At 44.8% G+C, this 126,204-nt stretch overlaps 1 protein-coding gene across 1 annotated transcript; it reads left to right on the forward strand.

Moving 5' to 3' along the window:
- Window positions 1-49,497: 49,497 nt before the first annotated feature.
- MUC6 (mucin 6, oligomeric mucus/gel-forming) lies at window positions 49,498-119,974 on the forward strand. The gene is made up of 27 exons (XM_054970007.1): window positions 49,498-49,546; window positions 50,358-50,393; window positions 70,209-70,449; window positions 75,065-75,191; window positions 77,588-77,675; window positions 78,251-78,360; window positions 81,050-81,257; window positions 82,387-82,509; window positions 82,638-82,758; window positions 84,142-84,280; window positions 85,835-85,939; window positions 95,619-95,691; window positions 96,444-96,581; window positions 97,784-97,945; window positions 100,977-101,071; window positions 101,438-101,570; window positions 102,434-102,683; window positions 106,298-106,350; window positions 106,444-106,553; window positions 106,766-106,917; window positions 107,192-107,333; window positions 110,273-110,383; window positions 114,553-114,738; window positions 115,161-115,400; window positions 116,706-116,862; window positions 117,744-117,893; window positions 119,778-119,974. The coding sequence occupies exons 1-27, from the start codon at window positions 49,498-49,500 to the stop codon at window positions 119,972-119,974; spliced, it is 3,696 nt and encodes a 1,231-aa protein (XP_054825982.1).
- The last annotated feature ends 6,230 nt before the right edge of the window (window positions 119,975-126,204 follow it).

Below are 126,204 nucleotides of genomic sequence, written 5' to 3' on the forward strand. Positions count from 1 at the left end.
TGCCTCTTAGGCGAGGGAAGGGTTCCTGTTGGCAATAGAGGATAGGACTTGCAATACATTGGTTTAAACTACAGGAGGGAAGGTATCACCTGGACATTAGAAAAAACTACTTCATGTTAAGAATAATTCAACAGTAGAATTGGCTGCCGTGGGTGTGTGTGGGGGGGTTCCCCCTCATTAACAGCATTCAAGGAACTGATGAACAAATACTTGCTGGGGACACTGTAGGCTGTTCCTGCATTAGGCAGAGAGTTGGACTAGATGGTCTGTAAGACCCTTTCCAACTCTATGATTCTATAAATGGTTAACAAATGATATGGATTTATTATTAATTATAAGATTATTTGCATGATTGAATGAAATCTAACATAAGACATGAACAGTTCGTGGAAGTTTAGTCTCTGTTTCCAATATGTATGATGAACTATTTTTCTTGTATTAACTTTAACCTAGATTACTTATATTTGCCTTAAAAGAAGCCTCCGTTTCTTTTCTGTCTTTGGTTTATATTTTTTTATTTTGCTGATATATTGGTATGTTATTGTGCTATTGTATTACTGCATTTTATTAGTACTAGTAATAACATTTTGGAAAAAGTGCTTTTCAAAGTGTACACACTTGCAACAAATGAATGTAAACCAAAATCTTGCGGCTTCTCATGCAATCCTACATTTCCATGCTTATGAGACAGCAATTGAAAACACTTTCTAGAGAGTAAACTTCATTGGGCACAGCAGGATTTACTGCTGAGTGTATGGATAGGTTTAGTGTAATAGTTTGAAAAATTTTCATTTTGGGATAGCTGTATCAATCTGTTGCAGCAAAATCAAACAGAAGTCCCGTGGCATCTTAAAAGTTAACCATTTTTATTCGAGTATACATTTCATGGGTTAGAGGCCACTTGCTTCTGAGGAAGTGGGCTCTACTCTACAAATGATAGAAAGGGTATTTTAAACTGTGCAGAGTCAACAAGCTGAATGGCCATAATATTAGATGTTAAAGGTATTATGGGCACAGTTGCAGATCAGGAAATCATTTTGTTTTATTACTTTCTGTGTTTGTAGCAAGCTAATTTGTGTGGCTCTGATCTTGGCCAAATGAGGGTGTCCATTATGCAAAGTGGTTAGGCAAGCAGTGTCAGATGTTAAGTGTTAAGTTTCATGTCCCATTGTCAGACACAAGGGAGCATTACTTCCCTACCCACAGACATGCCATTACTCGACAGCAAGAATGAGAATTTTGTTAATGGAAAGATATTAATAATATTAAGAAATGTCAGAAGAGGAAAACATATCTAGTCCCACAGATTTTTCTGAATGGTTGTAGCTTTGCCAGGTGGAAACCTTGACTGTAAAAGTGGCTATTTAGCTATCAGGAAAAAGTTCAGTGTTGAAATGTTTTCATTATTTAGAAATGCATTCAAAATCAAAGCAATTTTCAGAAATTGAAAGGGTTGTCAACTCTTTCGTAAACCCTGTTCTTGTACCTTTAACAGTAGCACTCTGATACATTGGAGAAAACATGTCTTTCATGACTCTGAGTGGCCCATTCATACACACACAGTTTGTAATAGCTAGGGTTGCCAACTCTGAGTTGGGAACATCCTAGAGATTTAGGAGAACAGCCTCAGGAGAGCAGAGTTTGAGGAGGTGATGGAGCTCATTAGGGGTGTGATACCATAAAGTCCACTCTCAAAGCTTCCATTTTCTTCAGGGGACCAAATAGAAAAAAGGCCAAAGAATAGGGGATATATATGAGTAATGACTAGCAAAGGTCCCCTATAACAAATTTAAACTGTAAATTGGTCTCAACAAGTCCTTTTTAAATTCAAAGTGCAAAGTGTGCAAACATTACATCCAAAACAATTAATTATAATTCATTACTAATGATACAATAACATTTCACGAGTTCACAGACGCGTGTAATCCATCAGCGCCGTCTGGTGTAATTTGGAGCAATAAGAACAAAGTTAATGTCCCGCTGTAAACATAAGCACTAAAGTGCAAGAGGTGCTGTGCAAAAAGCAAAAAACAAAAGCCAAGGCTTCTGTCCGTGCTGTCTACAATTCGACCCTACCTCCGTGCAGCTGCAGCTGCTCAAGGAGGGGGTCGGCATTTGCTCTCCCGCAGGGAGGGAGAGGAGACTTTTCCCGGGCATCCGGGGCTTTGCAGAGTGGGCGGAGCCAGGAGCCGTTTTTTCGGCGGCTCTGCCCACTCTGTTGCAGTCGCTTCCAGAAGCTCGGAGGGAACGGACGTATCCCTCTGCGAGCGGGAGCGGCTGCGTAGGGTGTGGCCGGGTGGCGGCGGAGCTTCCCGGGACAGAGGAGAGCGGCTGCAGCATTGTGCTGCAGCGAAGGCGGCAGCGCAGCAATCCGCTCTTACCGGGGCAGCGGCGGACGGCTGCAGCATCGGGCTGCACGGAGGAGGCGGCGAGTAGCGGCGCGCTCGGAACGAGTGGCCTTCGGGCGTTGGCTGGTGCTACAGGCGTCCCGGACAGGCTGGGCGTCTGCTAGTTTTTCTACAGGGCTGTGGGTTGCCTATCAGCATCGTGTTAAGAGGCTGACTGTGGGCTCCTAACGGGGGGGCTTGAGTTGGGAGTGGGGGGAAATCCACTTGCCTCCTATCAACCCATATTAGCGGCCCACGGGAGGGGTGTTCCTCCCCCCCCCCCACCCCCACCTCGGCCTTCAATCCCCAGTTTAGTGGGACTATTGGGGGCTTGCTGGCATTGGGAGGGGGTGTTGTTCGCATAGCTGTCTGAAGAGACAGTGAGACACAGGACGAAAAGGGTGGGATCTTTCCACTCTCCATTCAGGAGATTGAGTGGCTAGCGGCCATTTTGGGTGCAAGGGTGGTAACTTGTGGCTGCCATTGTGGTATACTGTTAAACTGATTGAGGGAATATGCCTTCCAAGAAAGGGGGTGGCCCTTCTAAGGGCAAGAGGCCTGCTCCTAGGGCCCCAGCCAAGCGGCCTGTCGCTGGGGGATTATCCTCGGATGAGGATACTGAGGTGGTGAGCCAACAGGATATTTTAAGAAGGCTGGCTGCTTTGGAGCAGGGTAAGGGTATTGCTGCTGGGCCTATAGCGGCCAATGAACGTTCCAGGCCAGTTAGGGGGGCATCTAGGGATGCCGTGAATAGACAAATTTTGAGACGCCTTTCTATCCTTGAGGGCTCTGCAGGAGCTGTGGCTGGTGAGTCCAGCGGATCCAGGGTGTCAGCGGCTCAAAGCAGTGGACCTGAGCAGCAGTTGGTGGACCTGGAGCGTGATGAGGCGGTGGATCCTGAGCCGGTGGCATTGGCAGTCGAGCCTACGGATAGTGCCGGTAAGGATGCCACACAACACAACACTTTCCCTTGGCCTTGGGGGCCTTGGGGTCATACTGAGGCTCGGGGGTCTCAGATGCCTGGTGCTGGCGGCTACCCACAGTTTCCAGTGCCTTGGGCATCTGGGACTCAAGGCCAGTGGTTTGGAGCTGGGTCAGGGGTAACAGGTCAACAGCAGGGAGCCCCTTCTCATGCAGCTTGGGGCGGAATGGATGCTAGGTGGGGGCAGCCTCAATCGGGCATTTGGCCTGGCTTACAGGGTGCTCCCTGGGGTTTCTATCCTTCCCCTCTAGCTTATGGTAACGTCCCCTTCAATGCTCTCCCATTTGGCGACACTGCGTTGCCGCTGGGGGATCATTTGACGCAAGCTACGCGTGACAAGATCATCAGGGGCGAGTACGTCGACGTCTTTTCCCTTCTTTTCCGGGAGTTGGAAAAGAAGGACAAAGATGAGTTAGATGATCGGGATAAGGAGAAACTTAAGAGGAGGCGTGTGGATAGGAATTGGCACAATTGGCTTCCGGGCTTCTTAATTTATGCTGGGGTGCTGGTGAGGGCTCAGCCTCATCGGGCGGCTGCCCTCTTTCAATATTTGGACATCGTTTACAAGGGTTATACTGGCTTCTCAGGTGCTGCTTGGATGCAGTATGATGAGGAGTTCAGGATGAGGGCTGCTCTTAACCCCAGCATTCCTTGGGATAGGGTTCACCAGCAACTTTGGTTGTCAGTGATGACTCCATCCAAGCCAAATGTGGGTGACCGCTCGGACAGCGGCCACGTTGTTCAGCGGTCAGCTTCTTCCACGGCATCTCACACCCGCTCGGTTGCGGGGCAGCCGGTTCAACCCCGGCTGTTGTGTTGGGAGTTTGCCTTCAAAGGGGCATGTTCGCGTAAGCCTTGCCGGTTCCGGCATGAATGCCCCTCCTGTGCTGGTTCCCACCCTTACAATTCCTGCCCCAAGGCAAGACAAGGTGGTGCCGGCCGGGGATTTGGGGGCGGAGGAGCCAGCAAGCAGCAGGCTCCTGGAAAAGGGACCCAGCCCAATAAATCTGACGGTCCTTAGAAGGCTTTTGCTGGCTTACCCACGCAGGCAGGATGCTCGTCTCTTGTTGCAAGGTTTTTCTATAGGTTTTAGGATTCCAGTTCAAGGGGATCGTGTGGCTTACATGTGTTCTAATTTGCGTTCTGTGGTGGGTATGGAGGACATAGTGAGAAGTAAGATAGCCGAGGAGTGTGCGGAGGGCCGAGTTTTGGGCCCCTTCGACACCCCCCCGGTTCCCAATCTGAGGGTTTCCCCATTAGGTGTAGTGCCTAAGAAGGCGGCTGGGGAGTTCCGCCTGATTCATCATCTTTCTTTCCCCAGAGGTGCGTCTGTGAACGACGCTATTCCTGAGCATCTTTGCTCGGTTCGCTATACGTCGTTTGATCAGGCGGTCAAGGTTGTTCGCCGCTGTGGTTTGGGGGCGGAGTTGGCAAAATGCGACATTAAGTCTGCCTTTCGCCTTCTCCCAGTGCATCCTGATGACTTTGAGTTGCTGGGGTTTGCTTTTGAGGGGAAGTTTTATATGGATCGGGCCTTACCTATGGGCTGTTCCATTTCTTGCGCAACATTTGAGTGTTTCAGCTCCTTTTTGGAGTGGGAACTACAGCGCAGGGCGCATAGCCGCAACTCCTGTCATTATTTGGATGATTTTTTGTTTGTTGGGGAGGCTGGTACAGGGCAGTGTGCCCGGTTGTTGTCTCTCTTTACACAGCTTTCAGAGGAGCTGGGCGTTCCTTTGGCGGGAGAAAAAACTGAAGGCCCTTCCCAGGTATTAACGTTTTTGGGTATCGAGATTGATACTGTGCAGCAATGTTTCCGTCTCCCCCCTGAAAAGGTCTCTGACCTTAAGATTAGGCTTCAGGAATTTAAGGCCAAGCGTAAGGTGTCATTGGTTGAGATACAGCAATTGGTTGGCCATTTGAACTTCGCATGTAAGGCGGTTTCTCCGGGTAGGGCCTTCTTGCGGCGTCTGTGTGATGCTATGTCGGCCCTCAGGGCGCCGCATCATCACCTTCGGGTTTCTAGGGGGATGCAAGAGGATCTGGACGTGTGGTCTGACTTCCTTGGGGGCTATAATGGGGTCACTTTCTGGAGGGATGACCTGCTTTTAGAAGCAGACCTCCAGGTCACGTCTGACGCTTCAGGCTCTACTGGTTTTGGGGTATATTTCCGCAGGCATTGGTGTGCGGCGGAGTGGCCGCCTGAATGGCACACGGTGGGTCTGGATAAGGACTTGACGTTTTTAGAATTTTTCCCCATTCTCGTGGCTGTACACCTCTGGGGGGGGGAGTTGGCCAACCATGTTGTCCACTTTTGGTGTGACAACATGGCTGTGGTGCAGGTGGTTAATTCCTTATCCTCAAAATCCGAGCGGGTTATGAGGCTGGTCCGTGCCTTCACATTGCTGTGTCTCAAGCTGAATATCTTGTTTAAAGCTAAACATGTCCCCGGGGTGAGCAACGGTGTGGCAGACGCTTTGTCTCGCCAACAGATGGCGCGTTTCTGGCAGCTTGCTCCGGAGGCGGACCAGGTACCTGCACAGATGCCCTTGGAACTATGGCTCCTTGGGAAGCCGAAGCCTTCAGGGCCATAAGTCTTGCGGTGGCTCCTAGCACGCGCCGGAGCTACGACAGAGCGGTAGGGCAATTTATGGGGTTTAGGAACACGGAGGGCCTGCAGCAAACTTGGCCCATCCCGGTTGACCATGTGATACGTTTTTGTGTTTATCAGAAAGAGCGCGGACTGGCGGTTAAGTCCATAAGGGGCCAGTTATCTGCGCTTGCCTTTATGAGCAAGGCTCGGGGGTTCTCGGAGGCCACAGGGGACTTTCGAGTTCGGAAAATGTTAGAGGGTTGGTCGCGTGAGGTTGGTCCTCGCGTCGATTCCAGGGAACCTATGTCACCTTCAGTCTTGAAAGGACTGATCTCTACTTGGGGTACTGTGTGCAGCTCTGAATTTGAGGTCCGGTTATTTCATGCGGCGGCCCTTACGGCCTTTTTTGGGGCTTTACGTATTAGTGAATTGGTGTCTCGGTCTAAGACTGATGGGTCTGATCGGGCTATCAAGGTAGGGGATGTTGAGTTTGTAGATGGTGGGGTTTCCATTTTACTCAGGAAATCCAAGACTGATCAGAAGCAGAGGGGTATTTCCCTTACATTGGGATCCTGTGCTGACCGGGATTTGTGCCCAGTACGTGCTCTGCGGAGATATATACGAGTCAGGAAATCAGAGCCTGGAGTTTTATTTTGCCATGAGGACGGGTCGCCCTTGACACGTTATCAATTCTGGACAATTACGCAGAGAGCGTTGGCCAAATTAGGGTTGCTGGGGGTTAAGTTTGGTACCCATTCGTTTAGAATTGGGGCGGCATCCACTGCAGCTGCAATGGGGTATTCGCCACGGGCTATTCAGGGGGTAGGCAGGTGGAAATCTGCGGCTTATAGGTCCTATGTTCGCCCTTTACCACAGTTTTAAGAGTTTACTAATTGATGTTTTCCTAGGTGCTGTGTCTCGCCGGGTGAAACGACGGATTTTGATCTGCGGGCACAGCATGGTTTTTTGGGCTGCCCACCAGGCCAGGAGGTCTGCTGTTGGGTCCCAGTTGGGTCTCAGTGAGTGGGCTTCAGTTGAATGGTTGGGCCGACGAGGCATGCGTTGGCCTGGTTTGTTGCCATTGTTATTTGACCAGCGTAAGGGACCAATACCGCATATATTGGTTATTCATCTGGGGGGGAATGACCTTGGGTTCATTCACGGTAGGGCTCTATCCATGCAGGCCAAGTGGGACATGCAGGATATTTTGATACGATGGCCTGGGACCCTTATAATGTGGTCAGCTATGTTGCCTCGCAAGGTGTGGCGTGAGGCAAGGGACAGGCAAGCCATTGAAAGGGCCAGGATGAAGGCCAACAGGGCCATTCAGAAGGCCCTTGGGGACGGCTTAGGGGTGTATCTACCTCATCCCAGGATCAGGGCCACGGTTGCCGGCCTCTACCGTAGTGATGGAGTGCATCTGTCGGAGGCCAGCAATGAAATTTTCCTTAATGATTTGCGGCAAGGGCTTAGGTTGGCCTTAGGCCAATAGTGGGGCGCAGAGGGTCTAAGCAGAGGCTTGGCCCTTGCGTTGGCGGGATTGAGTTGGGATTTAGGCAGCGGGCTGGTGAGCACCCTTGGCGCTTCCCTTGTGGGAAGAGGGGTCTGCTAGGAGCGGCTGGTACTGCTTGTGACGGCTGCCAGCACGCGTGGGCAGGCTGCCTAGGTAAACCCCATGCGCAAGTCCTGCCTCACTGCTGCACGGCTGAGGAGGGGAGCTTGGAGGGGGAACCATGTTGCCTGGCTGGCCGGGTATCCTAGCCATCTAGTGAGATGGCTTGCACCCGGGGCTTCGGGGCTCGCCCAGACAGGTCAAGGCGGGGGTCAAAGGGTGACCACGTGGCTTGACCTGTACCGCTTACCCTTGCCGCAGTTGGGTTGCTGTTAATGTTGATTTTAATTAATAAAGTGGCCCTTAGATCCAACAACGTTGTCTGTCTCTTCATTCCCAATGGGAGAGCAATTCGACCCTACCTCCGTGCAGCTGCAGCTGCTCAAGGAGGGGGTCGGCATTTGCTCTCCCGCAGGGAGGGAGAGGAGACTTTTCCCGGGCATCCGGGGCTTTGCAGAGTGGGCGGAGCCAGGAGCCGTTTTTTCGGCGGCTCTGCCCACTCTGTTGCAGTCGCTTCCAGAAGCTCGGCCCACCCTCCTCACCCTGTTTTTGGTGTAGGTTTAGCCGGTTGCCGTAGGTCGGAGCCAGGTAGGAATTTTTTCCTTCCATCCTGATTGGCCTTGGATGGGGGGTTTTTCGCCTACCTTACACCATAGCAGGGGCTGAGGAATTGGCTTAGGGTGGTGCTGGTAGGAGCCCTGGCGGGATTGAGTTGGGATTTAGGCAGCGGGCTGGTGAGCACCCTTGGCGCTTCCCTTGTGGGAAGAGGGGTCTGCTAGGAGCGGCTGGTACTGCTTGTGACGGCTGCCAGCGCGCGTGGGCAGGCTGCCTAGGTAAACCCCATGCGCAAGTCCTGCCTCACTGCTGCACGGCTGAGGAGGGGAGCTTGGAGGGGGAACCATGTTGCCTGGCTGGCCGGGTATCCTAGCCATCTAGTGAGATGGCTTGCACCCGGGGCTTCGGGGCTCGCCCAGACAGGTCAAGGCGGGGGTCAAAGGGTGACCACGTGGCTTGACCTGTACCGCTTACCCTTGCCGCAGTTGGGTTGCTGTTAATGTTGATTTTAATTAATAAAGTGGCCCTTAGATCCAACAACGTTGTCTGTCTCTTCATTCCCAATGGGAGAGCAAATGATGTTCCTGCCCTACGGACAATCGGCTGCCTCCGTTTCACACGTGATGCTCTCACGCCATGCTTCCTCAGGGGCAAAATCCAATTCTAAATAAGAGAAAACAAGCATCCAAATACACAAATATCAACACCTTCCCCTCCCACACTTGGCTTAGTAGCAGTCACTCTTACTTACAGTACAGGTTACAATCAATTATGCCACTGCATTACTCCATTGCGTTACTCCATTTCAGCTCCACCAATTCATTAAGGTCAACGTAATCACATGTACCAATTCTCTGGCTTAAATTACATTCATTTCAATTGGAATCTGTATTCTTAAAGGGAACCTGTTCACAAGAAACATGATAGGTCCCATTCATTGTTTAAGCCCGAAGGGCTCATTGTATTCAGATCAAAGATCTATTTTGCCTCCCTCTGCAGCAGCATCCTTTGGGACAAATGACTCCCCTGTGTGCTCATCACTTCCAAGACAGAAAAATTAAGATCCTCCACAGCGTGTTTCTTGGCTAGCCAATGTGAAACCAGTGGAGCCTCTGCAACTCCCCTCCTGATTTTAGACATGTGTTCTTGAATTCGAATCCTAACCGGTCGTATCGTGATGCCAATGTACCATAGAGAGCAGGGGCACTTGATGATATAAACTACCCCTGCCGTACTGCAGGTGGAGAAGTGCCTTAATTTGATCGTGTTATTTCTAGATGCTGTTAGCACCTGCCCTGCAATCACCAATTTGCAGACATTGCAATGACCGCACTAGAAATGTCCCGTAGGTAGTGTGCCGGTGGCCCTGTTCTCCCTCATATCTGAGTGCACCAGGATGTCTGTCATGTTTTTGGTTCATCTATAACCAATAAACAGCAAAGTTTCACATCCCGGGAGATGTTCTATCAGATACCAGTGCTTCCTGACAATTTCACTGATGGCTGGAGCCCTGTTTGTATATTCAATGGCCCCAAACAGTTTATTGCTCCAATCCCTGTGTCGGTCCTGCAGCAACTCACTCCTGTCTGTTCCTGCTGCTCTCCTGCTCGCCTGCTCAATAATCCTCTGGGGGTATCCTCTCTCTCTAAACTGTTCACTTAATACCCTACTCTCCCTGTCATAATCTTGTGCCATAGACGAATTGTATTTGATACGTAGGAACTGACCATATGGGACATTGTCCCTCAGCCTCTTTGGATGATGGGATTCATATGACAGGTAAGTGTTGCGATCAGTTTTCTTCTTAAAGGGTCTAACTGCCAACTTCCCCTCCAAGCCAATGAACACCATTACATCCAGGTAACTGATGCACCGCTGGTCAATTACATGAGTAAACTGAATGTTAGGATTGAGTGTGTTAATCCATTCACAAAATGATTCAGCACTAGCTCTGTCTGTCATAATCACCAAAAGGTCATCAATAAAGAGTTTATACACCATGATCTGTTGGTGAAAAGGATTTTTTTGACTACCCAATATCAGTTCCTTTTCCATTTGTGACATGAATAGATTTGCAATACTGGGCACCGCTGCACAGCCCATGGCAACTCCACTAACCTGCATGTAGAAATCCTGTCTATACCTAAAGTAGTTCTTTTCAACCACAATGTCGAACAGTGATAGCAGAAAGTGTGTAGGTGGATTTTTTATGCTCCTTGTGTCCAGAACGCCCTCCAAAACTAGTCTAGCCTCCTCCTGAGGAATCGAGGTGTAAAGGGAGGCTACATCTAAAGTAACAAGAGCCGCTCTCGCCGGCACAGCCAAACCCTCAATTAATTAGAATGGGTGGGCATTCTGGTTTATGAATCTTGAGTAGAATGTAAAATGTTGGTACCTTGTAATTCTGTTTTATCAATGCTTTATGCAAAGCAGGGAGTATTTGTCCCAAAAGCAGTGCTTCATCAACCACCACCTTGATTAGATGTGCAATATGTTGACTAGGATCCTCTCTGATTTTCTTATAATGTCTCTGGTCCCCAAGTTGCCTATAGACCTCTTTATCATAATCCGTCATATCCATAAATACAATCCCGCCACCCTTATCCGCAGGTTTTATGACTATGTCTGGGTCATCAGCTAAAGATTTTAAAGCCCGTTTTTCCTCCCTAGTCATATTGTACCAGATCGCTCTCTCATCTTTTTCCATACCCTCCACTTCCTTAAGGACCACTCTTTCAAAAGTTTTGATACTCGCATCTGTGACTCCAGGGACAAAGGAAGACCGAGTCCGGGGAACAAATTTATTGCTTTCTTGTGCCATAGTGTTGGCAAACAATTTTTTAAGTTTAAGCAATCTAACCAATTTATAAATTATAAATTTATAAATATCCACCCTGGATATGCTGTATGAAGAGCCATAGTTATTCTAGTTTTTCCTGGAAGTGACATCACACCATCACGGAATGATATTTTTTTTTAAAAAAAGTTCTTTCTCTTGCCATCCTCCAGAGTACTGGCAAACATGATGTGTTGGGATTGGGAATTCTCCTGCCTGCAGCAGGCACGTGACAATCCTATGTACAAGTGTATATGGTATGGTAACCACTGGCTGTGGGCCCAGGGAGAAATATGTTTTTTGGAACCCCAAAAGCCTTAATATTAGTTTTGGCCTTCTGGAATTGACTTCATTATGTGGGGTGGTGGGAGTGCGCCTTAATGCTATGGGCAGGTGGCTCAAATGCAATTTGCTTCTATCATGCACAATAACAGCACTTCTGGAAGTGATGTTGTTGCAGTGGGGAGCAGGTACATGCACACCCATTTGCCTGGGCTGCCTGCTTGTAGCAAGCAATCACTAGGTGGCCTGCCTGCTCATGCCAATCAGCAATTAGCGGGCAGAGGGGCAAACGACCAGGAGTTCACTTGGCAACCCTATCTTTAGGCCTATGCAGATAACTACAATAAGAATAAACTACGTGCATGAGGGATAGGGTTGTCAACTTTGGGTATGGAAAGTCTTGAAAGTCTCAGGGTGGAGCTGGGGGGGGAGTGGAGTTTGAGCAGCAGGGGGACTTTAGTGGGTTATAATGCCATATAGTTACCTCCCCAAAACAGCCATTTTCTCCAGATCTATGTAGTCTGGAGATAATTTCCAATTCCAGGAGTTCTCCAGGCCTCACATGTAGTTTAGTAATCCTAAGAGGGAAACAGGATTGTCAGCAGCAGCCCCTCTCCCTCACATAGCTTTAGGTTATACCTTGTATACAAATAAGCTGTACATGTAAAGTTGTACAAGAACATACAGAGAAAGTCTATGTACACAGGTTCTGCACACAAGACATGATATACATGTGCAGGTCAAGAACAGGGTCTGTCGCTATAATTTTGCTCCCTTCTCCATTCAACTGATGTACTCTAATCAGAACCAGATTTATGCACAAACTAAATTAAATACAGTTTAGGACATCAGATTATAAGAGGCGTCTAAATATGAAAAATATTATTAAATTTTACCATTAGAAGCATACATTTTTGGTGTGGTATGGGGTTTCTCATGGCTTAGGGCCTCAGCAGGACTTATTCTGACCCTGATTTTTATTACATTTATCCACACATTGCTTGGGAGAAACAGTTTATTAAACCTTACACGAATGTAGCCTCTCTGCTTTGGGGGGGGGGGGTGCATAATTATATTTACAATTTGAAAGGCCTGAAAAGTTAGGGAAAAGGAAAACAATCATATCACGTACAGCCCTGATTAAAAAAATCCTACGAAATGGAAATAAACAATGTATGCGTGTGAAGAACAGCGGCAAAAAGGTCAAGCTACTATTAGATAATCATTTTTTAAACACTGCCTCTCTTAAAGGAGATCTTGAAATGATGAAAAGAAATGGAACATACGAAGCCATTAGCCTAGACTTAATGTAAAATGTAGCCAATCCCATTTGTTGACATTCTTAATGCAGCTGACCATTTGCTTAACAAAAAGTTCCAATTCCCAACAGCTGCAAACTGATAAAATACCAGGAATTTAATGACTTGGCTGGTATGTTTTAGGATGCAATCAGAGAAACAAAACATTTTCAAGAAAAGTACAAATCAGAACTCTGAATAAAAGTACTGTTAAACTTACCATGATCAAGCAAGATCTGTAGGCAAAAATCAACTGCAGTTTGCCAATGTTCCCAACAGGTAAACAGAACAAAAACTTGCTGGGTGAGTCGATGCTGGGGGGGTGGGGGTGCTCTTGCAAACATATAATCCACACAGTCAGGTCTCCTGATCACCTGTTAGTGAGAAGGGAGGAAGTGAAGGCTGGACTTGGTTCCCTGACTACCTAAATAGTTATACAACTGTCAGAACAGACAGTCCAAATCCCATTTAGTTAGGAAAAGGAGAAACTTGTAAGCACATTAGTAGATGCAAACTCTTTCACTGCATCTACTGAAACATCTCTGGATTGGAGCCACTATCTGTGATCCAAATCTATATTATATAGATAATTTAAGGCCCTAAGAAAAACCATATTAAAGACTGAAGCACAGACTGTAAGGTTAAAGTAAGGCAACAAGTCAACATCAGATTTGTTCTCTAGTAACAGGTGACAACATTTATTTATGCAATGGGAATATTTGTGGCCTGATAATACTCTCAGCGAGTTTTAATATTAATTTTTTTATTTTTAACAAAAGAAGAAAAATATATCCTAATAGAGTTAAAAGCGGAAATACAAATAGGAGATGGTAAATATCAGGACAAATTTAGCATTTGGTTAGCTAAGGATGTAAATGCAGCCCAACACAAAAGTACACTACATGTACTGGATAGTATCCTGCATCCTGGAAAACATGACAAGCACTTAGATATGGAAGTAGATAAACAAATGGATATGGATTCTCATGCTAGCACAGTGCCATTCATATATTTGTAGGGCATTGGGAAGCCATTTTAACTCTCCTCACAGTGTTGTTGTTTTTTAATTTATTTTTTAAAATATTTTCAAAATAAAAGGGGTACAGAAAGAAGAGGGGGAGATACAGGGTCAAAGGAGGGGTAGGATTTTGTACTACAAGAGTTATTAAAATACAGAGTACTCAAAACATATCTTATTCAGAGTTAATCAATATTAAAATAAAGAATACATATACTGTCCCAGCTACTGTATATTTTCACATTTGCCTTCCCAAACTAAATACATCATGCAATCTACCTCGTCATTAATATTTGCCCATTTCCATCTTATCATAGCTTTATATTCAATATTTAACAATATATCAATATATAATCCTCATTCCATTATTGCTGCACTATTTTATCTTAACTCTTTATGTAACTGATTACTATAGCAATCCTCTCTACTTGTCCCTAACTTTATCAATGTTTCCAAATCTACAAACTATTTTAACAATTAAATATTTGATTATATATTCATACCTTTCTCCCCTTGTTAGGCTGTAAGCTCTTATAAGGTATATGCAATAAGTCAGTATGTGATCTTATTCTACTTTATAAAACTGCAACATCTTATTTATTTTATTCTTTATAAGCAAAATAATTCCCCCATTTCTCTTCAAATTCACTTATTGGTCTTCTATTTATATAACTCGTCAGTTTTGCCATCACTGCATATTCTGTCATCTTGTCTGACCAGATTTCCTTGGTTGGGCATTCATCAGGATGTGAGATAGCAAGAAGTGCAGCGATATATTTGGGCATAAATATAACAGGACAAAAGGAAACACTATTTTAAAATAACTATGAGGCATTGTGGAGGAGAATTCAAAAAGACTTAGAAAGATGGTCTAAGTTAAAACTGTCCTGGTTAGGAAGAATATCTGCAATTAAAATGAATATTTTACTGAAAATTAATTTTTTGTTCTGAATGTTACCTATCAGCATAAAAGATAAGACATTGAAAGACTGGCAGAGACAAATAAATCAATTTGTTTGGGATGGCAAAAAACCAAGAGTAAGATTCAAGGTACTACAGGATGAAAGATGGAGAGGAGGGCTGGCGCTCCCCAATATCAAGTTACATTATCAAGCAGCTGGCTTGGTTTAGATTATTGATTGGATACGAAACCCTAAGGACAGAGTAATAAAATTAGAGGCGGTGGATTTAGCAGATGGGGTGCATAATTACCTTTGGGTGACAAGAAGAACAAGGAGACAACAAAAGAATCATGTTATAAGGGAGAGCCTCATACAAATTTGGGAATCAGTTAGAAAGAGAATGAGTCCATTGATATCGCCAATATTATCACCAATTGAAGCTTTCTGCGATAAAAAGCAGAGAAAAGACAATGATTTAATAACATATAGAGATATGATAAACTCTCAAGAGAAGATAAAATCATGGCAAGAAATCCAAGATGAAGGAATAAAAATACAGTGGCTGATATACTTTCAGGCTCTCTAGATTAAAAGAAGCTCTTAAAGTTTATAGAGGACAATTAAGAGATCTTACAGAGTTTGAGAAAATAATTACACAGAAGAAGGAGCACATTCTGGGTCACATTTACAAACTTTTTACTCCAATATGATACAGAAACAGAACAAGTTAAAATCTGCATGGTAAAATGGATGCAAAATTTTGGAGAAGAAATAACATTTCAACAGTGGGAGAATCTTTGGACAAAGGGTATAAAGTTCACAGCAAGTCAAACACTAAGGGAAAACTGGTACAAGATGTTTTTCAGATGGTATATCATGCCAAAGGATATTGAGAAAATGGACAAGAAATATATATAGGGTCATGTTGGAAATGTAAAGAAGTGGATGGCTCTTTTTATCATATGTGGTGGACATGCAAAAAAAGTAAAACATTTTGGAAAGACATTCATGCTGAGATGCAAAAAATCTTAAAACTAGATTTTGCCTTAAAACCCCAGACAATGCTGCTGGGAATAATACCAGAAAATATGGATAAAACATTACATGAATTATTCAGATATTTGTTGATGGCGGCAAGAGTGACATTTGCGAGGAAATGGAAAGAAGATGAATGTCCAACCAAGGAATTTTGGAAAGACAACTCTACTCACAGTGTTGATGAGACTTGTTCCAGAATAGCTTCTACACAATCTGTATGGAACATCTTTAGAATTCAACAAATAAAAATGGACAGAGACAAGTTGTCCTAATCTTTCTCAAAATATAATATCTGTCCTCGAAGAAGAAACAGATACTACGAAAGAGAATCCTGGGAATCAACAGTGTTTGGGGGGACCAGACTGAAAATATATGAACAGGCAAGGTAGCAATACCACTGAGATGAAAGACAGGGAATCTGTGAACGCCTGCCTCCCCTTACTTTCTGGAGTAGTTTCCCAGGGTTTACGATGGGCTAAAGTAGGGGGAGGCTCTCAAACAATCCAAAACATAGGTGGAAACTTCCAAGCACATCTAGAACCTCTGGCCAAGTGATTTATTGTGTCCTGCCCATACTGTTTAAAAAACCATTATTCAAAGTACAAAATAATTATTTTATACAACAGTTATGCAAATAATACCTATTAATGGTGTTTAAAAATAAAAACATTTGTGATAATATCAGAAAAAAATATTACTTTCATCTGCGCAATAAATATAATCACTATGGAATTAATATTAATAATGTACAATAAAATTATATTAATGCTAAATTGGAATATTCACACTAGATTTTTTATTGACTGATGCCAATATATCCAAATTATTTGAAAACTGAAACCAGGCTTGGTAATACTCTTTTAATTCAATCATTGATCTGCAATTGTATTACATGTAAACGTAATTACGTGTAAATGCCACAATATGTATGGTATGGTATATATGCTGTGCAGAGATATGGCAGGCAAGTTCTGCCATCATTATGTGCTCAACTGTAGCTCACAAGCTGTCCAAATAAAACGATAGAAATGTCACCCATGTGGACGGAGCTTAATAAATGAAGCCACATTAATCAGTTTACAAACAGCAGAGTTGAAACACAAGCAGCCAAATGTCCACCCTGATTACAATGGAGAGTTCTAGGTGGCCAATCAAGTTCAAAAGGCAGACCTGCCAAGGCACACGGATTCTCCATGGGATAAAACGGATTTCCGTGCCCATACTCAGGAGGAGCTAGACAGTAGTTGACCATAGGAAGACGTGGGAACACAGGGCTGTCTATTGTTGCCTGGTTTTTCATACCCGTTTTTCTGAATGCTATATAGTAATGTGTTTAAAGTGTGGCACTTTAAAGCTTATAATTTTATCAAAAGTCAAATAAACTTATTAATTGGGTTTTCCATTTAAATTAGCCATTTTTCATTCAAGTGTCTATACACCAGAAGAAAAAAATCCTAATTCATTTTGACAATTAAGGGAAAATCTCACCCCTTCCCGAGCATGGAAGATTCAGCTGTATGCTAGCAAGATGAATGCCTGGAGGAAAGGTTCAGTCAATGTTCTATTCATGGAACAGTGCATATTAGTTGGAGGAAGCTGACAAAGAGAAGTGGATAATGCTTTAAGATTAAACTGATAACCTTTGTTGTATTTTTTGTCTGGTATATTAACAGCACGGTCCTATGCAGATTTACCCCAGAATAAATTCATTGTAAACAATGGACTTAGTCTGGACTAACACTTCATAGGGTTATACAGATAAGCATGGGAAGATTTGGGTAATGGTTGTGTTTTGTATATCTTGTGATGGTGAACTGCACAGAAGTTATTTCAGGTGGGATTGTAGCAGGTACATAACATATATTAAACATTTTCTTATTTGATTAATTATGTTTGGTTGGAATGTCTCACTGGTATGTGTGTTATGTGCCATCAAGTTGCTTCCAACTCTATGAAGGAATGCTCTCCAAAAGATCCTAAAATTGACAGCCTTGCTCAAGTCTTGCAAACTGAAGGTCATGGCTTCCTTTATTGAGTCAGTCCATCTTTTGTTGGGTCTTCCTCTTTTCCAACTGCTTTCAACTTTTCCAAGCTTTATCCTAGTATTTTCCTACCATTTTTTCTTCCATTGAGTATTTTCTTCTCATGGTGTGACCAAGTACAATAGCTTCAGTTTCATCATTTTAGTTCTAGGAAGAATTCAGGCTTGATTTCATCTAGAACCCACTTATTTGTCTTTTGGCAGTCCTTGGTATCCATAAAATTCCAACACACATTTTAAATGAGTCAGTTTTTTTCTTGTCAGCATTCTTCATTGTCCAACTTTCAAATCCATACATAGTGATAAGGAATACTATATTACCATAGTATATATTAGTTTGATCTTAGTCCCCAATGACGCATCCTTACCCTTAAGAATCTTTTTTAGTTCCTTCATGGCTGCCCTTCTAAGACTCAATCTTAGGGTTGCCATTCCCCTGGCGGGGGTGGGGGGTCCCCAGATCCCACCCTTTCCCACTTGAACCCACTTACCTGGCTGGCAGGGGCTGCGCTTCCTGGGGAGCCCCCTCCCCTGCCAGCTCCCTCACAGTGAGACTGGGCTGCAAGCGTAGCCGCTCGCTCTCACCCCCACTGCTGCCACCGGCTCTCACCACCATGGCCCCTGTGCAGCAAATGAGAGTGAGTGGATGAGTGAGCGAGCAGTGGTGGCGGTGGCAAGCAGTTGTGCTCGCAGCGAGAGCTGGTGGCAGCAGCAGCAAGGGCTCCTTTGGACCTGGGGGCACCCTCTGACCCCACGTGATGATGTCATTTGCGGAAGTGATGTCATCACGCGAGCCAGGAGCGCACGCACACTGTGCACGCACATGGAGAAAGAAAGCTGGGGTAAGTATCGGCTTTCAATCCCCCACCGGTAGATTACAGGGACCTGGGGATCCCCTGGCAAGGGACTCCACGTCCCTGACAACCCTACTCAATCTGCTTCTGATTTTTTGGCTGCAGTCTCCATTTCGTTTGATGATTGAGCCAAGGAATAAAAATTCTTTGTCTCACTGGTACATGTTGGCATTTGTTCTTTTTTTCTCTTGCTTTATCAATAAAAGCAACATATGCTGAAAGTTTTTTATAAAAATCAATGTTTGACTCATAGTGATCAGCCCTTACAATTCAGCAATTGGTGGAGTTAACAGCACAGTGGAATGGTGGTCTCTTCCTAGAAAACAATGGGCTTTTACCAATGCCATTGAGATTGGGCACGTTCAACATGTGATGATACAAGTAAGATAGGTCATTAGAGGAATATTTGTCTGTGCACAGTAAACAACTCACTAATACGATCACAGGTTGGACATGCTCAATATCAATGACATGATAAAAGTCATTACATAGTTAAGCAGTCCGGAAGTGAAAGTTTTTCCTTTATCTAATCTTTCCTGTTAATAAGTAAACTTGAATGTTTAAGTGAAGCAGGATAGAAATCTTTTAAGTAAATATACTATCAACAAGTATGTGCTTAACTGTCTCAGTTGCAATAAATCAGCCTATTGATAGATGGATCTGAAAAATGCATTGTTTGCAAATGACAAAGTAAAAATGAGCAAGTATGCAAGAGAATCATAAAAGTATGCACTCTAAGCCATGTCTTTACAGGGAATGACTAGTAACTACATATTTGGCAAAGAGTATGGTTTAATAGCACTAGTGAACAAACAAGCCTTGGAATTTACGGTTTATTTAGAAAATTTATAGGCTGCCTTTCCAGACACCTGCTTGAAGCAGATAGCCAATTAACAATAGTTCAGCAATAAAATCATCAAAAAAATAAAAACATAAAAGTCATAATTATTAAACCAACAATAAAAATGGATGGAAGAGCCACAAGAGAGAGTAAGTGGTATAACTGCAGTTTCAAATAATTTTTATTCCATTTAGTTATTTATTAAAACAGATACACCTTTCTCCCCTTCCCCAGTAGGGGGACATCTTTTCTTTCTTGATAAAGCTAAAATAACCAAAATTCAGTCAAAATATTAGACTTAATGCTACAGCTTGCTGCATCAGCAAAGCAGCACCCATAATGAAGTGCAGTTGTCACCTATGTGCTACGTCAGACTGCGTACCGGCTAATAAACACACCAGACACTGGCTTGGGTTAGAAATGACCACAACTTTATTGATTACAGCTGGATGGAGCATTGGCCTGGCATCTGGGCACGGATCCCCGTTGGCATCGGAGGCCTGGCTGCCGACCGATGCATCACCCGCCAGCCTCCCGCTGGCACCTTGGCACAAGCTGTTCCGTCGCCGGCCTTGCCTGGCGCCTTTGCTTCCAGATCCGTCAGGGTGAGCAGGCCCGAGGGCCCCAGTCACCCTGTTGGGATCCGGCCCAATGCCTCAAAACTGCCAACCTATAAAGTTGTGACAGAGTCCCCCACAGTCTTAATTTAATTTAATTTAATTTATTATATTTATATTCCGCCCTCCCTGCTTTCGCAGGCTCAGGGCGGTGGCTTTTTCTTGGCTTTTTGCGGTGGGTGGGAGGGTGACCCGCTGCTTGCTAATGCTCCAGTATAATGGCGCTGACCATGCGGCTGCCCAGCACCCCCTCGGATACTCCTCCTGTTGTTAGCCCCGCCTCTACTCTGTCTTGCACTCAGTGCCAATCATCGCTTGCCGGTGAGTCGACAGCATCCTTTAGTGCACAAAGAGTCTTTCGAGATAAGACATCTTACACGGGGATGCTCAAGTGACATACTTTCTGTGTGGTCTTATATTCAAGTGTACTGTGTCTCCCTGGCAGTGCATGTGTATCCAAAATAGGAAAATAAGTATAAGATCTTTCACTTGAGTGTCGCTGTGTATGAGTCTCTCAACATGAGACACCTCGGTGCGTGTTTGTCAAGTGTACGAAGACTTAGCTGAGAAGCACAGTTTTAAAAGAAACAGCTGGCAGAGATCACTCCTCAGAGGGTTTCTTAATTTCATCTTCGCCACCACCCTCTCCCCTCCCCCACCACCCAGCAAAGGATCTGTCAATTTCACCTCTCCAGTCTAAAACTGTGTGGGATTGCAACCAAAGGGCAGCGAGGAATGGAAATGGGCAGGAGCTGCCTTCCAGAGCTGGACTTGGTCCTGGAGACGTTATAATGGGCTGAAGTTTCCCTTCTGGCATTTCACAGCCCCTTCACACAGCTCCAGTGTATAGCAAAGCCTTTGCCCTGCCTCCGGCTCTGTCTTTTAAACTACCCTTTCTGACTAACATTGCATCTCCTGACACATGTTCTTCACATGTCAGATGTCTCATGTAGAGAGACTCTTAAGTGTAGAGATCCAGAGGATGCATCTGACAAAGAGAACTGTGGTTCTCGAAAGCTTATGCTACAGCAAAGTTGGTTAGTCTCAGGGCTTTTTTTCAGTGGGAATGCAGTGGAACAGAGTTCCAGCACCTCTTAAAAATGGTCACGTGGTTGGTGGCCCTGCCCCCTGATCTCCAGACAGAGGGGAGTTTAGATCACCCTCCACACCACTCGGCGGTGCAGAGGGCGAACTAAACTCCCCTCTTTCTGGAGATCAAGGGGCAGGGCCACCGGCCATGTGACCATTTTCACCTAGGGCAATTCAAACTTTAAAAAACTCCCCTCTTGTTCCAGCTGACCCAAAGTGATGTCATTGTGCGGCCTTGAGTTCCACCACCTCTTTTCCCAGAAAAAAAGCCCTGGTTAGTCTTAAAGGTGCTACTGGACTCTTTACTATAAGTGTAGAGAGACTCTAAGGTTGGTTGGTACTACTTCCTGAAGAAAGCAACATCTGATATACAAAAAGAAGAAAGACCCTGCAGGGGGCAGCAAGATAGGAATGTGAGGACAGCACCATTCCTTCTAACCAGTGTCATTTCCTTGTCTCCAGGTTGGTACTCTCATGGTAATACTTGCCTTCTTGGAAACTAAAACTCTCTCTCTCAGCCACCAAGAGAGCTAGGAGTCGATTTCTATCTTTCCTTTTTACTATCAAGAATGTAACTTCCTAAATAAAACCTTCTTTACTCTTTACTCAGTTTGTGTGAGTATTGTCATGTAGACACTCTGCCAACATTACTACACAAACAATACAGATGCAGCAGAGTGCAAACAGCTCCTGTCATTTTGCAGTTGATGCCTAGCAGGCAGGCTGAACTATGTTGGCACCAGATGGCAATCAAGTTTTGTGATGCTGTGGATCCTTGCCCTATGCCACATCAATGTTCCAATGGCCATAATCAATAAAGTTGTGGCCTGTTTTATTCCAAAATAGAACGCACAAAGTATCTGGCCTGTCATAATGAATCTACTTGCATGGCCAATCCTTTTATCCTCAATAGCAGAGTGTGATGATTGATTGAATTCTCTCATGGCAGAGAAGGAAACAAAATGCCATGTCTATGTTACTCCCTCAATGCTGGAGAGTGTTGATCAAGTCAGGTAACCTGCACTTTTGTGATTGCCTTCTCTCTGAGCCTATCCAATTCTAATTGCTCTGAATCAATCTGGAATCAATTATTCCAAACCAATCAATCAACTCTCCATTTTTATAGGGGGGGGGGGGAATCTCTAATTCACTTCAGTCTAAGTTTGTATAAAGTTGCAACCTTCCTTCTCACAAGTGGTCAAAGTGAGGGCTTAAGGTAGCTTTTGCTATCCTAGTCAGTTCTGGTATGACTTCTTAGCTTATTTCTCCATGTCTCCTCTTAAACTGTTTTCCCAAGCTAGCAATTTATCTCATACATTAACTGATGATACAAATTATGTACGATTCCATAGTTCCTGAGGCAGCTCTTGAAGAGCCCTTCCCCCAGCCAAGAGAATGAATGTTGCGTGTTGGCTATTCTAATAATCAAAATAAGTAAATCTGCTCTTCCTTTGCCAGGTGCTATGCCGGACTGCGTTGCGGCTAAGTAATCACACCAGACACTTGTATGGGTTAGAAGTGGCCACAACTTTATTGATTACAGCTGGATGGAGCATTGGCCTGGCATCTGGGCAGGATCCCCATTGGCATCGTAGGCCTGGCTGCCGACCGATGCATCACCCACCAGCCTGCCGCTGGCACCTCGGCACATGTTGTTCCGTCGCCGGCTCTGCCTGGTGACCCTTGCTTCCAGATCCATCAGGGTGAGCAGTCCCGCAGGCCCACTCACCCTGTTGGGATCCAGCCCAATGCCTCAAAAACCGCCAACCCATAAAGTTGTGACAGAGCCCCCTCGATAGCTCTAAAACTGTGGAGGGTGGGAGGGTGACAAGCTGCTCCTGCAGATGCTCGAGTAGGAATGGCGCTGACCACACGGCTGGACCAGTGTTGGATGGACACTCCTCCTCCACTCTTCCTCCCACCTCCACTCCGTCCTGCCCCAGGTGCCAACCCAGCTTGCCGGTGAGTCGGCAGCTTCCTTTTGCCACCTAGGTGCTATGCCAGACTGCGTTGCGGCTAAGTAATCACACCAGACACTTGTATGGGTTAGAAATGGCCACAACTTTATTGATTACAGCTGTATGGAGCATTGGCCTGGCATCTGGGCAGGGTCCGCGTTGGCATCATAGGCCTGGCTGCCAACCGATGCATCACCCGCCAGCCTGCCACTGGCACCTTGGCACATGTTGTTCCGTCGCTCTGCCTGGCGACCCTTGCTTCCAGATCCATCGGGGTGAGCAGTCCCGCAGGCCCACTCACCCTGTTGGGATCCGGCCCAATGCCTCAAAAACCGCCACAGGAGGCAGGCCAGCGGCCTGACTCCCACCAACGCTCCAGCTGCTGCAACCAAAAAAGATGAAGCCACCCCTTACCCCCGGGGTCCCCGACTTTGATGCCCAGAGGGCATCTGTGACATCAGTATTCTAACGGAAGGTCCAGATTGGAAAATTGATGACTAGTATGGAGTGGTAGCTGCATGAACCTTTGACAACTGTGTTCTTTGAGAAAGAGCTTGGAAACGGATACAATGGTGATCTGGACCTTCTGTTAGAATACTGATGTCACAGAATTATCAATGTACACCTAAAGAATACACGCAAAGGTCTGCTTGTAATCTGTGAACTACACAGTTTATTCGAACTAAATCTTGGACTATACCCAATTCCAGTTGGAACATAAGGCAAGCTTGAATGAAAGAATTAGTGTGTACATGGTGCTAGGAAGCATTTGCACTTTAATACCTGTTGCAATATTAATAGAGCACTTGAAGCACTGGACACTTTATGTATTGACTTTGGAGCATATATGACGCCTGCAAAATAATTTTTCCTAGGACTGGTTACATGTGGTACAGTTTTCTGTTAAATTATGCAACTACTGTAAATAAAATAGGGAGACATTGTTATTGCACGGGAAATTGTGTTTTGTTGCTGCTCGAAGGGTGAATGGCATACAGCGCCCAGTTGTTTCAATATGACCTGCAAAATGTCAGCTGTGATGGGCCGCCGGGCGTCCCTGCGAGGAGGCTCCCAGCGGGCCCAGCCCGCTATGGCCCTGTGGACCAGAAAGCTGCCCATTGGGTCTGCCCTCCCCGTCGCCTTGCAGAAGAATGAGATAGCAGCCACGAGCAGCCTGATGGTCTTGGGTGCATATCCCGCCTCGTCCATACCCGCCAGATATTCCAACAGGGCCTCTTCCGGCACATCCCCTCCCGTCCGGCCAGGCCGTTCAGAGAGGAATTCCATGAAAGCCATGGCCCCGTAAGCCCGCCTGGCCGTAGGTGCCAGTGAATTCAGCACTCCCTGCAACATCTGTTGCTCCCAAGCTCCCACAGCTCCTCTGGGAAGGGGTCTGGGTGTTGTTTTGCGTCTGGTGCCATCTCTCAAAACCTGTCTTCCTGAAAGCAAGAAAGGGCGTCTGCTATGTTGTTGTCAACCCCGGATATATGGCGAGCTCCAAACACAATGTTGTGTTGCAAACCCAGTAGGACCAGTCTGCGCACCAGGCGCATGACGCGCTCTAAGCGTGACGTCTGCCTGTTCACTATTCGCACCACTGCTTGGTTGTCACACCAAAAGAGAACCTTCTTGTTGAGGAACTGGTCTGTCCAGAATGATATTGCCACCAGGATAGGAAAGAGCTCCAAGAATGTGAGGTCCCTGAGGATGCCCTCCCCCAGCCAGGCCGTGGGCCACCTCTGAGCGCACCACCGGCCCTCCCAGTACACTCCAAATCCCACGCCTCCAGCAGCATCAGAGTGCACCTGTAGGGATGCCCCCAGGTTGAGGGGCTCCCGCCACCAGGACATGCCGTTGTAGTCCCGCAAGAAGGTGTCCCAGATACGCAGGTCTGCTTTCAGTTGCTTTGTTATCCTAATGTGGTGCTGCAGCACAGTCACCCCAGCCATTACTCTGGCCAGCTGTGCGCAGAACGGCCTCCCCGGCGCCACTACCCTGCAGGCAAAGTTCAGGCTTCCCAGGAGTGACTGCACCTCCCGCAGTGTTTTCTTCTTGGCCTTAAGCGCCGATGTGACCTTCTCTTGCAGGCCTTTCAACTTCTCAGGGGGCAGTCTGCAGGTTCCTTGCACCGAGTCTATTTCTATCCCCAGGAATGATAAGCGGGTAGAGGGACCTTCGGTCTTCTCTTGGGCCAGCAGGACACCTAACTCCCTAGCCAACCATTGAAACAGCCCCAGGAGCCTCTGGCACTCATCACTGCCCGCCGGTCCCAACATGAAAAAATCATCCAGGTAATGAGAGATGAATGGGGAGCATGCCAGGTCTTTCAGCACCCACTCGAGGAATGTGCTGAAGGTCTCAAAGGCCGAGCAGGCCACAGCACAGCCCATGGGCATGGCCTTGTCTATGTACCATTTGTCCTGGAATTTGAACCCAGAAGGCACCAGTCCTCCGGGTGAACCGGCAGTAGCCGGAAGGCGGATTGAAAATCGCACTTGGCCTTCAGTGTGCCATGGCCGCAGGCCCACACCAGGTTAATGGCTTGGTCAAAGGATGCATAGCGCACCGTGCAGATCTCTGGTGGTATTGCTTCATTCACAGAGCCCCCTTTTGGGTAAGACAGGTGATGAATCAGCCGAAACTCGCCCGGCGCCTTTTTCGGGACCAGCCCCAGTGGGGACACCCTCAAGTTGTCCATGGGGGGCGTGTCAAATGGGCCAGCCGCTCGCCCAGCCTGCACCTCCTTTTGAATCTTGGCCGCCACCACACACGACATGTCCCATGTGGACTTAAGGTTGGGAGCATCTGTAGCAACCTGAGGGCCCACGTAAGGTATCTTGAAGCCCTCTGTGAAACCCTCCCAGAGCATGCTGGCAGCCGCCCGGTTGGTGTATAGTTGCAGCCAAGGCTGGAGCGCAGCTGGGGAGACTGGCGTACGGGCGAGAGAACGCCAGTCCCCCGGGCCAGCTGTCTCACTTCTTTCCTGAGCCTGGGGTAGAGCCCTGACCCCCTGCTGCTGATGCTCTGGCCCTGTCCTCCCCTCTAGCTCCATTCCCCGCTGGGCCTCCCCGAAAGGGCCATTGGGACCCGGAGCCTTGTTCAGGGGAGGACGCCCGGCGTGCCTCTGGCTTCCCATTAGGCCGTGACTGCACTCTGCTGGGAGCTTTGCAGTGGCCCCCCGCCCTGCGGGGCACCTGGCGGGGTTCCCCCCATGCCTTGCGAGGGCCCCTGCCGCGCCCCTCGTGACTGGGCCCTGGTGTGTGGTCTTGGCCGCTGCCTTGCCACTAGCACTCACACTTGGAGACATCCTGCCATAAAAGAGAGAGAAAGCCCGCCCTGCGAGTTAGTCTGCCAGTCAGCTCGTGAGCCACCTTTGGCTGAGCAGATAGCCGGGGTCGCCCATGCTCTGCTTGGTCTGGGGAAGGGCTGGTGAAGGGTGCCCCCCAGGCATCCCCGTTCCCTGTGCTCCGGCTTCACTGCACAGGCCCACCCGGTCATGTGCAGCCACACCCGCCCCTGGTGGAAGGCTCCCTGCGACGGATGGATGGGGGCCGTGTGGTCTGGCATCCGCAGGTCGGCCATGGTTGCCCCTGTCGACGGAAGGCCCAAATGCGGAGGCCCAGCCCTGCTGCCGGGTATGCAAGGCGAGTCCCCCCGTCCTAGCTACGGACTTGGGCAGGCCTAGTTTTGGCCCCAGTGATCGGATGGGTCGGCCACTACCCGTCCTACGCCGCTGCCGAGGGAAGGCTCCACGCAGCCAGAGGCCCTGGCGCCAGTTGGTGGCCGCGTGGCCCGGAGCCCCATGAAGCAGCCGAGGCCGCGCCATTGCTTTCCAGTGGCGGCCGGGCAGCTTGCCCGGCGCTGCTGCTGAGGCAAAGCCCTCTGGGGCCGAAGACAGCAACACAGGCCAGCCACGGCCGCGCTACCCCACTCCGGCGGCGGCAGGGCCGCCTACCCCACGCCGCCACTGAGGAAAGGCCCTCTGGGGCCGAAGGCCGTGGCGCGGGCCAGCCGTGGCCGTGCCACACTGCTTTGGTGGCAGCCGGGCAGCCTGCCCTGCACTGCTGCTGAGGAAAAAGACCTCTGAGGCTGAAGGCCACGGCGCAGGCTGGCCGTGGCTGCGCCATCCCGCTCCAGCAGCGACCGGGCAGCCCACTCCGCACCGTTGCTGCTGAAAGTCCCCTTAGGGACACGGGCCGTGGCACAGGCTGGCCGCGGCAGCGCCACCCAACTCCGGCGGTGGCCGGGAGACCCGCCCTGCGCAGCTGCCAAGGAAAGACCCACAGGGCTGCCGCCCATGGCACAGGCTGCACAGTGGCCGGCAGTGGCCGCGTCGCCCTGCACCGGCGGCGCCGGGCAGGTCCACCCCCCACCTGTGCTCGAGTAAGCACCCAGAGTCTGGGATCCATGGTGTGGGCTGGAGTCCGGACGGCCCGGCCCATATTCATGCTGCGTCCACCCGGGCTACTGCGGGCCACGGCAGGCCCCTCCCGAAGCACCCGCCGGGCTGGTTGGAGCCACGGCGGGGCAGCCGTGGGGGGTCAGGGCGGCGGCCCTCACCCTCAGCCCCCCACACACACACCCACCCAGGAGGATCATGTCTGTCATGGGCTGGGCCGGTCCAGCCCAAGCAGGGTGGTTGAAGCCCAAACCTTAATGCCAGAGTCTGAGGGGAGTTCCAAGAGCTAAAGCCAGGTCAAACCAGTGGTCAGAGCACAAGATAAAGCCAGGAGTGAGTCCAGAGTCCAAGAGCGAGGTCAGGCACAGTCCAAGGTCAGTCACCGATAGCATCAGGTCCAAAAGCAGGCACGGGCAAGGTCCACAGAACACAGAGTGGTTGCAGGCAGTAGACACGTTGCTTCCACACCCAGCAGTTCCTCCAGACTGGCTCTTATAGCCAGGCGTGGTTTTCAGCCAGCTGCTGGGGCTCCATCCTGATGCTACTCATCATCACTCTCCAGCAGCTGGTGTTGGCTCAAGAGGTGAGCACTGCGCCGTCTCTTCTGCAGTTCCAGTCTCTGGCGCTGCCTGCGGCATTCCTTGGGCGTGGGTGAACCTGGGGGGGGGTGGAGGCTCTTGGCTGAGCTGCACCTGTAGAAGTCCCTGGCTGAGTTTCCCCTGTGGTGTTGGAGCTAGAGGGTGCTGGTGTCTCAGCTGCTGGCTGCAAGCTCTGATCAGCCAGCAGCTGTTGCTCCTGATTGCTGGCTTCTGCTGAATCAGGGCTAGGGCTGGCTACACAGGGCTCCTCTTCTCCTGAGGAGTCCTGGCTGGCTACACGAGGCTCCTCTCCTCCAGAGGAGACCTCACTCTCAGACTGGGCCATGACAATGGCCCTCCAAAACAGGGCGAGGGGGAGCCCCAGCATGTGACCCCCCCCTTGCCAGACACTGGAATGGAGCCACCACCCCCACCCGAACATCAGTCCTCACCTGACAAGCTGCTCCTGCAGATGTTCGAGTAGGAATGGCGCTGACCACATGGCTGGACCGGCGTTGGATGGACGCTCCTCCTCCACTCTTCTTCCCGCCTCCACTCCGTCCTGCCCCAGGTGCCAACCCAGCTTGCCGGTGAGTCGGCAGCTTCCTTTTATTGGCCAATCCTTCAGTTCTATACATATAGCACACTGCAGCATCAAAACTTTCCATTCTTTCTGGCTTTGGTATTCTGCCTTCTTTGGGAATCTGTCTCAGCCTCTTTGGAGGTCTAGTCACCACTACTCCTTGGGATAATTCTCTCTTACACATATCCATACCCAGACTGACATTACTCACACTTCTGTTCATATTTGAATACTTTATCTCATATCCCTGAGCTTATCAAAACAAAATGCATGGTGCTGCTCTATTGCCTTATGGTTAGTGTCATCTTGTGTTGGATCCAAGGGAGAACAGTGGACCATGAATGCAGTAAATAGCTTTGGTTAGTGCAGAGGATTCTTGTCTACATTAACTGGACAGTTTACAATTGATCGGACGATGCCAATCACTGTGTAGCGATCAGCAAACATAAATGTGTGAGTGTGAAGTACCTCATAAACATAGGATGCACTTCTAAGCAGGCATAATTGCACGGTGCATTGTTCCTAGATGCTTTTCTGGCATGCAGCCTGGAGCAAGGTTACCAAACGGTTAGCCAAACAGGTGCCATGTGGAACAACTTATATGACAAGGAAGTCATGGTCAGGACTCCTCTGGTATCTTGTGGATTCATCCATGGCTAGGAATCCCAATAGGTACGCCTTTCACACCGGGACAGGTAACTTGGCCTCCCTACATTCTGGCTGCACCCATGTTTTGGTTGCAGCTTTAGGAGCTTTGGTGGGAGTCATTTTGGGGCTGTTGTAGCAGTTTGATCATTGGGCACAGATCAATTTGTGGTTAACACACCCTCAGCTGGTGTCCTGAGGAGGTGAGGGGTGATCAACTGGCAGGCGGGTCAGCTGATCAGGGATCTACACCCCATGCAGCGCCAAGGCTCTGATAAGTTGTAACCAATAAAGCTGTGGCCTTTTTATCTCCAACCTACTCTCTGTGTCTCCTTCCTCCACTTTAGCCCTCTCGCCTCAAGCTGGCAATGCAAACTTACACTTCACATCAACAATGAAAGATTGATGTCTAATTGCTCACTCATTTAAGAAAAACACAGAGAGGAAAAGGAGCAGGGGCTCCAACCCGTTCCAAATACAACTAATGTGAGTCATGAGTATTTTGCATGCTGGTACGCAATGTTCCCTCTAACCTTTGCAGTGCTGTGTGCTAAAAATCTACTTTGTGAGCCAAAACAACAACTTTCATTAAAGTTTTGAGTGCACCTCCTTTAAAAAAAAAATTACAATCAAATTTTAATTTTAATTTAATTTAATTTAATTTATTATATTTATATTCCGCCCTCCCTGCTTTCGCAGGCTCAGGGCAGATAACAAATACAAACATGTTTAAAAACATTTAAAAACATTAAATAATACATTTAAAAACATTTAAAAACATTAAATATAACAATTCATGCTGCCCAGTGGTTCATACATGCCTCTGTGTTTGCATAGGGGTGATGGTTTAACCCCCCCTTCACGGGGGGGGGGGCGGGCACTGCCCGGCGTTAGCCATATGCCTGGCGGAATAGCTCTGTCTTACAGGCCCGGCGAAATGCAAGCAAATCTTGCCGGGCCCTTGTCTCGCAAGACAGAGCATTCCACCAGGTCGGGGCCAGGACTGAAAAGGCCCTGGCCCTGGTCGACGCCAGGTGGGCCTCCCTAGGGCCAGGGACACTTAAAAGATGTTTTCCGCCAGAGCGGAGAGTCCTCCGGGGCTCATATGGTGAGAGACGGTCCCTCAGATATGTCGGTCCCAGTCCGCGTAGGGCTTTGTAGGTTAACACCAAAACCTTGAACCTGATTCGGTACTCCACTGGCAGCCAATGCAGCTGGCGTAGCACCGGTGTAATATGCTCCCACACCGGTGCTCCAGCAATGACCCGCGCTGCTGCATTCTGTACCAGCTGTAACCGCCGGATCAGGCCCATGGGAAGCCCAGCGTAGAGCGCGTTACAGTAATCCAACCTAGAGGTGACCATTGCTTGGACCACTGTAGTCATGTCACGGGGAGACAAATAAGGGGCAAGCTGCCTGGCCTGCCGAAGATAATAAAAGGAAGACCTGGCAACTGCAGTGATCTGGTCCTCCATCTTCAAGGAGGAATCCAGAATCACCCCCAGGCTCCTAACCCTCGGGGCCAGTGTAAGTGCTGCCCCATCAAGTGTAGGAAGCCGGGGTCCCAAAGCCATCTCCCCACGACCCACATACAGGACCTCCGTCTTCGTGGGATTCAATTTCAGCCGACTTTGTCTCAACCAACCAGCCACAGCCTCAAAAGCACGCTCCAGGGCATCAGGGGCCGATCCAGGCTGCCCGTCCAATAACAGATAAAGCTGGGTGTCATCCGCGTATTGGTGACACCCAAGCCCGAAACTCCGCACCAGCTGGGCGAGGGGGCGCATATAGATATTAAATAATAATGGAGAGAGTATCGCTCCCTGTGGCACACCACAAACCAGTGGCCTACGAGATGACACCCTCTCCCCGAGTGCCACCCTCTGTCCCCGATCGTGGAGAAAGGAGACCAGCCACTGCAGTGCTGTCCCCTGAATCCCCACATCGGCAAGGCGGTGGGTCAAAAGCTCATGATCGACCGTATCAAACGCTGCTGACAGACCCAGCAAAATCAGCAGTGCTGATCCGCCCTGATCCAGATGTCTGCGGAGATCGTCTGTGAGGGCGACCAACAATGTCTCGACCCCATGTCCCGGGCGGAAACCAGACTGGAAGGGGTCTAGGGCTGAGGTCTCCTTCAGGAAATTCTGCAGTTGCTTCTCTGCCGCCCGCTCAATCACCTTCCCCAAAAACGGAAGGTTGGAAACTGGTCGGTAATTGAGCAGGTCAGCAGGATCTAATGATGATTTCTTCAGAAGAGGCCGTACCACAGCTTCCTTCAGCGCCTTGGGAAAAACCCCAGAGCTCAAGGACAGGTTTATAATCGCCTCCAAGGAATTCCGAAGCCCGTCAACACTGGCTTTCACCAGCCATGACGGGCACGGGTCCAAGGGGCACGTGGTAGGCCGTACCACCTGCAGAATCCTGTCCACCTCTTCCCCGAAAAGAGGGCTGAAATGATCTAATATGGGTCCCGAAGACGGCCAAGGGGCCTCTAGTTCATTTACTGTATCAACTGTGGCTGGTAAGTCGCGGCGGAGAAGCAAGATCTTATCAGTAAAAAAGCTCGCAAAAGCCTCACAGCTTATCTCCAAATTCAACTTTTGATGGTCTCCACCTGATTGGGAGACCAATGAACGGACCACATTAAATAATTTAGCTGGGCGAGAGCTAGCTGATGCGATGGAAGCTGCATAATACTCTTTCTTCACAGCTTTCACCGCCATCTCATAGGACTTCATAAACAGCCTATAAGATGTTCTTGCTTCCTCGTCACGAGATCGCCGCCACACGTGCTCAAGTCGTCTTAGCTCCCATTTCTGTTGCCGCAGCTCCTCCGTATACCAAGGAGCCCGGCGATTCCGGCAGCGAAGAGGACGACGGGGGCGATTTCATCGATGGCCTCAGAGAGCCGGACTTGCCAGCCCTCCACTAGCTCATCTAATGAACCACCGTGGAGCATTGGTTCCCGCAGAGCATTCTGGAACCCAATTGGGTCCATCAGTCTCCGCGGGCGAGCATAAATTTGCTCACCGCCCTTGCAGGAGGGGGGTGGCACGCCCAGCCGGGCCTTCACAACTGCGTGGTCTGACCATGGCACCAACTCTACTTTATCCAGAACCACATCCAATCCCATCCCGAAGATCAGATCTAGCGTGTGGCCTGCTTCATGTGTGGGTGCCGATACAAATTGGGAGAGTCCCAGTGTTGCCATGGCTGACACCAGGTCCGTGGCCTGTATCGAGGTGGCATCATCTACATGGGCATTGAAATCCCCCAGCACCATCAACCTGGGGTACTCCAAGGCCCACCCAGCAACCACCTCTAGCAGGCGCGGTAAGTCGTCTGCTGGTGCGCTGGGCGGTCGGTACACCAAGCAGACAGCCAAACTATCCTCGGCATTCCACACCAGGCCCACACAATCAATGCCAGAGATCTTCGGGGCGGGAAGCGGCTTGAAGGAGAAACCCTCCCGGACAAGGATTGCCACCCCTCCCCCCCGACCCTCAGTTCGTGTCTGATGAAGGACCGCATAACCTGGGGGGGTCAGCTCACCAAGAGCAACTGTTTCTCCTTCCCTCACCCAAGTCTCGGTCACGCATACCAGGTCCATATTAGCTGCCATAAAAGTATCATGCAGCATACTGGTCTTATTATTTATGGACCTGGCATTGCACAACATCAGTGTCGAAGGAGGATTTTTCCTAGCTCCAACACCGGCGTGCCTTGGGATGGGGCGTAGGTTAGAAGGGCACCGAGCCTCTCCACTTCTCCGTGACCTTTTCCCTTTAAACCAGGCCCCACTGCCATACCTCCCCCGTCCCCAGAGGACTGGTATCCCTGGCCCTATCTCAGATGCCTTCCTCATATCCATCCCCTTATCACAGCATACAAACATCCTAAGCAGCAATAAACAGCACCAGTTCTTCAGCAGCAGCAGTCCCCGGCAGCAGCTCCTTTGAGGCCAGAGCACCCAGGGGGCGGGGCTGAGCAGGTGGAAAAGCTCAGCCCTCGATGGAGTAGCCTCCCTGGTCAGCAGAGCGCAGGCAGCTTCAAAACAATTTAACAATAAAAGCCTTTAGGTGAAAGGGCCACAAAAATCAGAGTATACTTCTGTACAAAAATGGATATGTCCATGCTGATTACAAAGGGGTAGTTGTATTAGTCTGTTGCTACAAAATAAAGCGGACACGCAATGGCACCTTAAAGACTAGCACATTTATTTCAAGATGAGCTTTTGTGAGTCAATGCTTACTTCTTCAGCCTCCTCCTGCACCAAGGCCAAGTTAAATGATGCCTTCACCATGGTGGCGGCTGAGATGCTACCTCCTCTCCTCCGCTCTCTGGGCCTGAGGGGATCTTAGCGATTTCAGGCTTCATGGGTCAGGCCAGACCCGATCACTCAGCTCTGCTCTGTTCCCCAGCTAGAGAGCCAGCAGTGGCTGGAGGTGTTCTCTGGCACCACCCTGGGGGCCAAACCAGCCACATCCAGGAAGGGAGAAGTGGGATGAGGCTCCATCCCTATAGGGCCCACCTGCAATGCTGGCTGACTGGGAGGGCGGGGCCACCTGAGGGTTAGTATCTGTGAGCTACATCTGAGAAGCTGTGAGCGGAGGAGTCAGAATCTGTGAGAGATTGCTCACGTGCTCACATTAGCGGGAACACTGCTGGTACGTTTACCCTACTGTATAAAGCTGTCAGAGACATGGAAAATGACAGCAGTTTCTTCAGACTGGAAGGTATGGAAAGATGAGGAGCTCTCCATTCACTCTCCTCAGTTTGAGACACCTAAAGCCTCCAGGAGGAGGCACTGAGTCAAAGATATGAGACAGAAGGCGAGAAGACACATTGATGTGTGTGTCCATAACTATACTCCAATAATCCTTTGCTAGAACACATCATGACAATAACTGTTGCATTACAAGCTTCCTTTGTACTACAAGCAAATGGTATGCAGAATTAGAGTAGACCAACTCAGTGTAGGATTGCACTGTCTGTATGTCAGCCTCTGGATTTCATAGAGCTTTTGACCTCGCATTTGATATACGTATCTAAATGATTTAAAACCAGTTAGGAGACTGATTTGCCAAAGTACATAACAGGACTTTATCTGAGAGCTAACAAATGTAGGTCCTGGAAACTCAATCAAAAGTAAACAAATTTAGTACATTGCATTTGTGATAATATTGGATGAGAAGTCTTAACATTCTAAAGCCTAGACTCCACAGATCTTAAACATTAATGCTAAAATATACCATTTTTATAATATAGAGAGATCATGTAGTAAGGGTATTAAAGTTCGATAATTTAGTTATCACAGCATTTAAAAAAATAATCAATATATATCTCAGGCACCAGAGACAAAATCAACCCAGTGGGCCAAACAAAACAAAATAAAAAGACACATCAACCTATCTCTGAACTTAATAATACTTCACTTTTCTTCTACAATAGATCCAAGGAGAAAATTTCTAGCTTTGCTTCCTGAGAATAGTTGTGTTGTGCCTGATCACCTCCCAGTTACATCCCATTTACTGTTTGTGAACAAGGAATTGATGGTTCACTCAGGGCTGGCGCCACTATTGAGGTGGTGAGGCGGGTGCCGTGGGCGCTGCGGCGCTGAAGGAAGCGCTGGAGGGGGTGCCGGGGCGGATGCATGCACCACGGAGCTGGCATGCTTGGCCCGCAGCTGCTGCAGTCAGCCAGCCCCGTGCCAATAGTGCTGCCACCACCAACACACGCCCACAGTCGGGCGCAGCAGCTGTGGGCCAGGCATGGCAGGCATCCTGGGCAGCATGCGCAACTTCCCCAGCCACCCGCCGTGCCCGACTGGGAGTGCGGACAGCCTCTGCACGCCGTCCCAGCCATCCGCCGGCCAATGGGGCCAGCTTGCTGCATGATGACATCACGTAGTGACATCATCACGCAGTCCGGGGGCGCACGTGCACACTATGTGCACGCGCACATAGGGGCAACTGCGGGCACCAGAAACCCTGGCGTCGCCCCTGGGTTCACTAACCTGTTTGTGTGTTTCTGAACTAACTCTAATTAACTCTAGTTTGCATGATTAGACTGCTTTTTTCCTGCTTCTGTCACCCTCCCATCTTCCACCACTACCCCCAGTTATTAAACAGCACATAGTTAAAATGGGGGGAAATATATGAGCTGAAACTTTCTGCTTAGATGTCTTTGTATTCAGTGGCTGCTCATGAACCTAATATAAGGTCTATAGATGACAGGCTTTGGCAGATAGATCCCTGTACCCTCACAGTAATCATTCCATGGTCTTGGTTGAAAAGGCTTTATTGAAGGAATAAAATCATGTTCATAGATATGTCCACAGGTTGATCAGAAGTTGACAGGAATGGTAAAATCTGTAAAAACTATTGTTCATATAGGTCCCAAGCACTCTCCCCTCTCCCAATTGGAAAACATAACTTCTGGTGCAAAGCAGTCCTGAGAACTCCCTAAATAGTTTACATACTTTGTCTAGACATAAGAGAAGCAATAGATTAAAAATGAAACACAGTATTCTTCTTTCCCCTGAGAACCAGCAGGTTTGCAAGGTCACAGACACTGAGCTTCAAAGCACAAGAGATAAGGCACTCCGGATACAGCAGGCCTGTGAATACAAGGCAAGTTATGGCATCAGCAATATGACATCAAAGCACAGCACAAAATAATCGTTCATAGCAACATATCAGCTGAAACTAATGGCATGGAGGGGTGCAGACATGACATTTCTGCCCCCCCCCAAAAACTGGACTCCTCCCTTTCATCCAGGTCCAGGTCTATCAGGATAGCGTTTGTGAAATTTTGAGATGAGTCTGGAAGCATTCATGTGTGAGTGTGCCACCCGTTCTCTATAGGATTCATCAAAGTCTTTCCACTTCACTAAATAATAACGCTTGTTGTGTTTTATTTTAGAGTCCAGGATTTCTTTTACTTCATAGTGAGCTTGTCCATCTACAAGCATTGGACGAGGGGCTCCCCGTTCTACATGCTATTTATCCGGTGGGGGAGCCTTTTTCAGTAGGCTGAAGTGGAATACAGGATGGATTTGTCTTAAGTTCTTGGGGAGTTCTATTTCAACAGTCACTTCATTGATTAATTTCTTAATCGGAAAAGGCCCCAAGTATCTCCATCTTAACTTTTTGCTTGGTTGCTCTCCTGTTATACTTTTGGTGGAGATGCACACAAAATCTCCTGGTTGTAGTGTCCATTGTTCAGAACGTTTTCTGTCAGCAAACATTTTATAGTCCTCTTTTGCCTTGTTCAGAGTCTTTTGTATAATTTCCCATTGGGAAGCTAATTGAGTCCATCATTTCCCCAAATCTCCTGGTTGTTGGGAGTTAGGGGCTGTTGCAAATGGTAAAGCTATTCCTTCATAGCTTTGCACTATTTTGAAAGAAGAAGCTCCTGTAGAGCTGTGTATTGAGTTGTTATACGCATATTCGGCAAAATGAAGAAAATCAATCCAATCATCTTGTTGATAGTTAATGTAACACCTTAAGAACTGTTCTAGCACTTGGTTTGTGCATTCTGATTGCCCGTCGCTTTCAGGATGATAGACGGAGCTAATTCCCTGTTCAATTCCAGCAATTTTGAGAAGCTCCTGCCAGAAGTTGGCAACGAATTGTGGGCCCCTGTTGGATATTACCTTATTAGGGAAAGAGTGCAGTCTGACCACGTGTTTCATGAAAAGGCTGGCCAGTTTCTTAGCTGTAGGGATTATAGTACATGGAATAAAATAAGCTTGTTTTGAAAACAAATCCACCATTACTAAAATGACTGTATATCCTTTTGAGGGGGGAAGGTCTGTGATAAAGTCCATTGAAATCACAGCCCATGGTCTAGGAGGGGTTTCTAAGGGTTGCAAAAGTCCAGGGGGTTTTCCCCTCCTAGATTTTCCCATTAAACACACTGGGCATGAGGCTACTTATTGAGAGACATCTTTTCTCATAGCTGGCCACCAAAATTGTCTTTGTGCTAAATGTAGGGTTTTGAGGTACCCGAAATGGCCAGCAAGCTTTGCGTCATGGCACTGTTGTAATATTTCTTTTCTCAGGCTAGCTGGAATGTATAATTTGTCCATTCAATACCAAATCCCATCTTCTTGTTTCAGCTCAGCTTTGGGAATTCCCCCCCCCTCTTTTTCTGTTTCAGCTTTAACTCATTCTCCCCATTCGGAGAGATCAGGTTTCGGGCTGTTTTGCATTTTTGCAGCTTGGCTGCGTGTCGTCACCACTCCTCCCAGCTGAGCTGGTGAAAAAACTGTATCAATTACCTCCTCCTTCTGGCTGTCATGTTGGGGCATGTGCAAAAGCGCATCTGCTAAGAAATTTGATCGGCCGGGGAGGTTGAATTTGGAAGTTGAATTTGGAAAAGTTGAATTTGGAAAAGAATTCTGCCCACCTTAATTGTTTGGTGCTTAATCTACGGGGGGTTGCATAACGCTTCTAGATTTTTGTGATCAGTCCACACTTCAAAAGGAAATTTAGCCCCCTCCAACCAGTGCCGCCAAGTAGTAAGAGCAAATTTAACAGCAAAAGCTTCTTTCTCCCATATGCTCCAATTGCGTTCAGTTTCAGAGAATTTCTTAGAAATATATGCACAGGGATATAACTTTCCTTCCTCATTCAGTTGTAGGAGGACCCCCCCCCCCCATCCTACAGCAATGTCACTAGCGTCTACCTGGACCCCAAATTTCCAGTTCACATTTGGGTGCTGCAGAACCGGTTCCGAAATAAACAGTTTCTTCAACTTCTCAAAAGCCTCTTGGTACTCTACAGTCCAATTTAATTTAGCACTAGGCTTTTTGCCTTGCAGACTCCTCTTGTTTTCAACAAGTACGTTAAGGGGAGAACGATTTGAGCAAAGTTCTTTATGAATGGTCGGTAAAAGTTAGCAAAACCTAAAAACAATTGTAACTGCCTTCTTGTTTTGGGGGGGGGTTCCTCCCCCACAACGGCTTGAACTTTTGCTGGGTCCATTTTAAGTCCTTGGTGCGAGACTCGGTACCCCAAAAAATCTAGCTCTTCTTTGTGGAACTCACATTTAGACAATTTCACTGGCAGTTTGTGGTTCTTTAAAGTGGTCAGTACCATTCTGACCAATTCAACATGAGATTCCTTATCCGGAGAATAAATCAGCATATCATCTAGGTAAACAACCACACCTTTGTATAGGTATTCATGCAATACTTCATTAATTAGGTTCATAAAGACCCCCAGGGCCCCTTTCAACCCAAATGGCATCATGAGATATTCGAATTGCCCCAGCAGGGTGTTGAATGTGGTTTTCCATTCGTCCCCCTCCCTTATCCTCACTCGGAAGCAAGCATCTTTTAAGTCCAGCTTCGAGAAAATTTTTCCTTGTGCCACCACAGTGAGCAAATTTCTAATCAAAGGGAGGGGGTATGTGTTGGACATAGACACAGCATTTATTCCATGATAGTCAGTACACAGCCTTAGCCCCCCATCCTTCTTTTTGCGGAACAACACAGGCATGGCATGGAGGGAGCTGGGAGGGCGGATGAATCCTCGCACCAAGTTTTTATCAATGAACTCTCATAGTTCTTCTCTTTCTGCTGGGCTCATAGAATACAATTTTCCCTTAGGCAACTTCTCCCCTGGAAGTAATTCAATAGCACAGTCCGTAGCTCTATGAGGGGTAAGTTCATCACCTTCTTTTTCATCAAACACTTGTTTTAAGTCCCGGTATTCGAGGGGAATGGTTTTTTCCTCCTCGGTGGTTAACAACACAGTCTCTAAAGCAGAGGGTGCTTCCTGACCCCATCTCTGAGTCCACACGTCTCGCACACTGTTCTCCTTTGAAATACACTTCTCCAGTGGACCATTTAATAAATGGGTCATGGTCCCAAAGCCAACGGCTCCTCAGCACTAGGGGGTATTTGGCTACATCACTGACTACATATGTTCGATTTTCCCAATGTTTTCCCATGCCCGTTGGGGTGAGTTCAGTTCTATAACCAAACACTCAAACACTATGGGGTCTTTGAGTTCTACAACATCCAACCCTAATCCTGTGACAAGGGCTGATGACATTAAGTCCCGAGAGCATCCTGAATCTATTAAAGCTTGCACTCGCACGTGTCCCCTTTTTCGGGTTAAGTAAAGTCACTGGCATAAACAGTAGAGCTGCTTTTTCTCTCACCTCTGGTGGCTTCAACTCTCTTGGGACCTGCCACCAGGCCCTTTTTATGGCAGGTTTTTCTCGTTTCCTGAAGGCGGGATGAGGCTCACCTCCACCTCTCTCAGTGCGGGTTCCTCAGCATCTCCAGGACCCTCATCAGCTTCCAAGCCAGTCTCAGGCCTCCCACTTTTTGGAGGCAGTTTTCAGCCAGGGGGTTTAGGGGGCCCGATGGCTTTGGCACGATGCAGCCCCTTCCTACTGGGGCTGGCCATGCAGGGCATTGAGCTGAAAAATGTCCAATGCCCTCACACTGTAAGCATAGTCCTTGTCTCCAGCATAAATCTCTTTCAGTTCTTAGGATGGGCAGTTTTGGCCCGAGCTGGGCACGTCCTCTTCCTTTAGTGGTCGGCTTCCTTGCCCCGCGTGTTGCTGCATTCGCACAAGTTTCACTACTTGATCCTGATTTTCGACCTTGCATGCTAGCTGGATCCATCCTAGCAAGGTTTGCAGGTTGTTTTGCATTAGCACCTTAGCTAACAAGTCGCCATTTAGTCCATTTCAAAAAAATTCAATTTTGATCCCCTCATGGTAATCATGTATCTTGGTGGCATACCGCCTAAACTCCGCAACATACTCTCATATGGATTGGTGCCCCTGTCTTATGGTCTTTAGCTTTGTACGGACCCTCTGTTTCTCTAGAGGGTCTTCAAATTGGGCTCTTAGGGCATACACAAACGCATTTAAATCATACAATTCTTGTGCTCCCGCCTCATGTAAAGTCACATACCATGCGGCTGCAGGGCCCCCCAATCGGAAACATAAACGGCTCACCCTGCTATGCTCATTTGGGAATAAATGTTCCCAGTCCTGGAAAAATTCCATCGCTTGTACTATAAAAAAATCCCAAATCCTCTGGGTTTCCATCAAATCTGGCTTCTAGTTTAAACCATCTTTGCGGCAGCCCCACAGTGGGAGCTCCTACTTCCTGATTTCTTATGGGTTTCCGGATAGGGGCCGCTCTGGGGGGTGGCTGGATGGGTCCCTGTGCCAGATAGGGAATTTGCTCAGGGGCCAAGTGCCAGCACCACCACTTCAACCACCTCAAAGGGTAGTGACTCAACCTACCCCTATTGTGTGGCGTGGATATCAGTTGTAATTATGGGAGATTTCCAAGCAACCACCTGGAAGCTGGTAACCCTAACTGGACTGTGTGTGATAAAATAAATAAATAATGTTGTGGCTGGGTTACATTTGGGATGCCCAGACATACAATACAGAGTAAGTTACACAAGACAAATCCCAAATCAATTGTAATTCCCAAAGAGCCACAGCATCTTCAAAGGTGAGGGGGGGGGGTCACAATTAAAAATCCAAAGGGTTCAAGGACACACTTAGGCAACACAGCCAATCACACACTGAAACACTTAATAAAGAACAAATGATGCAAATAAGACTGAGGGAGGATTAAACAAAAAAATGACTTTCAAAGACCCAGTGTGTACGAGAAAGCAAGATAGAAGACAAGCCCAAAAAGCAGTCAAGGGAGGAGGATGCAGATCCCAAGTAACAACAGTAAAATGCCCCAGGAAGAATTGATGTTATTGAGCTCTATGCCAACAAAAGCTTCAGTTGCCTATATCCTCACAGGATATTTTTTTCACCAGGCAACCTTATTTCTGAGGTGTAAAATTAGTTTAAAATATTAATCTCCAGGGAGATGATCTGATTCAAATTAACATAGAGGAAGGACTTGGCAACATGATAGCACACAAACAACATCTCTAGTCGATCTTTAATTATTGAATAATATGGGGAGTTCCTGAGGACTGGAAGGTAGCTAATGTTGTCCCCATCTTTAAAAAAGGTTCCAGGGGAGATCCGGGAAATTACAGGCCAGTCAGCCTGACGTCAATACCGGGTAAGTTGGTGGAAACTATTATCAAAAATAAAATTAGTGGGCACATTGATGACCAAAAGCTGATGAGAAAAACTCAGCATGGGTTCTGTAAGGGAAGATCTTGTCTCACCAATCTGTTAGAGTTCTTTGAGGGAGTGAACAAACAAGTGGACAAGGGAGACCCGATAGATAATAATAATAACAATAACATTCGATTTATATACCGCCCTTCAGGACAACTTAATGCCCACTCAGAGCGGTTTACAAAGTGTTATTATTACCCCACAACAATCACCCTGTGAGGTGGGTGGGGCTAAGAGAGCTCAAGAGAACTGTGACTCGCCCAAGGTCACCCAGCTGGCTTTGTGGAGGAGTGGGGAATCAAACCCGGCTCTCCAGATTAGAGTCCCGTGCTCTTAACCACTACACCAAACTGGCTCTTGTTTATCTTGACTTCCAGAAAGCTTTTGACAAAGTTCCTCATCAAAGGCTCCTAAGTAAGCTCAGTAGCTATGGGATAAAGGGCCAAGTCCTCTTGTGGATCGAAAACTGGCTAATTAATAGGAAACAGAGAGTGAGTATAAACGGGCACTTCTCACAGTGGAGGGTGGTGAGCAGTGGGGTGCCACAGGGGTCGGTATTGGGTCCAATGCTTTTTAACTTGTTTATTAATGATTTGGAATTGGGATTAAGCAGTGAAGTGGCTAAATTTGCAGATGACACGAAATTGTTCAGGGTGGTGAAAGCCAGAGAGGATTGTGAGGCACTCCAAAGGGATCTGTCGAGGCTAGAAGAGTGGGCATCCATGTGGCAAATGAGGTTCAATGTAGCCAAGTGCAAAGTAATGCACATTGGAACCAAAAATCCAAAATATAAATACAAGTTGATGGGGTCTGAACTGGCGGAGACTGACCAAGAGAGAGATCTTGGAGTCATGATAGATAACTCACTAAAAACGTCAGCACAGTGTGCGACTGCCATAAAAAAAGCTAATGCTATGCTAGGGGTTATTAGGAAAGGGATTGAAAACAAATCAGCCGGTATCATAATGCCTCTGTATAAATCGATGGTGAGGCCTCATTTGGAGTACTGTGTACAGTTCTGGTCGCCACACCTTAAAAAAGATATCATAGCACTGGAAAAAGTACAGAGAAGGGCAACTAAAATGATTAAAGGGTTGGAACACTTTCCCTATGAGGAAAGATTGAGGCGCTTGGGGCTCTTTAGCCTGGAGAAAAGACGACTGAGGGGAGACATGATAGAGGTTTACAAGATAATGCACGGGTTAGAGAAGGTAGAGAAAGATGTGTTTTTCTCCCTTTCTCACAATACAAGAACTCGTGGGCACTCTATGAAATTATTGAGCAGTCGGGTTAGAACAGATAGAAGAAAATACTACTTTACACAAAGGGTGATAAACACATGGAATTCGTTGCCACAGGAGGTGGTGGCAGCTACAAGCATTGCCAGCTTCAAGAGGGGACTGGACAAATGTATGGAGCAGAGGTCCATCAGTGGCTATTAGCCACAGGAGATAGATGGTATTCTCTTTGTGGGGAGGTGGTGCTCTGTTGTCTTGGTGCTGGAAGGAAGGCAGTGGGAGGGCATCTGGTGTCCTGGCCTCACTGACAGTCCTTTAGATGGCACTGGATTTCTAGCCACTGTGTGTGACAGAATGTTGGACTGGATGGGCCACTGGCCTGATCCAACATGGCTTTGCTTATGTTCTTATGTAATAAGACTGGACCTTGTGGAGACCCATAAGGTAATTCCCACACTGAGGATAGCTGGGTCCAGTAGCAACCCTTTGAGTCTGTCCTGTGATTAATGTTTTAAACCAGTCCAGGGCACATCCCCTGATACCTACCTCTGCCTTGAAATGCCTCAACAGGATGGCAAGGTCTACTGTTTCGAAGGCTGTAGATAGATCCAGGAGGAGCAAGCAGGACCTTTGTCTACATTCAGGTGAAGGTCATCAACTAGAGCCACCAAGGCTGTCTCTGAGCCAAGCTACAAGTGACGCCTGACACAGGTTGGACACTTGTCAGCTTCCCTCAAGTTTTGATGGGAAATGTAGGCAGCTTGGCTCTCCGACTGCTGTCCAAAGGACTTTTCAACTGTCACTTGTCCAACATTCCACCAAGCTGCCTACATTTCCCATCAAAACTTGAGGGAAGCTAACAAGTGTCCAACCTGTGTCAGGCGTCACTTGTAGCTTGGCTCTCTGTGTCATAGCCTACCCTAAAACCAGACTGAAAGGGGGTCCAAAGCACCAAAGTTGTCCAAAAAGTCCTGGCTTTGCTCAGCTACTGTTTTCTCAACCACTTTGGCAAGAAAGGGCAGATTAAAGACTGAGTAATAATTGGCTACATCATTTTTGTCTAAGGATGGTTTTTTTAAGTAGTGAGCAGATGACCACCTCTTTGAAAGGCTGAGGGAAGATGCCTTGATAGTGACTGATTTATGATCGACATCAAGGACTCCTTTAAGATTTTTGTAGCTAAGATGAACAAGGATCTAGAGTACAAGTAGTGGCTTTCACAGGTGCAAGAAATATGTCTATATCCATCTCTGTAACTGGGTCAAAGTGATTCAGAAATGAACTAGGGAGTGTCTTAAGCATTACGTGGCTCACTTATATGGCAGGTAGCATCTAAATCAGAGCGTGTTTGAGCTACTTTATCAGCAAAAAAAACCTTTGCAAAAGTGTCTGATCTTGAACCAGTGGAGGTTCCAATTTAGGGGTGAAAAGCTATCAAGAAGATATCTTAAACAGTTGGGTTGGATGTGAACTAGCTAATGCAATGGTTCCAGAAAAGTAATGTTTGTTTGCTACTGTTATGGCTGTTTCATAAGTCTTCCAATGGGATATGCAGCATGCTTTATCAGATTCAGCACGAGTTTTCTGCCAGGGTCTTTCCAGGTGTCTTCCAGTTCTCTTTAAATCATGGAAGCTCTGTGGTGAACCGTGGGTCTCATTTCTGCTGTGAGAGAAGGGTTGACAAGGAGCAATCTTGTCTATAGCTTCAAGGAACTTCAGATTCCATGTTTCCACCACTGCCTTAATGGAGTCTGAGTTTGGAATTCCAAAGTCCCCCAGGGCATTTTGGAATCCAGAGGGATCCATGACCCTTTGTGGGTGGACCATTTTAGCTGGGCCCCCAGGACAGAATTTTCCATATGGAATCTGTATATTAAGAACACTGAAAGAATATTATTTGAAAACAACCTGGTTTTATTATATTTTTTGTATTATGGTGTTTTATGTATTATGGTGTTGGTGCATTTTTGCTCTGTGTATATAATAAGAAAAGGGCTTAGAATGGAAAAAGTGGTTTTCATTTGGTGGCAACTATTAATATGTGTAGCATTCAATGAGGAGGAAATATTGGCTAGGTTCATTTAGCGTGTCTTGGCAGGAAGCTTGAGTTAATTGTTAAGTCTCAGACTCTGGTTGTCGTGTACCAGGGCACACCTTGGATAAAGCACCCTCCCTTAGCCTAAAAGAAAGGCAAGGGTTGAACACTCCCCTATTCTACCTCTTGTCCCCTAGCTCTACTCCCTTTTGAGCTGGGAGCCAGAGGTGATACAACCTCCTCCCACAGACATTTTTAAAGACCTTAGCCATGCCTATGACATTCTCAGTGGGCTTCCTCTACCCATAAGCCTTAAAGTGACATGGCCAGGCCTGAGAGGGACTGATAATAGGCTTGGAACAATCTCTCCTTATGCTACATTCCATTCTTACCCCAAGGGTGGAAAACATCAGACAGCAGATTGTGGCCAAAATGTCATTGATCAGCTGGATGGTATGTGTATAGGGTTGCCAGGCCAGGCTTCGCAACCAGCAGAGACTGGGGAGGGGCAATGGGGGAGCAGCCATCATTGACTGTATATCACTTCTGGGGGGAACCCAAAAGTGATGTCATACCTCTCTAGGAATTGCCAGAAAATAGATGGTTAAACTCTGGTTTGTTTGTTTGTTTGTTTGTTTGTTTGTTTGTTTGTTTGTTTGTTTGTTTGTTTGTTTGTTTGTTTGTTTGTTTGTTTGTTTGTTTGTTTGTTTGTTTGTTTGTTTGTTTGTTTGTTTGTTTGTTTGTTTGTTTGTTTGTTTGTTTGTAATCTGCTTTCCCCTCAAGCAGGCTCAGAGCAGATGACAACAAAATAAATATATATAAAATAAAAACATACAATAAAAACACTAATATCATCATAAGTACTATATAAAATATACTATAATACACTATTAAAAATATTAGAGCAGGGTCAGGGTACATACCTCCTCCGCTGGCAGGAGGCCAGTTGGGTGTTCTGCCAGCCTCAGTCACCATAAGCCTGGCAGAACATCTCTGTCTTACACCTCCACAAACTGAGAGTTCTACCAGGTTGATGCCAGGGCCAAAAAAGCCCAGGCCCTGGTTGAGGCAAGGTGAACCTCCTTGGGGCCAGGGACCACCAGTAGCTTAGTAGTTTATCTGCTGACCAGAGCAACCTCTGGGGAATATAGGGTGAGAGACGGTCCCGCAGGTATGGCAGTCCCAGTCCATTAAGGGATTTAAAGGTTAAAACCAGAACCTTGAACCTGATCCAGAATGCCACTGGAAAGCCAGTGCAGCTGGCGTAATACAGGTGTAATATGTGACTGGAATGGAGTCCCAGTCAAAACATGCACAGCCACATTCTGGACCAATTGTAGTTTCCAGAACAGGCCCAAGGGCAGCCCATCATAGAAAAAGGAATCCATCTTGGAGACAGTGGCGTAGCATGGGGGGTCCAGAGAGGTGGTTGCCTCAGGCACAGAATTCATAGGGGTGCAAAATTCAAAAGGCTGACCAAAAAGAAGCCAAGGAGAGACTGCATTGTGCCCGTGGGGAGGCTGCCCGTGCCACCTGTGCACCGACAGGGTGGCCAACTCTCTGGGCACTGAGCTGGCCTTCCTGCAGCGGCTGCTGGCCAAGGAGCGCACCAAGCTGGCAGCGGTGGCGCGGGTGGCTGTGGCAGAGGATGCAGGCTAAGCCACCTAAGTTGGCCAGCTGCAACCAGGAGGCTGTGTGCAGCATCCACCAGGAGATGGTGGAGTACTAGTGCCTGCTGCACTCCCGCTTGTCTGAGATCAAGGCCCTCTGCAGGGCCGTTGACTCTCTGCACAAGCAGCTGGAGAGCCTGAAGGGTGAACAAAGCACCAAGGTGGTCTGCTACCAGGTAAGGGGTGGAGAGGCAAGTAGCCAGAATTGGCCCGGATCAGGCCCTCCGTGAGTGTGGGAGAGCTCCTGGGGGCCGCCGCGCCTTGCATGATGACGTCACTTGTGATGTCATTGTGTGGGCCTGGGAGCATGCACATGCACGTGAGAGAACACAACACATGGGCACAATACTTGTCTTGCCCAGAGCGCTAGCAACCCATGCTACACCACTGCCTGGAGGTGACCATTGCATGGATCACTGCTGCTAGGTCACTGGCTAACAGGTAGAGAACAAGTTGCCTGGACTGTTGAAGATAGAAGAATGCAGATCTGGCAACTGCCATGACCTGAGCCTCCATTGACAAGGAGGAATTCAGGATCACGTCCAAACTCCTTACTGTCGATGCTGGCTCAAATGGCGCTCCACTGAGGGCTGGGTGCTGGCTCCCCAAACCCAACAGCTTGTGGCCTAGGTGCAGGACCTCCATCTTCGCAAAGTTCAATTTCAGTTGACTCTGTTTCAACCACCCAGTCACAGCCTCCAAAGCCCTGGATAGATTATCCGGGGCAGAGCCCACCCATCCTTCTGTCAGCTTATAAAATTGGGTGTCATCCCACCAATTTTTAAAGTGGCATGATATCATTTCTGGGTTTCATCTGGAAGTGACATCATGCTGTCAGCCCAATGGACATTGGACATTTTTTTTCTCCTGCTGCCATTCTGAGTGGTTGGCAGCCACAAATACGGAACTTTAAAGGGTGCATCCAGGTGGATGTTAGGCTTGCCACTATGAGGCATCAATAAGGTTTGGGGGCGCAACATTAATGTATCACTATCTATATTACACTGGCCTATTTAATTGTGTTAATTTTGAATGACTGTGTTTATTTTGAAAATTAAGGTTTGGTTCACATTTGATTTTGGTAGCATCCAAATGATTCGGGAGTGTAGGGCTGCCATCAGAAATGAACTTGAGCTTCCATCTTGAGTGTTTTGCAAGGGCTACTGGTGAGGGTGTCATGGGTCAGCAGCAGAGCATATTTTTTGCATGCAGAAGGTGCCAGGTTCAGTCACTAGCATATCCAGTTTGAATGTATTGGGTAGTAGGTGATGTGAAAGATCTCTGCCTGAGATCCTGGAAAGCCCCACTGCCACTCTGATTAGACAATAGTAACCTTTATGGAACAATGGTCTGAAATCACAGGGGACATCTGTACAATATTTGTTTGGAGATGACAGTGCAAATAAAGAGCACTTCTTCATGATTATGGCCCTGGCACATTGACTTTTTCATTAATAAACACAATCCGAAGAATACAATCCATGTGCGGAAACAGATGCCTTCCTCTGAACCTGTTGCTTATGGGTGCAAACATGTACAGAGAAGGGCTACATAAACCTGGAATAAAAATAGCATAATTACTGTATATCATTTTGTTACATTACTCCCATTTGAGCCTGTTCTGCAGAGATGTAAATATCCTGTGCCCTAATCTTGGGTTATAAACAAACAATTTAACCTTGCTTAAGTGCTATAAATCTTGCCTATGTAGATGGCAAAATGAAACGGTGGAATTCTGACATGGGTACATGCATTGCAGTATGTCAGATAGCAGGTTGGGGAATGCCGTTTTGAATACCCCCCTGCATTGTAAACAAATCCCTCCTTGCAGTTAAAAATAACTATCATAGTAGAAGAAATGCCAGCCCTGTAGCTCATTGGTGTGCTAATTTTCTGCTTGTTGGGAGGTATTTCCCCTCCCTTTAAACATGAAAGCATTCCAAATTTCTGTCTTCTATTTTCAGCCTGAATTGGCAACATACGTTCTATAACCTTATGATTCTACTACCTCTAAGGTTGCCAGGTCCCCTTACCCTCCCTGTGGGAGGGGGAACCTGGTACTCACATGGGGGCAACTTCCTCACTCACAAAGCACAGGCATGCTCCCAGAAAGCACGATGGCATCACTTCCAGAAGTGATGTTATCATGCCTGGCAGCTGGCATGCTCCCGCCCTTCACAGGGGCCAATTTGAGCATGCCCGCCGATGGGCACAATGACATCACTTAAGAAAGTAACACACTGGTCTGGGAGGTTTCTTGTCTCTTGGGCCCATACCTCAGGCCTTTACCATTGGTCAGATGAGTGGAAGCAGCAGGCAGAGGCTGGGAGTGGAGGATCCCCTGCTCCCAACAGGGGATCTGGCAGCCCTAACTACCTCACTCCCATCTCACTCTGCTGCAAGCCAAGCCATTACCACCATCTGAAGACATTCCTGATTCCAGAAGTTTGGGGGAAGATGGTCCACTAGAAAGTTCTCTTGTGGCACAAACCTCATTCACAAGAACACAGCTTCCATTCATTTCTGTGGGAGCAAATCACAATATACATTGTGCTCTGGAATAATGGAATTGCATTCGAGTGTATCTTATAAACTGAACTACATTCCCCCTAATTATGCTTGTCCAGCCCTCTTCCTGGAAACAAATGCCATTATTTAGAGCTGAAAAGGGTTCCTTCCCACTTTGTGTGAAAGGATAAACACTAAAGAATGAGATTTATAATGGTGATAAGAAACAGTTAATCCAAAGGCTCTGAGACCAGCAGCTTTGTGTTATATTTTATTCTCATTCTGACTCCTTTCTTGCCCATTGCTTGTTCATACTGGCAGCATTTGCAGCCTTTCCCACCTGGGTCTTCTGTTTTTAACCAATGTTTCCACCTTATCGGATGCTATCAGATTTTGCCCACTACAGCTCTGCATTTCTTTTTGGACATGGTGCCACACATCTACAGTAAATACTTTTAAATATGTTTGAACTGTTGCAAGCCACATCCATTCAACTTGCTGTGTAAAACTGATAATGAAGTGAAGGAGGTATGTGTTTTTTCTTTCTTTGCTAAATGGCATTGAGGTGTGTAGAGTCTGATAAAGTGAAGATCCTGTTTGGCGGCTACTTCACTTTGCCCAGCTGTGTGGCCATTCCAAAAAGTGCATGGGAATAAGGGAGGGCCTTGTAGTGCTCTATATAAAGAATACAAGCTTGAAAAGGTGAGGCTAGAAAGTGGCAGCAGCAGCACTGCCCTGCCCTGTTTAAGCAGCTGGGGAGGAGGAGAGCCCCGAAAAAATACTCTCCATTCAAGGTGGACATCATGTTTTGGGCACTGCTAGTTCTCCTCAGCACCATCTTGCATAGCTCAGGTAAGTCTCAAGGCACGTCTAGATAGTTGCCAAAGACTTTTTTTTTCAGTCTGCCATTGGTTCCAAAACAAGGATATAAAGAAAGAGGAGCCAATAAATTATTACTTTAGAAGATTCTTTTTATAGATAAGCTGGTGGCATCAAGTCCCTTTTCTCTTTACCACTTCTGGCTGGAATGACCAATGAATATTAATTTCCCAACAAGAAGATTTTTAAAAAGAAGAAGAAAAGAATCATAACATGACTGCTAAACTGGAGTCTATGATTATAAATGCAACACACTGAGGCAAAATCGACTGATTCTCTTCTGTTCTTGGCAATTCTTCTTGGGTATTTAGTGTGCCCTGCTTTTCATGCTGCTCTTCACCAAGCAACCTCCTCCCTCTCGACTATACAGAACCTTCTCTGGAATATAATTTCAGAGTTATGAGCTGTAAAATAATACCATGCAATGATCCTAGAAATAAATATCTTCTGTTTGTGATAATTAATATTCTTCCATGAACTTCTTCAAGGACAAAGGTCAACACTTATACCTGGCAAAAAAGTATTCTTTTGACACCTCATATTTCTCTGTAATGGTGCCTTTAGGTTAGAGCAAAAATCCTGCAGCTCTGTTGGCTATGTAGTAGTTCCAATATTAAGTAAGCACAGCTATAATGCTTCTAGCTAGGGAGGTTCCATTTGCATATCGTGGCTAATTACCATGGATACGCCTACACTCGGAGCAAATAGCTACAGGGAACCATACTAATAATTACTCTGGCTTCAACATTTGTTTCATAATGGGTTTTTTCTCCTTATTTCTCAGATCAGAACCATTTGGATCTTTCAGGCACATTATCAGGTAAGTGTATGACATATTAATTTTTCCTACTTACCACGTTTGCCATTCATTGTTTAACAAAACTCTCCCATACTTTGTAGTTTATTTTGTTTTTTCCCTCCTAGATTGTGGTTTCCTGTTATTTATTCCTTTGGTCTGCCAAAAACAATTTAAGCATCTAGTGTAAGTTTCTAGGACAATATTACTGACTGGGTCTCCACAGTCCTGAATTTATTTATATTATATTGTTTACGGTAGCTAATGACCCATTTGACAATAACTACACAAAAGAACATACCCCTGAAAGATGAATTTGTAGCACAAGTCTGAAAAAAAAAGAAATGTATACAATTGAAGTTTTCATTTAAACGTCCCAGGCCAATTTATAATAATGCCTCTACATAGTAAAGAGACAGTCCCAGTGGATCAAAGATCAGAATTTGGCTCCAGAGTCATAAAACTAATTGTAACGGTAAATTCTGCTATGATATTTCTATTACTCCCATCACTATGGTATCCAGTGGAAGATTATAATTTGGAAAGGGGAAAAAACTGCAGGAAAATTTTCATCAATAAATGTTAATTCTCAAAACAAGCCCCAGCCTTGTCAAGTATGAATGAAGTGGCATTTTCCTAAAAAGCGCAAATAAATGTTATGAGTTCATGATTAAAATGGTATGGATGAATAAAGTGTAGCATAAATTTTCATGTCATATTCCCAGTTTAAAAATTGGGCTATATATATAACCACAGGCTTCTAATCTTATCAAAGATGCCAGATATTAGAGCCGAAGTTAATTTGCTCACACAAATTCTCCCTTGTGTCACATGAAGTTGCCTTGAGTTAGAATGTTTGTCCATATTTTGTCTGTGAGTTTTGACTGTTAGTGGAGCTCCATAGTCTAAAAGTAGCAAAAGATCTTCCTCAACACCTAGTACCTTAGATCTGCTAACTGGAACTGCCAAGGATTGAACCTGGGACATACTGCCTGTGAAGCAGGTGCTTTACCACTGAGTCAGAGCCCCTCCCCAAGCATCCTGCAATATAGCTTGGAAACCAGAGTTATATCATCCCTGATGAAAAAGATAGAAAGGGTAATTTCATCCCCTTTCACCTCCCCACTGCAGCCTCATGGCCAGCATGACTGGGAATAAACTAGGGGCTCAGAAGAAACTACTGGGGGAGGGGAAAGCAGGGTAGATCTGGAATCAACTGTGCCTTCTGTTGACAGATGGCTGTATCGAACCCTGTGGGTGCTATCCAACACACAGCATAGGAAAAGGCTGAAAGCCCAACCATCAGCTGTTTGGGATGGAAGAGGGACTGGGATGTGTCTTTGATTGAATTCATCCCTTCTTCCCAAATAGCTGCTTAGAGTTCAGCTTTGTTCAAAGAGCTATGCATTCCCAGCCACAGCTGTTGGCTTAAGAAGGAGAGTCATGCATTTGCAATGAAAATTCCTCATCCCCACAGAAGACTGCTGCACATCTGCCCTCAGCCTACCTCAGGATGTGATGCTCCTTAGTCACACCCATGTGGTTCAGTGTATAATTCACATCATAAGATTGGGAACTCTAAGCACAATATGGTTGTCAACCCCAGGAAGGGAAATCCCTGGATATTTGCAGGGGGTGGAGCCTAGGGGAGGCAGGGGTTGGAGAGGGGGCAACGTTTATTTGTTTGTGTCATTTATAGTCCGCCCTTCTCACTGAGACTCAAGGTGGATTACATAGTGTGAAATTAGTACAATCAATATCAAGGACATTTCCATAAACAATGCTATGGGGTAAATAAATACAAGTTTACAAAGCCATAGCATTAGCAAGAATCCAATACAGAGTTGAAGAAATGCTGAAACAGAACATAAGCAATTCTAGGACTGACGTTAGACAACATATAAGTACCCAGAAGAATCATACTTAAAATACAGGTAGCACATAGGAGCACTTACTTAAGCAACAGATAGGACATAAAACAACATAGTGGTGAAGTCTATCGTCCCTAACTCGTTAGTGAAGAATCGGAGACCCCCTCCCTACAACATAGCCTTTCTACCTTAGTAAAAAGCCCTTTTGAATAATTCAGTTTCGTGTCATTTGCAGAAAGCTAGGAGAGTGGGAGTTTTCCTGATCACCTCAGGCAGGCTGTTACATAAGGTGGGGTCTATCACAAAGAATGCACATGTACAGGCAGCTGTCAATTTCGTCTATGTGCAGGGGAGCACCTGCAGGAGACCCTGTACAGATAAGTGAAGCTGCCGTGAAGAAACGTAGGGAGAGAGGCAGTCCTGTAGGTACACTTGAAGGCATGAAGAGCTTTGCATAACTTGACTTGACCATGGTAACTGATAGGTAGCCAATGGAGTGACTGCAGGATAGGAGTGATATTCATGCTTCTGCTCGCTCCTGATAACAGCTGAGCCGCAGCAGTTTGCACCATTTGGAGTCTCCTAGTCAACTTAGACAGGAGATCTCTAAATAGTGTGTTACAATAGTCAAGTTTGGATGTTACCATAGCATGGATCCAGGTGACCAGATCAGCCATGTTGAGTGAGGTTGTAGAAAGCATTATTTGCAGCTGCCTTAACTTGCTTTTCTAGTAGTAGTGCTGGATCTAGTATAACCCATAAGCTTTTAACTGAGGGCCAAACTATACAAGATGACTTATGCGAGTTTGTGCAAGTGTTTAGAAGTACATGTACTCCAATGTGTCCATGTCGACTTTCCCCCAAGCTGAGCACATGTCCTCTAATTTCAGTCCATGCATATGTCCTGTAACTTTGTGTATCTGCATTTGTGTGTGTCCATGGTCATAATCAGTGAGTGCAGAGCGCCGATTTTAGTCTATATGGGGGGAGACAAGGAATGGTATCCCATGATGCACCTTCTCGTTGCTCATACTCAAATCTTCCTCAGCAGTACAGAGCAAATTCAATACAATTTGGCCATTATTTCCAATGGAAAAAGCATTTCAGGGCTTTCCTGGGGCTGTGGGAGCCATTTTTGGACTGAATGTTACCAAATTGGCTGGGGCCCTGCTAACTGTCCTCTAATGACCCCCCCCCCCAGTTTCATGAAGATTGGTTTTTTGGGTGGGCTTCAGTTTGGTTCTGTTGGGCTGCCTGGTGTGTAGATTGTAATTGGAAGTGCACCTCTGACCATGGCAGCCTTGATCCATGTATTTCTGCAGTGGGAGTCAGTTTTTCCCCACAAGAGAAACAAATGGGGTGGCTGGGGCACCTTCTTTGTGGGGCCATAAAATAGCTCCCCAGGGTCCAATCTCCCTGGAACTTGGGAGGTCTTTAGAGGACAGTTAGGAGTAGGTCTCTTGCGAATTCAGTGGATTTGCTTGCAAAATGCCACCCCAATTTGTCAATTACTTCCATTGACAAATCAAAGAGGGATATGGAAGGTTAACTATGATGAATCTTTGACATCTGTGCTCTTTGAGAAAGAAGCTTGGAAACGGACCTTACAAGGATCTGGACCGTCCATTAGAGAATGCAGTCACAGAACCAACTACGTGAACCTATGATTATAGGTCCTTTTGATCTGTGACATTCACAGTGTCTGGAATTACCCTTATACTGTACCTGTATTGTACCTGTATGCAAGGCAAATCGAGTTCTATATGAGAAATAGTGTCATAAGATGCCAAAAGCAATTGCACTTTAATAACATCCATGATAGCACTTTGAGCACGGGACACTTTAATGAATTGTTTTTAGAACGCATAAGATGCCTGTATAATTGAGGTCTAGGGAGGTTGCAATATATGGTGTAGTATACGGTTGTGTCAAGAGAAACAAAAGAATATACAAATTGTTTATTACATCCCTTACTCTGTATAAACAAATTTGTGAAACAGTACTCAATTAATATATCCTTTATTAAAACAATTGTGAAGACATAATACCACACGGGAGATTCTCTGTTGTGACAATTACATTACCGTGTTGCTCTATTTTGTTGTACATGGTAGGCACCCAGGCAGCCTTTCCCCAGCCCCTCGCCGGGCTCTGGGGGAAGAGCCATGGCAGGTGCCCATGTGGCCTTTCCCAGGCCCGTTGCCAGGCTCTGGAAGAAGAGCCATGGTGGGCACCCACACGGCCTTTCCCCAGCCCCTTGTCGGGCTCTGGGGAAAGAGCCGTGGCAGGCGCCCACGTGGCCTTTCTCAGGCCCCTCGTTGGGCTCTGGAGGAGGTGCAGCGTCAGCTGCCCACACAGCCTTTCCCCAGCCCCTCAGAGGAAAGAGCTGCGGCAGGCATCTGTGCGGCCTTACCCAGGCCCGTTGCTGGGTGTGGAAGAGGAGCCACGGTGGGCATCCCCAAGGCCTTTTGCCAGCCCGCCAAGCATCCTCCCTGGCCCAGTGCTGTAGGAAAAGGTGGAGGCAGCAGAGGCAGGCACCCATGCTATTTTTCACCAGCCCACCGAGCAGCCTCTCTGGCCCAGCACGGGTGCTGGAGGAGGAGGAGGAGATGGTGGTGGTGTTTCACACTCCTAGGGTTGCCAGCTCCAGGTAGGGAAATACTCTTTTTTTGTGTGTGTAAATTCATGACTAAGGAAATCTATTTTACATGCACACAAAAAATTGACTTCCTAGTCACAAAGAGTTGCATGGCAAGGAAAATTCATGACAGAGCTAGGGTCTGAATCTGGAAATTTTACACATGCTGGTAAGACAGGCTGTCCTCTAGTTAAATTACTCCATGGGGAGTGGGGAGCTGCAGCCTCAGTTTTACCAGTATTTTTGTACATCAATGGCATTCTACTTATATCTTCAGGGGAGAATAGATCATTGCAATACAGTGTAATAAAACAGAATGGCAAGCAAGGAGAAGGCAGGACTTCAATGCTGACTTTACGCTTTATGACTTGATTTCATTTCAAAGATTCCATGACCATAACTCACAAAGAGAAAAGGAAAGAGTTCTAAAGCCATGAAGCCTCTAGGGTGACTAAAGGCCAGTTCTAGGCTGTTCCAATGAGCAGCTCTCAGCTGGAAGCTAAATAGGTGCTCCCCCTGCACCTTCAGCCAGCTTCCTTCTTCTTTCTGCAGACCTGGCCACAGAAGAGACAGGAAATGCCAATCGACAGTGCAGAGGTAGAGGGAGGGATGACTGCACATCACATTCTGTTTAGGATTTGCTTGTGGGCAAAGAGGAACCCTTACTGAAGCTCATCTGCCTGATGTTGCCCAAAATGCAAAGAAAACTCTGGCAATACACTGATGCACATGGAAAGAAATGGAGTCTGAGCCATTTGCAGGCATGCTTCACAACACCTTTTTATATAAAACATAGAAGGGAATAGCCAGAGAGTGAGTGCATTGCAGGGCTGGATGATGCTCAATTCTTCTTCTCCGTAGATCCAGAGGAGTTAGCCATGTTAGTCTGTAGTTGCAAAATAGTAGAGTCCTGTAGCATCTTTAAGACTAACCAACTTTATTGAGGCATAAGCTTTTGAGAACCACATGCCTAAGTGGGTGTCGTCAACATATTGATGGGACCCAATACCAATGCCTCAGACAACCTAAATCAAAAGTCTTTTAATCAAATGGATTCTGGTTTTCGAAAAGGCGCGCTCACAACTTGCAAGTTGCTGCTCACAAATTGGATTTCTGGCTCACAACACTGCACCGCTTAGAGGGAACATTGATCCTGACCCTATTTTTTCACAATACGGTGACCATCAGCACATCTAGAAGTCATTCCACAACATCCATATGATTAATGTGGAAAAAAATTTTAAAAATGGAGTTAAGCCTTTGTCAACGGAAGCCATTGAAATATGGTTAAACCCATATTTAAGCTAAAGGTGTCTATTTCTCTTATTTGGTGTTTCCTGTTTTATTAAGAACCGAACGAATCAGCCCTAACTATTTGGGTCAGTGTATTTATTTGAGAGTCTGGAATCATAGTGCTACAGGGCTAGTATAACAACATGAGATTTGTTGGTGTTAGCATGCACTATCTTTAGTACTTATGTTCTGCCTTGGTAAGCCTTTGATCAACTTAGAAAATGGCCATTTTAATATATATTTCAATTGTGCAGACGTATGTGCCCTTCACAAAGGATCACCACTGAAATAGAAATAGCTTAAATATGGGTTTAACCATATTTCAATGGCTTCCGTTGACAAAGACTTAACTCCATTTTTTTAAAAAAATTCTCACATTAATCATATGGATGTTGTGGAATGACTTCTAGATGTGCTGATGGTCACTGTATTGTGAAAAAATAGGGTCAGGATCCAAACGACCACATGACTGTTTCTGTATGCCCAATAGCATTTGGAGCAATATCCCTACTGGGTTACCCCATGCCATATTCTTTCTATTGATGTTTCTTTTGAAGAAAGCACCAACCTGTAGGTGCAGTCTAATAAAACCTGCAAATAAAACTTGTGTATTATGATCTCAATTCTGTATAAATAGGGCAAAACATGAATTTTCAAGTTGTGGTACTAACAGCCACCTCCCCACCCACCCCCCACCCACCCCACACACACTCTCTCCCAGTCTTTGCCCAGTGGAAGGCAAAAAAAACCTCCAGGATCCCTAGCCAGTCTGGCCTGGAGGAAAATTCCTTCCTGACCCAAAATAGGTGATTGGCATTAACTTGGCCATATAAGAAAGGGCCACAAGAGCTTAGCACCAGCTTATCCTTTCCTGCCTTCCCTCTCCCAGTCAGTAAGAACTGAATAGGCTGGTGTGGCACCGGGTTTATTGTGGCATAATAATTTGTGGACTACAGCACACTTCATCAGATGCATGAGTTTTTGTAGGAAAAAACAATTGTGACCAATTAGGCTAAAAGCCACAAAATGCAAAAGTACAGTCTGTGACATTTCTGTGTGAAGTTCAAATATATTCAAGATAAATATAGTGACTGTAAGCAACAGAACATTTTAATCTCTAAGGACATTCTGCTGCTGAACTGCAAGGGACCATTATGCAACAAAAATCCTTTGAAGAAAGACTTCAGCATTTGGGTTCTGTTTGTAGCTTAATTAGGATCTATTCCACTTAATTTATAACTGTTAAATTAATACAGCAATGCCAGGAAATTATTGCTAATTTCTAATGCTAAGTATGTTCACTTGGTCTTCCTGTATCTGGCCACAATAAAGTCTTTAAGGTATCACAAGATTTTCTTATTTCAACTGCAGAAAAGATCACCCTCACCTTGATTTTGTATTTATTTTTTATACATTTGACTTTTCATAGAAATGCCACAGTGTGCATCTTGCACTTCATGCCTTTTGGCTTCACAGTGGCCAATTTTGCTTTGTATGATTATGCATGCTTGTATGTACCAGGATTGCTAGGTCACACAACTGCCAACCAGCAGGATGCGAGGGGAGATGGCAGGCAGCAGGAGAGAATCTTACGTTTGCATATACGCCAGTGAGCCACTCTGGAGACATGATGATATCACTTTCACTACAGAAATCATCATGCTAGAACTACTCTGGTTGGTGTGCAAAAAATCTGTATTTTTTGCCAAAATTGTGGGTTTTCACATGACAACATCACTTCCAGGCATGCAGAAAGTGAAATTGTTGCATTGCAAGCAATGTTGCAGCATCACCTGTAAATGCCAGCCATGACAAAGTAAACCCTCTTTTCTTCCCCCAAGCACAAAACATACACACACACAATAAGGGACCCCAAAGAAGATGAGGGTCAGTGGGCACACATAATGGCAAGAAACGGATTGGCAAAGCAGTGGTGGCAGGCCAGAATCCAAGCACGAGAGGGCTTCATTGCCAACTCGCACAGAATAGTGATTTTTTTTTTAATCCTGTTTCATGATAATGCCAATAAGGCCCATTCTACATGGCACACTTTAAGCCAGAGCTTCTGAGAATTCATGCCAATCAGTGTTGAATTGGCTTGGGCTCCTGGTATTCTGCACTGCACGAGCTCGAGGAGATTTGGTATCTGCTTTCTTATTCCAAATGAGTTGAGAAGTATCTGTTTGAAGCTGCCTTTTTAAAAAAATGTAGGGCATACGTTGTAATGTTGCAATGATGGCAGTGTGCCCCCCATCCCCCCATCAGCCTTCGCTGATTGGGCAGTTCTGTGCCCATTTTTTTAAAAAAAAAAATCTGGAGAGGCAATTGGCAGTGAAGTTCTGAGGGGAAACCTACAAAATACTTTTTGCACTTGTTCCCCTAGCTTCTAGCAGATTGCTCTGTGTGGTTTGACTTGTCTGCTTGGTGCAAAACAGCACCTCTCTACAAGAGCAAAGTGTTCAAATACTGCCCCAAAAAACAGCATTCTCACTGGCCTCCTCACATCATTTGACTGTGTTCTGGGATGGGGAAGGCAGATTTTTGAGATGAGTCTCCCACCTGCATTTCCAAATCACCATGAATGTGAGCCCCAGTTGTAAATAAAGGAAATAAAAAAGTAAAACCAAGAAGTGATCAGTAGTGAATGTGGATTGCCATTAGGGAATGGGACAGACATTGTGCTTAAAAGGACCGTTTCCTTGCTTTAAAAAAAATAAAGAAGGAATGTGTGGAGATTTGGGGAGGGAATGGTTTCTACCAGGTGGCCAACTAATCAGCGCCTAGGGAAGGGCAAAGCTGGGTGGAGAAGCAGTTAGGGACAATAATTTCTGCACACAAAAAAGATGCATCAAGGGTGACTCAAGGGCAGCTTCAAAAAAAAGTTGCCATATGTGTGCATGGGCAAAAGTCAGGGGCAAGCCAGGGAAAGATTGATTCTGCATCTGCATCTCAGGTTGATTCTGCATCTTTCCCTCGTGTGGAAATCTGGAGATTAAGAGAAGCAGAATGGAATCTGAATCATCCTAAATTGCCAATGCAGAATGGGCCCAAATTACCTTTGTGTCCTGCTGTTGCCTGTTGATGCCCGGTTTCCCTGTGTTTTGTAGTTGTGTTCCCATGACGAGGGGCAAATCCTTTCTTTCGAAACTCAGGAAGATCCGCCCATCAGAGTCAATGCAGGGGGATCTGACCGAGCTCCACCTCAGCTCTGATCTTTGAACTCTGGAACTGAAAAGCTCAGAAAGAGTATTGTAGAGCTCTTTCCAGGCTTCAAAATTAAGACCAAATATGAATTTGCTTCAAAGATTAAAAGTGAATCTGTACATATTTCACTGCAGATTAGTTGCCACAGACTTAGGGCCAAGCTACACATGACAAATGACACTTGAACGGCAAGTGGACAGTGGAGGGCAAGTGAACAGGGAGAAATACACTTGCCGTTCAAGTGTCATTCGTCATGTGTAGCTTGGCCCTTAGTCTTTGCATTGAAATAATTTTCCATCTTGATTTTGTTCTTCTGCTTCCCTAGTTACTGTATTGTTGCCTGACTGCAGAAAGGCCTTTTCTGATTTAAAAAACTGGCGGATAGATTGGTGTCCTTTTGCGTCTTTTTGTTTCCTTCTTTTACTTCCTTATGTTTCTGGCTGCCTGATTCATATTTATGTCCACCACCAGACATGGCAACAGAGAGCATGTATGCTTGTGACTGTGAGAGAATTGGACACTTATATATATTTTGGGCCTGCAAATCCTACCAGAAGAAGCAACAGTCCTTGCTCCCACAGTCTTATGGTGCTTTGCTTTGCCCTTCCCACGAGGTATCCCTCCTGTTTACCTATGCAAAAGGAACTTTGGGACTGGTAATTCTTTTTATGATAGACCCAGGAGGCCCAGCAGTTATGAATATTGCTTGAGCTTGCTGGTCTAGCAATGCTTCCGATTAGCTCCAGCAAATAGCACCAGATCTGGTGTCAGATAATAGATACATAGATACCAGGAAATAAGTTTCTATAAATATCCTCAGGCATGATCTACAGTTTACTCTCATTTTTTCCTCATGGAATAGAAATTGCTGCCTGGGCTGGGCCCCTCTGGACCTCCAGGCACCAGTAAAGTGTACTCTTCCCCCACATGTGGAAGCTCTAGAGGAAAGAGAGCTTAGAGCATACTGGAAGGGGGAATTTTTGAGAAGCGGATCATGCAACTTCCAAACTGTCCCTCCACCCTTGATCCCTGGTATGCCCTAGCATGTATGTATTTATTGTCAGCTACAGAAGCAGACCATATTAGAAGCAATAGATTCCTATATGGCAACAAAAACATTGATTCCATAAAGACGTGGACTGTCCAACTCCCTGTCCTCCTCCCCCCTCCCCCCCCCGCCATGACTTCATGCATTTCGGCTACACTTGCAGCTCTCTGTCTCTCTTTGTCTCTCTCAGTTCAGATGCTACAAATTATTTCTTGCTCCCTCCCATTGACTCTAGGGGTCAGTGTCACATTCTGAAAATAGGGGGGAAATGTTTCCAGGTCATTAAGAAAAGTATTCCTAGTTCTTACTAGTTAAGGGATAGGATATTTTTGGCAGGATCTAAACCAATGTATGGAACTGGATTGTTTGAAAGGTTCCAGTCTGTGATAAACTCTGTTGCATCATGCTTAAACACTAGCCCTGTTCACAAGTTACAGTGAATGCACATACAATTTGTATACAATGTACATGTGATTGTTCTTTATATGTGCATTAAGTAATACTCATCTTACAGTCAACAAGTGAACATGTAATCCAAATAGGGTTCCCAGGTGCCCGCCAGTGGTGGGCAAACTTCTGGGCATTTGACTCCTTGCCCGCCGATTCACCAGCAATCGGCAGGAGGTAGCAAGCCCCCTCGAGGCCACCAGCAAGCATCCCAGGAAAATGCACAGTGCGTGCACTCCTGGGGCGGGGCGCAACAACATCACTTCCGGGAGTGACGTTGTCGTACCAACTGTGCAAATGCTTCCACGCTTCATTTAGGGCCGATTTTGGCCTGAAACAGGATGAATCAGCCCCATGCAGAGCACAGGAGCACTCACCTGTCTGGCACAATGATGTCGCTCCTGGAAATGACATCATTGCACATGTCGAAAGCATGTATGCATTTTGCTCGTGCACGCACAACGCAAACACACTGCCAGCAAGAGGTAAGTGCCAGGTCCACCCTCCCACTTGGATGGTAGAGGGACCTGGCAACCTTAGATACAAACCCTACCATTATCCAGGTACTGGTCCCTGCTTTTATTTGTAAACAAACACACGTTGGCTCTTTCTTACAAAGAGATGTACGCATGTGCAAACAGGATGTATGTGCACTCACTCTGACATGTGAAGAGGGCTAAACTGCATTTTTTTTAGTTTCTGAAGTCATAACAGCCTCAGAGTCCATTAGTTAACAGATCTCCTGTTGTGATACAATCTAGTTTCACAATGATGTTGACATGAGTCAGTTCAAACTGGGAACATGAGGGCATCTCTGAAATCAACCACAGCATGTCTACATCAGACAGTCTTTATGGGTGCAGGAATCAAATGTAAAATGCACATTATTTACTGCCACAAGAAAGGTGAAACAATAGCCACATTGTAATTGATGAAGTATTTCACAATACATTATTGTTATAATCATCTGGCTTAGCTACCAGGAAGTACTTGCTGGTTGAAATATTGATTTGTTGAATGTTGGTTTCAGCATCTTCTTACAGGAATACAATGCATTTTAGTGAACCTGGGTAAAAATTTCCAACCCATTACTTATAGATGAATGGCTGATTGATTATAACCATGATAAAAATCACTGTTATAGACAAATGTGCTAGGAAATGAGAGGACAAAGATTAAATCTGAGACTAGCCTTTTTCAAACACAGGATAGTCAGATTTCATACAGGATGGGACTCTCACATTTATTACATTGCAATATTATTACTATTATGACCTCTCGTCTCTTCAGCTAATAAACTGCTTTTGCCCTGCTTCCATATCTGCAGCACTGCTTCCTGTTCCATCAGTGCTTCACAACACAAACCTCTCCACCTCCATATCTTTTCTGTATTCACCTTAAGGGCATCCAGAGGGCTAAACTGTCTTATACTGAATTTCGTTTTAATGGGCTAATTTTTTTGTAAAATATTAATCCATTATAAGCAGGGAGAGTTATTTCTGCTTGTAATTATGTGTTTGAGTTACACTTGACTGTAGCAGATATTGATTTGTTGGCAACAACTCTACGGTCATAGATCCAGAGGAGTTAGCCGTGTTAGTCTGTAGTAGCAAAATCAAAAAGAGTCCAGTAGCACCTTTAAGACTAACCAACTTTATTGTAGCATAAGCTTTCGAGAATCACAGTTCTCTGAACAGCCATTACATTTCATTTCAGACTAATATCATCTTGTTACAGTATTTTTAAAGAAGTCTAAGCAATTATTTCATGTTTTAAAATGTTGATAATTCCAAAAATATTTGGGAAATTATAACAATTTTCAGTTATTTGAATATTAATTTTCTTTATTTGTTTTTCTTGTTTATTTAGCAGGTTTTCACAGGGAGGCCCCCATTTTCCAAAGGCAAGAAGTGGTGTTACAAAGAGGTAAACCTTTGCATATTTAATAACAATCTGTTCTTAGGTGTCAGGAGTAGTGCAGTTGCCTTTGCCTTGACTCCATTACATGCAGCTGTGAGAATGACCACTGTCACTGTGGAGGGAAGTAACCATATAGTCAGCAGCAATTCCCACTTCATTTCTCCTGCTGTACCATTACCATAGCAGCATGGGATGGAGCCACAGGAGAGCAGCAACCATCCTATTCCTGTAGTAAAATTACCAACAATTAGGCAATGCACAAATTTGACCAAGAGTACAGGCCAGTCCTCACAGTCCTCTCTGCAGAGGGATGCCATATTCTTCAATCAACTCATTGTAACTTTCAGCAACTTCTGTCACAGGCTGGGGCAGCCATCATGGGAAGGCAGAGAGCACATAACCAAGTAAGCCCAGGTCGGGGTTTTGTGCATAACCATGGGAGTAGTTTTTTCTAAATTGTTCCTTCAGAATGAGCATATCCATGCTATATGCTTCTGGAAGGCAGCTGATTCTGGCAAGCACATCCTCCATGAAATTGGATCAGTGTACAGGAGACAGAGGACTGCTGTTCCCCACACATAAGCTCAAGTGAGGACTTTGCAATGGTAATCATGGATAAGTGATAACATTTGCAACTGGCCCATACAAAAAGGTTTTTTTCCTTTGGAATCAGTAGATAATCTTATGGTTATAAGACAATATATAAATAATGTAAACAACACTCTTCTCTGCTCTGGTTAGACCTCACTTGGAGTACTGGGCACTACAGTTTAAGAAGGATGTTAACAAGCTGGAATATATACAAAGGAGGCCAACAAAGATGGTGAGGGTCTGGAAACCAAGTTCTATGAGGAAAGGTTGAAAGAACTGGGTATGTTTAGCCTAGAGAGGAGGCAAATGAGTATTTGAAGGGCTGTTATACAGAGGATCAAGCAGAGTTGTTTTCTGTTGCCCCAGAGGGTCAGACCAGAAACAACTGGTTACAATTAAAGCAAAATAGTTATGCTAGACATTAGGAAGAAATTCCTGAAGAGCTGTTCCTCAGTGGAACAAGTTTTGTTGGAGGTGGTGGGCTCTCCATCTTTGGAGGTATTTAAGAAGAGGCTAGATGGCCACCTGACAGCAATGATGACTCTGTGACTCAATATGAATGTACACAGATCAAGAGAGAGATGCATGAAGGGATGAGTTGGTAGTTGGCTCGTGCCCCTTTCTTACATGCCCAAGGTAATGCTGATCACCGCTTTGGGGTCAGGAAGGGCAAAGAGCAGAGGTCACCGGAGGTTTCACTGGAGGGGGGAGGTAGTTGCAAATTTCCTGTGTTGTGCAAGGGTTGGACTAGATGACCCTTTAGATCTCTTCCAGCTCAGTGTTTCTAATGAAGGAAGGTGTCATGGCATAGACCAGTCTCACCAGATCTCAGAAGATAAGTAGAATTGGTACTGGGATGGGGGACCACCAAGGAAGACTCTGCAGAGGAAGGCAATGGAAAACCACCTCTGCTTCTCACTTGTCTTGACAGCCCCTTGCAGGGGTCACCAGAAGTTGATTGTGAGTGTGACTTGACAGCACACAGACATGTTTCTTGTTCAATAAATTAGGATTAAAATGCTTGTTTCAAGCTTCCAAGTCATAGAGACGTCTCCTTCAGAGACGAAAATGTGTGGGATAGTGATGGAATTAGAATAATTGTGCTGGGAGTGGAGCTACAAAAAACATGCAAAGGACAAAGAAGTTAATCTATATATGTTGCATTTGAAAATGTAACATTCAAGAGTATTTTTTCACCTGATTTTTTGAAAACATTGCTGTTTTCCAGGGTCATTCAAACAATTTGGTTTACAACCCAACAATAGTGTTCATCAGTGTTTAAAAAGGAGTTTTGATATGCTATATATTATTACAAAATAACTAAAATATATCTTTTCCTTTAGACAAAAGGAGTCACGAATGGCCTGATTTAGGTGAGTGTTTCTTCTCTTATAATTGGTGGTGGAGAGTGCCCTCAAGTCATAGCTGACTTATGGCAACCCCTAGTGGGGTTTTCATGGCAAGAGACTAACAGAGGTGGTTTGCCATTGCCTGCCTCTGCAACGCTTGTCTTTGTTGGAGGTCTCCCATCCAATTACTAACCAAGGCCAGCCCTGCTTAGTTTCTGATAACTAAGGAGATCAAGTTCACCTGGGCTATACCAGTCAGGGCCTCCTATATTTAGAACTTACAAAAACAGCCATCCTTACCAAACAGCATTAGTGAACAGAGAAATATACCCCTTTCCATTCCTTCTCTTTGCTGTTCCAAAATACCCTGGCCCTCTTTTGTCATCATATAACATGACAGGAAATCAACAGATGTCATGAGGGCTGGTAAGCAGTGAGAGCCAGCATGAGGGCTGGTAAGCAGTGAGACCCAGTTTGGTGTAGTGGTTAAGGGTGTGGGACTCTAATTTGGAGAGCCGGGTTTGATTCCCCACTCCTCTGTTTTTATCCAGCTGGGTGACCTTGGGCTAGTCACAGCTCTCAGGAGCTCTTTCAGCCCCACCCACCTCACAGGGTGTTTTGTTGTGGGGATAATAATGGCATACTTCATAAACCACTCTGAGTGCTCATTAAATTGTCCTGAAGAGCGGTATATAAATCGAATGTTGTTGTTATCTTGCCTATTTCAGATCTCTGAATCTGGAACACAAATTGGCTGTTTGTAAAACTGGAATAACAAATATAATTTAATTTTTAAAAATAAAACTGAAATAGACATGTACTCAAGAAATTGCCTTAACTTGCTTTTCTAGTAGTAGTGCTGGATCTAGTATAACCCATAAGCTTTTAACTGAGGGCCAAACTATACAAGATGACTTATGCGAGTTTGTGCAAGTGTTTAGAAGTACATGTACTCCAATGTGTCCATGTCGACTTTCCCCCAAGCTGAGCACATGTCCTCTAATTTCAGTCCATGCATATGTCCTGTAACTTTGTGTATCTGCATTTGTGTGTGTCCATGGTCATAATCAGTGAGTGCAGAGCGCCGATTTTAGTCTATATGGGGGGAGACAAGGAATGGTATCCCATGAAGCACCTTCTCGTTGCTCATACTCAAATCTTCCTCAGCAGTACAGAGCAAATTCAATACAATTTGGCCATTATGTCCAATGGAAAAAGCATTTCAGGGCTTTCCTGGGGCTGTGGGAGCCATTTTTGGACTGAATGTTACCAAATTGGCTGGGGCCCTGCTAACTGTCCTCTAATGACCCCCCCCCAGTTTCATAAAGATTGGTTTTTTGGGTGGGCTTCAGTTTGGTTCTGTTGGGCTGCCTGGTGTGTAGATTGTAATTGGAAGTGCACCTCTGACCATGGCAGCCTTGATCCATGTGTTTCTGCAGTGGGAGTCAGTTTTTCCCCACAAGAGAAACAAATGGGGTGGCTGGGGCACCTTCTTTGTGGGGCCATAAAATAGCTCCCCAGGGTCCAATCTCCCTGGAACTTGGGAGGTCTTTAGAGGACAGTTAGGAGTAGGTCTCTTGCGAATTCAGTGGATTTGCTTGCAAAATGCCACCCCAGCCCTCTAGAGAGCTCCCTTAGATAGCTTTCCTAGATAGCTCCCCTAGTTTCCCCCATAGGTTCTTCATGGAACTTGGGGGGTCTTTAAAGGACAGTCAGGAGTATGATCCTTGTAAATTTTGTAGATTTCTTTTTTTTTGAAATTTTTTTATTTTTTTTATTACCTACATTAACTAACAATACAGAGGGAAAGAAGGGGGGCAGGGGAAGGAAAGAAAAAAAAAACAGCAACATATAACAACACTACACTACAAATAATGCTTTCCCTTCATACTGCCATTATTAAAAAATTAAAACTTTGTAAGATATTGATGGAGTGGTTGACCTTGCAAAATACAGATTACAAATTACTTTGAAGTAAGAAGTGAATTCCATGGAACTTGTTTCACAATAATTATGAGACAAAAATCCTACAGCTTTTGGAGACAATTTTAGTACAAAAATTACATAGCCATTACCAGATTTGTACCCCATCTTTCCCCTCCATGAAGACCCATAGTAATATCTTACATTGTATTGTCGAAGGCTTTCACGGCCGGAGAACGATGGTTGTTGGGGGTTTTCCGGGCTGCCATGCCAAGACCACGGCAAGACAGCCCGGAAAACCCCCAACAATAACTTACATTGTTCACTTCTTCTCGATTTTATCCTTACAACAACTCTCTGTGGTAGGTTAGGCTGAGAGCATCTGACTGGCACAAAATCACCTAGCAAACTTCCATAGAAGAATGGAGAGTTGAATTTGGGCCTCCCAGGTCCTAGTATGACAATCTTAGGATGCTTAGGAACAGCAAGGAGACAAAATGGGGTCCTGCAGTTAGGAGAATAATTGACAGAAATCACTGCCCACTTTTAATAGTGTAATTATGTCAATGGGATGTGTGGTTGTATTTAGACCAATGTCATTTGATTGTTTGTTTTAAATATTTATTTCCCACTTTCCATCATTTTACTCGCAAGAGGGTTCCAAGAGAATATAGATAACACATCTCCTACCTTTCATGTTTGTATCAGCTTCTTGCATATCATATCTTTTTTGTTCCCTATGCACCACAGAACATCTTACACACTCTCACATTTATTATTTCTGGAAACATTGTGGAAAATAATTATTGAAACATATTAGCATCATATTCAGGCACGTCTAAAATATAAACGTTTTGCTATTTTCTAGAATTCTATTCAGAAGAGTCAAGAAGTCTGGAGAATGTGAATCATCGGTCAGGTATTTCGGCCTTAGTTTTAGTAAAAACAACAAATAAACTTGAGAACAGTTTCCTTGTACTCCTGATGTACTAGTATCATAGTACTTTATGATTAAAACTTTACAACTGTGTGGATACCTTATGATTAAAAGAAACAAATGAAAATGAAATTTCCAATCCAAATTCCACACCAAGAAAAGCTGGATTCTGTGGCCCATATAAATTATGCACATTGAGAATTTATATACAGTCTTTTGCATAATTTATTGTGGCTTTGGTAGTCATGAGGTTTGGGTATGCAATATGGAAGCCATTACCTCCAATAAACACACTACCAGAAATCTCATCCAGCCATTCTGCTGCTTCTGAAATTTCAGGGAGCATTTTTCAGGCTTGTATTCACAGCCAAGAGAGCTGGAAAATAAAAGTAGGTTTTTTGGAAGCTGAGTTCTGTACTCAGGGCCATACTCTGTAAATTTTCTGCATTCCCATGTACTGTATGCTCATGGAATCCTGGCATACATGCAACCCCGGCATGCGATTCCACTTAACTGAAAACATGTGAAACCATCACTTTGGTCTTGTTTTATTTCTGACTGCTAAATTTATAACAGACTGCCACTTTGGAGCTTTTTATCTCTGCTGCTTTCTAACAGATTATTGCTGTTTCTGCAATTGCTTTTATTCTGCCACTGTCTGTGGTTTTACATCTTCAGGGCATTTTAAGAATCTGTTTCATAATTTTATTATGTTTTAATTTACACTGCATTGGGTGCTAAAAAGCAAACTATAAATCCTCCAAGTAAATAAATAAAATAGGCACCTGTCCCAGATTTGAGTACAGTCGTTTAAAATATCAATAGATTTAAATAATAGTTTTGTGAAATATGTGTTTTTAGCCCCCTTCCCCATCAGTTCCAGCAGTAACAAAGGGAAGCCCACCATTTATGGAAAAAAGAAGCTTGTTCAAATTTATGTAATTTTCAGACAACATAGATGAGAGAAATCAATGTAAGTGAAGGTCAGGATCAGGATGGCAGGATCTGCCTCCAGACAGAGGCCTGTATATGGATCTCTGCATGCAGTCAGGAAACATGAAAAAGCAATGTTTCAGTCACAGGAAGGAAAGCCTGCACATGTTGATTCTACACATATCTTCCAATGAACATGCATTAGGAGCATTCATTGTACCCATGTGTATTGCCTGGAAAGGACTCTGTTCCTGACTACCTGTCCAATATCTACCACAATCTTTATCTTTAAAGTTCTTCAGAGGTTTGTTCAATTCTTTATCTCACTGCCCTCATCATCCAGTATATTTCTGCTTGTGAAACTGTACTCCTGCACCTTAATCTGAGGGCCAAGCTACAAGTGACGAATGACACAGGTTGAACACTTGTCAGCTTCCCTCAAGTTTTGATGGGAAATGTAGGCATCCTGGTCTTGAAGCTTGGCTCTCCGACTGCTGTCCAATGGACTTTTCAACTGTCACTTGTCCTACATTCCGCCAAGCTGCCTACATTTCCCATCAAAACTTGAGGGAAGCTGACAAGTGTCCAATCTGTATCATTCGTCACTTGTAGTTTGGCCCTCAGTGACCTGAAGGTGTTAATTCCAGACATGTAGCTGTGAAGCAGCAAAATAAATCAGGAGTTCAGCGGCACCTTAGAAACTAACAGCAGTTATTCCACTATAAAATATCATGAATCAGAGTTCACTTCACCGATGAAGTGAGTTCTCACTCACAAAAGCTTATGTGGGAATAAATTCTTGTTTTATTTCAAAGGTTTTGGACTCTGTCCATTTTTCCTTGCTGCTTGATGCCTAAAAATCCCTCTCAGAACACACTTCTCCATTTTTCCTCCCTCCATTCTTCTTCCCTCATTTCAACCCACTTGTTTCATGATGCCATTGGTTTACCTCCGATTCCTCATCCCCAGCCAAAGTAAAGCCTAATCTTGGCCTCTGTGCCCTGATTGTTGGCCCTCCAGGGCACCTGGTTAGCCAGTGGGTGAGACATGATGATGGACTAGATGGACCACCACTATGATCCAGTAGGGTTTTTTTTTTAGTTATTATTTGTTCAAATTCATCTCTTGCTACCCCTGGCTTGTTATAACCCTTCTCCCCTCCCCCTGCTGAAATTTACATAGTAAACTTTTGGGGGCAGAAGTCTGAGGTTTATTTGTTTGGGGTTTGGTTGATTTGTGTTTATATGAGATTGGAATGTGCCAGGTATGCTAAAGGCACTATGTAAGTCATCCACTGATTAACAAATAAAAGAACGGTCTCCTTGTTGGTTCCAGTGAGTTTCCCTTTCAGCTGTTCTTCTATGAATTCTTTAAATTGCATTGTAAATTTGAGGGAATCTAAAAAGAAGTTTGGATTTTTTTCACAAGGCCATTTGCTGTGAATGGAAACTCCATCCTGAGAATTCCAATAGGCACACAGAAATTTCTTGTGTGTGCTTTTTGCTCATAAATTTGAAGTACAATTTGATTCACACCACAAAGAATTAAGAAGAGGAAACCGTCACTTGATTTAAACAGCTATTGCAAAATGAAGTATATACACAACAGCATTTAAGGAGGTTGCTATACAGTCATTAAAGCCCATCAGAATCTTAGTGTTTTTTTGCTTTCATTCTTTCTTTAAGCTGCAAACAAGGGATTTTGTTCCACCTGGGGCAATGGGCATATCTCAACTTTTGATAAACACCTGTATGAGTTCTCTGGGACTTGCAATTACATCTTTGCCAGTGAGTGTGACACTGTTTCCCCTGACTTCAACATCCAGTTCCGCCGTGGTCAGAAAAAAAAAATCACAAGAATCATCATTGAGATGAGAACTGTTGTCATCATAGTTGAAAATAGTATTATATCAATGAAAGATGTTGGGTAAGTGTCCAAAGGAAAAACAGTTTGTATTAATTATATCTTAACTGCATAGGTTGTGTGTGTGTGTGTGTGTCTGTATGTGAGTGAGTGAGTGAGTGAGTGAGTGAGTGAGTGAGTGAGTGAGTGAGTGAGTGAGTGAGAGAGAGAGAGAGAGAGAGAGAGAGAGAGAAAGAGAGAGGGTGGGTGGGTGGGTGGAAGGGGTGGGGTGGGGATCTGGCAATAATTAAATTTGCAATGTCAACATAGGGCTGCTGTTAGAGAGAATTCAGTAGCAGCAACAGGTGATAGATTCAGTTGGCCCTTTCTTCATGTTGACAATTTTTTAGATTTTTTAAAGATTTTGTTTTAGTCTTTTTTGTTGTATTTGATATTTTTGTGTAGTTTTATGTTTTATATAGTAATCTGCCTTGAGTCCCTTGGGGAAAAGGTGGGTCAGAAATGCTTTAAATGAATAAATAATTTCATATCTGGCCACTTCTAAAACACCAGCATTACTGACTATTTGGGGTATGATTCAAGATGCTGGTCAGTAAGCCTCTGAATACCATTGCCAGGAGGTGACTTCAGGAGAAGGCCATGGCTTATATGCCACAGAGTTGGCCACTGTTCACCACAGTTGCCTGGTACAGATGACACCCACACACACTGGTTGACTCACCATGCTGGGAGGGAGAGTGGTCACGAGTGCTCCAGGCTCACCCCCATCCACTGTATGATTGCCTGGTTGTCTGCATTGTGACTGCATGAAGGAAGTAGCCATGTGCACATCCCATTCTTGTGATGGTCAACATTTGGAAAGCAGAATCACTGATTATGAGGGAGTATGCACACAGCCACATCCTCTACACAGTCACACTCTGCAGACGACCAGGCAATTGTATGGAGGTAGGGGGCAGGGCCACTATGTTTTTGCCTGCTTTCCCTTCCCACTGTTGGTTTAGCAAAAACAGTAATTCAACAGATATTAAACAGAAATAAATAAGACAAGTGGGGGACTCTCAAAGACTTGCAGGAGGTATCTTATTTTCCCTCGTCCACTATTTCTTCTTTCCCTTTCATGGTAGCTCCCATACCCTTGTCCTGCTTCCATCTCTCTTTCCCACCCACCAGCCAACCAAATGTTGTCTGCTTCCCACCCCCATTATCAGCTTTCCTCTTCTCCTTTCCCAGCAGCTTCTACCTATGGCCCAGTCGTGCAGTGTCAGAGGGTAAGCCAGGCTCTGTTGCTTAGTAGGGAATCTGCAAGGATTTATTGGGAAGGGCATCTCTGTATGAGAGTATGATCACCATCTGCTCTGGACTCAGCACTCACACACCCCTCCAAGGCCTCCCTGCTGCCCAGGTACCCACTGCAGCTGTGCTTGTCTCACCTGATGCAGCACTAGAAATTGGGAGCAAGCCAAACTCAGGCAGGCAGCTGGAGCCAATTGCCTGCATGCTGCACAGGCACATGGTAGTGATCTGGCTACAGCATGGGGCCTCCTCCATGGCCAATGAAAGGCCCATGCAATGGCTCAGTCACTGGGTTGCAGTCCAGCCTAGCTCACAGGGCTGAGCATATCTATGCCCTACTATGCCTTAGGCAGGGCACAGCGATGCTGCAGTTGGAGGAGGTGGACTCTGAGTCTCACCCAGCCTACAGCCCCAGGGGCCCCACGGGATGCAGAGGGCAGGAAGAGCCCCAGGAAGGGGGTGCGGCTTACTCTATATAGGGCTATGTCCTCTGGTCCTGTATTAGCCAGTGTCTTGGGGATAGGGCTAGAGGGCTAGATATAAAAGGGTGACTCCGCATTCAGACCAAGAAGAATTCTGGATGTGTTGCAGCTCAGGGCAAGGTGCATGTGAGAGAGAGGGAAGAAGGAAGGAAACACCCAAGCAGCCTTTCAGGGAGGCAGTAGAGGCCTTGAGTGATGTAACCTTAGCCCACCCCCTCCTTATCTGAGGCCTGAAGGAACTCCAGGAGAGGTCTACCAGATAGCAGAGGGACACTGAGACCCTCGCCACCAAATAGCCTCACTTTCTCCTGTGTCCTCTTCCACGCACAATTTCCTCTTTCCCTCTTCCTGGAAACTAACATATCCTTGCCTTTCTCTTCCTCATTGTCTCCTTCCCATCTACCAATCAACCAACTTTTTCACACACACCCCTTCAGCTATATTTATTATTTATTTACTTCGTTAATACCCTGGCTTTCTTTCCAATGGGGCCCAAAGCAGCTTACTCTAACACTACAACACTTCTGAAGAAGTGAACTGTGACTCATGAAAGCTCATACCCTACCACAAATGTTGTTAGTCTTATAGGTGGTACTGGAATCTTGCTCTTTTATACTACTACAATGCTGGCTTTTGCTGCTGTTGAGCAATAGCAAGCAACCAGGCCTGGATGAGTCATGCAAGTCAGGTGGTTGCTGGTAAACTTGGTTTCTCTCAAAGGCCAGAACAGCCCTGGAAATGGCCATGTCCCCTCCCCTTGCCTTTTACTGACAGAAACCAAGTCTTGAAGGCTTGCTAGGCAACCACAATACTGTTGTGGTTGCCTAGCAATAGCCTCTAAGGACATCCATATCCTTTTAATATTTTGGGAGGAGTTAACCCCCTATGTATATACGTATGTATGTATGTATTTAAATTAGGGATCCCGTTACCCCTGTGGGGGCGGGGATCACCCACTTCCACCCTCCACCCACCACCACCACTTACTGGCTGGCGGCGGGGGGAACATGCGGAAACTGGCCTCCCAGACACACTCCCAAGTGGCGCAACGACATCACTTCTCTGGAGTAGTGTTATTGCGCCACCCCAAGAGCACTCCCACACTTTGCAGAAAGCCAATTTAGACTCCAAACAGTGAGCCTGTTTGGATCCCAAATCAGCCCACTGCGAAGCATGTGCACACCGCTGCGATTTCGATGCTATGGCCCCTTTGATACAACCCAAGACTGAATTAGCCTTTTTGCCACCGCATCACACTGACTGCTCATATTTAGTTTACAGTCTACTCTTACCCTAAGATCCCTTTCACATATATTACTGCCCAGAAGTGTGTCCCCCGCCCAGTATTTGTGCTTCCCATTTTTGTGGCCCAGATGTAATACTGTGCACTTGTCTTTGTTGAATTGCATCCTATTCACAGCTGCCCACTTCTCCAGAGTATTCAGGTCTTGTTGAATTTTAATTCTATCTTCTTGGGTGTTTGCTACTCCTCCCAATTTGGTATCATCAGCAAATTTAATGAGCAGTCCTTCTTCATCCAGATCATTGATAAAAATATTGAAAAGTACTGGGTCCAAAACCAAGCTCTGCGGCACCCCACTGGACACCTCCCTCCAATCTGATGAAACGCTGTTGACCACCACTCTTTGTTTGTTGTTCATTGCCATCCACGAACAGGGACTCACAAACAACCACCAGCATGGCCCTGTTCATGAACATGTTCGTGGTTGGCTATTTGTGGGGGCCAGCAGGCTCTCCTCCAGCCATCATCCAAGTTTGGTCAAGATCCCTACTGCAGAACTCCCAGAAACCTGACCTGAGCAGGCACCAGGAAAGGTACCAATAATAAATAATAGCTTGGCCCAGAGCCTGGCAGCAGCCCTAGAACTTGAAGGGGTAGATCCCTATCCCACCACACACAAAGAAAATTCAAGCTCCAATGCACTCTTTCTATCAAAATGCCAACAGCAACTGTCTCTCCCTCTCCACTGTCTGCAAACTAAGCCAGAGCTGGGAGCCCCCCTCCCCGCTGTTCTTTGCTCCCTTGTAACAAATTTGGAACTTCACACTTGAAAGGAAGACCTGCCTATCAAGCTAAATTGAGCTTAGGTTGGGGTTTCCAGGGCAACAGCAGGAGTTCAGACAAAGTTCAGACAAACCCTGCCTAAGTTGCCAAGGGAATTGATTGCAGGTGCCAGACTGTCTGGCTTGATGAACAGCAACGAACGAGGCTTGCAATGACCACCTGTTCGTTTAGAATGGGGCCTCACAAACAGCTTGTTCGCGAACAGCAGATTGGGCTGTTCATGGCTTTTTTTTTTGTTCCTATTGCTGTTCGTGCCCATCTCTAGTCATGAATAGCTTCAAAGCTCATAACCAGCACCTTGAATTGATCCTAAAAGTAGACTCGCAGCCAATGCAGTTGTTCCCAGAGGCTAGATTTTAGCTTTTTCTGCAAGGTTTTCAGGAAGATATGTCTTGTCTGTTCATCATGACTTCAGTCTCCCAATTTAAGTATCCACAGAATTGGCCAAGTTGAGAATTGGATATACTGATGTATTCTATACATTTTATTTTATTCTTTGTTTTCATCTGTAGGGGGTTTAGGTGGGGAAAGGGGATTGTGTAGGCTTTCTCTACTATTTGTTTCTATTTTAATAATACATTTTAAAATTGCAAAATAAATACCACAGATCCCTACTTTAATTCCATTGACTGCATACAAGGGCCCTCAGAAGATGAGAGCATTATGCTATGTGACATGGTATAATAGCTAAGCCTCCTCAACTGATGAATAAGTTCCTATTCAGTGAAAGCACTGGGTTTGTCTTAAAATATTATGCTTATACAATTCCTTGGTATATCTAAGATTATGCTTCTCCTTCTTACTACTACAATAGTCTAATCAGCCTGCCATATTCCAAAAATGGAATTCAGATTGCACCTTTTGGATACAACATCCGTCTGTCGGCCAAGCTACAAGAGATTGAATTTGAAGTTTTTTGGAACAATTATGACTACCTCATGGCAAGTGGCATCTTGATTTTACCTAGTGATCATATTTTTGAAATCTAAAAATTCTACATCTACTCTAAAAATCTTCTTTTGCACTTGTTCTCTGCTTTGACTGAATGATGGTATCATGGAGGCATAATGAAGTAAAAGATAGTGATTTTTAACATACACTTGTTATTGGTTGAGTTACTGCACTTCACGTACACAAATACTGACGTAGGCTGCAGGTCAACATGAGAAACTGCAGGTACTAAATACAAAACCAGTTTCCAATATGACAGAGGGATCAGCTGTTGAAAGGAAAATTACTTTTGATTGGACTTGATGATCTGTTTGTATCCCTTCACAGATAATTAACTATGGTATTATAATAATTTTAGAGACTGCACTAAAATTTGCTTCCCACAATTTACTTCCCAAATGTGGATGCTGTTCTCCTAAGGAAAAACAACTTCTATAGAGGAGGGATTTAGATTAGAGAAATCGAAGGGCAGATGCTTAATCCTTCCCTGGCCTGCCACTTTTCCTCTGCAGCTCTCCTCTCTTGAGCTACTTCCTTCCCACAGATACTTAAGCTTCCAAAGGAGTATTTCTGAAGGTTAAAGGTAGGAGTAGCAGGAGAGCAGTCATAGGTGGGGGAAGAGTTAAGCATCCTCACCTCCTTTTTTTCCACTCCAAATCACTCCATAAGCTGCTTTTCCCTATAAGAAGTAACCATTGGTATTTTGATACATGCATTCACATGTTCCATGCAATTTCCCCAGATCAGCATTCTGCTGGTTAGAAGCCCACTGTTGCCATGAATTCTGCAGGTGGCTTTGGGTAAGCCAGTCCTCTCAGCCCCAGCTCCCCAGCTGTATTGTGGGAATAATAATAACACTGACTGTTCACTGCTCTGAGTGTGGCATTAATCGGTCTACAAGAGAGGTATATATGCACAGTTATTATTGTTATTATCACTTTATGGGTTTTGTTATTTGTTGAGCCTATTTTGAAGAACAGCAAGCTAGAAATCAAATAATCATGAGAAAGAATTGATTGTCCCTTGTTATTGCAACTTGATGACAGAATGTAGTGGTCGTTGAGGATGGCAATCAGGTGTATACTCCCTCACCTGCCCTTACTCCTGTCCATCCAACTCTGTTAACCCATGATTGTCTCTGGTATAGTTAGTGATCACAGCCGTTGCTTCAATTGCAGGAATTATTAATCTGGAAGATCCTAAAGCCCCTGTCTTTCCCTGAGCAATATCCCCTTTTAGGCAAAAACATTTCAGTTTCTCACCTGATATTTCAGAAATAGCACATGTAGATCATTCAAGTCAGGAATACAATTCATGGAGATGCAAACATTTTACTAAGTATATTGCTATGATAATAGTAGTGACTGTTGACCCACCTTGTGTGCATTTCCCATGATAAAAATAGCAGCATTATATACCAGTGTGTCCACAAAGACATGACTGGACAAATGACAATGGAACATTTCACTAACACAGGTCAAATCCACATTCACCCATTACCCGCATGTTTATCGGATATTTTCCGTTTGCCTCCAATCCATGATTTTTTCCTCTTCGTTCACATTCCTGCTTCCAATCTGTCTTTCTCGCGCGTCCCTCTGGTCACACAGCTGCTCGAAAACCGCTTTTTTGGGCGGGACCTTTTTTTTCGCCCATTTTTTTTATTTTTTTGAGTGCACTTTTCCGTTATTTCGATCTTGCCTTATAAAGAAACATCATTGAAGATAATGATGCCTCTCTTTCCCCCACTGACAGTACTGATGGCTCTCTCCCGTTTCTTTTTTGGAAATTTGGAAGCATGTGGGAAGCTTTCGTGGGCATTTCCTATGCAGGACAGTTCAGTGCCTGAATTTTACTGAAGTTTCACTTCCTTGGAGTGTCATTATTTCGATATTTTGTAATTTCGATATTACAGTAATATAAAATAAAAAAATAAAAAACAGTTAAAAAGGAAGTTTCGCGAGTCCATTCTGAGGATGGATTCACCCCAAAATGATTTTTCAAACTACCAGATTTGATTCAGAAACAGCATAATCAATAAATCCAATGCTATGAAGTCAAAAACAGTCTTTTGCAGACTATGGAGCACTTGCAAGTTGAATCAGCCAATAGGAACTCTCGGAACGGCCAGAGAGACAGGAAGGGGGGTGGTTTTTAAAAAAACCATGTAAATTGCGCATTGGCCTGTTCACGGCCACTGTGAAACTCCCATTGAAAACCTGTGACCACATATTCGGGAGAAATGCGAATGAAATGCGTCTGTTTAATGAGGTAATGTGACTGGCACTCGGGATTGCGTGGGGAATGCGGGGAACATGCAACTTAGAATGAGTAATGTGGATTTGACCACAGTCATTTTCTAATTAATTTGTTTTTATTTTCCTAGGTTTCAATTGAGGAAAAGTACATGGGGAAAACATGTGGACTGTGTGGGAACTATGATGGACAAGAACTAAATGAATTTCTGAGTGAAGGTAAGTTTGTGGCCCCAAAATTACTATCAAGGTATGGGTTTCATGATGTCTCAAGGAATACTATATTAAACCATAAGAAATTCTTCAATTCTTCAAATCAATAAGATAAAGTGAATACCATCCTAGCATTTTAACTATCCCCATACAATACATTCACATACACAATAGTAAAATCACATGTTCTTATTTCCAATCAGCAGGGCTGACTGAACAGTTGCCAAGGGGTAACAATCCCTGGGAGCAGCAACCACTACCACTGGAATATGTGGCTGTTGGTGGTAGCAGCTACCAACATTAGACTCAGCAAACCATACTGTACTAATCTATACTTTTGTAACTTTGTGGGTCGACTACTATAACATGCTGTACTTTGGGTAGCCCCTGAAAACAACCCTTGAAAACAATTTCCTGCAACCCACACATATATTTTTGTATGAAAACCAAGTCTGTAATGCAACAAAATCCTTGGTGGACCCTATGACAAAACAGTCATATTGAAAGTCTTGAAATTCAGAGGTCTTTTTACTTGTGCTCATTACTGACAAGCTCAATTTAATTTATACCTCAATTAATAGGCCAACTACTGGATCCATACAAATATGCTGCCTTACAAAAAATGGATGATCCTACTGAGATCTGCCCATTTGAGCAGATGACAGTTTCTAACGTTCCTCGCAAGAAATATGTATGTACTATCTTACTTTTTTGGATTTGTATGGAGAATTTATTTATTTGTTCAAGTTACATTGTGCTTTATCCCATGAGCTGCAAGCAACTTACAGTCGTTTTTCCAAATCCATTTCCATCTCCAAAAGGTTCAGAATCTAATTAATTTGTAATAATTTATAACTGTCAACTTCAATATAAAGCTGGGGACCAAAGCTGAGTCTTAGATGTGCTGTGAATAGTGTCTCTGGCACTCTGCCCAGAAAGTAGATGAATCTTTTTTTCCAGGACCTGAGATGCCCCTCCTCTACAGCGGCAATATCAACTATTATTACCGTTGAACAATGAGTGCTTGAGAAGAGGGATATGCATACCTAAATTTCCAAGATGAAAATATACCTGAAAAAAACTTTTCTGATCATTCTCAGTATTTACAGAAATGAAATTACAAAATTCTTTGGCACGATGGGAAAAAATTGGTGGAATAGGGACTCTTTATGGGGGTCTGAAGAAGGTGTTTTTACAGCAAATGGCACAAAACTAGCAGGTAGCCAAGTCCACCCTTTCCTCTAAAGAGTCACCAAGGTATAAGGGAATTGGAAAAAGGGGTCAGATTTTACAGATCCCTAAACAAGGTTTCCCCGCCATCCTGGTCTCCATTGTTTTCTATGGGGGGATAGGGGACCATTCCAGGGGTTGGAGCAGTTGTTTGTAGAGCAACTAGCACAAAAATACAAGTCCCCTCTCTTTGCTAAAGTCCCTTCAAGTTTAAAGAGTACTGAACAAAGGGGTCTGCTTTCCCCAGCCACCTGGGTCATCATTGTTTTCTTATTGGACAGTAAAGGGAAGGATGGCAAAAGCATAATTTCCCAGAGGGGTGGTTAATAAATTTTGTGAGGACCCTAGTTCATTTCAAAAGTTCAATTTTCTTTTCTAGTTTTTCTACACATGTTAAAACTGCAGTCATTCTTTTCCCCTGATAATCTCAAGAAAATCCAGTAGAAATATTACAATTAAATCTGATGCCTTTTATAGCATCAGTCAAATGTGTGTGTGTGTATTGGCCTACAACATATAAACAATATAAAACTGGAGTATAACATAAAAATGGCCAAAAAAATGCTGTAAAACAAACAAAATAGAAAATTGCCAAATAAGTGGCCCTATTTGAACTGGTCTTCCTGTTTGTGCATGAAAATTAAAAGAAATAAAAATACATGTATATTTGCACATCCATCCTTTCCAGCTGGCTTCATGTCAACTTGGCTCAAGAACTGTAAACTTAAGATGGGAGGGATAGCTTAACTTGACTGGACTGTGTGTGTGTATCCACACAAGCATCCCCTTTCCCCCCTTAATTTTAAGCACTAATGGACAAATGCATACTGCATTACAGCATCCATACACATGATCAGAGATGGGCACGAACAGAAAAAAAATTAACATGATGTTCATTGTTCATTGCCATCCACGAACAGGGATTCATGAACAACCATGAACATGGCCCTGTTCACAAACATGTTTGTGGTTGGCTGTTCTTGGGGGCCAGCAGGCTCTCCTCCAACCATCATCCAAGTTAGGTCAAGATCCCTACTGCACCACTCTCAGATATCTGACCTGAGCAGGCCCCAGGAAAGGTACCAATAATAAATAATAGCTTGGCCCAGAGCCTGGCAGCAGCCCTGGAACTTGAAGGGGTAGATCCCTATCCCACCACACACAAAGAAAATTCAAGCTCCAATGCACTCTTTCTATCAAAATGCCAACAGCAACTGTCTCTCCCTCTCCACTGTCTGCAAATTAAGCCAGAGCTGGGCGCCCCCTCCCCGCTGTTCTTTGCTCCCTTGTAACAAATTTGGAGCTCCACACTTGAAGGGAAGACCTGCCTATCAAGCTAAATTGAGCTTAGGTTGGGGTTTCCAGGGCAACAGCAGGAGTTCAGACAAAGTTCAGACAATCCCTGCCTATGTTGCCAAGGAAATTGATTGCAGGTGCCAGACTGTCTGGCTTGACGAACAGCAATGAACGAGGCTTGCAACGACCACCTGTTCGTTTAGAATGGGGCCTCATGAACAGCTTGTTCGCGAACAGCAGATTGGGCTGTTTGTGGCTTTTTTTTGTTCCTATTGCTATTCATGCCAATCTCTACAAATGATCCTCTCTATTTGCACTTGTCCCATTCAAGATTATCCCTGCACAGTGAGCATGAAAGCAGTTAGAAACTAATGCTACCACGATGTATTGTCGAAGGCTTTCACGGCCGGAGAACGATGGTTGTTGGGGGTTTTCCGGGCTGTATTGCCGTGGTCTTGGCATTGTAGTTCCTGACGTTTCGCCAGCAGCTGTGGCTGGCATCTTCAGAGGTGGTAATGCTACCACCTCCACCAATATCATTCCTGATGATGATAGAAAGTGTCCTCAAGTCATAGATGACTCATGACAACTCCTGCTGGAGTTTTTATGGCAGCAGATGTTCAGAGGTGGCTTGCCATCACCTGCCTCTGATATCATCCCTACTCCATACATAAAATGGCATTGGTGATAAGAATACACTGTTTGACAGCCTACTTTGAGTATTATTTGTATTCCATAGAGGAAGCCACAAATATCCCTATGCTAGTGACAAGTTGCCAGCACAGTTCAGTGTGTGACATAATCACAGCCTGTCCCAAAATAAACCACTTAAACTGCTTTCCTTTCTTTTCTAGGCCAGAATCTGCACCCAGCTTCTAAACAATGTATCTTCATCATGCAATATCTCAAGGAAAGGATTTGTCATCCGTTGCCAACTCGATTTGCAACACTGCAGAAATCCAGGACAGATAAATTGTACTTGTGCTACCCTTTCAGAATACTCCAGGCAGTGTGCCATGTCCCATCAGCAAGTGTCTGATTGGAGGAGCAGTAACTTTTGCCGTGAGTTGTAATTTGCAATGCTCTAGATCATAGTTGAGCTTAAACTACACAATGACCAAAAAATAATTCTCAACATACATTTCATGTAAGAAAGCTGCAACAAATAGTTTGGGTTGTTGTGAATAGTGATCTTTTAGCATATACTGTCATTTAAAAGGGGAAAGTCATCAGTCACAGAAACTAATGAGAATATGAGTGAAGTATTCTCCTCTATCAAATTTCTCGAGAGTACATGTGAAGTTGCCTCAAACTGAGCAGTAAACCATTAGCCTATCAAGGTCACTATTGTCTATATTCTGACTGGCAACATTCCAGGTTCTCAAGCGGCGCAGAGAGCAATCTAAACTCCCCTCTGTCTGGAGATCAGGGGGTGGGGCCACCGGCCATGTGACCATTTTCAAGAGGTTCCGGAACTCCGTTCCCCTGTGTTCCCCCTGAAAAAAAGCCCTGGCTATCTCTATTTCTTGTTACTTGGAAACTTCCCCTCCTTGCTAATGAAATTGTGGGCAAACATTTTATCATACCTTAACTGAAATTAATAGGTGTGGATCTGATAAAATTACCTCAGGAGCTTTATAAGTCCATAGACCACCAGCTTGAGATGTGCATTTGGATATTTCTGGTCCAAATATAAATCCAAAAAAACTTATTATTTTTCTGATATATCAGGAGTCTGGATAGTAAGAATTTTCAGGATACTGGTAAATGGTCTCCAAAAGTCTGGAAATATTTGGATCCAGAGCCAACTTTTTTAAGGCTCCTCAACTGTATTGTGAGGACAATAATAATAACAGAAGTTCACTGCTCTTGGGAAGGGGCACAGGGGAACCAAATGCTTTCCAAGCTGCACCCAGCCAGGGCATTAAAAGAGGGTACCTGGCTTGAAACAAAGATTTGGAAGTCTAAAATGCCAGAATGTCTCTACCTATAGGTTTCGGGGAAAGCCTCTTTGATCTGCCCTTCGACTGGCCCAGGAGGTGAGCAAACAGAGATAACAAAATCCCTTGGTACAGAGGAGAAGCTCTCTTTGACTGATTTCATCTGGAAGCAGAAGGAGTGCAATGTTACAATAAGTCCAATGCTTTACAAACAAAATGTGACGAACTCTCTAACCCATTCTGTGTTACAGCTTTAAAAACATGTCCAGCTAACCAAATCTACAAAGAATGTGGTTCACCCTGTCTTAAAACGTGTTCAAACCCAGAATACAGCTGTGCTAGCTACTGTACATACGGCTGTTTCTGTCCAGAAGGTAAGGGAACACAATTACTTTTTCTAGACTTTTTCTAGGTGCCTTCTCATCTTTCATACTCTGTGAATTCAGGATCATTTAAAATGCCTGCATTTTATTTGCTTTTCCCTGTTTTCATCTCTTGACAGGTACAGTTCTGGATGACATTTCAAGAAATCGAACATGTGTTCCTATTGAGCAGTGCCCATGTACATTGAATGGTGAAAAATATTATCCTGGTGATGTCATGAAAGCAACATGTAGAACCTGGTAAACAGTGGGAGATGTAGATTAAAAGAAGATGTGAAGGAAGTGGTCAACTGTTAGAAAACCTGGCAGCAATATTTGCCTAATTTCTCGAAATCAATAATTAAAATCACTGTAACGTTTCTCAGCTCCTTACTTTATATGGGTGGTGGGGGGAGGTTAACATTTTGTTGCTAGGAGATAGTACATTGTGGATAACGTGGTCCAATATTTGATGAATTACTACCTGTCAACACGAAAATTCTTCAATTGATGTCTACCTATTGGCACTTTATTTTATTCTGTTCGTAAGAGCTGAAGAATTGTAAATGCCAATAAACCATCAGGAGCCTATTTAACACATCACCACATAGCATATCTGTGCACACCAAAAGACTTTTGAACTTCACAGTTCAAAATGTGAGAGTTTTCTGTCCAACTGGGGCCATGTTATTCCAGTAGGAACTGATAAGCCATCCAGAACGCTGAAGAGAAAAGGATGACTGTGAGGCTTCTAAAGAGGCGGCAACAAATTATGTGGGTTCCTGTATGTGAACCAAAGATGAATGGTATAAACCTACTGTCAGTTTTTCTGACTAATTCTGTAAATGTTCTTCTTAATCAGCATTACAATATACTGTGAGCCAGAGAGATAAATGAAACAGCTGCACTAGAGATGGGCATGAATCAGGAAAATACTGAACCATGTGGTTCATGTTTCATTGTGTTTCACGAACCACGAACTTTTCACAAACTTGCCCTGATTTGCGAACTGGTTCATTTGATTCGTGAAAACGTCACTTCTGGAGCAACAGAAAGCCACTTCTGTGGCTGCAGAAAGCCCATCCCCCCCATTGCCTAGAAAACTGATTGATCAGTGCCAAGCTGTCTGCAGTGATGAACCAAAAAACCGAACCAAACAAACTGGCCTAAAGTTTGTGGTGGTTTGTCAGAAATGGGCTCTGATGAACCGCTGGTTTGCGAACCACAAACCAGTCAGGTTCGTAATGAATTTGGGGTTGTATTTTGGTTCATGCCCACCTCTAAGCTGCACTCATTCATACCAATTTATGATAATATTTTTATCGAGTTGGATCCATTCCTCTAACACAAGGAGACTTCCTCTGATCTGATTAGCCTTGCCCTGGCACACAAGGCATGCTCCACTAATGGGACACTCCTTTCATGAAAGGAAGATTGTGCCATTAGTGGAATGGAAGTTATAAATCCAGTCAGTAGTCTTTGGAGGCCTACTTTTTTAAAATATTCTTAAAACTCTTTGACTTCAAGATATTCTTGCACAAAGTAGGAGAGAGAAGTATATTGACCTAAGGCACTCAAATGCAAAGGGATGAGCTCAAAAATGTGTTCTGATTAACAGCTGATATGTACTTTTTCCCCCCTCAGTAAATGTAAAATGGGCCAGTGGAGTTGCAGAGAACTACCATGTCCAGGCATATGTTCCTTGGAAGGAGGTTCATTTGTCACCACTTTTGACTCTAGGCCGTACCGTTTCCATGGAGTTTGCACCTACATTCTTATGAAGGTAACAGTGTTCACAGGTTTATAAAATGACTTTTTGGATGTTAATATTGGTCAATATAGCCACACAGTTACAATCACATAGGGAATCACAAAATCACAACTCTAGCACTACATTCCTAAAAATGCCTAGAAATGAAAAGGGTTGTTGGGAAACTGAGAGATGAATATTCTACATCCTGAATTTCCTTTATACAAATTTTCCTATTGCTACGTGTACCATTTTTTCAAGATTCAAGACTGCCTTTCCTTTCTGAATGTATATCATTTGATATACATTAATATACATTGATATATATGAATACTTGTAGTATTAATTCAAAAAAGCACACATCTGTTCCTTAAGAGCCAGCATTGATAGCAGTTGAAGTGTCTGACTAATCCTTGGGAACCTGTCCTGCTCATCAAGCTGGAGGCAAGGCCCTGGGCAATAACAGTGTTCAGCAGTCAAATCCTTAAGTCACCATCCAAAGTCAGGCATTTTCATCCAGAGCTAAGTCTAGAAGAAGTCGGAAGTTCAGGTTTGGAAATGCGCAGGTAGGCAGCTGATAGGCCAGTCAGCAAAGTTGCAGACAAGTTAATCCCACATTGGAGTCCATCTCACAGCAGGCTTATATATGAAGTTTCTCTACAGGTGATGCTGTCCAGCATTAGGCTCATGTCACAAGAGCAGTCAGTTCCTCTACTGGTGGGGAGTAGCAGGGCCCAGATCTTATAGTGACTCATTGGTCTCTCCCGGTGTTTTTCAGTGGAGAGGCGGTTTCAAGTTGCCAGGCTTGCACTCCTGTGCCTGTCCAGGCCTTGGCCTTAGCTCTTTCCTGAAGTCATGGGGAAAAACTTGGCAGGTCTGGCAGCAGGTATATGCTGGGACCTCCTGGCTTGAGGGCCCTTCTGACTCAGGAGCTCATGTCAGCGTCAGAGAATGGTCCCTTTGTGGAGGCACTGAGAATTGCATCTTGCAGGGAGCATCTGCCTGGGTGGGGCTCAGGGGCAGATCTTCCTCCTGCTCCAATTAGGACTTATCCTCAGATGCTAACCCAAGCAGTCCAAGATGGAGACCTGGGTTCAAATTTCTACTTTGATTTGAAACTTACTGGGTGACTCTCTTAGCCTAATCTACTTGACAGAGTTGTTGGGAGGATAAAATGGAGGAGACTTCTTGGAGGAAAGATGGGGGGGGGGGAAAGTTGACAGATCCATCTATATTGTACAGCACTGCTATAATTAGCTCACAAATCACCAGTGATACATATTGTCAAGTTCTTTTTTCAGTGACTGGGTTTTTAACAGGCAAAAATGTTATAGCATGGACCACTTCACACATTACATTTTTAACAGCATGTAAGTGACAAGCATCATAGAGATATTCTTGTCAGGAAGCTGCAATTGGTTGCAGCACTCTTTGGAATGCACACTTAAGTGCAAACCTAGGTTGTCTTTATATTGTTTGAAATGTCCTAATGAAACCCAAATTTTTAATCACTTAGTGATGAAAAGGTATGTGGAAAAATTTGTTTATTCTTCCCACAAAATTTGCTTTCCCCTCCCCCCTTTCTAGAGTCCAATGTTGCCACACAATGGAACCTTGATGGCTATATTTAAAAAATCTGGGTATTCCAGTTCTGAGACATCACCGACTGCTATCATTTATGTCTCTTCACAAGTAAGTACTCGTTCCATAAAAACGTTGCTTTGAAAATAACAAAAGTGAACAAACACAATCCAGCACATTTAGCTGCACTTACCCTCAATTTTCAGCTTTATAAAGGATTGTGAGCCACATCTTCAAAGGCAAGTCAAAGAGCATGGAGCTAGGGTGCCAGTCCCCTGGTGGAGGTGGGGGATTCTCTGACTTCAGTTCCCTTTTACCATTGCTACTCTGAATATTGGTGAGAGAAAAATAAAATAAAAAATGTCTGTTGTGCCTATGGTGTGATGTTGCTTCTGGGGAAGCCCAGAAGTGACATCACACCTCTCTAAGGGTCTCTCTACACAAGACATCTTACCTAGAGATGCTCAACTGAACCTCATTTCATGTATCCCCCCTCCAGCTTCCCATACATTTACTCTCACAGTCACACTTCAATTTGCTCCGCATGAATATATTCATGAATTTGATATCAGTTCCTCCTTAACTGCTAAAAGTATCCCAGTTTCCCCCACATCCATTCATTGAAATGCAGATCTTGACACTTTCTCAAACCTTAAATAAATGCAAATTAGCAAATCAAAGTAGCTTACAGTAGTTGTTCTCGCAGCAAAAATGGAGCTGAATTGGTGCTTTGGACTCCGGAATCACTTGCAGATGCTATCACACAAAGGGACCTCCCATGTGTCCCTAGGTACTTAGTAATGTGTATTTCCACTCTAAGAATCTCCAGAAACTCTATGGCTTACCCAGGTAAGGAAACAGCTCAAAGAGATGCTTTGATAGGGGAATAGGGATTGTAGACTATGCTGCTGCGTACTCTTTGTTTACTGTAAGTATGTTCTTAACAGGTAGTTTCCTCATCATTTAATATGTCATGTCAAATTGCTTATGTTTCAGCCTGGTTTCAGCTCTATATCAGACTTCTGCTTGTTTTCAAACTTTTGTAATCTGTGTACCCGACTGTGCTGTTTATTGAATGTTCCAAATGTTGATCATAATGAATTACACTCTATAATCCACCTTGTCTCATTGAGAAAGGCAGACTATAAATAAACAAACAAACAAATGATAAAACCTGGTTTTCCCCACAAGTAGTGTCAGTCTTTTCTACAAATCATTGAAAATCCTGCAGTTTTAGGATTTTCAATTATTCTTAAAGAGGTGTGGCATCACTTTCGGGAGTTTTCTGGAAATGATGACATGCTGTTGTTGATGGCCAACCCGTCACCCCCCAGTCTTCCTCTGGTTTCCAGGCTGGACCTGGCAATCCTACATGGAACAGAGAGAAAGGTGAAAGAGGTAACTGGATATATTAGCCACAATGGTATGAAAAGTATTGCCTAAAAGCCAGTCTTGTCACTTACCTGGACAATGGCATCAACGGAATGCATTCTCTCACAACAGTATCATTACAGAATTTCCTTCAGCACAGCAAAGGAGTTTGTTAGCTTATCTTAGTTGCAAAAATGGTAACAGTATAAATTTTACTGTGTTACTTGGGAGTTAGGGTCTGCCAGATTCTGCTTTTATGTCCATAGGATACTCAAGAAGAGAATAAATTGCTTGCTATAAAAACTGATGCTAAGGTGTAACAAGTTGTAGAGCTGCCAACCTCCAAGTGGGGCCTGAAGATCTCCCAAAATTACAGCTGATCTCCAGGCAACAGAGGTCCCTACATCCCTCTTCTAAAGACAGAGGATCCCTGGCAGTACTCTTGAAATATCAATCTGTGGAGCTAATTACTGATTACATATCTGTGCAGTTTCCCATCAATCAGTGAGATCCAAAGATCTCAAAACTTGCCTAGCTTTTGAAAAGTTGCTATGGCCTAACTGCATGCAAGCTCTGGCACCTGTCTGTGTGATACCTTCCAAAAGCAGGCTATTTACTGCCTTCAGCATAATCTATATCTATGCACTAATCAACCAGGAAATGACTAGGGCTGCCAGTCCCCAGTGGGGGCAGGAGATCCCCCATTCCCAGCCTCTGCCCCCCCACTCATCTGTTCAGTATGGGGTAAGAAGCGGGGGAGGCAAAATACCTCTCCGGCAAGCCCACAGCAGGCACATTCCCAGTGAAATACAATGATGTCACTTCCAGGATTTGGGCCCCAAACAGGACTATTTTTAAAGAACTGGCCCTGTGCAAGGTATGGGAGCATTCCTGTGGCCAGTGTTTTAATGTCACTCCCAGAAGTGATGTCATCACGTTGGCACTAGGAGAGCGTGCAGCCTTTGCACATGCATAAACTTCTACTTGGTGAATACTGGGTCTCTCCCCCCACCCAGGAGAGTAAGGGGACCTGGCAACCCTAGCAATGGCAATGCAAGCCTGAAGTCTGGGATACCATGAAAGAGAGAAAATATGGGACATTCACGGGATTCTGTAAAATTTGCTACCTCCTCTCCATCTTGTGTATGTAAACCCATTAAAATTAGTCAACGACAGACTGGCCCATTAACTTACCTGGAAAGTTCCTGCTGGGCTGCTACCCTACAAGTAGGGTTACCAACACCAGCCTGAGAAATTCCTGGAGATCTGGGAGTGGAGCCTGAGGAGCTTGGGGTTGTGGGGGGGGAGGGTGTTGAACCACAGCAGGATATAATGGCATAGAGTGTCATGAGTCAGCCCCAGCCCCGACTGGCCACCTTACCTACTGCCTCAGAGTCCTCCTCAGAAGATGAGCAGGAAGGGCCAGCAGAATCTCCTCTGGAGTCGGAAGCCCCTGCAGAAGCTATGGGAGAGGAGGAGCAGTCAGAAACTACTGCTGCTGCTCCAGAGGGAATTCAGCAGGAACAGCCTGGAGCTTCTGCAGAGACTGTCAGGGACGAGGAACAGCCAGAAACCTCCACAGAGACGCTGTAAGAGACAAAGACTCCCCCAGGGCTAGAGCGAAATCCGAGCCTCTGGGGCCAGCTGAAAGGAGGAAACTTAGAGATAAGGCAGCGTTTCTGGAAAGGCGGAGGAGTAGCCGGCTACAAGCACAACGCCGGGCGGAGCTGTTCGAGGGAGAGGCAACAGCTGGCCCTCATTAGAACAGCAATAAAGGAAGACGCTGAGAAGACCAAGCGTGGAAGCAACTCAGCTCGCCACTCCCTGCTACCTGGACGTTCGTGTACCTTGCTCTACTGCTTGTTTGGACTTGACCTTGGCCTGCCTATTGACTACTCTTCTGCCTGCCGCTCTCTCACTCCCTGACTGATAGCCTGACCCTGGCACCTGGCCTGACTCCTGGACCCTGGTTTGCTGTCTTGCAATACTGAACTCCTGCCTGCTGTGTTCAGCCCTGCAGTACCAGTGAGCCTCCTGCCTGCTGTGCCCAGCCCTGTGCGCGACACGTTGCTTCCACCCACAACTCAGCAGCTACTGGCAGCATGGATGCAGCCACAGCTGCTGCACTTGTAGCTCAGAACCAGACGCTGCAGCAGACGGTAACCCAACTGAGCAATGCTGTGGCTCAGCTTCAGCAACAGCTTCAGCAGCAAGCTGCGGCAGTGCCGCCGCCGGCCACGCCCAAGTGCCCGGTGAGTCCACCAGAAAAGTTCGCGGGCAATGTGGAGGAGTTTCCTGTCTTCCTAGCCCAGTGCCAGCTGTACATCAGCCTGCGCCCCCGAGACTTTCCTGATGATAAGACCAAGGTGGGCTTCATCCTGAGTCTCTTGAAAGGCCAGGTGGCCAAATGGTCTACCCCTCTGCTCCTGGAATCATCGCCGCTGCTGCAAGACTACACTGGGTTTGTGGAGCGGCTCCAGCAAACTTTCGCCAACCCCGTTAAGGCTGAGAGCGCCAACCGGCGCATCCGACGGCTCCACCAGGGACGGGGGTCCGTGGCCACCTACGCGACGGAATTCCAGTTACTGGCTCAGGACCTTGCGTGGAACAAGGCAGCGCTGCAGGACCAGTTCATAGAAGGCTTGTCTGATGAGGTTGCAGATGAGCTGGCCCGAACAGAACGCCCCAGTTCCCTTCAAAACCTTGTAGTGCTGTGCCAGCGCATTGACCAGCGCCTGGAAGCCCGGAGACACGCGCGCAGCGAAGGGGCCTGGCGGGGAAGGGTGCCCCGGCCGGTGCCTGCAGGCCCCTCCTCTGCCCCCACTGCTCCAAAGGGGGCGGAAGGGGAGGAGCCCATGCAGCTGGGCGGCGCCCGACCCCGTCTTACGGCCGCAGAGAAAGCAAGGCGACGCACCCAGGGGCTCTGCTTGTACTGTGGCGGGGCCGGCCACTATGCCAACGCCTGCCCGGAAAAGCGCCACCCAGAAGGTGCCGCAAAAGACCGGCCCCGGCTCGCGGCGACCCACGCGGACCGGGGTGAGAGGTTTACACCAATGGGGCCCTTGACGTTGGAGGGGGACACCTCCTCCTCCACCTAGAAATCCAGTTGCCAGACGGGCGGCGCGTGGAAACCCGCGCCATGGTCGACTCCGGCGCTTCCCGGAGTTTCATGGACCGGCAGTTTGCCCATCAGCACCACATCCCGTTGCACGAAAAACCCGTTGCTGCCCTAGTGGAGGCCATCGATGGGCGGCTACTGAAATCCGGTCCAGTAACCCACGAGACTGAGCTGGTGGAGGTAGTTGTGGAAGGCCACCGGGACCGCGTCCAGTTCGATGTAGTCTGCATGCCGCACGTCTCGGTGGTGCTGGGGCTGACCTGGCTCGTGGGCAGCAACCCGCTCATCGACTGGAAGCGCCAAGTCGTCCAGTTCCCGACCAGGAAGCCGGATCCCCTCCTGAAGCTGCTCGCCAGCGCAGACACCAAGGTCCAGGGATCCCTGCTGCCACCCCGCTATGCAGAGTTCGCGGACGTGTTCGAGGAGAAGGGGGCTGATCAACTACCTCCGCACAGACCCTACGATTGTGCCATCAACCTGATTCCTGATAAACTCCTTCCCAGCGGACGCCTGTACTCGTTGTCGGAGCCAGAACGAGTGGCCCTCAAGGACTTTTTGGCAAAAAACCTAGTGCGGGGGTTTATCCGACCCTCAGCCTCTCCGACATCTGCACCAGTCCTGTTTGTCAAAAAGAAGGGAGGAGACTTGCGGTTATGCAACGATTACCGGGCCCTTAACCAGATTACAGTCAGAGACCGCTACCCACTACCTCTGATCCCTGACCTCTTAGAGCGGCTCCGAGGAGCAACTCGGTTCACTAAACTAGACCTGCGGGGAGCATATAACCTCATCCGGATACGGTCAGGGGATGAATGGAAGACAGCTTTTGGGACTCGTTATGGCCAGTTCGAGTACCTGGTAATGCCCTTTGGCCTATGTAACGCGCCAGCGGTCTTCCAGCGTTTCATCAACGAAGTGTTCCGGGACCTCCTCGACCACTATGTCATCGTGTACCTGGATGACATTCTGATTTACTCCCGCAACCCTGCCAGGCATGGGGAGCATGTGCGTTCTGTGTTGGAGAGACTTAGACAGCATGGGTTGTATGCCAAGCTCGAGAAATGCGAATTTGACCGGGAAGAAGTTGAGTTCCTGGGACACCGAGTGTCCAACCAAGGAGTACAGATGGATCCCGCTAAGGTCGAGGCGGTACTCTCCTGGCAGGCTCCCCGAAACCGTAAAGAGGTTCAGCGCTTCTTAGGGTTTGCAAACTACTACCGACAGTTCATCCCTGACTTTGCTGCACTAGCCGTCCCCTTGACCCGATTGACACGGCCCCGCCTGCCATTCCAATGGACCCAGGAAGCCCAACAGGCCTTTCAAACCCTGAAGACCCGGTTTATGACTGGACCGGTCCTTGTGTACCCAGATCCGAGCCTCCCGTTCATAGTGCAGGCTGACGCCTCTGACACTGCTTTGGGGGCAGTCTTAGCACAAAAACGCTCCTCCCACGAGGTGTCCCAACCATGTGCCTTCTACTCCCGACAGCTCACCCCAGCCGAGCGGAATTACACTATCTGGGAGAGGGAGCTGTTGGCCATCAAGGCTGCCTTTGAGACCTGGCAGCACCATTTGGAGGGAGCTCGGCACCCGGTGGTGGTATATACAGACCACCGTAACCTAGAACATCTGCAAACCACCCGAAACCTAACGCAACGCCAAATCCGATGGGCGTTGTTCTTCTCCCGCTTTCAATTTACTATCCAATACATCCCTGGCTCACAGAACAAGTTGGCGGATGCCCTGTCCCGGAAACCTGAATTCAGCCGGCAGGCAGGAGAGAAGCCGCCAGCCACAACCATTCTGGCTCCTGAGTGCTTTGCAGCCACCAATGCCCCAGATGCCCTGCAGGATCGGATCCGGCAAGCTCAAAGCACGGACCCCTGGACACAACGCATCACCCAGGGACTACAGGACCCCGCGCAGCCAGACCCCCCAGGCTACCTCCTGCAACAGGGCCTCCTTACATATGAAGGCCGAGTCTATGTTCCCCCAGGTGCTCTACGAGGGGAGGCACTGCAGCTTGCTCATGACACCCTAGCAGCTGGTCACTTTGGGAGATACAAGACCTTGCACCTATTGTCCAGGGATTTCTGGTGGCCCCGTATGCAGGTGGATGTGTTTCGCTACGTGCAGTCCTGCGATACATGCCGGCGGGCCAAAGACCTTCCAGGGAAGCCAACAGGACTGTTACAACCGCTGCCCACACCCGAGGGGCCCTGGGAAACCGTTTCCATGGATTTTGTCACGGACCTGCCACCCTCTAAAGGGCATACATGCATTGCGGTGTTTGTTGACCTGTTCACCAAGTTGGCCCACTTCGTACCTTGCCCGTCGCTGCCTACAGCCAAAGATTTGGCATACCAGTATGTCCAAAACGTGTTCCGGCACCATGGGATTCCCCGGCACCTGGTCTCAGATCGGGGGGTGCAATTTACTTCACGTTTCTGGAAGGCCCTCCAGACACTGCTCGGAACCCAGGTTCACCTGTCCTCGGCCCATCATCCACAGTCCGATGGGCAGACGGAGCGGACCAATGCCACGTTGGAGCAATACCTGCGCTGCTATATAAACTACCAGCAGGATGATTGGGCAGACCTCCTAGCCATGGCCGAGTTTGCGTATAACAATTCAGTGCATGCCTCCACACGCCAGACCCCATTCCTGGCCACCTACAGACGCCACCCACATTACTTTCCCAGAACAACGCCAAACTCATCAGTACCGTCAGCAGATGACTTTGTCCAGGAGCTGCAGGCCCTACACCTGGTTCTGCGGGAACAGTTAGACCGCGCCAAACGGGCCTACAAAGCAACCGCGGACCGGCGACGGCGGGAAGGGGACCCTTTGAAGGTGGGGGACTCAGTGTGGCTTTCCACTCGGCACATTCGGTCACAGCAGCCCTCCCAGAAATTGGACTACCGGTTCATCGGGCCCTACCGAATTACCGCCCAGATCAATCCTGTTGCCTACCGATTGGAGCTCCCGCCAACACTCCGGATCCACCCCGTGTTCCATCGCTCCCTGCTCACCCCGGTAGCACCTCCACACCCCCTCCGTGAACCTGTACCACCGCCTCCCCCGGTCCTGGTGGACGGACAGGAAGAGTATGAGGTAGAACGGCTCGTGGACTCTCGCTGGCACCGGGGCCGTCTGCAGTACCTGGTGGAATGGAAGGGCTATGGACCCGAGGATAGATCATGGGAACCGGCCGAGAACCTCCACGCACCCCGCTTCATCCGCCAATTCCATCGGACCTACCCTAGCAAACCCGGACCCTCGGGTGGAGGGGGCCTTGGGAGGGGGGATGGTGTCATGAGTCAGCCCCAGCCCCAACTGGCCACCTTACCTACTGCCTCAGAGTCCTCCTCAGAAGATGAGCAGGAAGGACCAGCAGAATCTCCTCTGGAGTCGGAAGCCCCTGCAGAAGCTATGGGAGAGGAGGAGCAGTCAGAAACTACTGCTGCTGCTCCAGAGGGAATTCAGCAGGAACAGCCTGGAGCTTCTGCAGAGACTGTCAGGGACGAGGAACAGCCAGAAACCTCCACAGAGGCTGTAAGAGACAAAGACTCCCCCAGGGCTAGAGCGAAATCCGAGCCTCTGGGGCCAGCTGAAAGGAGGAAACTTAGAGATAAGGCAGCATTTCTGGAAAGGCGGAGGAGTAGCCGGCTACAAGCACAACGCCGGGCGGAGCTGTTCGAGGGAGAGGCAACAGCTGGCCCTCATTAGAACAGCAATAAAGGAAGACGCTGAGAAGACCAAGCGTGGAAGCAACTCAGCTCGCCACTCCCTGCTACCTGGACGTTCGTGTACCTTGCTCTACTGCTTGTTTGGACTTGACCTTGGCCTGCCTATTGACTACTCTTCTGCCTGCCGCTCTCTCACTCCCTGACTGATAGCCTGACCCTGGCACCTGGCCTGACTCCTGGACCCTGGTTTGCTGTCTTGCAATACTGAACTCCTGCCTGCTGTGTTCAGCCCTGCAGTACCAGTGAGCCTCCTGCCTGCTGTGCCCAGCCCTGTGCGCGACATAGAGCCTACTCTTCAAAGCAGCCATTTTCTCCAGTAGAACTGATCTCTAAAGTCTGGGGATAAATTGTAAATCTTGGAGATCGCCAGCCCTACCTGGAAGTTGGCAAACCTACCCAAAAGGCCACTGGCACCTATGAGCAACCTAAGTGGAGCCCTAAACAGTGAAAGAATCACTCACTTAACACAGCTGGCAGCAGGAGAAGTGACAGCTGAGTCTACCTGTCATTTTCAGCCGTAGCCAATTTCAGTGCAAGTGGCCTATACAATGCTTGGCTGCTAATTCTTCAGGAAGGATGGGCTCTCCCCTGGGGTATTTAACATCCCAGTCTCCTCCTGATGTTAAAAATCTCGCTCCTAATTCCTTTTTGTAGATGCTGTTATGTGATTTCTGTATTCATTTTAGTCAAATGGAAAGGATGGTATTTAGCCAAGCTTGGTATTTACTGGGGTGTATGATTTGGTATATTCAATCCAAATATATTCCCCAAAAAGACTTTATCGGTATTTGGGGGGTATATTTGAGAACCCCAATCAAATTTGAGATTCTGGGATGTAATATTATTGGCTTTCTGGTTAGTTTCAAATATATTCAGAATTAAGCAAGTCCATTGTTCCCTCTGGAGGAAATTTTCTGGTAGGCTGCAGGTCATTTTTAATGCAAACTACACAAAAGTTGCTGTGTAGTGAGGGCTGCCTGTCTATTAAATACCCCCAAATTTTACATAAATCTGACTAAGAGGTCCAATTCTACAGGCCCCTGAAAAGGTCCCCCCAGCCACTCCATTGTAGCCTAAGAGGAGAAAATCACATGCTTTCTCCAGGATAAAGAAGGCTTAGCCAAAGAAGAACAGCAACCACTGACTCAAAGCCTCCCCAAAAGAATTAATAAAACCCAACAGAATCCCAGAAAACCCACTTGGTGGAACTCCTTGCCATGAAAAGGTGGTATCCCTTCCCGTTTTTCCTTTTTTTCCCTTTTGGGGGGGGGGCTTTCCCAGCCAAGGGGAGAGGCAGGAGGGAGATAACTATCAAAGATTAATGGTATTGCACATTGGAGAGAGGTGCTGCATTGTCTGTCCAACCTGTCCAATCTCATGACATTTCTCTCATGTTATTTCTCCGATTTCTAATACCAAAATCTATCTTTTCTATTTCTGTTCCTTTGACCCAAATCAAGAAAAAACACTGATTCCTTTTCAGTGCATACTCCTACATTTACCCATTAACTGAGCTTACCAAATAGATTTCTCTGTTTTCTTTTCCATGCAGGACAAAATTGTGATTTCCCAAAATCAAGTTTTAGCTAATGAGGATGAACTTAAGTGGTTGCCTTATAAATCAGGTAAGATAAGAAGGAATAACATAGAAAGTACGCTCATTAAATGGACAAGGCAGTAGATGTCATTTATGTTGTTATTATCTGATTTAAAAGATGTTGTTATCCACCCTGTTCAGTTGGATTTGTATTCAAATGTACATAAACAAGCAACCATCCCTTTTACCATAGTAGCAAAACTCTGATCTTATGCAAGGAATTATAGAAATCTATTCAGAGCAAACATTCAAGATTGCTTGGGGCTCAAGGCCATGGTGCCTGAAGGTCTGTCTCCTCCCATACTATCCAGCCCTCTAGTAAAAAAATCTTCCTCTCAAGCTCTGCTATCTATGCCCCCGCCTTCACAGGTAAGGTGAGGGCAACCAGAGACAGGGCATTTTCTGTGATGGCACCTTGCCTTTGGAATGTCCTTCCCTTTGAGGCTCATCTAGCACCTACTTTACTTTCTTTTAGAAGCCAAGCTGAAACACATCCTTTTTTCCAGTCTTTTAATGAGGAGTTTTATCTTATCAGCTTTTAAATAGTATGTTTCTGTTTCATGGATAGTTTTTATTCAGATTATGACAAATGACTTGTTTTTATATTGTAGTGATTTTATTTGTAAGCTGCCTCATGGCAGGACTCTGAAGAGGTGGCTTAGAAGTATCCTAAATAAAAAACAATTCAACTGCAAAATAGTCAACATACAAGAAAGTGTAAATAAGAAGATAATTGGATAAGCCGTAACCACTGTTTCTCAATCCTCTCATTCTTTTCAGGGGATATCACTATCTTCAAACAGTCATCTACTCACATTCACATGTACACAGAATCTGGTCTGGAGCTGATTGTTCAAATTCTGCCGGTGTTAGAAGCTTATATTAAAGTTGGACTTCATTTCAAAGGCAAAACCCAAGGTACACAATCCAGTTTCCTTTTACTCTTGGCTTCAGTGACTAAAGCGTGTGAAACTTTATCCAAACAAACTTATGAAGAGATTCTACCCAACACTGTTTTTCTCTTTACTTTAAATATAGCTGGTCTGTGTTTTTTAAACTTTCTTAATGATTTTCCTCTGGATATTGTTAAGACACTATTCTGTTTTCACACCAGATGCAATGGTGTGAACAAATTTTCCCAATCCCGCATGGAATATACATCCATGGAAACAGGCTTCCATGTATGGATTTCTTGCAAGCATGCATGGATCATGAACTGCCCACACAGAGCAGAGGCAAGTGTACATCTGTATTTGTACTGGAGGGCAAGTCATCATACGTGACAATGCATTGTGTAGATTTATTTCCATTTTCTTATAATCAGATAGAATGTATATATCTCCTTTGCTAATTTGGGTCTCTTGTTGCATACAACTATCTCAGGATCAAAAATATTTTGTCTAAAAGATGAAATGATTGGTTGACTCCAGAGTCTTATCCACCTAGCCTATCCAAATCACACAGCTGTAATTTTTACGTCATACCTTACTGTGGTCATCATGTATGCTGGCGAACTAGATTCCAAGCTAGGCTCTGGTTAGGATATTTCTGAATAAGACCTGGGATATGTTCCAAATATAGACTAGAAAGAGCATGTAAGATGCAAGCTAGCACAGTCAGAGACATGTTAGATCTTACCTTGCAAGATTTGCTGACAAGTTGTAGGGTAGATGCTGTAATTAACATTGTGGTGAGAATGCCACAAGAGGCGTCCAAGCATGCATGGAATGATATAAACTAATATGAACTGGAACATCTCCATACTTTGACAGACTTCTTCACACAAGTCTATGAGCCTTTAATGCAGCACAGGGGACAATGACATAGCTGACCCACAAGCTGTGGGCTTCTGGTACTATTCAATAAGGACTGGAGATACATGGCATGCCTCTGCTCAGAGGCTATTTCAGATATTAAGAGCAGATTGTGAAATTTATTTCGATTCCATAATCACTCCCCAACTCATTTGTGTTAGGATCCTTTATAGAGTAGAACTTGGTGGTCTTGAACACTCCTATCTGTCATAGCTATGTATGGTACAAACAGTACAGATGGACTAAACTGACTTACTAAAGAATTAACTTGCTTTTCTTTCCTCCTATGTCTTTCTTTGTCACCAGGATTGTGTGGTAACTACAATGGAGAAACTTCAGATGACTTCTTAACCAGCATGGACATTGTAGAAGGAACAGCACCTCTGTTTGTGGATTCTTGGAGAGCAGGGAATTGCCACCCTGCCTTAGAAAGAGATACAGATCCTTGTTCTATGAGTCAATTGAACAGTAAGTGAAATGGTTTGCTTTACTGAATTTCTTTATCTTTATTATTACTATAAATACCTAAAGTATGTTGCGGGGAAAACTGAAGGAATAATTAGGACCAGTGTCCTCATCCTAGAGACTCCACATTACAGATAATCTGCAAAATATTATAGATAAACTGAGCTCTCATCTATTGTTTTATGTAGACAGAATGAAAGAGCACAGTGGGAGTGGGATTATGGCAGCAAATTCTGTCCCTAAACTCACTTGAACATTTTCCGGGGTCCACAGCCCAGCCCCCGGACTTACCTGGAGAGAAGGATGGGAGACGACCGCCCAGCAGCAGCAACAGGCAGTTGTAAGGGGTAGAGCAGTCACGGCACCCCAGCAGCAAGGTCAGGGGGCCCAGAGGCTCCAGAGAAGGCAACACAGCCAGCAGCAAGTGTGGAAGGGGAAGAGACAGAGGGGGGAGCCAGCCAGAGAAGGGCAGCCATGCCCAGCATCAAGAGACAAGCTGCCCAGATGCCAGCTGGGGCAGCACCTCATGAGCAAGGCCAGGGAAGCTCAGCCATGCCCAGCATCAAGGGACAGGCAGCCCAGATGCTGGCTGGGGTGGCATCTCAGGAGCAAGGTCAGGGAAGCTCAGCCACGCCCAGCATCAATGGACAGGCAGCCTAGATGCCAGCCGGGGTGGCACCTCAGGAGCAAGGCCAGGGAAGCGCAGCCACACCCAGCCCCAATGGACAGGCAGCCCAGATGCCGACTGGGGTGGCACCTCATGAGCAGAGGCAGAGATGCCCAAGGTGCATCACCTGGAAAGGCCCTGCCAGCCCTGTCCTGCAGGAAAGACTGAAGGAGAAGGGGGGAGGAAGGAAAGGAGGCACGCCTGGAGGAAGCCTTGGCTGGGACACATTCACATTCAGCCCCACCCTGCTAGAGAGGCAAGGGAGGCCAGGAGGGATTAGTGAAAGGGCAGGAACACCTGAGAGCAGACACAGCTGGGCAGCATCAGGAGAGGGAACGAGCTTGGAAGGAAGGGTGGAGGCAGCTAAAGGGGACCCTATGAAAGCTGACTCAGGAGAATGTTGGTGGTGGGTGGAGCAGGAGCAGGAGCAGGAGCAGGAGCAGGAGATCAAAGGTGATGAGTGGGACACGTTGAACAGGGCAGCGAGTGGACTGAGAGGGAGTCTGGGTGAGATATACTGCCCCTCCTTCCACAGAGCAGGGTCCTGCAGCATCCCTGACACCCCTTTGATGTCAGGGCCGGACAGACTGGCACCCCGCCCAGCGGTGGCCGCCGCAAGCCCTGACAGACATAGGTCCATTTATATATGTGTAAGGCTCTTATCTCATGATTACGAATCATGCTTTCTCAAACTTCCTAATTGTACAAACAGAATCCTAAGCATGCACACTTGGTACTTACCTAGGCTTTATATACAGAGGAGGAGCTATGGCTCAGTGGTAGAGCAACTACTTTGCATGTAGAAAGTCTCAGGTTCAATTCAAGTATATCCAATAAAATAATCAGTTAGATAGACCTCTGACTGAGCCTTTGGAGAACTGTTGCAGTCAGAGTGTACAATCCTGATCTTGATAGACCAGCAGTTTGATCCAGTAAAAGGCATTTTCATTCCAGCCAACATGTACAGATCAGGATGGAGTTTGGTACTGTAAACCCACTTCCTCCTCCACCCATGTTTGTACATTCTACCTACAGAGAAATTCTACAAAAGGATGCTATCCTTCACAGAACGGAAAGGACACAGGTTTATTCACCTTTTCCGTAGATCACGCTATCTGTAACTGCCAGGTAGTTTTAAGCTAGTGTACTTTTTTACTATAAGTATTTTCCCACATCAGAAAATAAATGATTTGCAGCTTTGTACTCATCATCGTCACACTGTTTACTATTGATAGTGGTTTCCAAAATGTACTAAGCATATAACATGCACAGATGTCCTTCTTACAAACCCACATTCTAGATAGACTTTCTTCTGGTTTCACCAGGTAGGAGAGGTGGGCATGGTTGGTTTCTTCAGCTTCAGCCACTCCTAGAGAGGAAGGATCTTGCCACTCTGGTGCATGCCCTGCTAATCTAGATTAGATTACTGCAATGAACTATACATTGGGCTGCTCTTGAAGATTGTCTAGAAAGTACAGCTAGTACAGAATTATGCAGCCAGAACACTGATCAGAATGGATTGCGAGAACCATATCACTCCTGTCTGTTCCTCCTTCACTGGCTCCCAATTTGCTTCCAGGCCCATTTCAAGATGCAGATATTAAAGCTCTATATGGCTTGGAGCCAGCATATCTGAAGAACTGCCTACTCCCACATGAACCTGTCTACCGCTCCAGTCATCTTTGGAGGTCACAGGTGCCTCCACCATCTAAGGCTAGGTGGGAGGCCACCCCAGAAAGGGACTTCTTCGTCATGGCACCAAAACTTTGGAACTCCCTCCCCAGGGAGATTCATCTGTCTCTTTCTATTGTTGTCTTCCACCAGTAGGTGAAGACTTTTGGGGTGGGGAGGTGTTCCCTCACTAACTCTTACTAGCCTCCTCCCTGTCTATATGTTTTTGTGGGTTTATATTTTACGTATGTGTTTATGTATTATGTTTTATTTGTTTAAATGTGTTATATTTTTGTATTTTAAATATTTTTTAGTGTCTGAAATGTTTTAATGTTTTGTTTTAACATTTGCTGTTCTTGGGACCCTGAATTGGATAGAAAAGTGGCATAGAAATGTTTTAAATAAAAATATAAATAATGAAGAAGTTCAGACTGCTTGATTTATTTACCTGAGAAGCAGATGCTTCATATGTAAAATGTGAACTGACTTCTTAGATATCCATAAAAGTGTGAAAAATGACAAACTTGGTTGCTAATGTTAAGAAAAGAATTGAAGCAGACCAGGAAATAGGGTATGAAAGTAACAATAATGTATTATGCCCACTGTTGCATTCCCTCCCCCTTTATCTTTACTGTTTAAGATTGGCTTAGGAATAAATGAAGTTGACTTTCATCTTTTTATGTGTCTTTTGTCTAGAAATGTGTGCAGAGACCCACTGCTCCATTCTTATAAAGAAAGGATCATTGTTTGAGAAATGTCATCCGGTGGTGAATCCTGCTCCATTTTATAAGGTAGGTGGTAGAGAGCACCCTCAAGTCATAGCTGACTTATGGCAACCCCTGGTGGGGTTTTCATGGCAAGAGACTAATAGAGATGGTTTGCCATTGCCTGCCTCTGCAACCCTGGTCTTCACGGGTGGTCTCCCATCCCATTACTAGCCAAGGCTGACCCTGCAAGAAGCCATCATAGATCAAGCACCAAAAACAGAACCTCCATATCATCTCAAACACAACACTTTTCAATGGAGTCAATTCACATATTAAATTAAGCATTGTAGTCTACTGTTGTGTGATCATATGATAAGCATGAGTGTCTGACGCAGCTGAATCAGTAGTAATCAAAGTTTGAAAGAAAATATACTCAACTTTTTTTTTCAGAGATGTGTATACCAAGCCTGTAACTATGAGGAGACTTTTCCTTATATTTGTTCTGCTTTGGGATCATATGCACGTGTGTGTGCTTCCATGGGACTGATTCTTGGGAACTGGCGGAGCAGCATAGACAACTGCAGTAAGTAGTCCTCAAATGACCTTTAAACATATATATGCTAACTTCATGTATAACTTCATATACTGAAGCACAGATGGACATTTATTTTTGACAATTAAAGCCAATTTGAGTTGCTTAGTGAAACATAAATAGTGGTATAGTGGTATAACTTGTGATTTTTTTTTCATATTCCAGAAGAGAGGTTGTAATGTCACATTTATTATTTAGATTACTTTGTAGTTTGCTTTTTCAATCTCACTGGTTTGCAAAGTAGCTTACAAACAATTTAAACAATAAAATGTAATTTCTGACATTCAAAACTCTAAAACTTAAGAATAATAAGTGAACAATCAGAAGTCAACCAGAAATAACATTAGCAATTTTAATTTCCAGCCCAGCCAACCCTATTTTTAACAAATTCCATAGGACTGCAAAAACTAAACAGTCCTAACCTGCATTCTGAATGTGGGAATGAATGTGGAAGCAAGATGAACACTCCATGACACAGGTGCCCCGTCGCTGTATTGCTTGGTTACCCACCATACTTCTAATGGTAGGAGGCACATGAAGCAGGGCCTCAGAGAATGATCTAAGTGTCTGCCCACCTATTAATTCTGTAAAAGCAAGTGACTGTTGGAATCACTGCAGAATTAAGCAAGTTTCATTATCAGAGGACTTTCTGCAGCTTTCTAACTATTGCATCATCAATAGTCTATCTAGAAGTAGAGGAATGGGAGTTCAGCTCCCCTATAGGCTTCACTGAACTGCCTGAAATATATTAATCTCCTTTATGAAAAATGTAGTGGATAGACAGAGCATGTCAAGAAACAGTGGATGATTTCTGAGCAGCAAAACCCAATTATATTTTTTCCTCCCATATTCAGCTATCTCTTGTACTGGAAATCAGACATTCAGCTACAACACTCAGTCCTGTGATCGGACATGCTTGTCTCTCTCCAACCGAGATTTAGAATGCCACTTCGCTGATATCCCTATAGATGGTTGCAATTGTCCAAAAGGGACCTACCTGAACCACAGAAATGAATGTGTTCGTAAATCCCAGTGCCCTTGCTACTTGGAAGATAGACAGATCATTCAAGCTGATCAGTCTGCCATAATTGGCGGAATTACCTGGTAAGAATCTGTTGTAGCTTCATATTGGGATTTCCTTTGCTTAGGATACAATTTAAATTTTTAATTTTTAAAGAATGGTTTTCAAAGGAATGTGAAAAAAAGGAATACTTTTCTAGTTTTTGCAGGAAAAAGAAAAAATGGTGCATCTGTCTTGGAAATATGGCTTAATTTTTTTGTATGTCAAATGGCTTTTATAAGGGGGTTAAAGTACTGTGTTGGAAGCGTACTGTGACGTAGGAGGGTGTGACAGGTTCATATGGCAGGACTGGGTATTAATATATTTTTGGTGAGAAACCCCCACTCAGCCCAGCACTTCTGTCCTACAAATGGGATTAACTGAGTACTATTGCCCATTCCATATATTGTGTCAAAGAGGGGAGAATGCCAGTAACTGCCAGACTACCTTTTAAATTCTTCACTTTTTTAAAATTTGCAGACCACTGCCTACCCTGTAGCTTTCAAATAATCCTGAAAGTTTATGTCTGAGAACCATAAACCAGTATGCGCCACATCAGGCCATCGCAGTGAACACTCCACTTATTCTAGAGTGACTGGATACATGGCAAGTTCTCTAACCTGCCTAAGGAATTTCTAATAATTCAGCAGTATACTTAAAGATGCAGAGGAAGCAAAGGAATCACAGAATTTTATTTTTAAAGCCCTCTGTAAAAATTAGGATAGGGCTACATGCCCTTTACCTTCCATAACAATAAAAAAGAGTCTTGCTGGATCATGACAAGAGGTCTTCCTAGCCTAGTGTCCTGTTTCACATGCTGCCCAGCCAGATGCTTCTGGGAATACACAAGCAGGGAATAAAGGCAAAAGCTATCCCACAAAGTTATTCTTCATACATCTGATGAAGTGGACTCCAGATGAAGCTTAATTCCTGCAGTAACAAAGCTGCATTGACAAAAGGCCAAGTATCAAATTTCCCATCAATACAATAAAAATAATAAAATCCATTGCTTGAACAGTGTTTGATACATAATTAAAATCATATCTAGTTATTGGGGTTGGAGTAGTTCTAACTAGAGGTGTGCAGCCCAAAAATATTCGGGTTTCCCACTTCGGGTTTACCCAAAGCGGAAAAAAGCTTCAGAAAAAACCCTGAAATCCAAATCAGCATGCCGCTTCGGATTCGGGTTTCTAAGTCGCTTCAGCATGCTCTGTAAAGATTTGGAGCATACTGAAGTGATGAGGGAGGAGAGGCCCACCCCCCACCTACCCCACCCTTAAACCCCATCCCCCACCCCCACCCCACTTACCTGATCAGGCGGAAGGCTGGAGCCAACGCCACGCTGGCCAGCAGAGAAGGCCTTCCCTGCTGCCATCGCCACACAGCCACGGCCCATGCAGCCAGACGACAGAGAGGGCCTTCCCTGCTGCTGTCGCCACACAGCCGCTGCTGGTGCGGCTGGCTGGCAGAGGGCCTTCCCTGCCGCTGTTGCTGCGCAGCCGTGGCTGACACGGCCAGCTGGCCGATAGAGAGGGCAGCCACTACTGCCACCACTGGAGGCCAGCGGGGAGGCGGGAGGGCCACCTCCTCCAGCACAGTGCCAGGTAAGGGGGGTAAGAGTAGGGAATGGAAAAGTTTAAAGGGTCTTGCTGCTTGCGAAAGGACCCTTTAAACTTAACCCCCAGGGCCCCGAAGCTTCCTGAAGCATTACGAATGCTTCGGGAAGCTTTGATTTGGGATTTCCGAATCGGGGTCAGCATGCTGGCCCCAATTTGGAAATACCGAAGCTTTCTGAATTGGGCCCGATTCGGGTTTTTATCCAAATCGGATTCCCGAAGCACACACCCCTAGTTCTAACTTCTAATCTCAGACATCATGTGTGCTTTAATTCAGTCTCAACATGATGTATTTTAAAACCCCAAACATAAATCATGGGCACATATTTAAGCTAGAAAACTAGAATGAAGGCATTTGGCATTTCATGTAATACAGATCACAAAGCATGTAAAGGAGGGAGGGTCACCCTTTGATTACTTTGATAGATTCTTGGGAAATACTAATTTCACACACACATGCACATGCACACACACCCTTTCTATTCATAATAAGAACAAAGGTCTTCTGTTCTACTATTCAGTATGTTTTAACTCCCCAGCCAGGGTAAGGATATAATAACACTGGAAAATGGGGAGGGGTAGAGAAACACAGAAGAATTAGAAGGTGGGGGGAGAGACACATAAAGACATAACAGGTTGGCTGATGGGTTTAGCAACATCTTATGTTTCCTTCAGCCTTGTTGTAGTTTACAGTCATGGAGTGCTTTCTAAAAAAAAAAAATCACTGCTAAAAAAGCACAGCAAATGGTACCAGGAAGTCAGAGCTGCTGCTTACTCTGCTCAGCCTAGCCTGTACTCCTAGTAGCTGCAGTGCAGGACTGCATAAAAAGTAAAATAAACTGAAATGCATTCACTGAGGGTCAAGTTTAACAAGACACTGGTCATGGATTCAAATGACCAGTGGTGAAATTTTACCTGGAAACTGCAGTTTTCAAAGACAGAGCTGTGGGACTGGGGAAGAGGGAGGGATTCCCTCACAGACAGCTGCCTGGCTGCCTCCACTGGCTGCTCAGTGGGCTCCTCCCCCCACTCCACTCTGGCTGCTTGCCTCACTCAGTCCTTCCTGTGTTCTGGGTGGCAGCACAAGCAGTTGCTCACCAACATTACCTCTCTTCTACCTTTGCTCCCTTCCCCTGTGCTCTGGATGGCTGCACATCCACACTCCCAGAGGGAGCAAAGGCAGGAAGGAAGATGGCAGTGGTGCACAACAGCCTCCACTGCTATCCAGAGCACAGGAAGGAGGAAGGAGGGTGAGCAGCTAGATTGGGGGAGCCAGCTGATCAGCTAGCAGAGGCCACTCAGTGGATGGCTACAAGGGAATCTTTCCTCTCCCCTTTTCCCCGGCAAAGTTGTGTGGCTTTGTCTTTGAAAACTATAGTTCTCAGGTAAAATTGGGTCACCAATCATGGATTTGAACCCATGCCTAGTGTCTCATTTAGTTTGACACTCTATGGAACCTGTTTCCAGCTTTAGGCTTGCCACTGCCCACTGCTCGGGGTGGGGGATCCCCTGCTCCACTCATCTGCTGGTGGGGGGGAAGCATGGGGGTGGGGGTGGGGAGTAGTGCATGTACACACTGCCCTCTGCAGAGGAATCCTGGTGCATGCTGAAAGAAAACCACCCCTTTGGAGACAATTTTCACTTTCTGCACCCACATTGTGACTCCTTCCTTCGACCTGTTGGGAAATAAGTATGATGGAGGAGGGAAGAGTCACTCTTGTCTCATTCATTTTCCAGCAGGATGAAGGAAAGAGCCATGGTGCATGTGCACTGAAAGTGAAAACTGTTTCCAAAGGGGTGGTTTTCACTCAGCACACATCAGGATTCCTCTGCGGAGGGGTGTGTGTGTACTTGAGCACTAGAGGCTAATGATTAATAGATGACAAAGATTAATAATTCATAAACTGAGGTCAGAATTGGAAACACTCCTAAAACAAAATCATCACTATCCAAAAACATTAATAAGAATAAAAAATACTACCAATAGAATTAAGATTTATGTGTACCTTAGAAGAATATACTAATACCATTTTCTATTCTAGCTACTGTATCAATGGGAATCTGAGCTGTAGTGGCAAAGCTATAGATCCTGCAGGTATGAATATCAGCGCACTTTTTTGAAGATCATATATGTATCTGAAATGCTGTAGAAGTAACTCTCTGCAACTGCCTGTTTACTTCTTCTTAGAAAGCTGCAGACCTCCAAAAATATATGTATCATGCTTAGCCACCTCAGGAAACAAATATGGAGCTGCTTGTGCACCAACCTGTCAGATGCTGGCCACTGGAACAGAATGTGTGAGTTTATTTCCTTTGCCTCAATCACTGACATAAAAGAAAATATTTTCAGTCTTTGCAAGACATGCCATTGATCACTATGAAATGAAATGCATAATTCTTGCAATATATAATGTGAACTAACAGCTGATTAGAACACCAAAAATTACTTCCATCCTTCAAGATGGTGCTTCTGTTACGCGACTGAGTTCGGAATTGGCTTATTTTTCCAGGTTCCAAGCAGATGTGAATCAGGCTGTGTTTGTGCTGATGGGCTGTATGAAAAGCTAGACGGTACATGTGTGCCAGCTGATGAGTGCCCTTGTGAATATGGTGGTATTTCTTATGCAAAGGGGGAGGAAATTCACACTGAATGCAAAACCTGGTAAGACTTTATATTTGTATCTCCTTGTTTTCATGAGCAAAGCATACAATGATACAATTCAAATGACTGTTACCACTAACCCTAAAAAATGCCAGATCTGAAAATCTACTTAATGCCATTGGATACATTACTACTGAAATATAGCTAAGTTAAATATGTGATTTCAGGAAATGAAATTAATTTCGTAAGAAGAAATCCTGGATGTTTACAAATGACTGTTGCTTTAACTTCATAGGCCTTTGAAGCTTTCCTAATTAGTTCTGTTCCTCATTAGCACCTGCACAAGAGGAAAATGGAATTGCTCCCAGAAATCTAGATGCTCCTCAACATGCAGCCTCTATGGGGAAGGTCATATCACCACTTTTGATGGACAGCGCTTTGTATTTGATGGCAACTGCGAATACATACTAGCTATGGTAACATCACTTTTATTGCTTACATATTATTATTCTATCAGCAATTATTTTTAAAATAACATATTGGAAGGTAAAATAAACACACTTGAATAAAAATAAACACAACCTGCTTGCAGGGTCGGCAGCTATAAATCGAACAAATAAATTAAAATAAATAAAATCAAGGTTTGTAATCCAGGTTATACCTTAAAGTAAAACATTATTGATTTCAAATATTTGAGATTATAGTCTCAAAAGGAAGACTTCAATTGCCTAAATTATTCTTCCACATTTATTACAACTATTTTTTTTCCAATTTATATTCCTATTTATTCACAAATAGATTGTGGAAGCAATATCCTCATAAACTAAATATCTTTGTATAGTTACCACTTCACAAAAAAATTACATTTTCTTTTAACTGGATATCATTCAATAACAAGAACATTAATATAGACTCTTAAGTCTTGGGTGCAGACCAACATGGGTACCTGCCTGAAAGTATCAATATAGGCTGTGATGACCCTTAATTCTTCCATGAATAATTGAATCTTTAAAAAAACATTATCAGTCCAATCCTTCTAGAAAACTATGATAGATGGCATAATGAATAAAAAGAGTTAAAGTGTCACAGAAAAGGTCGTTTGAGGTCTACTAGCACGAACATTCCTCTGCACTGATTTGATCTGGTCTTACATTGTAAAAGGAAGACTGAACTCACAGTTAACAGAGAGTAGGACTGAAATTTAATAATGGAATGCATAGCACTTGCAGGCCAAAACCAAAAGGGGGAGGAGAGCTAGGAAGCAAGGCAACAAAATACACCAACCAACCATGTTGGAGTTAAAAGAACTTTATTGATTTACAGCTCATGGAGTATTGGCACTGCATAGGGCACTGATCCGAACATCAGCTGACCCACTTGCCAGCCAATGACTGCCATGCTCCTCAAATCCCTGCTGGGGTGGGGGTGGGAATGGGATGACAGCGGGATACCACACAGGCATGCACCCATTTGGATCCCCTGCCGCCTGGGAGTGAGGTGGACCTGGCAGCCCCTAAGCTGGGCATGCACTTGCCATGCCCAACCCCTCAGACCTCTTAAGGGGATCCCCATAATAAGCAAAGTGAGCTCATGGGCCCTGTATCCCCCCAAACAGATTGGTACGCAATGCTCAAACCACCTGCTTTCTCGAAAATTGAGATGAAAAGGAGGACCAGGTAGGATGCCAGCCACAAGCCGTATCAAGGGGCCAGAGGCCACCTCCCTTTACCAGGGGACAATGATGGATCTGAGAGGAGAGCATGCCTCTCAGTTCCTCAGCCCTCTCCCCACCCTTCGCTACCCGGGCCAGCCTGCTCTGATTGGCTGGCCCCGGCAATTGAATCTGGGCAGTGCAGGCTGCACTGCGGAGGCCACAGGAAGCCCTCACCGCCCTACAACATGGTGGCTGCCATGACTCTGCTCCCCTCCCTGTGTGGCCCACAACTGAACCCTCCAGTTGAGTCTGGGGCATCAGCATTTTTTCTTGGGAAAGTGCTTTACAAACCTTACCTTATTCAGGTTCATATTTGCCCTTCTGGCTTTGATCTGATCATTCTGTTCTGGATGACGCTTGTCAGACTTGATTGTGATATAGGCATGCAGTTAAGATGCCCTGAGCATCTAATTAACTTTCCTATAGCAAATCATTTAACTCCTGGCTAGAGGTACACCATAGATCAAGTTTTTGATTAATTACTGGGAATAGTACACAAGTAATACAGTTATGGAATCCCTGCTTCCTTTTTAAGCCTTTATTATTACAGCATACCTACTTAGTATTCTTAATAACAACTCAATCAACAGGAAATCATACTATCCATGATAACGAATACAAGGTCATTAAGGAGAGCAATTATATGAATCCAAAAAGTAGATCACCCAAAGATAAGAAGGTCACAGGCAAGGAGCCTCTTCAACAAGGACGCTCGCTATCAATTTAACTTGTCATATTTATAGGGTTTCAGAAGCTTTTCTTAACAATAGCTGCTTCAGAGACTCCAATTCTTGGCTATTATCTTATGATTTCATACACTAAGCAAGATTATCCATATTTGAAACATCTTCTTGAAACATATAACAATAGGTAGTTCATTCTTGCTACTTTTTGTGTTAACAGAGTCTATATAGAATTAGTGATTACAGGTTTCTCATACATCTGAATATTATTTGGTCCTCCACCAGTACATCTATAATATTTTCAGCTTATATAAAGTTAGACATTCCTGCCATACTCAGATACTCCTGCACCTGGGCCTTGGTACATTGTATGCATTAGTATGAGTTAGATGTCTCTTCTAATATGCACAGGGCAATGCAACTGTATAACTCTATGCCCCTCTCCAAGGTTACTTTATTCTAGGCCTCTAAACTCTCTTTGTGGCCTAATTATGAGCCAGACTAATTACGGGGTCAGACTAGCCTGTTTCTGTGTGCACAGGTGTCTTGAACAACTTTCTTGATCATATATAACAATTGTTCCCCTATAGTTCTAGCCATATCCATTGCAATTCTCAGTTTGCAAATCAGGAAATAATATGGAGACATAATTTGTTCAAACATTCCAGTAAACACATGGGCCGATTCCACATGGCTTACCTGAAGCCGGGACATTGCGCTATGTTGCAGATCATGCCGGGAAAAACGCGAAATATCGCGTTTTCTCACGCGAGTTTTGAATACTTGATATTTTTACGTACCTGTGTTACGTTTCACACTAAAGTGCCTGTGAAGCTTCCAATATCAATAATGCACTTGTGTCATGCTTGATAAATGATCGATTTGTTTTGCTTTGAAAACATGTAAAAGTTCCTATGAAGTCTTCATTAAATGCTTTGTACGTTAAATCTTTGTACATTTTGTTACCCAGCTACCCTGATTATATTAATGATTCTCTGATGGTTCTTTTTTCTATTAGGATGGTTGTGCCGTGAGCGGTTCTAACCATACTTTTAAAATGGTGACTGAGAATGTCATTTGTGGGAATACAGGGGTCACATGTTCCAGATCTATCAAGATCCACATAGGGGTAAGAACAATATGTAGCTATTATAATACACAAGCTCAGTTTCTTCATCTCAGTGATAGTGGCACTCAAGAAATGATTTCCTCCTTTGAATATTAAGAACATTTAATTTTTTTTTAAGTTTGTGATTCTTCCTGCATTTCTATCTTGTAACTAATCAGCCTTACTCAGAGACTATCATCATAACAATTTAACTAGCCTACCAAGTTTGAAGCATAATGGATCTAAAAGCTATGAAGTACGGATGAGTGAGTGACAGAGAGAGCAATCCTCATGTCTATTCAATGGGGCTATCTCCAATGAAAGCGTTCTCAGGGTTGCACTGTGACAGTGCAAACCTAGAAGAACAAGATTCAAGTCCAGTTGCGCCTTAAAGAACAAGTAGACTTCCAGAGTATAAGCTTTCATTAGTCCAAACTCATTGAAATCAACAGGCCTCGAGACTGCAGTAAATATGCTTAGGAAAATACTATTAGATGGGATTTTTATGAGAATAAAAAGAAAGCTGTCAAATAATAAATTGTCGTGTAGATTAGATTTGTGCATATTATAGCTGTAAAAGATTGAGGTATACTCATGGGGAATTTGGAATAAATTACTCAAAAAGTGTTTTCATTTAAAACCAGCAAAAGTTGTTCTCTTTATTTGAGGGACAGTTGAAATGCATACAGCAAACTACAGTCGCTTACAATGCCCATTAAACTCTATGAAATGGCGAAGATTTAAGTAAAAGCAATTATAATGAATTCAGAGTGTGACTAGAATAGGAAGTATCCAGTATCGCTCATAAAAACTTTTCAAAGAGGCAAAAATGGGATGTTGTCAAATTTTCCTGCAAGATGTTTCAGTTAAGGCACGATTCATCTTGCCTCTCTAGGCAGGGCATGAATTGCATGTTAGAGGAGGGAGGATGGCTCATCATACTGAGGTGAACAACAACTGACCCACTGTGCTTATGGTTCAAAGGCTGAATGGGAAGGTGAAGGAAAGAAAGGCATTCCACTGAATCATATGACAATCCCTTTCAATAGACATTACAGCAAGATGGGGGGTAGTGCCCAAAAGATATTAAATTTGAGACTTTTTCAGTACAAAAAATCTCAATACGAAATTAAAGGCCTTTTTTGCACAGGTGATTTTTGCCATTTTGGGCCCAATACCTCTTGGAGTTTTCTTTCGAATTCCAAACGCTTAACTCCTTCAGATTTCAATATGGCATTTTCAAGATTTCTCTTCAGATTTTCTGCCTGCATTTATTTCCTGAAGTTTTTCTTGATGTAGTTTTGAGTCGGCTTTTCCAATCACTATTATTTTCCATTTGTTTTTTTTTCCCCTCTATCCTTTGTTCCACTCTCCTCCCCACCTCTGCAGGCCACTTCTCACTGATTAGTTTCTCCATCTTCCTCTCAGCTCCTCCCTCTCCTCCTCCCCCACATCTCGCTCCTTTCCCAAAATGCTTCTTTGTGTTGTAACATCATAACATTGTTGTTATCACATTATGTTGCTTTGCCCCCCTGATGCCAGCCTCTAGTACCTCCTAGCTCTGGGTCAGCCTGCACAGGGCTCTCTGGTTTGGACTGTCATAAATAGAGGTGGGCACGATCCAAAAAAAATACCGATCAAGCTGATCATGGATCGGCGCCAGTAATGATCCTGAATTAATGATCCACACCGATCATCTCCCGTTTCCGATCCGTGGATCGTGGAGGCCAAAGCAGAGGGGCGCCCCACTGTTCCCAGTGATACAGGAACGGTGGCTGATGCCAGCGGCATCTGTGTTTGTGTTTGACTGTCTGTGTTTGGCCGTCAGAGCTGCCTATTAGGGTTTGCAGGGATGAGATTGGAGTGTCCATGGCTACAGAACACCCCCTTCCCCCTCCCTCCCTTGGGTGTCTTCTCCCAGTTGGTGACTGCTTTGCTGCTCCGTGGTTGGAAGGAAGCCCTGCTGATCAAGGCAAGCTGGGCTTCCATTCGGGTTTCCAGGGCGACAGAAGGAGGTCAAACACAGCTCAGGCATTCCCCTGGCTCTGTTGCCAGGGGAATAGATTGCTGGCGCCTGAGTGTCTGGCTTCCTGATCCAAGCACGATCGCCCCGATCAAGCCCCAATCCAGCCCCCCTCCCAACCGCTGGATTGTTGGCCGTGCCTGAGCACGATCCGCCGGGTCCTGATCGCACCATCGCCATCATCGTGGGTTTTTTCCGATCGTAATGCGGATCGTGCCCATCTCTAGTCATAAATCCTTTTTTAAAAAGTCTACTTGGAGCATGGCTGTCCTGTATTGGGGAATTTTTAAAAATAACCAAACATGATGCTGTTATAATACTATAATGTCATTGTGATTGGTTTTTAAAAAATCCCCAATACAGGACAGCCATGCTCCAAGTAGACATTTTTGTTTAGGATTTATGACAACCCCCCCCCCCCACATCCAAACCGGAGAGCCCTGTGCAGACTGACCCAGAGCTGGGAGGCAGAGGCCAGGACCAGAGGGTCAAACCAACTCAGTGTGATATCAATGACATTATAATGTAATAACATCATAAAGTTTTCTCAACAAAAAAAAAGAAGCACATCATAATAGTATAATGACAGTTAATTTAGTTGTGATTACATTGCTCTCTTTTAGGTTTCTACGCTTTGGGGGTTAAAAGTTCTGTGTTTGCAGTGTCTCTGCGCCAACACTGCACACACATCATGTTGAGTTTCTTTTCGCTTTCATTTTTCTATCTCTTTTTCCCCCTATTAACTCCTTATTGCTAGGTGCCTTTGATTGTTGTAACATTGTAACATCATAATGTAATAACACAATTGGGCACACACAAAAATAAAAGGGGGGGTGATGTGACGGCACCAGTGATGTCAACAATGACACCAACGATGATGTCCACACCTCACCATATAGTCCTTTTTTATTTCATGGTGGTGCAGATTAAAAAAAGATGGCACCCACACCAGGATTAAAAGTAGTGTGTGGAAAGGTAGGTGGCTAAAACAAATCTGATCCTTGAGGAGCGAACACTCCAAAAGAGAGAAGTAAATTTCTTCTTTGGCAGAAAAGGTCAAAGAAAACGAAATCTTGTTAAGTTCCCTACAAAAGCAATGTAATGCTTTCTAAAATAACTCCTGGTGCTTTAAAGAATCCCCTCTCTTCTTTCGATTTTTATTTTAAAAAATGGGTACATGGCATGTATTTTGCCGCCTTAAACTTTTTATCTTCTGTCACAAAATAGATTAAGTATTCAAAGTCTTCTGAAACACACTGCGACCCCCAAACCTGCCACCCCAAACCTGCCTCACTCTCAGAGGTGCAGATCTGTTAGGCAGTCACAACATACTATCCTTCTTGTCTCTATTAATTTTGTGAGAGCCTGACCCCTTTACACGTAGGTCTCCCACTCTTTTCCCCTAAGACACTTACATACAAGATAGCCTAGTCCCCTTTTTAATTACTCCTCACCCAGATACTTCATAAAACTATTGAGGTTGAAAACTAAACACTGCTTCCCTTTCATGCCGCCTCCAATTGTTCAGATGAATATTTGTGTGTGTGTGTGTGCATGTGCTCACATGCACTCATTCCCACACCTCAGACAATACACATTCAGTCAGTAGAGTAAACTGAAACAAAGGAGTTAACTTTTATTGAAGGTTTAAACCAACATGAGTGATTCATGAAAACTGGCATACAGCATTTCTCAACACTTGAACTTTTGAACTTTAAACTATATTCATGCTTCTAAAACTCATTGTTACAAGTTATCTTTTCCTCAGCCAGCATCACTGGCTCAAGTGGTCATCAAGACACTCTTCTCTCTCTACTGCATCACTTCCTCCAACATTCCATTAGCTCTGATTGGTCACACTTAGGCTAATTCCACACATGTTGGATAATGCACGTTCAATGCACTTTATCAATTCTTTTGAGGTGGATTATTTGTTCCGCACACAAAAAAATCCATTCCAAATGATCTATAAAGAGGATTGGAAGTGCATTATCCAACATGTGCGGAATCACTCTTAGAGAGAAGCAGAACTGGGGCTGTTCCCCACATACATTGAGGCAGAATAACTAGCAAAGCTGTGTACAATAAAAAGTCCTTTCATCATATGATATGAAAAAACTATTGTCAACTGTTAGACAGGTTTTCTAATGTGCAATTTTCCCTGCAGGACATGACAATGACTTTGGCAGATAAAACGTACACTGTTTCTGGCCTGAATCCATCAATAAAGTACTTTGTAAGAGAGAACAGCCTCTACTTCATTATTGACATCATAATACCTGGCAAATATAATATGGTCCTTATCTGGAACAGGCATATGAACATATTTATCAAAATCTTCAGAGAAGCACAGGTAATATGAAGTACATTCCTGAAAGGTTTTTCTTCAACTTTCCAAGAAAATATATTTCAAATGGCATAAATCAAGCTGAGTGCCATCATATTGTTCTGTAACCAAAGGTCTGCTAGGAAATGTTATCTCAAGCTGGCCTTTCCACAAAGTAATAAAGCAACCATGTTGGGCCAAAATTACTAGTTTTAATGAGGAGGGGGAGCTCCCACATGGATTGGTAAGTGTTTGTCTTTTTTCCTGGGCAATAACTCTTGGTTTCAGAAGAGAGGGTCATCCTGAAATTTAGGTCAGTGGAATAGCATACTGCAAGATACAGAAATTGACAGGAATATAATTGTCAGCTTTTAGAAAATAATGCAGTGATAGGATTTCAAGTACTTTTATGTATTTATGTATGTATGTATGTATTTATTTATAACTAGGATCTCCTCTGTGGTTTATGTGGCAATTACAATGGGAATATAAGAGATGATTTTGAAACCAGAAGTAAATATGTGGCCTCAAATGAATTGGAGTTTGTGAATTCCTGGAAAGAGAATCCTGTTTGTGGGGATGTATTCTTTGTGGTTGATCCATGTAGCAGGAATCCCTATCGCAAAGCCTGGGCAGAGAAGAAGTGCTCTATCATCAACAGTAAAGTATTTGCTGCCTGCCACAGCAAGGTAAAAGTATAGTAGGGAAGTTATTTTATGATATGCATACCTGTGGTTTGAATTAGTGCAAGATATTAACTTTTTTCAATATATGCTTCAAATTTAAAATTTCCTTATTGGTTCTGTTAAATTTAACAAACTTTTAAAACATTAACTTTAAAGAGCAAGCTCTTAAAACATTGACAATAAAATCTATTCAATTAGCAAAGTACCCTTATACTTTTCTTTACTATTCCGTATTGATATCATTATCATTGTATATTCTATATCAAAATGTTTACTTTATGCATAAACATTTTACAAACAAAAAGCGTGTTCCCTTACTTTCCTTTTGCATATTTCAGTAGCAAATTCTAACTAATAGGTCTATATTCTGAAATGATAAATGATCAACAGTTTTCTACATATAAGACTAAGAGAGAACCACAAGCAGTTCTACTCAGAAATCCTATTCAGGTCTATTCAGTGGGTCTTATTTCCAAGAAATTTCTTCGGATTTCACTGTATGTCTTAAAGATAGAATTAGATTCTGAAAGGAGAATGAACTTCACTGACTGTGCAGTCCTATACAGAGTTATTACAGTATAAGCCACACTGAAATCAATGAGCTTAGAGTAGTATAACTCTGCATAGACTTGCATTGCCAGTTTTTCCTCAAATATGTCAGAAACCAGAGTTACATTCAGTTCTCTCTTTTGTGCCCATATATATTCTCCTGTGCTGAGAAGGTATGGGGCAGGGGGGAGTCTTTAAAATCACAGATACAAACGAGTGGGAATCAGTTCAGGAACAGGATGCCACTGATTCATTTGGAAAACAAATCTAGTCTCATCTTCAAAACAAACAGTGGAATTTTAAGAACTCTTCCTTGGGAAGAAAGTTCACACTAAGTGCAGGGATTTAAAAAGGCACATCATAGATGGGATCCAAACCCTTTCTCCATACACATGGGGAAAGCACTTCTGCATGCACCCAGGGGGTAATTTTCCTTTTTAGTAACAGCTTTTGTACCATGTGGGATGTGTCCCCAAACCTTAGGAGCACTTTTCAGGGGCAGGAGGGCTGCTGGAAGATGGAGTAGAAAAGCTCTCTTCCATGAGAATGACACTGCCTATGGTACTTTGGATCCTGACCACTGTACATAGTACCCATTTTATGTATGCTGGTCTTGATCCAGACAGTAATCTGTATCTAAAAGCCTGATTATGTTTTAAATTATTAAAAGTTATCTCTTATTAAAGTGTAAAATTAAACAAAATATAAACTTACTTGTGCCTTCCCATTAAATTCCTCAATTCTTTGGCCCTGCTACAGGTATATCGCATGCCTTATTATGAAAATTGTGTCCGGGATTCATGTGGATGTGACACTGGAGGAGATTGTGAATGCATGTGTGATGCCATTGCAGTATATGCAAAAGCTTGCCTTGAGGCTGGTGTCTGCGTTGATTGGAGAGCCCCAGAGTTCTGTCGTAAGTTTTCGTACAAATTTTTTAAAAGCGTGATGGGTTTTTTCATTTCTAGTTATATATGCTTTTAATGAAACATTATGCAACATTAAATGATACTAATGTACTGATTGTCAAGGGTATAGGAAAGGAAGCAATATGTAGTCTTAGAGGACTGGCTTTCAAATTACGTTCCTAGGAACTCAGGCATTTTTCAGAAATTCATCAGAGGTTCCAGAGTAATGGTATGTAGTTTCCACCAAAGGCAGCTTGTCCACTGTACTAATGTTCCCTTGCAATGAGCAGCCACAGAAGAGACACCTTCCATGTGCAATTCCAGTCATGGGATAGTGGGCCAGGAGAACAAGGCCAGTCAAACCTTCACCCTTGAACATACCCCGGGGTCCTCTTCCTGGTTTCTCAGTGAGTAAAATGATGTGGAAAGGGATTCCAGGGGCAGGAAGTCTGAAAAACACTGTCTCTGAGTATTAAAAATAGATGTCTTTGTATTGCAAGTCACAGTGCATTCGTCTACTAGAAAAGATGTTGTTTTCTCCAGTCTTTAGAGAAATGATGTACAATATATGTCTGATCACTTTGATTTCCTCAACCCTGTAGGGCACAGGTAAACATTTGCATTAGTTGTTGTACTTGTTTTCTTCAAGGAGTACTATATGCAGCAATTCAGAGTAAGAACAAGGGAAATAAGCCACACATTTGAAGTATGTTTCAGGAGGGTAGCTGTGTTGGTCTGCAGTAGAAGAGCAAGATTTGATAGCACCTTAAAGACCAAAAAGAGTTCCATGTTGCATGTACTTTCTTTTAAAGAAAGAAAAATGAATAAATTTGGGTTTTGTTCCCTTTGAGGACCAATTTAATAACAATCATCTTTTCACCTGTTTTAGCTGTCTACTGCGATTATTTCAACACCCACAAGAAAATCGGCATGCAGGGCACCTATTATAATTATATTCATCAGTTGAATTGCACCTGGCATTACCGTCCCTGTAATTGTCCATTACAGTTACAAAGCTACAAATATGTCAACATTGAAGGTAACATTTATTCCTTTAAAACAAAAATGGTAGATTTGCTACTGTGATGTATACAGGAATTATATCACATAAAAATCACCAGGCAAGTTTATTGAAAGCTACTGTTACACCTGCTAACACGTGAAGTTTCCTGCTACCATACTTAGTTACAACACCATTTACCTACAATTCAAACCACCAAGATTCTTTAGAGATTCTTCCAGTTGTGGATAGGTTGCATGTTTTTTCCCTTGGCCAAATATATGAAATTTATTTCCCAACTGAGTGCTAAGGTTTGAATGCTGCTGCTTCTAGGAGACTCACTTGGCAGTTTTCCTGGGAGAGCCAAGGAAGCAAAAGACCAATCCAAGATTGCTTGGCCTTTCTTGGCTTGCCCAAGGTATACTGTATACAGTGAAACTGCGGTAATCCTGTAGATCATTGTTCTCAGCTATACCACTACTGTGTGTTTCTCCACACAAATACTCACTTCCCTTCAAGAGAAGCCATTTCGACTCCACCTAGGTTTTCTCAGAAGTGAGTAGAAAGTGAAGATATACAATATGCACAGCAATTTAATGTCATGTATTCTCTTCTGTACAATACAAGATACAAATTGTTGTATAACAAATTACAGGTTAATATTTGTTGTTGTCCAGTTCAAGTTCTGGTTCACCTGTGACAGATTTTTTTTCAATTTGTATAATGATGTTGTGCCATAATATTGGCACAAACTGATTCCATTTCATCTCATATGGGAAATTTATATGTCAGATTCATTCTGACATTCAATTACCAATAATTTTCTTGATCATGCATATGTGAAAACCTATACTAAACAATACATACATACATAACATACAAGTGCTAAAATAATACAATGACTTTTGCCAGTATTTTACAAGGGCTAAATTATCAAGAGACTATTTCACATGAATATTGACAGGAAACTAGGGGAAAGTAGGAAGGTTAAAAAAGAAATCTTTTGTAGAAAGTAATGTTACTGAATTCTCATGGTCAGAGACTAGAAAGAGAGGAGAAAAGGAACCAAAGCAGTAATCTATACATGACATTTATAGATGACAAGAATACTTACTTCTAAACCTAAGAGTTTGGTGTCTTCCACACAGGTAAGAGTGTTTGTCTTTCTCCTTTGCTAGTGTGGCTGCCGATGAAGCACAGCAGCAACAAGGCCTCTATATGGGAGCTTTTCTCTCAGTTTGCATACCCGAGTCCCCCAGAAGTTGACACCCTCCTCCCATTGGTCACCATTTTTTAAAAAAATCAGCACAAGAATATAATTACATTGATATACTGTTGTAACAATAAGTGTGGCATGTTCTCTGAATTCCAGTTTTCTTTTTTCTTTTTTAAAGTAAATCCCTAGTCCCTTTCCCTTGCAGAAATAAATCTTTTCTTTATATCTCCGAGTGGGAAGGGAATAGAGACTTACCTTTTTAAAAAAATAAAATCTGAGAATTCAAAGAACCTGCTATAATATATTGTTTAAAATATCAAAATAACAATATTCTAGTACCAATTTAAAAAGAATAAAATGACCCCTGTTGGTGTCAGGAGGAAATGGCTGCCACGGAGTCAGGGTAAAAGAAAATTGCTGCCATATGAGCCAGAAAATCTGAATTAACACACCCACACAGCAGCTAGTGAGCATTTACTCCAATCTTTCCCAAAACTTTGGAACCAAGCAGGTTTGAGAAAGATTGAATAAAATCTGGGGAAACCCCCAGAGCTGCACAAATGCTTCACAATGCTGTGGGAAAGCAGGAAAAAAAACCCTCTTTCCCAAAGCATTGAACTCAGGTCAGATAATTCATGTGGAAGACCCCGTTATCTATAACACTTGTTATACAATAAACAATATATTTCTCTTTCCTTTTCCTTTAGGCTGTTACAACTGTTCATCTGATGAATACTATGATCATGAAACACAGTCCTGCATGCCTTGTAGTAGTAAGCCTAGAAACCTACTTTCCTTTCTCTTGCTTGTAGAAGTGACAATATTAAGAAAGAGCTTTTACTTTGTATTCAAGTTATATCTGGAGGACTTTTTTTGGCTCCTAAAAGCTCTCATTGAAGGGTAACTCTTTTTGCACCCATGTACATATTGTAGCAAATGAGCTTATTGTTATCCAAAATGTAGGTAATATAGAAAGAAGATGTAACTGCAGCAGACACAAAAGTCGGACAGTTCTTAAGCATGTAATAAAATGTTATTCATGCTAACATTGAGTAAACCAGCACTTCAAGATTATGCAAACCTTGAAATTCTAACCTTTTATAGAAACTATGAATGGATATCATTTTTAAAAGCCTTATTAATAAAACATACATACCATTTCTTCAGAGATCTGCTCAAGATAGCTCACAAAAGATACAATAAAACCATAAAAAGTATGATCACTAATAAGCCATAAAAACAATTTGCAGCATAAAAACAGCATAAAATAACATTCAGCATTCTAAAATTATATTCATAAAACAGTCTCCAGACTAGATATAGAGCAAAAAAAGCAGCTTTAAAAGGTGGGACATTAGTTAAAATCACATTTAAAAGCCTGGATAAACAAAATGCTTGCCCAGGCACTTAAAGTGCTGCAAGGTCCAGTAACTATATAGCTAATACAATTATTATTATTTTGCTCTTGTTGAACATCACAATACCACTGAAAATTAGGAGAGATTAAAATTCATACACACATGTCACTTACATGTAGGAAAACCAGATATAATTGAATCCATATATATTCAGCCATACTTAGAAATCTTTTACGGTTGTCACTAAATTTCTGACGTGCAAATACCGAAACCTTGTTAAGGGGCTATATGGGACCAGCACCTCACCTCCCAATTCTGGGCACTGATCACAGCCACTCCTGCAATCAAGCTGGTAGGACATGTCCCCTTTAGTTTTGTGAGACGAAAAGCTCTTCCTTTCCCAAAGGCCAGGCTTCCCAGTCTCAGGGTTTGTTTCTGAGGTGTACTCATGCACAAGTTGTGAATTCCAGGTGCAGCTTAAATAAAAGATAAGTTTATTAGTTAAGGAGTGTTTGCAAAAGCATGAAGCACTCCTACACAGGCAACAAGTATTAAAATAAGAAAACCTTACTCTTGCTAGATAATACAACTTCCTATCTAAAACCTGAGACCTGGCTATCTAAGCATATCTGTATGGTATCTATTGTTGCATATCTCACCCCCAGCCTTTAGAATGCAAGCCCTCTTCCATAGCTAGTTGGTTCTGCATAAAGACATGCTGAGGTGATGAATAGCCTGTAGCTTTCAGCTTCTCTCTGGCATATACTTGCATCATGGTGAAAACTAATGGAAGAAAGCTGAGAAACCATCTTTTTCAGAACTCAGTGAATCACCTGGCAACTCAAGAACCAATTGGGGCTAAGTTGTTAATTGGCGTTTCAGTTGTGTGGAAAAACTAGGGAGTTAACCCAGAGCTCTCTGAGAACAGTCTTTCCAAGGTCATATCTCTGGGGAACTCAAAGACAGCTCCACTGTTGTTTCTAAACTCTGTAACCACATATCTGAGCTAGGCCACAACCCAACAGTAATTACAGTTTTGAACCTAAGTTCATTCATTTTCTTCCAAAGACCTAGTATCAGGTTAGCAATTTCCTTACAGTGGAATCTTATATTCTACTATTTAAGACTTCAAAAGTTATGAAGTATCATTTCCTTTTAAAACTTGTTTTTAAGCAGTTTATTTTATTTAAATTTGAATACACTTTTTAAATGAATATTAGAAAAGAAAAATAATAATAATAAAACTATTTCCTGAATGCAAATTGGAAAACCTATTTAGATTAACCATTGAACAACCAAGCTATCTCAAAAACTAAATGACACAAAACTGAAGATACTAATGATTACTTTGAAGCCAGCCAAATTCTTCTTGTGTTTGTCCTAAATAGTTACTGTGAAATTTTGAACAAACTTTGGGTTTTTAGCAAATCATCATACTGTTGATCTTATTTGCTACTTTAAGGGATTGATAAGTATTTCTTTGTTCAGTTTCCATAACTAAATTAACAAGCCTGGTTCCTATCACTGATATGAAGAAGTCACTATTGCTATGTGACAAATACTTGATAAAATTTGGGATCATTACACTTCCATTTTTAATCTTTTGCTATATAATCCTGTCCATTCTGGGAGTTATTACTAGTATGAATTCATTGAAAAAAATTTTGTGAAATCTTAACTATCATATTTACACACAAAAATCACTCCAAGAATTGATGCAAAACATTCACTGTCACTATTTCAATTGTACTTATACATGTAACCTTTACTTTAAAAAACAAATGAAATCTAGCTCATTAAGAAACCAATTTCTCCAAAATATATGTTTCCCAAATGTTGAATCCTTTTGGTTATATAAAACAATGTGTGTTATACATTGTATTCTTATACTGTTTTATCTTTTCACCAGATCAACCAACCATTTCACCAACAAGCACAATCAGTGAGTACAAGATTTTAAATAACAGGGTCATAGCCACAAGCACCGTACTTACCACCTATATTATTTTTAAGCTGTATATTGACTCTCTGGGGTTTTATTTGTTTATTTGGGCCATTTTAATACTACCTTTCCATGAAAAAATGTGCTTAAGGTGGTTCATATAACAAAGCCCGCTAATGCGGGGAGGGCGGAATACAAATGTAATAAATTAAATTAAATTAAAATAAGCAAATAAAAATCCTAAAATCAACCATCAGGGGCCCTCAGCTAGTCAATCTGCAGTTCAGAGCTGCCTAAGATAAGAAATGCCACTTTAGGCTGATTCTTCTACTGCCTCCATTTTCCTACTGCTGCTGTTGCTAAGGAACACCTCCTGTTAGCAGCAGAAAAGAAACCAAGGAGCTTTAGGTGACAACTAGGGGTGTGTAAAGAAACACCGTTTCGGTATTCTCGTTTCGGTAATAACCAAAATGAGAATCTGTTTCGGTAATTGCTAATACCGAAACGGCAAGCCGTTTCGGTATTCACGATTCGGTAATCGTTTCAGTATTTCGGCTTGTTTCGGTAATGTATTTCAATGGGGAAAAGCCTCCTGAGGCTTCCCGGAAGCCTGGGGGAGGCATTTTCCCACCGAATCAAGCTAAAATTGGTGGGGACCTTTCTCTAACTCCTCTCTAACAGCCCCCCAAGTTTCAGACAGATTGGACTTTGGGGGACCATGTTATGGCCCCCCAAACCAGGTCCCCCTATCCTCGCCTAAAAAAGGAAAGGTTTTAGCTTGCTGCTGCTAATCACCTATTCTGTGCTTGCTGCTGCTGATCTCCATTATTTCCTATGGGGAAAAAATGAAGATGCAGCCATGCAGGCTTGTCTTGCTAGGGGTGGCATTTTGCATGCAAAATGCCCCCAACCCTCCGGGGCCCTTCTCCTACCTTTTCTCCCACCCCCCACCAAGGCTCAGCCTGCTCCCATTTGGGGGGGCCATTTCATGGCCTCCCAAAGTAGGTGCTCTTCCCCCCCTTTCTCCACTATTTCCAGCTGGGAAATAACAGAGGCTTGTCTTGCCAGGAGTGGCATTTTGCATGCAAAATGCCCCCAACCCTCAGGGGCCCTTCTCCCACCTTTCCTCCCACCCCCCCACCAAGGCTCAGCCTGCTCCCACTTGGGGGGGCCATTTCATGGCCTCCCAAAGTAGGTGCTCCCCCCCCCTTTCTCCACTATTTCCAGCTGGGAAATAACAGAGGCTTGTCTTGCCAGGGGTGGCATTTTGCATGCAAAATGCCCCCAACCCTCTGGGGCCCTTCTCCCACCTTTCCTCCCACCCCCCACCAAGGCTCAGCCTGCTCCCACTTGGGGGGGCCAGTTCATGGCCTCCCAAAGTAGGTGCTCTCAGCCCCCGAAGTCCACCCCCTACAGCCCCACACATACCCAATTCCCCCCACCTGCCACACACAGACCCAAATCCCCACATTAGCCCCTCACAGACCCAAATCCACCCCCAGTAGCCCCACACCCATAACCCCAGGAACAGGCTCACCAGCCATCCCCCTTTGTTCCCTATGCTGGGAACTTTCAAACTCTCTTTTCCAGGGCAATTCTGCAAAGCCCAGAGGTGCCACAATGGTGGGCACACTTCTTAATGTCAGCTTGTCCCTGTGAAAGAGCACCTGACACACAGACACCCTCCCCCTGACACCCCCACCACCTACAGAAATGGCTGGCCAGCCTGCCCCATTGTTCCCCATGCTGGGAACCAACCGCTCTCACGTCAAAGAATGAAAAACGAAAACACACACAATGAATCAAGTTTAAAAAAAATTATTTTCTCACTTTCAAAGTACAATTGGGCAAAGCATCATGGCAAATCACACTAGCCGTCCCCCATACAAAAGGACAACACAATTCTCTACACATCAAAGAATCTTAAAAAAATTTTTTTTAACAAACTCTAAATTTTTGAACAGATTTAGTTTACACAGTAGCAGGGCACACCCACAGGCATGACAGCATTATCTTAGTCAGAAAATAACACAACTCACTTCACATCAAGTGGCACAACACAAATCCTGAAAAAAACAACTATTTGCTTAACTCCTCTACACCTGCTCCAGAATAACAAAAACCACACACACACATTTTTTCTTTCAAAATCTCTTTATTTCTATGCGCATGAGCCCATCTCCCAACCATCCCTCCATAACCAAACTTAATAGGGGGAAACCATTGCAACAAGGTCCAGCAGAACCAATGTCATTTCCTGCGGCTATGCTTTCAGTTCAGCCACACAAAGCTGGACCGGGCACTGCCATGGGCATTACACAGTGGTATTTCCGGAGCAGTGTTGCAGAGGTTTCCACCCCACACACACACCAGCCTCAGCATCTACCTGGAAACATCTGCGAGACATCATCATCAGCTGGTGCCCATCCCCAACTCTCCCCCAATTCCCCCCCCAAGCAACCCCAACAGTAACATTTCAACTTTTGGGGGGGGGGGTTAAAACATTTCAACTTTGAAAAAACATTTTAAACATTAAAACAGCATCTGACATTTTTACACTGTATCCCATTCCCTAATCCCCACCTAAGCAATCTCTATCTAACCTATTTCTCCCTCCAGCGGCAGTCCATGTTTCTGGGGCATTATTTTTCAGAATAAATTTGGTCCCACAGGGTCTGTCTCAGTACTGGGAGATGTTTTAAATTCCCTTTAGGGGGGCATTCAAATTGCAGGGTGTGTTCCCTTTGCCGCTGGTTCCTAACCACCCTCCTTCTACTGGCTGGTTTTAACTGCGTCTACAGGGTTTTATGCAGGGGAGAGCGCGATTCCAAAGGATTGGACTCGCAGAGGATGCAGGCCACAAGTTGGGCTCACCTCAGTCACTCTGGAAGTCCAGTCCTGAGAAATCAAAGAGGCGAGAGTTGACCTTCAGGAAGCTCAACTGCTCGACTCTCCATGGGAGAAGGCGAGTGCGATGTGGGCTGACAATGTCGCCCGCATGAGAAAACACGCGCTCACTCTCCACGCTCGTCAGAGGGCATGAGAGCAGCCACTGCACCTCGAGGGAGAGGTCCAGCCAGACCTTCTTGGCCCAGTAGCTGAGCGGATTGGTGGAGAGCGACTCGCAGGGCTCCACAAGGTAGTCCCTGACCATTGCCTCCGCTGAATCCTCTCTCACGTTCCTCACGATCCCAGAGGGGCCGAGGGCCCACCGGAGCATCTCCATCTCCATCGGCACTCTGGTGGTGGCCACGGGGGGGCCTGCTCAGAGGGGGCATCAGAGGGACCCGCATGGCAGGCCCCTCTCACGTCTCCTCTGTCGACAGCTGTCCCCTCGTGACTTGCCTGCGCCTCACCCAAGAGCAGAGCCCGTCTCTGGCTTGGGTGAGGTTCCTGTCCCGCTTGGTGGAAGTGCCCTTTATGCGCGGGTCACACATGGTCGCCAACATGTATGACTCGTTCTGAGTGAGAGGAGTTAGCCTGGCAGCTATGCCATGCTGCAGCCTTCTCACTAGTGCGCGCACCGCTGGAACGAGGTCAGCACGAGGTGCGCCCTGGTCTGCAAGGGTGGCCAGATTCCTCTGGAGCGTGTGCACCAGGGGAATGACCAGCCCAAGGGTTGCCGTGTCTGACGAGACTGCCACAATGAAGTCCTTGAAGGGTTATAAGATTTAGAAGAATATAGTTAAACTCACTTCATCATCGGGCATAAAGCAATTAGGACTGACTATGCTGTAACATGGAAGACATGAGAAACTTATTACAAATATAAAATAGGAACAAACATCCCACTCCTTCTAGTTAATAAAGTTATACTCACAAATCCACAACGGT

The sequence above is a fragment of the Eublepharis macularius genome, chromosome 2, assembly GCF_028583425.1.
Source record: "Eublepharis macularius isolate TG4126 chromosome 2, MPM_Emac_v1.0, whole genome shotgun sequence".
Taxonomy (NCBI): domain Eukaryota; kingdom Metazoa; phylum Chordata; class Lepidosauria; order Squamata; family Eublepharidae; genus Eublepharis; species Eublepharis macularius.

Coding starts and splice junctions, on each gene's coding strand:
- MUC6 (XM_054970007.1), top strand. CDS start 49,498: ATGTTTTGGGCACTGCTAGTTCTCCTCAGCACCATCTTGCATAGCTCA. Junction 101,571..102,433: donor GAGCAGCATAGACAACTGCA/GTAAGTAGTCCT, acceptor TCCCATATTCAG/CTATCTCTTGTACTGGAAAT. Junction 116,863..117,743: donor GAGAGCCCCAGAGTTCTGTC/GTAAGTTTTCGT, acceptor CACCTGTTTTAG/CTGTCTACTGCGATTATTTC.